The sequence below is a fragment of the Silurus meridionalis genome, chromosome 24 (assembly GCF_014805685.1).
Source record: "Silurus meridionalis isolate SWU-2019-XX chromosome 24, ASM1480568v1, whole genome shotgun sequence".
Classification (NCBI taxonomy): domain Eukaryota; kingdom Metazoa; phylum Chordata; class Actinopteri; order Siluriformes; family Siluridae; genus Silurus; species Silurus meridionalis.
Genome location: NC_060907.1, coordinates 10,468,555 through 10,612,733, shown reverse-complemented (window position 1 = coordinate 10,612,733; position 144,179 = coordinate 10,468,555). Strand labels below are relative to the sequence as shown.

The window sequence follows — 144,179 nt, the reverse complement described above, 5'->3', positions numbered from 1 at the left end:
TATTTTTTACTGTAAATACCTTGTGTTTTAATGATTTTACGGCATTTTTAATAAAAATTTACATTTCAATGAACACACGTACACATTGTTTACATAGATAGGTAGATAAATATCATATTTACATATTTATTTGCAAATATATGTACAACAATATACATTACTGTTCAGTTCTCTAACACACTCTCCATCCCTTTACACTGTTGACCCCAAGCATACGTATATATATATATATATATATATATATATATATTATATAAATTAATATAATTCAAATAATAGTATTATATATCAATTATAATATTTTGTTATTATTATATATTATAATATTTATTTATTAATATATTCATATATATATAATTGTGTGTGTGTGTGTGTGTGTGTATACATTATGAAATATGTACATTCTATATACAACTATACAGATGTTATACTCAGGGTATATACAGTGTCCTATGGAAGAAAGGAAAAAAGTATTTTTGCTAAATAAATCTATAAAAAAATAATGCCATGATTTTAAAAGGTGTGAAGGACAAAAAAAAGTCACTACTTTATTTTTCTTTTAGGAGTGTTTTTATTTTATTTTAAGATTCTAAAAATGGATTTATATGAAAGGGTGTAAAAACTTTCGCGTCCTCCTCAGTGCGCGTTCTCGGGGGGGGGCGAGAACCTTTTACTTCCGCGAGGCGCGCAGTCTCCTCCCACCTCGTGAATATTCATGAGCTGAGCGGCCTGCGTGCCGTGCGTGGTGACGCAACGCAACAACTGCGGGTCCCGATTGCTGCAGCCGCTTGTCATTGTGACGAAGATTGGCACTAAGGTAAGCTGTCACTCAAAATCTTCTTTTTTTACTCCCTATCAATCAGGCAATCTGGGCTTCACGCTGTAAATGCTCCAGGCGTGCGCATAGTAAGGCGGCTCCCCGAGGGGAGAAGGGTGGCCAGGGTCCGCTTTTTTCCCCCCTATTTCGGTGTTAGGGGGAGAAAAAAAATACCATGGCGGTTTTTTCGGCAGCGGATTTCAGTCCTGAAGAAGGACCCGAGCAGATCGAGCGAGGCCCAGCTTTCCTTTTTTTCTACAATGATCTTCACTGGTAGTGCGAATCGCGCGAGCCTGTAGGGAGGGATATACTCCGCAGTCCCTACATTTGATTGATAGGCAATGGGCAGGTTTTTATTTCCGGAAAAAGAAACAGATCCAAACAGCCGGGACTCTTGTTTACATAGTGGGCGAAAACGTTTTAACTCATGCGGATCAAATCACTTTTATTTCGATAAATTTTTTTTATCATCATTATTCATTTTAATCAGCCCGAAATTGTTTAAAGTAGCACCCTAAATAAACCCTAAATGGTTTCATTATTAAACATAATACAAAAGTAAACTATTGGTTAACCGTTTTTTAAAATTATTTATTTATTTATTTTGAAAACGCGAAAGCCGCATACTTGTGTTCTACACAGTGCGCTAGAGTAGTGCGCTCCTGGGGAGGGCAGGTTTTGTCCTGATCCGTACTGTTTAGTACAGAAGTGCGCACTGGACAGGAACATGTTTAGAGGAAAGAAACATGGCGGCTCTGGTGTTAGAGAAGAAAGGGAAATAGGGCTGCATAACGGATGCATAGCGTCGTATCGTTTCGCTTACGATTCAACACGCTGACGAATCGATATTTGATTTATATTGTCAAGTTTTTAGAAGTAATTTTTTATAAATGATCAAGTATTATTTTCTCAATGACTGCGCTACTGCAGTACTGGCACACGAAGGCAGTTTCCTAGTGGAACCAGTCATCTGCTCTAATTGCGCAATTATCAAATAAAACAACACACCAGACCATTATTATATCTTCCACACTTTGCTTTGAGAGTTCAGTGACCCTTCATGAACCCATCTTAGGTTTCCTCCAAGCACGCCGTGTTCTACATTTAGAAACACTTCCAGGGACTCGTGTCACAGGTTTTAGATGTGAACTGGGCTGCCATCAGTGTTTATCATGTAATGCCATGTTCTTATGGTTTTATACTTTGATGTATTTGCTGAAATGAATAAATGAAAGCATAAAAAAAACAATAAAGCATTGTGTGTGTGTGTTAGAATGCTCCTGCCTTGGCAGCAGCAACAGTAACTATGATGACGTCACCATCGTCGGTGTCCATGGAGGAGTTTCAGGAGGCTCAACAGGTGAGGAGCAGCATGACTCCATCAGCTATGCTGCTGATAATCCTCAGTATTATAATAAGAAGGTTGGGCAAAGATACATCAAAATGTATTTCAAAATAAACTACAAAATACTTTCAATAAATCATAGTAAACTACGCCATACAGCAGGCACACCATGTATCAAAATCAACTACTGTATTTTTGTTATTGTAAAAATACTAAAGAATCTTTTACAAATAAACAATGTTTAATAGCGACAGCTTTTCTCTGGATGACTCATGCAATAAACCTGATTTTCACAAATAGTTAACAGATCAATTATTTAGATCGAATTCCCTGTGATCTTCCAGATGAAGGTTAGTTTTAAAGTAACCAACAGTTTAATGTTGAACAGTTTGTGAATGACTCATAATTGTATCCTAATTAATTTACTTGGTGTTTGGTAACGAAGGGCAACTTTACATCAGGAACACTCACTCAATAACAAACAAGTCATACATAAGAAAACGACTGACGCACCTGTATTCATAGCAACTAGTTTCTATCTAATTAATCATTTGATTTTATTTATAAATATAATATATTATGTGTCAGGCAGTCTTTTATACAATGTTATGCAAAATCATGATCCTACTAAACAGCTACTTGATTGGGCAATATTCGGCAATCAAAATATTTATTTATAAATCATTGGACACGTATTTAAAAGCTGGCAGGCTGCACGTTTCTTACCTTCACCACGTTCTTCCATATGGATCAGTTTTCTCTTCTGATCGCAACAAGTCTGGGTAAACTGCTGAGTAGGCAACAATCAGAGGCCATATTTTTATGGCATAATGTCGACTTCTTACTAAGTATTTGACTATTTTAAAACTACAGAAATTCAGAACACTAAAGTATTTTTATACAAAATATGAAGCCATTTTCATCCACTTTATCAAATACAAATGACAAAATCCTATTTTATTTTTGGAGTACGTATTTGAAATACATGTATTATAAATACTGCCCATCCCTGATAATAACCATAATAAGTCCAAAATGCATAAAAATGAACAAAGAACCACAAAGTCAGAGTCCTTCAGGTTTTTTTTTTTTTTTTTTTTTTTGTGGCAAACTCCAAGTAGGCGTTTTGCTCTAAGGAGAGGTTTTCATCTATCCACTCTGCCATAAAGCCCAGATTAGTCAAATTCTGCTCTGAAGGTTTTTTCTTCTGGAACTTTCTCCCATCCCCACACAAGATCTCCAGAGCTCAGTCAGAGTGACCATCGGATTTATTGTCACCTCTCTTACTAAAGCCCTTCTCCACTGGTTGCTCAGTTTGACCAGGCGACCAGCTCTTAAAAGAGTTCTGGTTGTGCCACATTTTATTCATTTAAGAATTATGGAGGCCACTGTGCTCCTGGAACTCTTAAGTGCAGCAGCATTTTTTTTGGAACCTTCTGTAGATCTGTGCCTTGCAACAATCCTGTCTCTGAGCTCTGCAGGCAGTTCCTTTGACCTCATAGCTTGGTTTTTGCTTTGATATGCATCGTCAACTGTGAGGCTTTCTATAGAGAGGAGTGTGCCTTTCCAAATCATGTCCAATTAATTTAATTTACCACAGGTGGATTTCAGTTGTGGTGTAGAAAAATCTCAGGAACGATCAAGAAAATTGGGACGCACCTAAACTAAATTTTAAGTGTTGTCGAAACGGTGTCAATACTTATGCACGTGATATTTAACTTATTACTTTTTAACACATTTACAGACATTTCTGAATAGTAATAAGTCCAACACCTCATTAACGAATGCTTTCAGTACTAAAATAAACTGTACAATAAGCCTAAAGCACAGTTGCACTGTAGTATTCCTGATGCTGTAAATGTAAACATAAAAAAGAGATCACAGTGCAGGAAAAAGCTGTTTGTACATTAATCCATTTCTTTTTAGTAAGCTTTTTTTTTTTATTCTGGTCATGGTTATAATGGAACTGGAGTATGCCCTTAATGAGACACGAGTGCATCTTGCACAGACACATTCAAACTTTTATTAAAATGTAGATGCCAGACCTTTGCCAGTTCAAATGTTGTTTTCGTGAGAACAGGGAGTTACTGCATATAAACTTCACCCAGAGTGTAAACCAAACCCAAGATCAAATCAGGAATTATGGAGCTGTTAGGCAGGAACACCATGCTGCCTGGTGTTAGCACAGCAATTATTAAATAGCATCACAGATTAAACAGCTTACAATGAGTGAGACAAACGAGACTAGTCCAGAGTTTAGGAGTGAGATGAGGAAAGACTTCTATGACCAGATGAGTTGTGATGGAGCTTAGCAATTAATAAATAACCTGCTTTAGCTTAACTGCTTGAGATTGGTTATAGTGTTTCAGAAGATCAGCAATATCAAATATATGATATTAAACTTAATAGGCACCCAACGCCTTTAATAATGTGATGAAACTTTCTGTTTCTTCTGAGAATGCACCAGTGAAGGGTTGTTGGGTTTTTTTTGTAGCATGAAAATCAAAGATCACTATCCCCTCGCATATATGATCTGAGATGAGCTTAATGCTAATGTGTATATGTTAAATTTGAAATAATCGTTCAACCCTGGAGAATGGCCCATGGCTACATGGCTACATGGCATGATATTGCTGCATGGGTATTTTATGAATGCCGTATCAGGGCAATAATTATGATAATAATGGGAATAACTGTGGAACTCCAACCACAGTGGTCAGTGATAAAAAAAAATCAAAGACAACTCTCCATCATATAATTTATAACACTTTTTTTTAATCAGTGCCATTGTTGCTCCCTTTCACATGCTTTTAATCACATGATCCTGGATGAATATGAGAGTTGATCATTTTAAGATGCTTTACTAGAGATCCTGATTAGGCAATCGTGTTTTACTGTCCAGTAACATGAAAGATGTTTCTGAAATAATTTGTTTGGGGGGGCTGCTAAGTTTAACTGAGTTGTTGTATTCATTTGTAATTAGACATGGGAAAAATCAGGAACATCACAGAAACTCATTGTCAATTTTTCAAAGTGTGAAATACAGTTACATTTATAATAAATTCAATATTGTGCCACAAAGTATAGGTATCCTTTCAGTTATTAATAAGCTTATTATTTTATGCTAACTGAGCTTACATTAGTAACAGGGCTAATGCCCATACTGCATGTATTCTAGAGCAGTCATGATGACAGCCGACCTCATTGGAACCATTATCGTAGATATTTGTTACTCGGTTTATGCTGTATGCAGGTATACAGTTTATTCACTTACTAGATATGTTCAGACTTGTGCCAGTAACAGTAGTGTAACACAAATGAGCACTCTTTAGCCATGATAAGCAGAACAGCATCTCTCTAAGAATGCCAAATGTGTCAAACCTTGAGGAGGTGAATAGTTTAAAATAGCTGGGAATGTCAGGTGTCCAAATACTTTTGTTCATGTAATGTAAGTTTCGGTGATTTGACATCAAACAGTGTTTTATGAATCATAAAGTGGAGACCGAATACTAAAACAGTTATTCAGTATTGTTAGGTAATACTTATTTGCTTACAGCCGTGGCCAAAATTGTTGGCACTCCTGAAATTTTTCCAGAAAATCAAGTATTTCTCACAGAAAAGTATTGTATTAACACATATTTTTTCCTTTTGTGTGTATTGGAACAAAACAAAAAAAGGGAGGGTAAAAAAGCTAATTTAACATAATGTCACACAAAACTCCAAAAATGGGCTGGACAAAATTATTGTATGTCAGGTTTCAGATACTATGTGAAACCCACTGTACAATGGGCTTAACAACCATTTGCGAGATTACAATCAAGGTGTTTAAAAAAAGCTTGCTTTGAAAAGCACCATTCTGTGCTCTCGGCCCATGTAACTGTACAACACAAAGCAGCTTTTCATTCCTGACCCTGTGATATAGAGGTTTTAATTATTTATTTATTTCTAAGCTATTTATTTACGATGTTTGTGCTTTAGCATGAAGCATCTCCAGCTTGAAATTTATGCTCCGATTTTAAGTCCTGAAGACATCATGCACGTGCTCTTAACCAAACGAAGTGCTCAAAGCCATGGTGCATTTAAAAATAATTAACACCTTTTTTAAATGAGCCAAAAACTATTTGTATAAAAAAAAAAAAGTTGCATACATTAGTATTGAGGTTTGGAAAAAAATATAGGAATATAGTAAATAAAGGGAAAAATAGAATGATGTAGCATTGTAGCATGTAGAAAAAGATTTGATTCCCTAAGGAATAAATTCAAGGTTACACAAAAGTGATATTTCCTTTGTTAAATCTATTCGTGGGGAATTGGATCCATAAGCACACAAGGTGCAGTGTTTATATTGTATAAGTTCAACCATAAGGTTGTGGGTTTAAATTCCGAAACAAAAAACTATATACATTATTAGTAAATATATCAAGCTGTAACTAACAATCTATATAATAACAAACTATCACTTTAACTTAAGGGGAAAGCATCTATTAAATAATGAAACATAAATTCACAGGGAAAAATAGTGTTCTTGTGTACATGTGTGTGAGTAAAAATCATGTTCCCCCTTAGGCGCTTATCCTTGAACAGAAGCACCCCCTTTTGTCACGCCTATTTTTTTGTACAGTTTTGCCAATGAAAGATGTGCTGTGTTTTCTTTTACAAGGACGGGAAACGTGACGACCTGCTAGCATCATCACACGTCATTCAACACACTACAACATTTGAATTTTTCCCTGTATCTTCTCTCTCTCTCTCTCTCTCTCTCTCTCTCTCTCTCTCTCTCTCTCTCTCTCTCTCTGTATGTCTTCTGCTTAGATGCAGGAGGAGGAGCACTCAGTAGGAGAAACAGATGAAAGGTTGGACGAGCAAGAGGAGAGAGAGGAGGAGGAGGAGGAGGAGGAGGAGGAGGAGGCGGCTTGATGCCAGCTGACCCCCAGACACCCATGGAGGCCCAAAAAGCCGGCATTTACAGGTGAAGCTCTATTATCTCACTTTCTCTTATTCTGTCATTGTGTGTCTTTTCAGTTCACTCTTAGACACAAATGTTTGTGTATGTGTGTGTGTGTGTGTGTGTGTGTGACAGGCATCCCCTGTTCCCCCTGCTGGCACTTTTGTTTGAGAAGTGTGAGCAGTCCACTCAGCGCTCCGAGTGTGTGACGTCGGCCAGCTTCGACATGGACATCCAGAACTTTGTGCGGAGTCAGGATAAAGAGAGCAAGTCTTTCTTCAGTGAGGACCCTGAGCTCGACAGCCTGGTGAGGAATCTTCATTACGCTCCGATCTGCCCCACCATACACAATGTATCATTTGTTAATTATTATCACAAGATTACATTGCGGTTATGATGATCTGGGTTTGGGTTAAATAATACAGATCATTCTTGTATTAACGGTACAACAACATGCTTTTATTTCTCATATGATGCAGCAGTAATGATTTAAAGCAAAAATAAGACAAGACAAGCCTAATTACGCCAGGCCGCTATCCAGTGGACAAATGAATGATGGGACTTTAGGGGCCTGTTAGCTTACACTGCTTGTGTAAGTGCATTTTAATGGTCAGGAGACAGTCAGGTATCTAATATCCTTCTTTATTCTTAAAATGCAATAGCATTTGCTTGTACCTTATACTAGACGGTATTTAGGGCATAAAGGATTATACCATTCTGTTTATTCATTTATTAATATTTTGACTTAGTCAAATGGTTACTATATATATATAAATTAAGTCTCATATAGTAAATTATATTAATACAGATTAATATTCAAATGTAACATATAAAGTTGTATAACATGCCGCTCTTTTTATCAGCTTTGCGTTGATGGTAGTAGGTTGTATTCCCCCCCAAAATAAATTAAGCCTGATGAAAACTGCCCCTTTAAATCCAGACACGTCTTATTGGACACTCAAGAGTTATAAATGCTTTCCTACTAAATGGTGAAAGACCCTCTAAATGATCTCTGTTAAACAAACCTGACCATTAAACATGTATCAGTGGACTGTAATACTCTTAAGACAATAGAAAAAGATTTTACTTAGACAATACATATTTAGGAATCTCTTTCAAATTGTATCTTCAAAGAAAATCCTGGAATTCTTACTGGGTATTAAAATGACAGTTCTCATAGCTGATAATGGCATCAAACAAACACTTTCTTTTGTCATAAAAATGCTTCTAGACCAAACAACAACAACAACAACAACAACAACAAAAAAGACTATGTTATAGTTTTCTTTTGAGTAGGAGATATTTTTTATTGTAAAACACACATACACCTAATTTGTACAATTATTACTTTATTGTTTTGTTTGTTTTTAACTACATTGAATTTACTTTTGCTGTGGCAACTCAATAGGAAAGGGTAAGGGTGCATTAGATAAAACCCCCCAATCATCATTTGCTCTTGTACTTCTGTAAAGATCTTTTCCATTGTACATCCTTATATCTTTTCTCATACAAGACTGAAAGCAGTAAGAGAGTGTAAGCTCAGCCAATTGGGAATTGCAGGCCTTTCTCAGTGGTTGTAAGAGAGGACATTATCATCAAAACAGCTGCCAAAGGCTGAAATAGGAACTCAAGCTGCTACGCCGTGTCACTGTTGAGACTAATGGAGTCTTTGTACTTTACAATGATTTTAAACAGATGGTGAAGGCAATTCAGGTGTTGCGTATCCACCTGCTGGAGCTGGAGAAAGTGAGCGACCTGTGTAAAGACTTCTGCAGTCGCTATATCGCCTGTCTGAAGACTAAAATGAACAGCGAGACTCTACTGAGCAGCACTGATCCGGCTAGTCCATATTCACCTACACAAGCTCAGGTACACACACAGTCTCATAAACCCACACGGCATAACGTACTGTAAACATATGCTACATATACCGAAATTACATATTTGTATTAGTTGAGAATCTAGTTTTAATGAAAAAATAACTGTAACAAATAACAAATAAAGATAATGCGGTTTTCAATAGAAGTGACGAAGATGGACAGGATTAAAATGGTTTATTAGAGGGACTGTGCTGGTAGTACGTTTTAGAGACAAGGTGATAGAGGATCTATTGAGATAGTAAGAATCTAAGTAGAGGAAATGCTGAGAATGGAGCCTGCAGGCAGGAGGAAAACAGGAAGGCCAAGGAGGCTTATGGATGTGGTGAGGGAAGACATGAAGGTGGTTGGTTTGAAGGAGGCAGATGTAGAGGATGGAGAGGTGGATGATGGAGACGGACGATCCACTGTGGCGACCCCTAACGGGAGTAGCTAAAAGAAGAAGAAGTTGATTAGAAATGGGAATTGTAATATTTGGTTTAAATTTTATTTTATTTATTTGGACCATCATTGAACTCCACCCTCTTTTTGTTAGAAAGACAACCCAGTACAAAACTGTTCTTTGCTGCAGATTCGAATTGCAGTTCACCTCACGGCCAGCAGGAGACTCATTAAAAAAAATACAAACCACATCTTTAATGTTTAAAGTACAAAAAGCTCCTTTAACACATAATTATTCACTAAGGTGTTTAAAGGGTTTTCTTTGTGTGTGTATGTGGCATCTTAGACGCCTAGCTCTTTCTCTGGGGCTGTGAGTCCGCAGGGGATCGTAGTACCAACATCTGCTTTACAACAGGGCAGCCTCACTGTGACGGCTGTAAACCCTACACAAGTAATGTCAGGTATGTTTTTAAGCAGACACACTGCTAGTGTTAACATGTCCTTCATACATCACTAAGTTGTAACTATGTACCATATTGTATTGAATTTCTATCAGGTTTGGGTTTAGCATGTATTTCTGTAATCTGTGTGTGTGTGTGTGTGTGTGTGTGTGTGTGTGTGTGTGTACCCAGGTGGCACAGTCTATCAGCCTGTAACTGTTGTGACTCCACAAGGCCAGGTGGTTACCCAGGCCCTCTCACCTGGCACAATACGCATTCAGAACTCACAGGTGACACACACAAACACACACACAAGTTAAAAACGCTTAAACATTAGTGTTGTAGTGCCAGAACTACCCCATTTCTGCTGATTGACAGCTAATTTATTGAAAATGGGACCAGGTTAGATCTTAAACCCTCACTCTTAATGTTGATACGATATGTTGCAAAATTATTGGAACCCCTGACTTTGTGTTTCTTCTCCATACTGTTACCTCAAAGTCAGAGGTCCCTGGATGTGGTATCATTAAACTTTTCCTTCACTTGAACTAGGAGACCCAAACCTGTTCACCATGACAATGCCCTTGTGCACATAGCCAGCTCTATGAAGGTATAACTTATATGGGTTGGAGTGGCCTTTACATGGGATCTTGTGTGGCCTTCTGTAGAGCTCTGACCTCAACCCTATTAAATACCTTTGGGATGAATTGGAACCCTGACTGCCCCCCCAGAACTCCTCACTCTTTATCAGTACCTGACTTTACTAACACCCTTGTGGTTGAATGATCACAAATCTCTACAAGCACACCCCAAAATCTAGTGGAACATCTTCTCAAGAGAGTTGAGGGCAAATGGGGACTACATGTGGAATAGAACGTTCAAAAAGCACACAAATCTTATAGTGAAGTGTCCACAAACATTTGTCCATATAGTTTGTGTATACACTCACGTTCCCTTATACACCCTCTTTCACAGACATAAAAAACACGACTTTTAAGCAATTTCCATATGTTTGTTTTCTCAGCTCCAGCTGCAGCTGAATCAGGATCTCAGCTTCCTGAGTCAAGACGAAAACTCGTCTAAGACCAAGCGGGGCATTCTGCCCAAGCACGCCACCAGCGTCATGCGTTCTTGGCTCTTCCAGCACATCGGGGTGAGGAAATGCATACTCTTATTTATATAGGAATGTGATATTTAGTAGAATAAAAATGTCAATAGAGGAGATGCAAAAATCTGGTTGGTTCCAGTTAACCAGAGGACTCAGGACATCTTTTAATCCTAGTTATTATTATATTAGTTTATTTTTCTTTCAATAGTATTTTAATTTAAATAATCATGTTAATGGTAATTTTCCTTATTTCAAGTGTTTATTGCTAATTGGATCAGACAAATAATAATCTAATATTAATAGTGATCTTGAAAGTACATTGAAAATGTATTAGGCTTATATTAGTTATACAAAAATCTCATAAGAATTATCAGGCGTACCAATATTCAAGATATTTTCGCTTGCAGTAAACGCTTACACTAAAGTGTTTGTTTTTTCCCCTCACACATGACGGTGTAATAAATCAAATGTTTTTGTCACATTCAGACTCATCTGCCAAAAAAAAAGCTCACCAGAGTAGGTCATGACTGGGTGTAAAATGAAAGGAGAGTTAAGAAAGGTTTAAGATGGGGATGACAGACACATGATGGCTGGAAGCAGGCATTCACACATGGCCGTACACCACACACACACACACACACACACACACACACACACACGTCAGCTCCCTCATCTGACTAGCCGGTTGGAGGAGCTAACGAAAGGTCATCAGTGATGAGGAGATCAGGCGTGTGATTGAGTGTCATCTCACAGTAAGACATTGTTCTAATGAGGCTGCGGCTGACACGCACCGCACAGCTCACAGTTAATGAGGCAATGATTGCAGGTACGCGTACGCGTACCGGTTTCAAATTCTTGCAAACGGTCCGATCCGCTGGTGGAATTTCTCTCACTAACTCAATAGATCACTAACTTATAATTCATATTCTGAACATTCATACTGATTTACTGATACAAATTCGAATAATGAGGGAGGGTATAAATTAAGAAATGACGGAACAGAAACAAGGACAGAATGTTTATATTAAGACACATTGAGTGAGGTGGACTTATGGACAAAACGACATTATTCTAAATGCATAAATGTTTGTCTCTCAGCACCCATATCCTACAGAAGAAGAGAAGAAGCAGATTGCGCTCCAAACTAATCTCACCTTGCTACAAGTTAACAACTGGTAAGTTAAAGTCAACCAATACAAAAAGTTTGCATTTTCACTGCAAAAGTTTTGGTTTAGTTTAAAAGAAAAGAAGAAGACTTGTGTAATCTCTGTTTTCTTTTTGTGGCTGTTTCCTTTTTTTCAGTACCACATCTTTTATTATGGTGCATTTAAATAATCTCTTGTTGACACTCTGACAAGAAAGGTTGCATTCGTCATTAGCGATAACACCTTCGTATAACAAATAGAGTTTTGCATAAGACAAGATTGCCCTGTTCTCACCAAATCGTATTTTCTTTGAAAAACAAATTCTCCACACTGGATTTCCAAAACCACTTTAAACTAAAATTTCAGCACAGACACGGGAGCCAAAATGCTGTTTTTTTATAACATCACGATAAAGCGTAAAGGTCCTCTCAATTATTACAAACACAGTTTTTATAAAATTTCTTTACATTTGTACAGACACTATACGAAGGTTTGAGGACACCTAATCCTAAGATTTATTTGTGCTTCTTAAACATCCCATTCCACATTTACTTCCTATTTGCTGTTGTAATAACCTCCACTTTTCAAGAATGATGTTCCACTAGATCAGGGGTGGCCAACCAGTCAGAGACCGAGAGCCACATTTTTGACTGTGTTACCGCAAAGAGCCACATCATACACATGGGCACACATGAACATCACCCATCCCTTCCTCTTACACACACACACACACACACACACACACCTCTGCTCAGATAGATTTATTGTAAATGTCACACACCAACATAATGACAGAAATTGACTCCTACAGTTCTAAGACCACAGGACAGTCATTTTCAACAATGAACACTGCACTGTCTCACACACAAACTCTGTTTAACCAAGTCCACAAACAAAAAAATAATAATTTACAATAGTGTTTTTCTTTTACTATGCATGTTACTTAGTGGGACTTTTGGCATTCCTTGCCTTGAACAATCCCCTTCAAATCTGCCTCGTATTCCGTTGTTGCCACTCAAAGCAATTCTTTTACATGTGTGTCAGTCACAACAGATCGATGCTTTGATTTCAGGTGTTTCAAGGTAGAAAACACAGACTTTGTGGGGTTTTTTATGTGCGTATTCACTTCGCTTGAGTTCAATACGGTATTTTCGTCAAATGCGCATGCGCGTGAGATGAATATACCGCAGGGGTGGGCAATTAATTATTACAAGGGGCCACATGAGAAAGCTGAATTGTGTCAGAGGGCCACACCAACGATAATATTTTAGGGATGCACCGAAATGAAAATTCAATTCAAATGGCAATGAAATATATAATTTTTTGTGTTATGGCTTTTGCCTCGGCAACATCACTGGAAAACTTTCCTGCCTTTTCAAAAACGTCCTCTACAGACGGAGTGCGCATGCTCAGATTGACTTTACTGTTCTGCGCCGCGTTCTTCTCATATTTAGAAGGCAATCGGGATGTTTGGATTTCAGGTGATAAATTAAACCCGACTTGGAGAAACTCTTTGCAGATACACCCCCTCTTGAAATTTCAGCATTGCATGTTTTGCAAATCGCTCTCCGCACACCGCAGACATGTTGCTCTTATCCAGATAACCGTGTGCTGGCTGCGCTTTTTTATTGCGTCATTACAATTGTGTTTCTGCCGTGTTGTTTCGGTGATTTAGGTATTTCCGAAAATTTTCGGTGCATCCCTGTAATTTATGATTGGCCTCATGCCAAGGTCTGATATACCGCAAAGTTTCCTAGTAGGGGCAAGCTCATTTAAGTCTTAAAAATACCGTATTGAACTCAAGCAAAGCGAACACGCACATTAAAACTCAAACACACAAAAATCGATATGAACGTAAGAGCCGCATGAAACCAGCCAAAGAGCCGCATGCGGCTCGCGAGCCGCGGGTTGGTCACCCCTGCACTAGATGTTGTGTTGAGGTCAGATTTTCAATAGCAGGCCACTCAAGATCTTCCACTCCAACCCATGTAAAATATATTTTAATGGAGCTGGTTCTGTGCACATTGACAATGTCATGCTGGAACAGATTTGGATCTGTTCAGGTAAAAGGAATATTTATGCATCCGAATGCACCCAAAGAAATCCTACACAATTGTGTGCTTCCAACTTTGTGGTAAAAGTTTTCAGTTATGGCTGAAAAAGTCAGAAACTTTTGTCTACAGCGTGTATAAATATTTAATATTAAGATACTGAATTTGATCTTTATTACAACAAAACACAAACCTGACACTTATCAAATTATTGTTAATTAATACATTGCGATTATTCCTGTCTCAATGGTCATTCTAATCGGTTAAACCGTCATCCCTAAATTCTCAGGTTTATAAATGCACGAAGGCGGATCCTGCAGCCCATGTTGGACGCCAGTTCCTCAGAGGCTCCTAAGAACAAGAAGAAAACACCACAGACTCGTCCACTTCAGCGTTTCTGGCCAGACTCACTTGCTTCCACGGTCTCCCAGCAACAGGTTACCATGGAAGATGGTATGTTTAAGCTTATAGTTATTAATAAAAAATGTGATATTTACAGCTGAGGATAAGTTATTTGGTCTTTTAAAAAAAATTGAACAATTAAAGCAGTTTGAAAGTGTTTCAAAAATTTTTAAATGTTATAATTAATAATATTGCTATGCAATGAGTCTGTCTAGGTTATTTATTTCAGTCTACAGTTTAGATTTTTCTGACCCTGAAGAAATCCCAGGAGGAATGAGTCGTTTTAAAATAAAAGTTGGAAAGGGAGAATACACAATAGTGTTTTCAGTGAGTTTGCAATTAAAAATGACCCATTTTTATCATTTAAAAACGACATTCGCTTTACAAACCGCTCCTTTAATTTGCTCTATTGATGTACACACATTGTGAATGAATGTTGATTCGAACACTGTTGATGTGCTCAGGTACCATGGTATCAGTCAGCATGGTTACAGGAGAGGACGGGTTGCAGACATTGTCGTCAGACGGAGCGACCCTGGCCATGCAGCAGGTGATGATGGGAGGCCACAGCGAGGATGACGAAGACGACGATGAAGAAGACGAAGAGGACAATCTATCCCACTCTGACATGACCAGGCTAGGTCTGGAAACCAGCGATTCACTGTAGGAATGAGAAATTAGATTCACACACACGCTCGCACGCACGCACTCTGCCAGGGATGCCGAGAGACACATTAAAGGATATTGTTAAAGAGCTAAAAAAAAAAAATGAAGGAAAAAAAACATAAAATAAAAAGGAATGAAAGAAGGAGAGACATTTTCTCACTGTGCAGTCTAATGCATGGTTACGTACTGTATGTCACATATGGACAATCAGGTTGTCAAACATCCTGATGCTTAATCATTTGGAAGGCTCAAAGCCATAAACGCCAAAAAAAAAAGTCATGTACACACACACACACACACTCTCTCACATACAGACACACAAATGATAAGCACAATCATATAACGTCTGGGGTTTCTTGCACAGTGAGAATATGCATCAGTTTCATTTCAAAATCTTTTTTTTTGTTTTGTTTATTTGTTTGTCTGTTCAGCAGCACAAAAGGAAACCTCATGCACTTTTTTTTAGTATGTTACTGTAAACAGCCATGTTGAAAACAGCCAAAAGAAAAGAGAAGAGAAGAAAAGAGAATGCATAGGTCAATGCTGGATGATTTGTCTTTCCTTGTCCTCGTCCCCTTGGATGAGTGTCTCTTGCATGCCTGTGTTTGCATTGTTTTCAGGCACCAGAGAAGTTAAAAACTATTTTTATATTTACACTGCTGATAAATTGGTGCCCCTTTGCTTTGGCTCAGTTTTGCTGTGTTTTTGGTAAAGGACATTTTCTGTTGGCGATGATTTAAAAGTCACTTTTTTTTATATGATGGCCCAGTTTTGGGGGAATTTTGATAAAGCTTAATACCTGACAATACAAAGAAAGAGCTTTTGCTATAGTGACAAGAAAGGGGGGAAAAAATACCGGGCCTCCAATGTTTCTTTTTATGAATTTAAACTGGCCTCATTTTTGTCTAATTAAACTGACCAGCACTTCTGCTACAGCCGTAGTCTCCAGGAAAACCAACACACATTAAATGTGACAGTTAATTAATTACAGTACCTTCCCACTCTGAGTTACAATACTGTTTTCCACACCGTTGTTGAGTTTTTCTTCCAGAACCACATGTGATTAATAAATGTGACCCTTGGCAAGTGGTAGCTCAGTGGTTACGATGTTGGACTTCTGATTGGAAGGTTGTGAGTTCAATTCCAAGCACTACCAAGCTGCAACAGCTGGGCCCTTAAGCAAAGCCTTTAACTGTTTAGTGAATAAATGAGATAAATGTAAGTAATATCTTATGATATGTAATATCAACTATTTCAATGCCTGCCAAAAGTTTGGGAACACCTAGCCTTTTATGGTTTTTTGAGATATATCTACATGGTCCTTACGTCTAGGTAATCAAATGCTATGAACTATTGTGACCAAACAAATATATAAATATACAGATGTAAAAATCTATGTTATTTTTAGCATGAATTATAGCTTTAAACATTTTTGGCATGTGCACAGTTTGTTTCTTCAAACATTCAGCTAAAATATTTTGCCATGCCTCTTGTAAAACCTGCTACATGTGTTCTTCACTAGTGGGAGATTTCTTTCTGGCTTTGTGATCCAGTTCATCCCAGAGCAGCTCAATAGGATTTAGCTGCAGTGACTAGGCAGGTCTTTCTATAATAAATAACACTCCAGCTGACTGTTTGCTTTCTAAATAACATTTACAATATTGGAAATATAAAAAATATGCTTTGGGTCATTGTCTTGTTGTATGGTGAAGTTGGTTCCAATAAAATACAGTCCAGCAGAACTGCATGGTGTTGAAGTATGGAATGGTTGCCATGTTGGTTCAGGATTCCTTTCACCCAGAATAAGTCTCCAAATTTCACTGCTCCAAAACAACCCCAAACCTTTAAGATTTCACCTCTATGTTTGACTGTGGATGTGAGGTAGACTACGAACATCTCTCCTGGTCAACATCTTACAGAAGTTCTACTGTTAGATCCAAAAAATTTTACATCTGTCCACAGAAGTTACTTCTAGTCATTCACTGTCCAGTTCTTGTATGGTGTGGCTTTTTTCCTCGTTGTTATATAAAGTTATATATGAACATTTGCAAAACAACTAGGAGTTTCCAATCTTTTGTTGATAGGCAGTGTACATAATTGATATTCTACTGGGATTTGTCTAATACTCCTTAACATCTACTAATCTGATTTAAAATTTTTATTTCAAATTGTATAAAATTATAATAATTCAAAATGCTTATAGCCTGGCAGCAAATTTCGATAGCTCTCTACATGGATTAATTAGACATAAATTAGACTTAAGTCGTTATCTTTTAGACTTAACTCTGCTCTATGCTTTCTTTTAAAAGTAATTAAATAACTTTCTTTCGGCTTCTCCCGTTAGGGGTCGCCACAGCAGACCATCCGCATGTTTGATTTGGCACATGTTTTTACACTGGATGCCCTTCCTAACGCAAACTCTCCCAATTTATCCGGGCTTGGGACCGGCACTAAGGCTTGTGCAACCCTAATGGCCCAAATGGATCAAACCCGGGCTGCAGCGGTGAGAGCGCCGCATCCTAACCACTAGACCACCAGGGAACCTGCTATCTTTTAAGAAGTAATTTATTTATATAAAATTATAAGATTTGTATGTATTATGTACTATGCACCTACTATGCATTTTTTATTTCCCCTCCACACATATACCATATACAGGAGCTGTTTGTAATTTTAGAGCCCACTGCTGCATGTGAGCTGCATGCAAATTGCAAATGCAGATTTAAACCAGTTGAAAAACTGAGTGATTCTGTTCCAGTGGAGGGGCGGAGCTTATTTCTGGGCCAGAAATGTTTTTTAAACAGAATCATAAAACAAATTAAAGCATATTGGGATCCCTTGCATTTCAAAATTTTTAATTACCTTTTTTTGTAAAGAGGTATTTAAACAAAAATATAACTTAAAAAATTACAAACTTCTCCTTTATGTGTTGAGGAGAAAGAAAAAGTACATTCTAAGTACATAGTACATAATATATTAAATTCTTCTGGTATCATTTTTTACAACAAAATAGAAACGTAACAGCAAATGTATATCCATCACAACTAAATTTTAAAAAATGTAAGCCGTATTTGGCAAATCTTTTCATTTTCTCAATCTTTAATCATTTTTTCTGCATTGCAGTAGAGGAAGTGCTGCAAGAAAAGCAAGCACTCATCAGCTCCAGGTTATACTTTCTTGCTCTTTTACTGCTAAAGGCCATTCATGTGCTGGAGGCAGGGAAAGTCGACAAAGGTGTGGTAAAAACAGAATTAGAACCCATTGTTTTTTTTATTTTATCAAATACGATTTCAAAATGGGAAGCTGGTACATTTTTTAGGATGCATATCATAAACAGTCCATAAGATTCAGATCGAGGTTCTTGATTAAGAACAAAATCACCTTTTCTATATTTATCTCCATTATTGCAATGAAACATTTCGTACCTTTTTTCCACCACACCTGAGCTGAGACAATTAGTGTTTTGAGTATGTAAAGATTTATTGCATGGGTTTGTACTTTATTGCTGTAAAGAAATAAAAAAATACACTATTATTTCCAAGCATTGTTATACTTTACAGTAGAAAACATGTAGGCCTACAGACAATGTGTGAAGTTGCACAATGTACACTAAAAAGAAAAAAATTTACAGTTGGCCAGTTTTGAGTTTCTTAAATCCTTCACTCCTGGTATGCTCCATATCACGTTCAATAAAACTGTAGCCGATATATATATTTTTTCGTTCTTGTTGTTGTTCTAGTTGCCGTTTTTTGACTGCATCTTGTCAAATCTTACCATTTTATTTTCTGAAATTCTTCTGTTTGTATGAGATTTCTTGGATTGAGTTTTTTGTTTTGTTTTTAGATTTTCTCTAAGGCTTTGTAATGACCGTGTGGACTAATTTTTTCAGCCGTTGCTGTGTGTGGTGAAAAGATCAGCACTGATCTGACCTTAGTTTTGCATGGTGGATTTCCACATGCTGCATGTTTCCGTTCTGAGCTTTATAAACCGAACACCTCACCTGAATATGCGATGCTAACAGGACTTGGCTAACAACGAATGAATATGGGCATAATGCTAATGTGCCCCTAATAGCCTTCATTTATTATTAGAAACATTTTTCAGGTGAAATTGAAAATTGAACTCTTTTTAAGCCACTCGAGCTGCTTTTCACACTCGTGCTCATGTTTGCCTTTCTCTGTTTTTTAATAAACTCAATCATTGAGTAAAGAGCCTTTGCTCGTTGTTTATTTTGATGGTTTACAGTTTATAGTTGAAAAGAAAAAGAAAAAAAAGCATGGCTATTCACTTTAAAAAAAAAAAAAGGTCCAAAAATACAAGATTACTTTTCTATGTTTGTAAAAAAAAAAAAGGAAATGTTCGAAATAAAGTTTTGTTTTAGAAAATACTATTAAAAAAAAAATCTGTTTTTCCAGTGTAAATACGCTTCATAACGAGCTATATTCACTCTTACGGGTTGCTGAAATGCCAGTTAACATTAGCATAGAAGTGAGCTAGGGAATTATCTAAGGATTTTGTTTGTTTTTTTTTGTATATATATAATATGATGAGATGTAATATACAGTAATCCCCCGCCTTATCGATAGACCACAAAACTTTAGGGAGTTATTTTAATGAAGTTTTATGTTGAAATTATGACATTTATTAATAAAAATATATTTTATATTTTGGGGGTTGGCGTCCGTTTATCGCGTTTTTTTGTTTATCGCGGGTAGTTTTGGAACGTAACTGGGGGATTACTGTACTTGCCCAGCCTGTGATTTTATTGCCTGGAAAGCTAATGAACTAGGCTATAAAAGAACGACTAGCACAATTCAAAACTAAAGTATGACAAGCTTGTTCGCTCAAAGCAGCACAATGTGACGACTCAATTTATACTCCTTTCTAACATGGCTGGTGTGAAATGAAACATTTTTTGTTATAAAAGCAAAGATGCTGCAAGAGACATCAATATCTGCAAAACACAAAAAAAAAAAAAAAAAACCAGCTTCTGGCATGATTTAGCCAAACTTTGACTTATAATTACTATCTCTTCCATACTGTTAGTTAGCTAGCAGGCTACTACATGGCTAATAATAACATGATTCATGCCAACCTCTGCTGTATGTCTGTACTCTCTCCTGAAAGACATTTTGTTTTTGTCTTTGATTCTACTACAAAAACTGGCAAGTGTTCAAGATCTGACCTTTAGTTATGAAGGAAAAAATAAATAGAAACAAATGTGTGGATGCAATAAATAAATATAGAAGTACAATATATTACTCATACATTTTAGGAACTTAAAACTATGCTAATACTCACATTTGCAGCACACAGCAAAACAGCTTTAGTGCTCATAAAGCATATAAAGTGGGATTGTGCCTCAGTTTAGCTTGTGTAACTGTTCCGTAAAACAGCCCAATCCATGTCAGAGTGCTGGTACACTTCCAACAGATGAAGAGATGAAGAGAATTTAGTGGTCTGTGCAGAAATGCTGCTCATATGATTTGTTCCTCTTCTTTCTAAGGGAAGAAAGAAGTATTTTATTGGCATGGGTCTGAGAGGTATTGTTTTTAAGTTGTTCACTTTTACAGGTCTAATCTAATTATTCAGGGAGTACACCAGTGTTTATCTAAACCCAGTCTTTATCAAGCATGCATTCTAAGGACAGATATTTTGATGGATTAAATTGGTATTTAACTGATGATTTTTTTTCTTTTTCAGAAACTATTGATCTTGAATTATTCACACACAACACTATCTAGAGTTTATACAAAATGATGCAAAAAAATACAGAAAACGTTTTGTAGGTTTGCAGGCAGAAACAAATTTTTGCTGGGAGAGTAAAACAGTCACACTTGTTTCTACGCTGACAGGAATTTTAACTCCGATAACTGTTCTTTACAACCGTGGAAAACAGAACAGCATCCCTGAAAACATGTCACATTGTACCCTTGAGGAAGATGGACCACAAACAGCAGAATACCACATTAGGTTTCACTCCTGACATCCAAGAATAGGAGTGTAAGTTGCACTGAATTTGAGATAACGACCAGATGGTGTTTAAAAAAATCAGCTGCAATCATGCGTAATTTGACTCTGAATATGAGAAATTTTCGATCAACTCTTATTGCAGATATACAGTATATATCCAAATGTGTGTGTGCCATCTGGTCATAAGTATGGAATGTACTTTTTGAACATTGCATTTAACATATAGTTCCTATTTGCTCTTATAATTCCCTCCACTCTTCTGAGAAGATGTTCCACTAGATTTTGAAGTGTGCTTATGGAGGTTTGTGCTCATTCAGATTCACGGGTGTTAGTAAAGTTGATGTTGGTGAGTTAAGGAGGCCTGGGGTGTAGTCAGAGTTTCAATATATCCCAAAGATGTTCAGCAGGTTTAAAGTCAGAGCTCTATAGTCAGGAGATCTTCCACTTCAACACATACAAAGCATGTCTTCATGGAGTTTGCTTTGTGCACAGGGGTATTGTCATGTTTAAACATGTTTCGGTCTTCTAGTTCAAGTAAATGGAAAATGTAATGCTACTACATCCAAAGACATCTGATATAATTGTGTGCCTTTAACTATGTGATAACATTTTCAGAAAGAACCACATGTGACTGGGAAAGTCAGGTGTCCCAGTTCTTCTGTCCATATAGTGTACATCGTCTACAGTCTACAGACATGGCTGCTTTTTTCTTGTACAACTTTGAAATATTTATTAAGAGTTGAGTAACTGCCTTAAGACATTTTGAATTTCTGTAAATTGGTTTTCTACTTTATTCTTAATTCAGGGTCAGAACCCTTGATCCTTGAGAACAGTATTATTGTGAACATTGGTGCAGATCATGAATCAGCACATTAACAACTAAAGTTTTAAACGGCAGACTGAGAAAATGTACATTATTTTTTATTTATTTAATGTTATTCCACATCTATTGCATTTTCTGTATTTACTGAATGTCCACTTTCCTATTTTACATCAAAGCTGTGCAGTTTATTATGTCTATTACTGACCACTACAAACTGAGCATATTAAAAGTCGGTATCAGTGCTTGGAAGAGTTGTGACTAAACTGCAGCTGTCAGCCAGGCCAACTGGGACAGAGAGCGAGTAGCATGATAAATTTGGAAGAGGGGAAGGAGAATCAATTTCAGCTGCCATCATATGAAAGACAGCAATAACTCATGCTGTCCAGGCTAGCTCACTCAAGGCCCCTGAGACACCCACAAACGTGTTTAACTTTCATCTGTCTGCTCAGCCATGTGGCAAACACTTAACTACTGTTCTCATGTTGCTTGTCTACTGAAGAACTCACTTTGCGTTTAGTTTCTTTGTTTTTTTCTTTGTCATTATGGTCTATAGTATTTGTTCACATGGCTTGTATTATGCAGTTTGGACACTTCCAAGTGTAACACTTTAATTTTGGAAACTAAGATGTAAGAGTACACTGTGTTCTAGTTAAAAGATTTGAACAAAAGTTGTGTTTGAAACAAGAACATAAGACCTAAAAAATTAATTATTTTACATTTGTGTAAGAAGTTTCCAGTGTCTTTGAATACTGTTATAATAGTATGTTTATAGTATGAATGTAATTGATAAAGGGTGAACTTGTTTCAATGATTTTTCATGCATTCAATGCAACTATATACTTATTTAAGGTGGTACTGGTTGACAAATAAACAATAGTTTATAGCATAGGCAAATTCTCTAAAATACATATTGGAAATTAAAATGCTTTGGGTCATCCTTGGATACTGTCAGTGTCAGAGGGGAAAATGTAGTGCAAATATATTTTGGGCCATCACACAATAACAAAATTGACATTTTCATTAGTCAGTATAGGAAGTATAAAGCTATAAAGAATATATAAAGCTGTCCTCAGTCTTACCTCCATAGTCTGGTGTATCCATGGAAGAGCGTAGGTTACACTGGTGTAAACTCCTGGGTTGTTCAGTTTTCCACAGCCCTGAGCCCAGCTTGCTGCTCCTGCCAGCTTCCACACAGAGCCTTGACAGGCCAGTGGACCCCCACTGTCCCCCTAACAAACATGTACATCCATATAATTTATTATATAGATATGTTTCAATAAAACAGATCTATTTTAATTGAATATTGTTAGTAGACTTTGAACAGATGCAAATGTTAAATGGAGGGTTAGGGTTAGGGTTAGGGTTTGAAAAGAAATGAAAACAAACAATTGCACATATAAAGTACAGGCTATAACGAGTAACCAGGGACAAAATTGTCAATTTAAAGTAACCACAAATCTGCTTCAGTTCTCTTAGCAATTTCTCTAAGGTAATTTGTATTTTATTATTCTAATGAAACAAATATTTGAACATTACTGTATATGCAATATATTGGCTTTAAGTAACTGTTATATTAGGGGTTTATATGTGAAATATTTATATATGCCTAATGAAACACTATAAATGCTTGCTTGTCTTAGTTATTATCACACCTGTCATGCGGTTATCATACCTGGCATGTTCCTGCTCCACCTGACAGATACCCAGCACATATGTTCCACGCTGAAAGTCCTGGGATTCCACATTCTTCAATAGAGAGGAGAGGAACCAGAGCAGAGTGTAGCGCCACACTTACCTCTCCTATACAAACAGTATTTAAAGATGCTTTAACAGCTAAATTTACCAAAATTATTTTCTTAGACTAGTAAACAACCTATAAATAAGAATTATTTATATATACAGTGGGGAAAATAAGTATTTGAACACCCTGTTTTTTTGCAAGTTCTCCCACTTAGAAATCATGGAGGGGTCTGAAATTGTCATCGTAGGTGCATGTCCACTGTGAGAGACATAATCTACAAGAAAATCCAGGAATCACAATGTATGATTTTTTTAACTATTTATTTGTATAATACAGCTAAAAATAAGTATTTGAACACCTGAGAAAGTCAATGTTAATATTTGGTACAGTAGCCTTTGTTTGCAATTACAGAAGTCAAACGTTTCCTGTAGATTTTCACCAGGTTTGCACACACTGCAGGAGGGAATTTGGCCCACTCCTCCACACAGATCTTCTTTTGATCAGTCAGGTTTCTGGCCTGTCGCTGAGAAACACAGAGTTTGAGCTCCTTTCAAAGATTCTCTATTGTGTTTAGGTCTGGAGACTGGCTAGGCCACGCCAGAACCTTGATATGCTTCTTACAGAGCCACTCCTTGGTTATCCTGGCTGTGTGCTTTGGGTCATTGTCATGTTGGAAGACCCAGCCTCGACCCATCTACAATGCTCTAACTGAGGGAAGGAGGTTGTTCCCCAAAATCTCACAATACATGGCCCCGGTCATCCTCTCCTTAAAACAGTGCAGTCGCCCTGTCCCATGTGCAGAAAAACACCCCCAAAGCATGATGCTACCACCCTCCTGCTCTACAGTAGGGATAGTGTTCTTGGGATGGTACTCATCATTCTTCTTCCTCCAAACACGTTTAGTGGAATTATGACCCAAAAGTTATATTTTGGTCTCATCTGACCACATGACTTTCTCCCAGGACTCCTCTGGATCATCCAAATGGTCATTGGCAAACTTAAGACGTGCCTGGACATGTGCTGGTTTAAGCAGGGGAACCTTCCGTGCCATGCATGATTTCAAACCATGACGTCTTAGTGTATTACCAACAGTAACCTTGGAAACGGTGGTCCCAGCTCTTTTCAGGTCATTGACCAGCTCCTCCCGTGTAGTTCTGGGCTGATTTCTCACCTTCCTTAGGATCATTGAGACCCCACGAGGTGACATCTTGCATGGAGCCCCAGTCCAAGAGAGATTGACAGTCATGTTTAGCTTCTTCCATTTTCTAATGATTGCTCCAACAGTGGACCTTTTTTCACCAAGCTGCTTGGCAATTTCCCCGTAGCCCTTTCCAGCCTTGTGGAGGTGTACAATTTTGTCTCTAGTGTCTTTGGACAGCTCTTTGGTCTTGGCCATGTTAGTAGTTGGATTCTTATTGATTGTATGGGGTGGACAGGTGTCTTTATGCAGCTAACGATCTCAAACAGGTGCATCTAATTTAGGATAATAAATGTAGTGGAGGTGGACATTTTAAAGGCAGACTAACAGGTCTTTGAGGGTCAGAATTCTAACTGATAGACAGGTGTTCAAATACTTATTTGCAGCTGTATCATACAAATAAATAGTTTAAAAAATTATATATTGTGATTTCTGGATTTTTTTTTTAGATTATGTCTCTCACAGTGGACTTGCACCTACGATGACAATTTCAGACCCCTCCATGATTTCTAAGTGAGAGAACTTGCAAAATAGCAGGGTGTTCAAATACTTATTTTCCTCACTTTAATTAAGACTTAGAGAAAAGAAAATCCACTTTACACAAGTTTCCATTTACCCCAAAATTAGTAAAGCAATAAAAAAAGGTTTATGGTCCAACATTTACTTCTACTGTTTCCAGTTTGGTGCTAGACTGTGTTTAAGAAGAGAAATGTCCTGTTTCTACAACATGGCTGCCTTCATGTGAAGGTTTAAGACCACACTAAGTCATACTGTCTAAATCACATCTTCAAGACTGTATGACATTTTTAAAGAACTAAATGCTGATATTTTCCGAAAAGATTGAGGCTGAGATCGATTTGTATTAGTAGCACATGGCTGATTTACTACAATTAGTGTATGTCATATACTGTATATCGAAAAGAATTCTTTCCTGCTCCCTGAAAATCAGAGTCTTTTTAAATGTAAAGTATTAACAAGAACTCACCCCTTACTTTTGTGGCTCCCCATCCTGATATCCAGCACATGGAACTGAATCCTTCATCGTAATTAGGCAGACAGATAGGCTGTATTTGACCTGACAGGCAGAAGTAAACACTTTCTATCAGGTACTGAGTAGGAACGGATCAACTCATTCAGTAAGGTGAAAGATTGTACAGAACATGCTGTTCAATACATTTCATGTTTAGCAATGATCAGTGAAAGCATCCTGACCTGTAACGATATTCAAGAGCAGAGATTTTATTAGGTTCTAAAATAAGAAGCAAGCCCTTACCATTGAATGAGAGTGGCTGCTTTAGTCTAACGAGAGCGATATCATAACTGAGGCTTTCTGGATGATATGCACTATTGAAGAAGATTTTCATCACAGAGAAATCTGCTGCTCCACTCACAGGCTGCTCTGTGATGCCCACCCGAACCGTCCATAAATTTGGATTTGCAAAGCTATAACACAAGAGAAAGGAATTGTTGTTTTCAGAATTTCAAATAATAAGGTGTATTATTCAGTGACTACATGCAAATAAAATCCTGTACATTTGAGCGAACCCCCTTGTTAGAACAAAGGTGCAAAATACTGCTGTGTAAATATATATTACTGTACAGTTGCTGATTTTCTGATTAGAATTAATCTCACACTGGTGATTCATTATCAGCAACTATAAGAGCTTAGATATTTGAGTGAGCAGGTAGACTACATGCATTAAAACCTTTGGAAAACTCTGGACTCATAAACCTTAACTACAGATTTAGCGTAGGTGTTGGTGTGTGTGGTGGTACTTACCCATATACACAGTGTGCTGCAGTAACTATCCACTGGTTGGTTATTAGGGATCCTCCACAGAGAAACAGGTTTTGGTACTGCAAACTGACCTGCCACGGGTACTGCCCAGAGAAAGATAGATTTCCCCCAACAATCCGGGTCCTGAAACCAGGTCTGGTACCACACTCTACACAGATAGGACAATTGTTATACAACTTTTGGTGAAGAGTGTCGCTCATTCAAAATGAACTAATAATATGTACAGTTGTGTTCAAAATTATTCAACCCCCAATGCTGTAAATGGTTTTAGGGAATTTAGTGTACATTTGTAATTGTATTCAGAATGAAATCCTACAAGGACTTCTTAAAGAACCATATGCAACTAAAATGACATCAATTAGTTTTGTAATACAGTAGTAAAGGTTTTTTTTGTGAATTCTTCATTGACATAATTATTCAACCCCTTAAAGACTACCACTCTGAAGAACAGAGGTTCAATGAAGTGTTTTCAATCAGGTATTGAAAACACCTGTGGATATCAGGGAGCAGCAATAAAGCCTAATAAGCACCAATTAGGCAGCTTTAAAATGACTGTGATACTCAGCTCCTTCTAGACATTTACTGGTGTGGTTACAAACATGGTGAGGTCAAGAGAATGGTCCAGGAAGACAAGAGAACAGGTGATTACTCTTCACAGGAAGGGCAATGGCTATAAGAAGATTGCAAAGATGTTAAACATACCAAGAGACACCATAGGAAGCATCATTCGCAAATTCAAGGCAAAGGGCACTGTTGAAACGCTACCTGGTCGTGGCAGAAAGAAGATGCTGACTTCGACTGCTGTGCGCTACCTGAAGCGTAGAGTGGAGAAAAGTCCCCGTGTGACTGCTGAGGAACTGAGAAAAGATTTGTCAGATGTGGGTACTGAAGTTTCTGCTCAGACAATACGGCGCACCCTGCGTAATGAAGGCCTCCATGCCAGAACTCCCAGGCGCACCCCCTTGCTGTCCCCAAAGAATAAGAAGAGTCAACTGCAGTATGCCAAAAGTCATGTGGACAAACCACAGAAGTTTTGGGATAGTGTTCTGTGGACTGATGAAACAAAATTAGAACTGTTTGGGCCCATGGATCAACGCTATGTTTGGAGGAGGAAGAACAAGGCCTATGAAGAAAAGAACACCTTGCCTACTGTGAAGCATGGCGGGGGGTCAATCATGCTTTGGGGCTGTTTTGCTTCTGCAGGTACTGGGAAGCTTCAGCGTGTGCAAGGTACCATGAATTCTCTTCAGTACCAGGAGATATTGGATGACAATGTGATGCAGTCCGTCACAAACCTGAGGCTTGGAAGGCGTTGGACCTTTCAACAGGACAATGATCCCAAGCATACCTCCAAGTCCACTAGAGCATGGTTGCAGATTAAAGGCTGGAACATTTTGAAGTGGCCATCGCAGTCACCAGACTTAAATCCGATTGAGAACCTCTGGTGGGACTTAAAGAAAGCAGTTGCAGTGCAAGCCTAAGAATGTGACTGAACTGGAGGCTTTTGCCCATGATGAATGGCGAAGATACCCGTAGATCGCTGCAAGACACTTGTGTCAAGCTATGCTTCACGTTTAAAAGCTGTTATTACTGTAAAAGGATGTTGTACTAAGTACTAAGATTGAATGTCACTTGGGGGTTGAATAAAACTGATAATGATGTGAGCTCAGAAAAGACATTTGTGGTTATTTCATTATAAATGTTATGTTATATTTGTCTGACCTACACGTGCCTCTTTGATTTAATTGTAAGCAGGATGACTGAATGATCATAATCAATGTCAAACCGACCAAAACAATCAATTTCAGTGGGGGTTGAATAATTTTGAACACAACTGTATGCTACACTGGAAAAAAGTATTGGGACACCTTACATTTCCAGTCATATGTGGTTCTTCCCCAAACTGTTACTACACTGTTGGATGCACACACATGTATAGGATGTCTTTGTATGTGGTAGAAATAAAAATTTCTTTGAACTAGGAGACCCAAACCTGCTCCAGCATGACGATGCCCTGTGCACAAAGCCAGCACTATGAAAATATGATTTACATTGGTTTACATTAGTTTAAGATCTTGAGTGGCCTCCTATAGAGCTCTGACTTCAACCCTGCTGAACATTGCTGACTCCATCCCAGGCCTCCTCAACCCACATCAGCACTTGACGTTACTGAATGAGCACAAATCTCCTCTAACATACTAAAAAAAATATGGTGGATCATCTTCCCAGAGGAGTGGAGGCTGTTATAACAGCAAATACGGATTGTAATGGGACGTTCAAAAAGCACATACAAAGTACAAATGTTTGTCCAACAGTGTAATTAGTATTGTGGTTACTGAATTATTTGGGGTTACTCTATTTAATATGAACCACTATAACTATAACGATATAACTGGAAGCTAGTTATAGAGGCACTCTAGCCCACATAATAAATTAGCCTTAAAGGCGCACATACATAAACACACTGATCTCACCTATACATTTAAGAACCGTGAGCAACCCAGATGTGCATCCAACCGTTCTGGAGAAACAGTAAATTTTTTTTGTGGTAAAATATTTTTGAATACATTTAATCCTTATGACTCGTGTTGTAACGTAGTAAATTAGGATGTACCTGAGAATGGAGCTGTTGTGAATTTTGAAGGTTTGGTGATGTATCGGAAAGCGGGAACTTATCGACACTATGCTTTTCTTGAACGCTGACTCGACAGAAGAGAAAGGAATCGAAGTGGAATTCACATAACTGCAGAAAGACAGGATCATTTGAGAATAAGTACATTGAACATATAACTCTATTTGACAGCATTTTGATTGACACATTTAATATAAAAATGCATAATAATTCAGGAACTCTCATTAGTTGTATGCAGCTGTCTTCAGGCACTGTAAGTAGGAGGTTGAATAGAAGCAAATCAACTTTTGCTTGTGTTTGGTACCGTAATGCTTGCGTGAAAGCAATGAACCACAAATGCATTGTTTAATGGAAAAATTAAAATAAACAATTTTTAATTTTAAATGGAACAGAAGAACAAAAAGCTGTTGATGGATAAAATAAACATCTTGACCTACTTCTGGAGTGAACGTGTTTGCCATGGTTTTCTCCTTCATTTAATGCCAGACTGAGTTTAATAGGATTAATGAACCAGTTAATGGTGGCTTTGGGGATAAAATGACTGTATTATGCCGACACACATACTGTACACACACACAAACTAAGAAATACAGAAGGAAACCTCAGGAAGAGAAAGTGCCATAAAGAGGAATCCCTGTTTGGAGTTAAAATGTTTTAATTAGAAACATTTGGAAAAAGCAAGACTCAGCTGGAGAAACCCAACCTGGGACTGTCATTGTGTTTGGAGGTGTGACTGTTTGGTTTGTCTTCCAAGAAATAGATCCATACATCTAAATAAGAACAATGTCATGGGAACTGCAGAAACACGGCTGCTCAGTGTGTTAAATGCCACCTTATCAGTGCTTGATAACTCCTTATAAGATTGGTTTGTTTCTTTTGTATCAGATTTCCTGATACAAACTGCTAGGACACTAAAATCACTTCATATTACAGAAAGAGGTTTGTTGTATTATTTGGAACAATTATAGGACACTTGTTGTTCAGTGATTAAGAATCTTAGCTAGTATTTAAACTCTTATGGATCCTAAATTATTTCAAAACAGCCACTGGTGGGCTTAGTGATGGATAATGATGGGACTATACTGGCTCCTGGTCACTAGGGGGCCTTTGAAGAGCATAAATATCAAGTGAAAACTTTAACAGAAAAACAAAGAATTGAAAGCAGCTCTGAAATATTATTGGTCTGAATTAGTAACCAATGAGCAGTGAGCTTTTAATTTAAACTAGATAATTGGATAACAGAATGAAAAACATGGATAACAATGTCCCGGGTGAGTGTATTGGTGAAAAGAAAATGTACAAAATATTCTACTTGACTGGGATATAAAAGCTTTAAGCTTAATTGGGCCAAAGAAGAATAAACATGCATGGATCTGAGTTTTTTTGCTGATTAGTTTGTGTGGTAAAAAAAAAAAAAAAAAGAAAGAATAAAGAAGCCAATCTCTCATATTTTAATCAACTGCAGAACAACAAGGCTGCTGAATACTCATATTGGAGGTATAAAGTGTATTACGTGTGTTGGATTGTGGGATGTAGCAGTCAGGAGTCTATTCATTTTTCATGCTTAGCAGTGTGCTAAATGTTATATATCATGGAATAAGGTTGATATATATATAAAAAATGCTTTATCTAAAAAACTCTACACTTAACATTGCATAGTTGAAAGTATAGTTTTCTACACTTGGGACCATTTGCCTTGCTTTGCATTCGCTACTGCACCTGTTGTATCCGAGCTGTTTGCAGGCAGAAAATCCCAGACTGGCACTCCAGTTCTCCCAGCACACCGAGCTCCATATTCCTTTACTGTGAATCTGCAGGATGGAGTGCCTCCCACTCACACGCACTAATGAAAGCAGAGATGAAAAATGGTGGTAGTTAAAAGGACAGCAGGTATGTAAGAGCCTCCTACATGACTCACATATTTCTTATATTATTGTGGTAAAAGATGTGTAAACTATATATATATATATATATATATATATATATATATATATATATATATATATATATATATATAGTTCATCCTTTTAGCATTCCCTTCAAAGCCTCACTTACAAAAAAAACAAGCACTAGATGAAGCTTTCTCATTTCAAACATGGCGATAGATGCGTTTTTATTAGGATTAGTGGTGGTTGACATTTTCTTTAATTTATAAAGCCTGTAGCTCCATTAGATGTTCGTCTCTGAACTCATGTTGCATTCTGCATGCTTTATATTTTTTAATCTTCACTTTGAAAAACATTACAGAAAAACATTAAAGTATTCTAATATAACGTATTCTAACAAGCAAATCCAGACTCATTTCAGTTATCTCATTAACCTTTTTAAACTGAATCCTACCCCCTTTTGTCACTTTTAATATGTTCATCATTTGTGCACTTACTGTGTAGCTGAAGTAGCTCTGACTACAGCAGTGAGGACTGAATTACTAAATTGCACCTACCTAAACAGTTTCGACTAATTGTTTGTGCAAGTTGAAGTCATAAAGATATGTATCTAGGGAGCAAGGTAATACAGAAAATTCATTAAAAAAGCTAATTAAAATAGACTAATAGACTGAGTAAATTCAGTTTACTACTGTATTGTGAGAGCAGTTAGAACATTAAGTCTGAAACAGGCTTTAAATCATTTAACTTTAGTACATTAACGCCTTTATTTACTGTATGTGTTTCTGTGTGTGTGTCTGTGTCTGTGTGTGTCTATGTGTGTGTGTGTGTGTGTGTGTGTGTGTGTGTGTGTGTGTGTGTGTGTGTGTGTGTGTGCTCACCACAGTTGAGTTCATCTTCCCCCTGGCCACAGTCTTTGACTCCATCACAGACAGCAGATCTTCTGATACACTTATTTGAAGACACACAGCGGAATTTTCCAGTGCAACTCAAACCCACTATAAAAAAAAGCACAAATAAATCACTTTTCTTTTCTTTTCTTTTTTCTTTCTTTTCCTTTTTCTTTCTTTTCTTTCTTTCTTTCTTTTTGTTCTTTTCTTTATTTTCTTTTCTTTTCCTTTTCTTTCTTTTCTTTCTTTTCTTTCTTTTCTTTTCTTTTCCTTTCCTTTTTCTTTTCTTTTCCTTTTCTTTCTTTTCTTTCTTTTCTTTCTTTTCTTTCTTTTCTTTTCCTTTCCTTTTCTTTTCTTTCTTTCTTTCTTTCTTTTACTTTTCTTTTCCTATATTTTCATTTATTTTCCTATCTTATCTTCTTTTCGTCCTTTATCTCATACATGCATCTATGTCGCAAAATACAGACATTTTGAATGAATTACCAATTTAAAATAAAAATTAAATTCACTTTGCTCCTTAAATGTCAGACAGTTCTGCTTAATCACAGGGTGTAGATCATTAAATATTCATAGTCCTAAGACACCAAAGAGTGTCTTTCACAGGGAAGTCACACTCACCGCCAAGTCCAATTCCTAGAACCAGAGTCAGTGCGATTAACAAACAAATGATTATCAGTAGTATCAGCAGCTTGCGTGGTATGTCTGACCAGCACATGAACCGAGAGTCTGACAGGTCTTCTCCTTCAGACAGATACAAAAAGAAATTCAAATATGTTTTAAAAGGGTTCAAAACCACTTATGCCTCGTACACTTCTATGTCACAACAAAGGATACTCTTATCCTGGAATAGTACATATTAGTACATACTTCCTAAACTTAATAATACAATAAGCAATATGATTTATTTTTATTTTTCAATATTACTGGCTATTTGTACTACTTTACAATGTGTTTAAAAAGTATTATTAGGGTTTTTTGTTGTTATTTGTATCATTAAATACCGCCTTGTTTAAAATTTGCTTGACATATAAATAATTTGTCTATATATGACAGGAATTTAAAACAAAAACACTTTTAATGAAAAATGTGCCAGCTATCATTCTTTTCATATTCATGAGTTAAAGTTTTATTTCAAACCATTTTATACCATATAAGATAATAATGGCAAAATCGTATTAAGTTATATATACGTAATTGGATAAGTAAATATAAAGCTGCAAAAACAATCATATAAATATAAAGTACAAAGCACACTATAAGTCCCTTTGTTTTACACAGAGTACCAAAAGTCCATTTCACATACCATGAACAAAGGGCCGCACTTTAATGATGGACGTCCGATGTGAAATATAAGAGGTCTTAATGGTGCGTGTATTGTAGATGGGGAGAGGATGCGATGCCTCAGAAGGCAGGCCAACAGGAACATGTGGGTCATGGGTGTTGGGGTCGAAGTTCTGCGAGGGTCTGGAAGTCCGCCAGCCATCTACTGAACTGCTGAAGGGGCTCACGTAGATCACACTGGGGGTCCTGATGTTCGGTAGGTCCTCACTCTCTGTATCTGCCTCAAACTGACCTGACTCTACCACTTCCTTAGCAGAGGTCTGGAATGTGATCAGGTGTGTATATTAGTGGCAAGGAATGTGAGTGTAAACTATTAACACTACTGGGTCTAAATGTCCTCATAATTGTTGTCACCAAACCTAATGTTTTCTTTTATAGATCAATCACCAGGTTTAATGTGAGGCAACATATATTACAGATCTATTTGGTTGAATCCAACTGTATACATGATGCCTAGATGTGGAAAGCAATATAATTATTCACGTTTTTATGTGAAAATATGGCATTTTGACTGAATCATGAATCTACATGAGAACAGCTATTAACATTCATTCCCTTCACTGTCTTACTTTTTCTTTTCTTTAAGTCAATAAGGCAGAAAAAAACAGTCTGAAATGCAGGATATAGCAGTCTCTTTACTTTTTCTTTTTTAAATGCCACACATATGATTGGTACAAAACCCAGACACCGAAGATTCATTTAAAAAATAATAAATAAACATTTCATCACAGATATTTATCAGAGTATAAAGAGTGCATAAATCGCCACTACTGTCAGAACAGCAGTTATGAAAAAAAAGAATCAACACCTGACCAATCAAAATCAACAATTTTATAGTGTTGTGGTAATAAATAAAGGATAATAACCTGGTTTGTGAGTGGAACCTTTTTGTTTTTAATATAAAATTCATGCTGTTTTATATTGTTTGTTGTGGAAAAAACAGTTAATAAGTTTACAAGATTTTTGCAATAATGATTTATACAAGTGATAACCTAAAGAATAGTGTCATTAAATACCCTTGTGCAGGTCAACTTTGCGTAAAATTTTTGTTTTCATAGAAACACGTGTCAATATGCAATTTGGTATGTAATTATAATGGATGGAATTAAAACATACATGTATTTAGAATTATCCATTTAAAGTCACATTTGTTTTAAATTGAGGGACGTATTCTCACTACACTGCATCATCAAATGAATTCCTTTTTATGATTTTTCTTCGATTCTTACACCTATTTTATCTCATTGAGATTTAGTTGATTTACAAACAGAGTATTTTTGTATTTGCTTATTCTATTGTTGAAACACTTTTGCTTAAAAAAATTGTAGAATTTTCTTTTTCTTACCTTGCCCACCGAATTTTCTCTCTTTGTGGCAGTCTCCTGTTGTTCTCCTGTTTCCTTTTCGGTGTAAGCCATCATTTTTATTTCATCCTATCATATCTGAAGAAAGGAGTCGGAATGAAATGAAATGATCGGCTAAGGCTTTTCGATGTAGATTTCAATCTTCACTGTCATTCTGCAAAAAAAACAAAAACAAACAAAAACAAAAACCAGGCCACAGCTTAAGACCAAAAGGTTCCCATAAATGCATCTGATAATAATCTACTCATTATTTTAATCCTATAATACAGTGAATTGAATCTAATGTATTAAGAGTTAAATGATCATCTAACTGACTACTTTTCTGTAAAAAACTCCACTCTCTTCTCTCTCTCTCTCTCTCCCTCTCTCTCTCTCCCACACACACCTTTTCAGTAACTCAATGAGACATATGATCAAGTGAGCAGCAGCCTGTAATACCACTACAGCTGTGGGTCAGATATCCTGGCAATGTGTTGTCTTCATTACTCCGATTACACCAGAGAAGTTACAGGTGGAGCAGAACGCAAGCCTCCTGCCAGCAAAAGAGCCCAAGCATGAAAAGGTCAGCCCATGAGGCGAAAGGTCATCTCTTTAAAAAATTTCATTTATTTCTGTTAGCCATCATGTTGATTTTAGCGATAAATAATTAATCAGGAAGAGGCATGTTAAGATATATATAATGATAAGAATATTAGAAATGGTTGCACAGATAATGCAATGTATAAAAGTGTCTTTTTCTTCTTCTTCTTTCGGCTTCTCCCATTAGGGGTCGCCACAGCGGATCGTCGCAATGTATAAAAGTGTAGTGAGGTTATACAGTATATTGAAAAGTATATGCATTATTTTGTTTCTTCCTTTAGATGTATAAGACATTATACTTTTTTTTATATAAATGGTTTGCCTAAAAAGTAAATCCAGGCAAAAAATGTGAAGAGGAATCAAAAAATATCTGCATTTGTTTTTACTTAATGTTAATCCTAACACATTCATATGCACTGTATATGTGATCACCACTGAAAAAAGAAATATCATTTTTTTGAGAAGAAAGTTTCCTTGCAGACATAAATACTGATAAATTCCATTAACAAATTAGTTATATACATGAACAACAATAAACAACCAATTAATCAAAAAAACCTTTTTTTTGTTTTGTTTTAATGTTAGCAAATTTGGTAAAAACTACTTCACATATTAACTCTAGTAAATAATTTACTCATCCCTACAAGTTCCATTATAAAATCCCTTATTTTATAAAATATAAATATTATTGAAAGTTCAGTACGAATACAGAAAGAGTCAGTACCTAGAACCTTTACTCCATTACAAACATTAGAAATGGAATTCACATAATAACCCAAAATAAGTATGTAGTTATAAAATAAAGATAATGATTAATTATCTGTATACAGATACAGATACATATAGAAGGTTCGGTACTAATATAATATGTAACACATTGAAACAGGTCAATTGTTCTGACCATGAAATTAGCTTTATCCAAAAATGGAAGCAAAACACTCAACTCTGCTACTCCCCTGCAAAGACCACTCACACTGGATACACAGCTTTAATAGAGTAATTGGGATGTGTTGAGAGGAAGAGGATTACCAATTTCATTTTTACTGTAACTGTAATTCACCTCACAGACAGCAGAGGGCATAAAAAATTAACTACTACTTTAAAATGTTATAAATGGTGCAAAATGCATTTAATTTTATAAAGAGTATTAAAATAGTATTAAATATAGTATAAATACACACTAACAGAGCAATTTATTGGGTATTACTACTTTACAAGGTATTAATGAACTAATACTGGATCGTGTCTCTATTACAGTTTTTCTCAAATGCTAAAACACATTTCACAAACGTTTCCTCCATGTTCCCCAATGTCTAAACACAACACCCTTTCCTAAAGCTACATAAACACAACCACACCTTCTTACTTCAAAACTCAAACTTTCACACCAAAAGAGCAGCTCGAAGCTTTCAAAAATGTAAACACTATACACATCATTACACACTACAGAAAAACAATTAAAAACACAATGTTATTTGTTTCATAACTGCCAATGTTATTTGTTTCATAACTGCCAATGCATATTTTTGAAACTTTACAGTAATGGATGTTCTTAGATCTCTGCAGAGGATTAGGCATTTAGATTTGAGAGTTTTATATGAAGAGTATAAATCTAAATTCTGCATGTACACTACTGTAACACAACTCAATGCAAAAAACAGAATCTATTGCACACAACAGTACTCTTGAAAACATGATCAGGGTGTCAAGTTCTTTTATTTACTTTATTCACACCACACACACACACACCACAATCACTGTGCGGCATCATGTCGCTGAGCTGCATCGGGCCACATCACCTCATCCACATCGCAGGCTTTATTGTCTCTTGCCAGGCACCGCGGGATAAACGCCCTGGAATGGCGAATCCATCCTTGGAAGGCCTCCACTGGGATGTCAACACAGGCCAGCTCCATTGCCCTTAGGAGGTCCTCTCTAGTGTATGGTTGTCTGTCATAAACCTTCCATCTCCATGATGAGAAGAACTCCTCTATAGGAATCAGGAAAGGGGAGTAGGGTGGCAGACAGACGTTTAAAAAGTGGTTACTGTTGGTGGTGAACCACTCTCTGATTTGGTTTGTTTTGTGGAAGCGTACATTGTCCCAAATGATCACATACATTTGATGTGCGGGCCCAGGATGGTGTTGTTGGCGGTCCAGGAGGATGTCTTTAAGCTCCTCTAGGAAGTTGAGGAGACGTTGGGTGTTGTAAGACCCAAGGACAGCATGCCGGTGGACAAGCCCTCAAACCCATGGCCGCACAAAGAGTAATATTACCCCCCCGTTGGCCAGGAACCTCAGTGATGGCTCTTTGGCCAATGATGTTACGGCCTCTTTGCCTTTGTTTCTGCAGGTTGAAGCCAGCCTCATCCAGGAAGAGGTACTCATGAGGTCTGGCCATCGTGTCCAACTGTAATATCCTCTGTGAAAATGTGAAAGTGCACAGGTGTTCAGAACAACAGTCAATCAGGTAGCACAGTATTGTCCAAAAGTAATGTAGGCCACTGAGCAACAAAGTATTTCCACTAACTGTACTGTAAACATGGATGTATACTTACTTGCACATACTCGTAACGTAGGTCTTTGTGTCGCGCAGAGTTGCGCTCAAAGGGAACCCTGTAGACCTGTTTCATCCGCATCCTTTGGCGCCGGAGAACTCGGTCTATTGTGGCCAAGCTGACATCATCAATGCTCTCAAAGTTGATATTATCGGCAATTACTTTGTCTCTGATCTCCCGGAGTCTGATGAGGTTGTTCTCACGAACCATATCCACAATGAGGGTTGTAAATATGGCAACCCTCCCACCTCTATGTGGCATTCTTTCAACTCTAAAAAAAGAAACATGTGTTGTCAGTTTTACAATACAGTAACAACTGATTTGAAACCAATAGACTACTTTCACAGGCTTGTAAAATTGTATTGTGACAAAGAAAGCAATAGAGTACAATACCTGTTGTGTTGTCTGAATGCCCTGATAATGGTGGCCACGGTGAACCTACTCAGGTTTGGACGGACTCGTAGTCCTGCTTCAGCTATTGTCATGCAATGGACAATGACATGGTCAATGACTGTTGCTCGCATCTCGTCCGTAATGATGATGCGAGGTTGTCTTGCTCTCTCTCCTGGACCTTCTCCTCTCCCTTGTTGGCCTGCTCCTCTTCCTCCTCTGATTTGAACTCCTCTCCCTCGTTGGCCAGCTCTTCTCCCTCCTCTGACTCGAATTTCTCTTCCCCTGACTCTGCCTTCAACCATTGTGTTTGTTTGGAATCTTCAGCAAACTGTGCACTCTGAACTTGCTTTTGTACATGTGGTCACATCATTAGCAACAAGTGTCTTCAATTTTGAGTCGTTGTGTGTAATAAATGACGCCAGGTGTGTTCATTGTGTTCAAATATTGCTGACTGTGGCAAGCATTTTGCATCACATGAGCTTTCATTTGAGAATATGAGCAGAGTTCTTTTGCAACTTGTGTTTTAGCAAAAAAAAAACGTGTTAAGATTTATGAGAACGGAGGATTGTGTTTTGTGAATTGTGTCTTCATGTGAAATGTGTTTATGATATTGGAAAATGATGGCTAGATTTAGTAAATGTGTTTAGACAACTGGTCATTTGGTTTAGAGGGTTGGCTTTTGTGTTTTAGCATTTGAGAAAAACTGTAATAGATCAATTGGGATGTGTTTTTACTGTAACTGTAATTCACCTCACAGACAGCAGGGGGCATAAAAATTAACTACTACTTTAAAATGTTATAAATGGTGCAAACTGCATTTACTTTTATAAAGAGTACTGTATTAAAATAGTATTAAATATAGTATAAATACACACTAACAGAGCAATTTATTGGGTATTACTACTTTACAAGGTATTAATGAACTAATACTGGATAGTGTCTCTAATGGCTCTACCAAATCCCGTTTCAATAATGGGTAAATTGTGGAGGCTGTGGTATTCAAGCAATGACTTGATGGTATTAATCCCAATGTGTGCCTAAAAAAAATTCCTCACACCACTATACTGCCTCCACCAGCCTCAACACAAAACTGCTGTCACAAAACAGTATGGATTCATGCTGTAGGCACTATATTTTTACCCTATCACCGTCTTGCACCAACAATCACGCCCTATTATGTTGATTAATGTGAACATTAGCTGAAACTAATGGCCCATATCGACATGATATTATACATTTCACTACTGTGACATGGTTGACTGAATAGATAATCAATAGATATGAATAAGTAGGTGTACAGAAATTCATACTTGAAGTGCTCTTCAGTTGTATATTATCTTTATCCTTACTGTACATTCTGCCCAACATTTCACATTCATGTATATATGTGTATATAATCTGTGCATATCTATCTATCTATCTATCTATCTATCTATCTATCTATCTATCTATCTATCTATCTATCTATCTATCTATCTATCTATCTATCTATTTACAGTACATACAGCTAATATGTATGTAATGAGATCATTTGTCCCACAGATGTCACTAAATTGCTGCCACTTTTCTTCATAGTCAGGCATGTTGTCGTGCTGACCTCCTCCATCTCTCAGTGTGACGTTCAAGTGTCTTTTGTGCTCAGTAGCGATGAATCACCAGGCTGTGTGGGCCCGCTAATTTCTGTGAAGCCCTAATCCGCTTCTTCTGCAGTCACGACCAGAGAGAAAGAGGGGAGAGAGAGAGAGAGAGAGAGAGAGAGAGAGAGAGAGAGAGAGAGAGAGAGAAAGCTGTAGTGACTCAGCTGCCAGAAAGAAATGTTTCAAGCATGCAGCTGCGATATATTTTAGAGTTTGCCAATGAGACCATTGCAGTTGTGACCCATCCACCTCAGAGTTCTGTGTATTGTGCATTCTGGGTTGCTTTTCTGCTCACCTCTGTGGTAAAGAGGTATTTTTTAAATTACCATTACCCTCTTCTTATCTTAAATCAGTCTCGCCACTCAGCTTTGACTTCTCTCATCAGCCTCTCACGTTTATGCACAGTTCTGTGTGAACTCTGGGCACTGCAGAGTAAACATTAAACATATCAGAGCTACGGTGCAATAAATATAAGGTGGATGTGATTAAATATGAGGTTGAAATGTAATACATTTCATGTGTCCCCTTTAAGTATTCTTTGCATATCTTTTACATTTCATTCCTGAGTTACAAACAAGGTTTCATTTAATGATTACAACAGAAAACATGAACCTGAAAATTAAGAAATGGAACCTTTTGTGCAATGTTTCTACACAGAACCTCATTCAGAGCATGTTAAAAGCACCCAAAGTACCCTCACTGTAATGTGTTTAAACATGTATTGTGATAGAAAGTATATTATATGAACATCATTTGGTAAACACTACAAAGGTATTTCCACGTTCTAATTTTATTTTATTCATTTATTTATTATTTAATGCCAAAAGAACAAGAGGTATTACATACTCATGTTAAATTTACATTTACTTACAGAAAAAAACAAAACAACAAAAAATACACTGTACATAAATGAAATTAAATAAATACATAAATGTAAAAGTTTTCAGTGCTTTTTTTGTTTCTTGTTTCTTTCAAGAATTTAACATACAATTCAAAGTCATTAATAAAATGGGAAAAGTTTGGGCTACATTGAGCCCACTTTTTCTTATGAATATGGAATTTTCCTAATAAAACTAACAAATGCATAATATACTGTTCAAGTTTTCACATTCTTTATAAAACAGCACATCAAATATACATATTTCTATCCCACTTTCCATTTTTTATTAATATTGAATTGTACATCTTTCCAAAATAACCTTGAGTAAATACAATGAAAAAAAGAAGATGCAAATTGTTTCTTTTTCTTGACCACATAACTCACAGATAAATAAAATATTCAGCTTAAATCTTTCCAAAACATGCTTAGCAGGATACATTCTAAATAGTATTTTGTAAGTTTCCATACTTTAACCCAAGAAATAAAACCAAATAAAGAAGACTAAAAAGACTTTGGTAAAGATACAGAACGGAGACCATTCCTCATTATCTTATTACAACACTGTTGTTTTAAAACATCAACATTTTCAATGAAAATGCTCTTCGATCCCTTCTGAAAATTTCCACGTTCTAATGATAGAAAGCAGAAACGTGTTGCTGATGTGAACTACGTCATCGCCCGTGGCCGCTTTGTGCTTACGACATCGACAACGCTCGATCTGATTGGAGGATTTCAGAACGTGACGTCTTTGACGCAAAAGGACCCAACTTCCGCATTCAGCGGCGCTCTTGGTGTGCGTCCTATTGGGGTTTCCAAAAGCGTTTTTTTTTTTAAATGACATTATTATTATTATTATATAGATACGTTTTGTGCATCCGTGCGGAATGTTCGATTGTGTTATAAATAACTGCTGTTTTTCTTTGCACTAACAGTCCATTTCCACGTAAACAACCTATTATAATGATAATAAAAACACAATAATAAACGGTGTGTTGATGCGTAATCACAAATCACGTGATCATCCCTTATATAAAATCATACCAAAGCTAAAAGCGAATGCACGCTTTTTTTTAATAGCATTAATTATTATTTTATTTATACCCGTCCACGGATTGGAAACGGTCAATTTACTCGTCGTGATGTCAGAAGGTTTTTAGGTGCTCGTCGAGAATGCCTGAGTAGTTGCGGTCTGGCTCTGCCTCACCAATGACGGTCTCTCCATGTTGCATGTCCTTCAGTTCGGCGTGTGGCTCGTCAAACTGCCATCACGGATCCCGATTTGGAAGCAAAGCGAGCCGGTGGGCTGCTCTTCCTGCGGCTCGCAGTCGGCCAAGCCACGGTGCTGCCGCGCCAAGCGCGCCGAGCTCTCCAACAACTTTATACGCGACATGGAGTGTCGAGTCCTGTCCATTCAGAGTCATGTAGTCAGGGGCTACGTGGGGAACAAATCCGCGTCCTTTCCTTTACAGGTAACACTTTTTTCCTTTTCCCCCTAAAATGTTCAATAACCGTTAAATCTACGGCTTTTGCGTAAATGCGCGCGTGCACGGACAGGCGTGAATGTCACTAATCTAAGCCGGCGTGCAAAAGTGAGTAAAGGTCACATGGTGGAAGATCTTCATGCCTTTTTGGAGTCATTGATCATTTTAGCACATGCTTTGCCCTTTTTTAATTGTAGCCTGATTCCCATCGTGTGTTGCATAAAATGTCTTATTCATCTGTGAGTTTATCTTCTGTAAAAATATCCTAATATAAATCTATTCAGATGGTATACAGGTAGATGATGATGGATCTCTATAGGTGATTGAAGGTGTTTGTGTGAAAAACACAGCCTTGCCAGTCACCAACGACAAAACAGTCATTATGGACACCAGCATCATTTATTGATTACCTTTAAGCTGAATACACAAATCTAAGTGTGTGTGTGTGGAAGAGAAGTGATCAGACCATCAGAGCAGATGAACACCTTGCTTTTTTTTGGTTGTCCTTCCAGCAGCAGGTGTATCTTTTCACTGGATTTGGCTCTCAGTTCAGTCAGCTGAAAGAGCAGCAGCCTCTATTGTGTGCTACAAGTGCCAAATGCAATTTATAATGCATACAAATAATATAATTTATAACTCAAACAGAGAGAAGTCTGGCCTGGGTTTCACAAAAGCATTCAAAGTTAAGCTATAGAGAAATAAGGGAGAGTTCATTGTGATTCGTGTTCTACCATTTGTGCTGAGATCGCTTTTGGGAAAACTCAGCGTTTTGTCATGTCCATGTGTTTCACTTTAGACTTTCCAGTCTTGGAAACCCTGAATTTAACCAAAGCGAATCTTATTGCACAAAACCTGAATGATATTGTATTTTTCTGAGCCGTATTGTATCAGATCAGAAGTGAAATGTATATGAAATGTATTGAAACATTGAAGTGTTTTGTTCTTTTATTGCATTATGCATGCATTGAGAGATGAATTGCCTGAAATAGTTTTTTTACAGATCTAGATGAAAGATCTTCTGCGTTTCCCAAAGGATGTCTGGTGACCTGGAAAGTGTATTACTATAGCGCTTTTCACAACATATATTGTTTCAAAGCAGCTTTACAGAATTTAAGAGTTAAGGTGAACGATCTGTATTTATCCCTGATGAGCAGCCATGGTGACTGTGCCAAGGAAAAACTCCCTTAGATGTTATGAGGAAGAAACCTTGAGAGGAACCAGACTCAAAAGGGGAACCCATCCTCATCTGGGTGACATCAAGAGTTTGATTTTTACATTTTTAAACAATACAGAACACTGGAGAGTGAGAACTAACATGAGTACTGGAGTATAAGATTATAAGTAATGTTCTTTCTACAGTCTTATACAGTCATTATGGTTATAAAACTAGGAGCTACTGAGCAACTCATAAAATATCTCAACATTTGCGATCATCACAGATCCAACACCAGCTTCTCCAGAGCCTTTAAACACTCCAGGAGGTCCAATTTCAAAACTCCACACATGAAGTGGAATCCAATTAGATTGGATGTCTGAGCACCTGGCTGGTAAAACAGGGCTAAACTGACTGTGTTCTACAGGTGGAGTGGATAATATCATCTACTGTCAGTCATAGTGCAGCAGATTCTTTTGAGAGCCTGCTAGAGATAATTCTAATGATGACTGTCATCTAGGGTCGAGAGTCCAATACAGTATAATTGGTACAGATCTCCTAGTTGCGAGGATTTTAGTCAGAGCGCTGCTTGACAATCATCAATGTCTGTTAGTCCCTGTATAATGAATTGTACAGATAAAGCTCTACTCTGAGCATGGTTAGCTTTTGTGTTAATTTAGCATAAACAGCAGAAAAACAATTAGTAATAAAACATGCTACAGTGTGGGATTTGGTAATGACTAGTTAGGAAATGTAATATGTGGGTCTTGAATGGGATTTTTTAACTATATAACTATAACTTCAAGTAATTTTTTAATTATACTTTTTTTTTTTTTATTCTCATCTTATTGAATCTTTTTTATCTTACAGGTGATGGGCTTTGAAGTAGACTCCATCAACTCTGTACAGTTCTCCAACCATACAGGTATATTTAGAGCATGCTGTCTCTTAATCTGTCTAGCACTGTCTTAGTAAATGCTGCATCAGAAATCCACATGGTGGTTTACTGTTTGTGCTGAACTCAGCAGTAACAATGAACTCAGTGGACTCTAAGGTTCGCATGGAAATTTGTGTTCATCTCACTCTGTTAAATGTTGACATATTAGATAGGCGGTGTTCATTCACTGAATTCTAAAATCATGCCTTGTGATGACCTTTTTTTTTGACATTTTGTCCTTGATGACCTGCTGAATTAATACAGCGAGCAGAAGCATCCGACATGACCCTAAATCTTTGACTCGTGCCTCTTATTTCTCTCAGCATTTCTCTCGATACATCATTACATCCTTTCTGCATTTAATTTAGTGAAAAATCAATCTTCTTGGGGCCACTGCTCATTACCGGACCTGTCATTCTTCCATCTTCAGGCAGAAACTAGAGCTTATAGGGACATTTTTTAAATATTTGCTTAATAATTATGCATTAATTGTATGCATTTCAACGGTATTGTAATCAAACACTAAATACATTTCGAATGTGTCCGCCTGCTTGTCCGTTCCTGAGTAGCATTTATACTATGGCTAATCAGGTGTATGTGCATGATAAGATCATGGGGTGTGTACTGATCTCTGTGCATGTGCAGGGGTAATTGGTGTGTAGGTGGTAGTTAAAAATGAGATGTTTACTGAATACACATTTGCTCCTACACAAGCAGCTCAGAGTTGGGCTGTGTTTTACTCTGGATTGAGGCTACATTTAGTTTTTTTTGGGATGCCTTCATTAAAAACACTATTATAAAAAATTATTATTGACCATTCCATTTGTCACATTTACTATTTTCAGCATGTCAATAATAAAGAGAGAGAGAGAGGAAGGACATTTTCTGGGCAGAGTGAATGATTGCTTAGCTGCGTGGGGATTGACGATGATGATGTTTTCCCAATGACGGAAATGTGTGGGGTGTGTGTGTGTTGCTCCTAGTTATCCCCTTCCAAACACTAGAAGTATTAACATCTATAATGTATTGGCACATCATATAGCTCTCACCTGAGGAAGTATTTAAGACTCTAGGATAGTCTCTGTTTTTCCCCTTTCTCTCTATTATCAGTGAGAAACACTTTTCTTTTCTTTTTCACCTCACATATTTAGATCTCTGACTTGCTTCCAAGTGAACTGTAACCCTACTGTGTAACCTGAATTTCTCTGTTAAAGCATCTTTGGCTCTCAGGCTTTGTGGGTCTGTCAGACTAAGCTCTTAGTGTGCAGTATCCTTAGTCACATTCTGCCATTGGTTATAAAGACCTTTTCCCCACTCTTGATAGTAATGATGGGATGATGATGATAGAAATATCATACAGACTGCTTGAATTAGTAACCTCCTGTGGTAGTATGTGCTGTTTTTACAGCAGGCTGCTAATGTTGTTCTCACAAAGTGTAGACAAATACATCTGATTGTCTAAAAGTTCAAGTTTGTCAAAAATGTGTGTCGTTTTTGACAGGCCTGCACTTTGCAAATGACACTTTCCAAATGACAGGCATGAAACCTGAACTTGAATACTCCAAATTCATAGATTTCAGTTATAAAAGGAAACCAAATACTGATTTCTTTTGCACTTGGATATTTGACGTTGTATTGTTATACAAATTATGTCCAAATATTTTTTATTTACCTGTCATCACTAATGGGTGTCCAGTTATCCAGATGGAAGCCATATTCTGTGCAAATGAGCTCATAATGCTTGAAGGTGAATGCCCTCTGCTCAGCATTTTTATAGTATTTTTGTTTAAGAAAGATGCTTCCTGCTCTTGATAACTACTGAGAAAAACTGAGAAAAAAATTAGATTTATTCCAATGGTTAATCGTTTCTTCTGTCTGCAGTGTTTACACTGCAGACAGAAGAAACGATTAACCATTGGAATAAATAGAATTTTTTTTCTCACAACATGCGAATCAACCAACTGTATGCTCATCATACAAACCGTCACATTACTCTTGTTGTCTGATGACTGATTTAGGATGGGTAATTTAGACCACCATTGTTCTTCATTCATTTGGCAGAGAAATTTTGGACGAATGCATTTCTCTCCCTTTGGGCCTTGATGTTGTCTTTAGCCACTTGAGCTGCTTTGTGCCTCTAATGGACCTTAAAGTGAAAGAAAAAGAGGAAGGGGGGAGACAAAATGTGTGTATTGCTTGGCTGATTTTGAAGCCTCGGGCAGACTCTGTCTAATAGATGGCGTACCAGTTGTTTGAATTCTTAATCGCGTTGTGTTTGAGCTTATTGCCCGAGCAGGTTCTTAACCTCGACACAACCTGCCATTGGATTAACACTGGTTGTAATGTGTATATGATGTGCAGTAAACAGCATAGTGTGTCAGTTATTGTGGTAATAATAGACTTCATGTAGTATCATAGGGAGCAGGCTGTTCTGTGGAGATGGAGATGGAAAGGGAGAGGATGTGTATGGAATAATTAGGGTCTGTGAGTAGCTGGCAGCGATGGAGGGTTTTCTGAATGGGAGAGTTGCACTGTTTGGCAGAAATCTGAAGGTGAATGATGCAGACGGCTGTGTGCATGTGTGTAAAAAAAAAAATGTGCTTGAGGTTGCCTAGCTGATTGGTGTGTGTGTGCGTGTGTGCTCGTTTGCATGTGCATTGGCTCATTAGGATCCCTCGGCACATGGTGCCTTCTCACATTCCGTTTCACTCATTCTGGTAACAGCGATGGCTTCCTGGGCGAGAGAGAGGGAGGGAAAGAGAGAGAAAAATAAAAAGGCACAGAGACAAAAATAGAGAGAGACTGGGAAATCAGAGGATAGGAGGTGAGGGACCCGGTTATATGTAAACAGAAGGAGAGAGATCATGATTAAGTGTCCTGGAGAAAGAGAGAGAAAATGTAGTTAAACCCAGGGGGTGGGCATTTAGGATGCTGCTACTGAATTGGCATCTCTCTGATAACCAATGCTGGTTTTTGCTATAGCAATAAATAACATCGGTTTTGGGCCAACAAGGATGGTTTTATTTATTGTATGGTTTTATACCACACCAGAAGTTACATTTAGTTAATCTGATGTTGGTTTTAAGAATGAAATGCTTTTTTTAAATTTGTAATTTATTTATTTATTTTTTAGAAGTAATTTTTTTTTTTTTTTTTTTTTTTTTTTTGCTCTGGCATGAAATGCATTATTTTAAAATAAGAAGGGACAGGCTGTCTACTCTCTTTCATATACACAAACGCACAAAAACTCACAGTTGGCTAAGGTCACTGTGACTGATAGGTGGTAGAGAGAATATCGTACTTCATCCAGACAGATTTCAGAATTGTGTCGCTCAGGAGTGAAGTTTTAAGCGAAATCTCTTTTCTTACTTGTTCCCCTCCCTCTTACCACAGCACCATGAGTCAATCTTAGAAACAGATTGACGACTCTATTTCAAAACCATTTTCTTGGGTTGTACTAAGTACTGCCATCTGGCTCCTATTTCTTTTGAATTTGTTGCTTCCTTTTTTCTTTTTACCAAGATATACCAGGTTCTTGGCCTACCGCCAGGTCCTTCATGTCCAAGTTTCACTGTAGCATTTAACCTCCTCCTCTTAAAAACTATGAACTTTATTTCTTGTAAATTTAAAAAGGCTAGAGGATAAAGCTTTTTGCTGAGCCACAGAGTAGACCTTATAAACAATGCTAATGCTTGTGAAGATTCTTTTTATACTGAGACCCTTACACTCATTATAATCACATTTCTTTGTAGGAGGATTAAGAACCTGGGTGTATATGTTATTCTCTACTAAATATCAGGGAACAAAAGGTAGATCAACTGACCTAGCTTTTTTCTGACCTTTAATGACTGTTCTTTATTTTATTTTATTAAAAAAAAGTCCTGTTCAGCTAAATGTAAGGAATATAAGAATAGATTGCAAGGCTTTGGTGGGGGTGTGGGAAATGGCCTGGGGTGGGGTGGGGTGCGGTTGGGGGAAATCAGCGATTAATGCTGAGAGCACAGAGCGTTGTTACTCCTGCCTCGTACACCATAAATCGTCTGTTGGTGTATTTGTGTTTTTCTAAATGTTCCTGATGATGATTTAGTGTTAAATAAATTGTACGTGTCACCGGGATAGGATAAAGTGTGTACGTTTTGCAGGATAAAGACATTGCTGAATTGCAGAAGCAAAAGGAGATGTCTTGTGACAAAGAATCCCCTATGCACAGGCGTGTGCACACACACGAGCACGCATGCATACAGAGATAATGCCTTCCTCGTGCAGCTCCTCAGGCTTTCTTCTGCCCTGTTACTTAGCAACAAGAAGCACTTCATGTGACCAGCTTGGTGATTCACCTGAATTGTGACATCACTGCTTCCCACAGCAACAGTAACAGTCTCTGATGAAGCAGTGAAGCCTCTGTTCACTGCGCCTTTTTATCCGTGTGTGTGTGTGTGTGTGTGGGAGAGAGTCATTCAGTCAGTGTCCTTGTGGCTGTAGACACCTATACATACCTTTTCATTTCTGTTGCTTTCACATCACTGACTCAAAAAACGGATTCTTTCTAAGACTTGGCCGAATATTGTTAAAAGACCCTCTTTAATTTCTATTTTGAGAAATCAATTGCTTCACGCCGCAGCTGCATATAAAAATGGCATTAGACAGCAGAAAAGCGCATTCACGTTTACATCCATCATAAAATCCAATTTCTAGGAATTTGGAAATGTATGAACTACCTTCTGCTTGTAAACTGGTGTTGCAAAATTGGTTCTTATACACTATATAGCCAAAAGTTTGTGGACACCTGACCATCACACCTATATGGGGCCATCCCCAAACTGTTGGCCCAGAGTCAGAAGTGCACAACTTTATAGGATATGGTGCCTTTAGAGATGATGATTTTCTGCTCACCAGGATTGTTGAAAGCAGTTATCTAAGTCACTCGAACTTTCTGAGAGGTCAAACCAGTCTATGACCTGTCTCCTCAAGAATCTGCTCACAGAACTGCTACTTACTGGATGCATTTTGTTGTACCCACAATTCCCGCAATGAAAACTGTAAAGACTGCAGTGTTTGATAATGTAAGTAAACCTGAAGGAATAATTGCTTGAATCAGCAGGTGGTCCTACTTAAGCTGTGAGTGAGTGTATAAGAACCCATTTTATTAGTGCTTATTATTAATTAATTATTTAACATCATTATTGTAGAATGTAGTTTATACAAATTTAAACTATTAGCCTACCATTAGTCTTGCTGAAATGTTTTTGAAAGATGTTCACCATTTTGCTGAAATCAGCTCTTTTACAATATCCAACATTGCACTATTTATATACGTGTGAATTGTTTTCAACATTTAATTATAAGGAAACTGCAGGTTTGATCCACATTGCCTCAAAATTTGACTTCTGACCATTGTGTCGCCCAGGTTACGCACACTGGAAGGGGCAGGTCGTGACTGCAGACGAGCTCCATGTGCTGTTTGAGGGAATCAAGCTCAACAACGTTAACCACTATGACTACGTGCTCACAGGTGAGAGCGGGGGGTGAGATTCGAGTTGTGAGGTACGACGATGCAGATTTCACATAATTTTATGCGATGCTAATCTGCATGCAGAGGATCAGGAATTTTCATTTTAAATAAATAGAAATGGCTAAATAATGACTTTATATTCTTGCAGTGGTTAAAAAGACTATGGTCCCAAAGCGTAAATAAAACAATTGTCTTTAAAAGGGCAAACCATTTTACTAAGCCTAGGTGAAATAATAAGATATAAAAATATCCCTCTCACTACGTTTGCTATACCTTTCTAATTTTATCTCATGGAGCATTGAGGACGTATGGTTATTTAGAAGGTTTTACACACACACAGACGCACAAGTCCAGACGCTATGCCTTATTTCCATTTTTAGTATGCATCTGTGTGTACACTCCAGTGTGTTACATTTTGATGTATATAGTTTTTTGTCTCATCACCTTGAGAAATAGCGAGATGGAGAAATTAAAAATGTGTATAGTACAGTTTTCATTCCTCTCCTATTACAGCTTCATTATTTCAGGGCAATGGTTATGCAAAGTCTTATCTTTCCACTAAGAAGTGTAGTAAAAGCAGCAAAATCTATAAATTATATTTTGCTTGAATAATCTTGCAAAAAGTTGCACTTACACAGGGTAAGTAAGCCTTTTTTTGGCATACATGAGCTCAGAGTCCCATGATTCGCTACCACCATTGAGATTGACAGGGGAAGGAGCTGCTTTTATAGTTTAATAATAAAATGTGATTTTTATTTTTATTTTTTCTGTTGTTGTTGAGGAAACGTTTAAAAAAAAAAAAAAAAAAAAAAGTATATTTCTATGCAAATTTGCCAATTAAAAACTACTTTAACTTTAAGAAGATTTTTGTGAATGAAACGCCCAGCCTTCTACCTTCCATTCAGCTGTTCACCTAAAATCCCACTTTCTTCCTTCAAGCTGTCAGCTAGTGTACAGTATTGCTGCAATGAATGTAGTGTCGACCTCATTTCCTGCAGGACCGTTGTTTTCTGTGGACACTAGATGCTTGATGTGTTGACAGATACATAGCGGACTTGTGAAGAATGTGAGAAACAAGACTTACCCTGTCAAAACAATAACAGTTGCCAAGGTGTGTGTGTAGGCGGTGGTGTTTCTTAAAATGACAAATGGTTTACACTTACAACTGCGTGTGTGATACAGCAGGAATAAACTTGGAAGAAAAGCTATGAAATTATTTCCAAATCATGTCAAACTGAATTTACACAGGTGGACTCCAATCAAGTAAAAAAAGATTTTTGGACATGATTCGGAAAGGCACACACCTGTCTATATGAGGTCGCACTGTTAACAGTGCATGTTAGAGCACAAACCAAGCTATGAAGTGCAAGGAATTGTCTGTAGACCTCTGAGTCAGGATCTGGGGAAGAGTACAGAAAGTTTTCTGCAGCATTGAAGGTCCCAATAAGCACAGTGGCATCTATCATCTGTAAATGGAAGAGGTTTGGAACCACCAGGACTCTTCCTAGAGTAGGCCGTCTGGCCAAACTGAGCAATCTGGGGAGAAGGGCATTAGTCAGTGTGGTGACCAAGTGCCTGATAGTCACTCTGAAAGAGCTCAAGCATTTCTCTGTGGAGAGGGGAGAACCTTCCAAAAGAACAACCATCTCCACCAATCAGGAATTTATGGTAGAGTGGCCAGACGGAAGCCAGTAAAAGGCACATGACAGCCTGTTTGAAGGACTCTCAGACCATGAGAAACAAATATATTGATTTCTTTGGCCTGAATGCCAAATTTCATGTCTGAAGGAAACCACGCACCGCTCATACCATCCCTACAGTGAAGCATGGTGGTGGCAGCATCATGCTGTGGGGATGGTTTTTAGTAGCAGGAACTGGGAGACCAGTTAAGACTAAGGGAAAGATGGATGCAGCAATGTACAGAGAAATCATTGATAAAAACCTTCTCCATAGCGCTCTGGACCTCAGACTGAGGAGACGGTTCATCTTCTAACAGGACAACGACCCTAAACACACAGCCATGATATTAAAGGAGTGGCTAGAGCCCAGACTTGTACCCCATTGATCTCTGGAGAGATCTGAAAATAGCTGGGCACTGACGCTCTCCATCCAACCCGATGGAGCTTAAGAGGTTCTGCAAAGAAGAATGGGAGAAACTGCCTAAAAATATGTTGTTACATTCCCACCTTGGCTAGGCCTAGGGGAGTGTGGGAACAATAACCATTTAGATGTTACGGGTTGTTTGGACAAAGCAGAACCAGAGTTTAGAGTAGTTATTGTTTTAATGGTCAAGTGCAGTAAGGTAAGAAACAATTTCCAAGAGTGTTTCACAAGTCAAGAAGACTAGACTCACACTGGCAAAAGAACATGGACAGTGCCAAAGAAATGAACACAAGAAAAAGGTCTACTCTAGGCTGTATTTTGGAAGCTTAACCTAACTAACAAACAGCAACAGACTAGCTGACTACTCTAGGCTATGCTACCAGAAAATACAGTGGGTGGCACCTGCCCTCTAACTAGGGTGTCTAAACAATTGCAAAACCTTCGTGGTGGAATGTAGGTGCACGTACATTCTTACCTGTTCCTAAACCAGGTGCGCTAGTATAACCAAGACAACTAGCAAACAAGTGCTCTCTCTGCTTTCATTTCCCCTCCTGGGGACTTCAGGAGCTGCTTTTAAATGGAAGGCTCCGCCTCCTCTGGTCAGGCTCTTGCTCATCGTTGGTCCTTTTTTCCAGGCCTCCTTTTCGATTACCAGGTAGCTCCACCTATAGATATTAAAGAGCTGGAGACAGAGCTAACAAAAAGGGGGGAGAGCAGTAGAAAGAAAAAAACAGCAGACACGTAACATAGGTGTACAAAGCTTGTAGCATGTAGGCTGTTATTGGTGCCAAAGGTGCTTTAACAAAGTTTTAAGCAAAGAATGTGAATACTTATGTACATTATTATTTTTTCCGTTTTTTTATTTGTAATAAATTTGCAAAGATTTTGAACAAACTTCTTTTATGTTGTCATTATGGGGTATTGTTTGTAGAATTTTGAGGAAAATAATGAATTTAATCGATTTTGGAATACGGCTGTAACACAACAAAATGTAAAATACTTTCCATATGCACTGTATATTTCACCATGCTGAAATTAATCATCTAATTTAGAACCAAAACGGATGTATTGAATTCTTTCTAATATGAGTCTGTGAATTAGAATGAGACAGCTAAATAGTCAGCTTAATTGAGTGTATCTTTTAAATGGCAAATATAAAAAATTTTATACTAAACTCAATAAAAGGGGCACCACAGCATTCAAACAAAGACAGTTAAAAGTCCATAAAATAGGATATTCCACGTCAGATCTCTGTTGATTCTGCCTAAACTGATTGAGGATGCCAAAAACTATTGTGATTTTGAAGTATAGTATAATTTGTTTTAGGCATCCTTGGGAACATTTATGAAGTGCAGATTCGGGTCTTTAAACAATTTGAGCGGTACTCGAAAATAAATTGGCTCCTTTCAAAGGTTCTTTCACAGATGATTAGTTTTGCTTCTATTTTTAAATTTTGTGTTATTCCAATCTGTTTATGTAATGCGGTTTGCCTCTCGCTTATACTTTCTATTACCCACACATTCACATGCGCACACGTGCATATGTGGGGGGAAGCCTAAAGTCAGCATTACCATAGAAACGTCTTTTTTCTGCCAGAGTCCTTATCTCCCACCTAGACCAGGGCTGCAGCATCAGCAGCACTCAAAGCCAGTACAATGAATATAGTACACCCGAAGCTGGAATTCCAAGCATGTGCGTGTGTGAAAGTGAATGCGCTACACGCTGCTTTGTCAGATTGCCATTTTGAAGGTCGTTAATTCAGTGGTAAATGCAAGCTCATTCCCAGCTTCAGTAACCTCTTAGTGTATTCTGTGTGAGCTGGTCCTTCAAAGTTCAGTACAATTCAGGTGTAACAATACTGGAGATTTCATGGTCCACATTTACATCATTTGGCAGACGCCCTCCTTTAGAGAAACTTACATTTATCTCAGCAATCCAACTAAGCAGTTAAGGGCCTTGCTGAGGAGCCCAGGAGCAGCAGCTTGGTGTGGCTGAGATTTGAACTCATGATCTACAGGTCCAAAATCCAATTCCTTAACCACCTAAGCTGCCACCATATGTTCAACTATGCATGCTAAAAAGAAAATAGTTATATTGGTCAACCCGAAGACCATATTATGGAATTAAAACCTTTCAGCATTTGCAAATGCATTTTAATGCTTGTGAAATGGTGTTCAAGTTTACAGCTTTTTTAGACATTGTATTTCTGAACTTGACACTTTTATGATTTGAGGAACATTAATGCTCCTCAAATGCATCACTGACTACTTTAGGGCTTTTTTTCCATTGACATTTCTGACCCTGCATGGACGACATGTTTGTAGAAACCTTTTAGTAACGTGAGGAGTAATTTTGAATATTCACTAAGGTGTAAGCTGCTAGATGACAATATGCTATAAGCAAAAAGTCCTTAATGTTTGATTTTAAACATGTTCTGTGTAATCATCAGGATTCACATTGCCCTTGTGTTGGTTTGCTAGCGACTAATAAATAAGTGTGGCTTTCGTGGCAAAAAGAATATGTCTGTCTGTCTGTCTGTCTAATCAATCATCTCCCCACACACAAATATAAGCAGGAAAGAATTTTTGTTAAGAATCTTGTTATCGTTCAGGTTTACAGCATGTACAAATGTACTGTGTTTCTGTATGTCTTGCAAAAGAACATAGAAATAACACATGCCCTAACATGGCTGACAGACTGGGCAGCACAGTATCATTACTGTAACCCTAATGCCTGTTAGCTTTCATTCGTAATTAATGACTTTAAACTGTAAGACACAAGAGGCCTTGCTTTTGTTGAATCATGGCAGGATAAGGGAGAGCTGGCAAACCTTTTATTGGCAATTGAGTTTGGGAAGTCTCCAGACTTCAAGTGTCTTGTTTTTTTTTTTTCATTAAAAGATTGAAGTGACTGAAGCTAAAAGTGACCTCATCAGAGAGTTTAATGGGGCTGTGACTGCGTTTTGGTTCATTGGCAGCTACTGGTTTTAAAGAGCAATGAGTTACTGTGTTGTCGTCTCTTCTTTCTTTATTTAAGAAGTGCACATTCTGTATAGTTCTCCTTTAAAGGATATAAAAATGACAAATATAATGTCAGTAACCCAAAAAAAATCTTAGTACTATAAGATCTTTAAGCCCAAACCATTATGTTCATTAAAAGGTGGTATATAAAATGTATATTAAAACATTGTTTTGGAAAATAAGATATGCATTGTTATATATTAATCAATGACATTAAATCAATGACATTGGTTGATTGTGTAGTCCTGGTTTCCTGAATGGGGGGAAAAATATAATGCTGTGTTCTTTATTAAATTCTAACAAAATTGGAAATATTAATGGTATTTTGATGGTATGTTATCTTTAAAAAATGCCTTTTATAAAATTTGATTGGTTAATTTAAAATTGTATTATTAGTCAGTATACAAAATAAATCAAATACACTGTTTTTTCATAAATTAAGAACGACCATTGGAAGCACATTTTGCTCAGATTGCTGTCTTTAGTTAGTAGGTTTACGCTGGACGAGTCTCCTATACAGATAAATGTCTTGTCACATATCATGTGGGGAAAAGTTTGTACTTAAGCATGTAAGCTTCCTTATCCATAAAAAATTATTAATTGGTTATGGTATACATCTTAACAGGTTACACCAGGGACACATCTTTTCTGGAGATGGTGGTGGACATCATACAGGAACTGAAGATGGCTAATCCTAATCTTGTATATGGTCAGTAGTCTGTCTTAACGATATTTTTACTCAATATTGTGTTTATGATTTCTTACTAGTGACCTTAATAATTTATGTTGTAATCTGAAATTCTGTATACTATTTTTATTTTTATTTTTCTTTTATCTAGTATGTGACCCTGTTCTGGGTGATCATGGTTCAATGGTGAGTTTAGAATTTATCTTTGCACATTGGATTGCATGTAAGTGTGTTGGGGTTGTGGGATGGAGAAAAAAGAGATGTAGAGAGGGAAATGCATGACCATTCCAGCAGCATAGAGGACGACCAGGACAAAGCCTCCTGTTGTGTCAGCAAGGAGACCAATTCAGAAGAACTCATGTCTTTATGACTCATGCATAATGCCTGTGTGTGAGAGATATAAGCACCTGAGCTCTCTTTTCTCTCTTATAGTATGTGCCTCAGAATTTGTATCCAGTCTACAAGGAAAAAGTGGTTCCAGTGGCAGATATAATCACTCCAAATCAATTTGAGGCAGAGTAAGTACAACTGCACCATCCTTGTGTGTGTTCAAACATTCCACAGGTAAATATTTATGATACGATCTTTAATTTTAATCAACTTAACCCAAAGATAACAAAAAAGGTCAATGATTTCAAAAAGGGGCTAGGATTGAATAATTTCCCGTTCCCAGCTACCAGCCAGCTTTTATCTATAGCACCTATGATTGGCTTGTGTAGCTTCTGGCACTAAGAAGACACAGGTCTCTTTATTTTTAGATATTTTTAGAATACACATATTTAAGTATGTATAGTGTACTTCCAGCATCATCTATAACTGAACCTCAAACAGTGCAGTACACTAAGAAGGCTCTACTTTGCCAAAATGTTCAACCCTTAAAGCGGAGTGTCTTTATGGCATCATCGTTATACCAGTGATGCTGATTTTGTCACTGGCAGTATATGTTTCTTTTTTGGACCACTTTTGATAGATACTAACCACAGCAGACCAGGAAAACCCCACCAAAGCTGCAGTTTTGGAGATGCTCTCACCCAGTCTTCTAGCCGTCACAATTTAGTCCTTGTGAAACTCAAATCCTTACGCTTGCCCATTTTTACTGCTTCTAACACATTAACTTTGAGGACAAAATGTTCACTTGTTGCCTATTAATTATATCCACCAACTAACAGGTGCCATGATGAAGAAATAATCGGTGTTATTCACATTTACCTGTCATAAAGTTATAATGTCATTAATATTATGCCATGAACGGTGTATATATGTTGCATGATCCCTGGAGTTTTGTAAACCATGAATGCCATTCTACTGTAATTGTCATAGCAGTGTAAATGTTAAACTGCCTTCTTCTGTCTTTGTGCATTGATCTGTGTTTAGACTAATGATATGCTTTCTATAGGTCAGTGAGTTGATATTGATTGTTTATTAATAAAAGTGCATTCTTGGTGTGGTATTTGCATCATATATATGTTTGTGTGCGTGAGTGCGAGATTCTTCTGTATGAAGCTAAATCATGATTTGATGTGAAATAATCACCTTTCAGCTGCAACGCAATGTCAAATTCCTTTATGTATCAGTAGTTATGTGTCGCCCCCTAATGGTCAGGGAAAATAACTGCAATATGATTTTTTTTTTTTTTTTACAATTTAGAAATAAAAATCGTAAAATGATTTGTTCAAAACCACACAATAACCATCAGTTTATTTTCATTTTTATAGGCTTTTGACAGGAAAGAGTATCAGCACAGAGAAAGATGCTGTAGAGGTAAGAGAGCAAATTATACACAATGTTCTTGTTGCAAAATATTTCTCGGGTATTCTTAAAATTTTTCCTCCCCCTCCTTTCATTTAAACTTTTCTGAGGGAAAAAAACATATATAAAAAATATAATTGAATATATCATCATGGCTTTGGACCTTTAATTTAGTTTCTCAAATAATTGTGTAAATAAATCTTTCTGCTAGGTGATGGATCTGCTCCATAATATGGGTCCAGACACAGTGGTCATCACCAGCTCTGATCTGCCACCTCGACGCGGAGACCGCTTCCTGGTTTCACTCGGCAGCCAACGCATTGGTATGTATCTGTGAGTCTTCATTTTGTTTCCCCTGCAATAAAACAATTAGGACCAAATTGCTCCAAAAAAAAAAACTTTTATTCTAATGGCAAATTCATACCAGATAAGCAGCTGAAGTGAACTGAACCATCATTTTAACAATGATGTACAAGTGAGGCATTTTCACTAAGAGATAAAAACAGGATAATGTTGCAGTTTGTGCGTGCGTAATCGCTGTTCAGTTGCTCCCTGCATCCAGTTATAAAAAAAGTTATTGCATCATATTGTATGTGACACTACAATTACAGAGAAGAACTCCACTAAAACCTTCTGTTTTGCAGTAAGCCTGAAAGTTATCACCTCATATTCATAGTAAGGGCTGGATCAGATTACTTTATCTTGTTATAGTGTAACGTCTAGAAAAAGCTACTCAACATGACTTACACGTTTCTAATTAGATGCAGTTATGATCTGAATGTTCTTTCTCTTTGAGCCAATATTAAATTCACCACAGAAGCTATAGCTGTTAGATAGATATGGTCTCTGAAATCTCCAAATAAAATCCTCTACATAGTACTGATAACACATTGAACACCCTTTAGAACTTCCTGTAGATGCTGCTTGAGTACTAAATGGCTCGTCATCCCAAGAGGTTTTTCACTTCATGTCAGTGATGGTCTGAGAAAAAAACAATAATAATTTTTGTCCATTATATTTTTTTCTCCCTTTATCATACTTTTCATTTTAAGAAAAAGTCAGCAATGGGTGTGGAGGCAGTTTAACAATGTTATAATGACTGTAAATTTAGTCAGGCTGCTTATAGATGTTTCAAACAGTGTGATTTCTTACTGCATTAAATGTCACATTCAATCAGGTTAAATGTTCAATCAGTTCAGTTTTTTATCAGTTTAATCCCGGCTTCAAAAGCGGCATCACATTCAGATTGGTAAATGATTTTTCCTCCCTTTTCACCTTTTTGTGGGTCATCAGACAATGTGTTCTCATGCTTTCACTGTTATTTCACATGCTTTTTGAGATCATTACACAGTCAAGTGTGTTCCAACTTACATGAATATCATCATAACTGTGTAGGTTTCTGTTATGTCTGTTCTGTCATATATATATATATATATATATATATATATATATATATATATATATATATATTAGTAGCCAGGCTGACACATTGTTTACATCATCTTACTCAAATGGACAGTGTTTTTTTTTATTTTTTTTAACAGCAAATATGAATTAATGGTGAAGATGTGATTGTAACCTTTGGGTTTATTTGGTTTGAATGCATTACAGTGAAGCCTGACGGCACATACACCACCCAAAGGATTCGGATAGAAGTGTCCAAGGTAGATGCAGTGTTTGTAGGAACGGGTGATCTGTTTGCAGCCATGTTGCTGGCATGGACACACCACTACCCTACAGACCTGAAGGTATATCACCACACACACACACACACACACACCTATGACTCAAATAATAGTTCATCTCAGCTGCTCCCATTCATTTTGTTGTTGTTTCCTTTTTTAGATGGCATGTGAGAAAACGTTCTCCGTCATGCACCATGTTATTCAGAGGACCATTTCTTATGCCTTCGGTAACTACTAGACATCGTGTTTGTCTGATTGGGCGTGTGTGTGTATGTTTCGAGTTGTTCAAGTGACCCCTGCCTGCCCCCTAAATTCTTTTTTTTCCTTTCATCCCCAGAGATGGCAGGTCCTGGCAGGAAACCAAGCCCAGCACAGCTTGAGCTACGAATGATTCAGAGCAAGGCAGACATTGAGGATCCAGCCATCGTACTGGAGGCCACTGTTCTATAGAAACTCCACACACACACACACACACACACACCATTCCCCCTTCCCCAATGCCACAACCGCACAATGTATAGATGTTGTACATTTTTTTTGGATCTGTAACGTGACATTGCCTTAGAAATCTTGAACAGAGCACAACATTTCATTCGGAGGGAGAAATAGCAGGGTACGGCCACATCGACGAGCAGCAAAGAAAGAAAAAGAGAAAGAGAGAAGGACATAATGCTGTGATAAAAGAGAGGAAAGAGCAGAAAAGAAAATCTCTTTCTTAGCTATTTTCCTCTCTAACATTTCCTTCTCTGCGCTCTTCTCAAACCCCCTGTTTGTCCTGCACATTGAAGATGCAGTCGAATGCCTAATATTCATCAAATTTACTTGAGAAACTTTTGAATGAAACAAGCTGAAGTCGTTAATGATCATGTCATTAACCATCATCATTATGGGAGATTCGTTACGTGGAGGTCAGGTTATTCAAATCTTCACAGTGAAAGTTTGTCTATGATAAAAGGCTTTGTATGCCCCTGTTTGCATGTATGTTCAGGGAAAAAAAAAATGCTGTGATTGTATTTAATTGCATGCATACATGCCTTTTAATAATCTGTGATGTCTGGAACCATGTATTTTTCTTTGGTTTGGTTTAATTCTCATTTACATTTGCATGCTGAAATGTGAGACTAGCATTTCAACGTGTAATATTTGAACGGTTTTTAAAAAATGTCAATGCTGCTGCTGTTTCATACCATGTTTTTAATGATAAAAAGAGAATATTTTACAAGAAATTTAGTTCCAGGTAGCTAATCACTGTATTGCGTAAAGCAGTAGTGAGGGTTACTATCAAGCTAGCTAATATTTGGCTTTTATATTGTATGAGCCTGTAGCTAGCAGGATAAGATATTTTATGCACCAAAGCTAGCAAATGTTTTCCTTACTATTATTGTATTATATATATTATATTACCTCAATTTTAATGAATATTGATAGAAAGCTAGCTAGCACATGGGTAACTACTGTGTCACATAAAGCAAGATTGATGTATTAATTGGTAATGAATGAAGCTGGTGCTAGTAGCCTCTATCCACAAAAAAAGCGTTTATCCACACATTTTGTTTACTGGACTTTCATATCATGAAGGAGAAAGATTTAGATTCTTAAAAGTCAAAGTACTTTCAGTGTGTTTTCTTTATTACATTGTCTTTTCCCTATCCATTTTTTTAAGCTCTTTTTCCCCTCAATATTTTAGCTCTATAGTGTAAACAGTAAGAATTAGCAGCACAATGGATCACTCTCTTAATCCATAATTTAAAACTGTTCATTTCTGTTCTTTTTCATTGATCATTCATCCATGCTGGACATGTGACATTTTTTCCTTTTTCCAGAACCTGTGACCGTAAGCTTGTGTTTTAGAAATCATATCCATGTGCAGGACGAGTCATGGGGTCAGCGTTGCTCTCGATGTTGCACTTCCTCCTCACCTTTTCATAAAAGCGATGATGTATTTAAATCTATGGTCTAGCGTGTATCTGTACATGTGAACGTATGAACGTGTTTAACAGGGGTGGAAGAATTGTGCGTGCGTGTGTGTGTGTATCTATATACATATTTGTGTCCTTAGGTAAGATGTAATGGGGGTATTTTGGGGACATGTATGTACAAAAAAAAACAAAAAAAAACAAAAAAAAACTAAACACCTGCTTATTGTATTGATACCTGATACTTTCTGTGTGAGGGCAGCTGAATTCAATGATCCAAGTAGTAGTAACCTTGCGGTTTCTGGCCCTTTGTTTTTCTCTTAGGATATAGGTGGTGGACTTTTGAGTTTTAAAATAGGGGCCTGCTCAGAGATCAGCAGAGGAAGACAACTTCTACCTAAAGCTTGTTAAAATCGACTGTAGGCTAACCGCCTCCACGAGTACCAGGCACTGCCAATGTGTGTTTGTAGACAGTTTCTAGATTGGATTTTGGTGGGAGAGAGGGTATTAGAGGGGAGTGGTGGGGGGTCTGTGTGTCTGTCTTCATGAAAGACTGGTATCCCATCTTGTCATGGCCTATGACATTCCCGATAGAAATCTAACAATAGCAATGCGTCTCACATTCTCAGTGGGCAAGCGAATATTTTTGACTGTTATCACAGTGTTAGCACGTTCCCTGAGGGAAATATAGGGCGGAAGTTTAGCAGTGTACTACAACATTTTTGTTTGTTTCATGTACATAGTGTATGTAATGACGTATATCGGTCTGTGGAGTTTGTGCGGTGTTGATTGTACGACTGTGACTCAAAAGTGACCAAATATTACGTGTCAGTAGGGGTCGACGATGAGCTCCCTCATGCAGAATGGAGCTGAGATTGTCCTAAGTATTTTCTAGAATCTTTGTGATTAATTATGTCCCAAAACAATCTTAGTCCTGTTCCTTTGATACCAATATGTAGTTGGATGTGTTACTGCCATCACATTGCCACCTGTTTGTGCTGTTATAGTCTCAGATAGTAATGTTAACTCTGTATTCTTATAAGCCAAAATATTTTATAGTGATGATCTACATCACTGTTTCCCAATCTGTTTTTTTTTTTTTTTTTTTTGTGTCCTTGTTTTGCTTTATGCAGCTCAAGTGTATTGACTTTATAATAGTCCAACACACTTAAGCTGGCTTCAACCATTTTAAGAGATTTTCGAACACATTAATGTGAAGTAAGATTTGTTGATGTTGAAGTCTTTGTGGTCAAGTCAAAATGACCATAGATTTTACATCCCTAGAAAGTACAAATAAAATTGCAGATAAAAGGGACGATTAATGTTAAGTAATGAATTATACTGATGGGGTGTGCTGTTACTATATTGAAGTTAATTATTTTCATTTTAACCCTGCATCCCAAACCTTGTTATATATCCTCCTGTTCCATGCAATTTGCCAGTGATTAAAATTACTTTGAACTAAAGAACATCATGTTATACTTTTGTCAGTTCAGAGTTACATTTTAATGCTGTGGAACATCTGATATAAATGAATATTTGAAATGCTGTCATCAGACCTTTTACTGTTATAAGAGTGATACACAGACACTCCCTTTCTGGCCTGTTTTCTTTTTTATTCTCTTTAATTTATTGTTATTTATTTTTAATGTTGTGCAAAGTGCAAAATCATCTCTCCTGGGGCTGTTTTAACAGGTCAAACATTATTTACATATTGATAGGCTGAAATTTTATTACCATCTGTCATACAAGTTCCTGCAAAAAAAAAAAAAAAAAAAAAAACTATAAACACTTTAATGTAAAGCTGTGATTGTGTTTAGTGACTGTCAGAGCTGCTGTTTTAGCAAATTAATCAACCCCTTCTGACCAATTGAATTAAAAAAATTAAACCGCACTATAGTATAATGGGTATAAAAGAAGAAATAAAAGCGTGAATGTATATGCATTTTATCTTCCCAAATCGGCAACTTCACCTATTTCTGCCAGCTTGCTAGTTAGCTGATTTTCATTCCAGATAGTTAGCAAGCTGACATAAATGTATATTTTATTGAAAACAGACAAAAGTTTTTTTCAGGATTGGGAAACACTAATCTTTCTAGTAACTTGCTGTCATGCATGTTATTGTATTTATTAAAATATGCCATGCCAAAGCTGATCCTAGACCAGTCCATCATTTAAAGAAATTTGTTCTACAACCTAAAGTTAGTCTAACTAGAATTAAGAATAAATAGATTGTAGAATACTGTTAGACTTTGATTCGTTTAGGAAATGTAGAATATAAGGAAAAATGTTTTAGACAAAGAAGTGATGTGGCTCTGACATGCCCTCTAGTGGACGTTGATGATAAAAGTGAACTGGATACTATTTAAAAAAATATTGCAGCTATTTCTGCTTACCTACTCAAGATCAACTCAGAAGATTGGTGATGCGGATTATGATGATGATGTAATTTCCCTGATGCAACCTCACTCCATCGCTAACACACTGCAAAGAACATCACACACTTCAGTCCAGTTGCTGAGGCTGTGTGTGTGTATATACAATGTATAGTCCATAATGGTGTTAAGAAGGTGTGTATGTATGTATATAGAATAGTATATAGTATGTATATAGTCCTTGAAGTTGTCGAGGCAATGTGTGTGTACCATGTGTAGTCCATAATGGTGCCGAGGCGGTGAGCGATGGTTAGTAGTTGAACTGACTGCAGCTTGTGGTCTGGATGTGTTTGTCCATCTCGCAGACGATGGCTGATGTGGCTTCACCCAGAACCAAAATATCTGTGTTTCTGACAGCTTGAGCAACACAAACTAGTTTCCTCTGACCCAGACTGTTTCTCACACACACACACACACACACACACACACACACACACACACATCCATCAAAGACAGATCCAGAGTCAGATCCAGAAAAGTCATGGTTAAGGTTACAGCTCTGACCTACACATTCTGTGTGGAACAGACTAACACACAGGGATCTGCTCCTCCTCTTTCTCCTCCTTCTCCTTCTCGTCATCACCCGACCCGTTACAAAGCCTTTGAGGTGAACCGGTTTCAAAGCTTTTTAGACCTCCTCTTTAGAGTGACTCTCAAATGGGTCCAGGTTCAATCAGAGAGATCAGAGAACAGAACTGGGTCCTGCTCACAACATACACACACACACACACACACACACACACAAACATGAGCACAAAGTTCTTGGATCCTATATAGAAATAAGAAAATTAAACCTGTGGGATGATGGTGATGCGAGAGCACAGTTTGTGAAGACTGAGCTCTGCGATGTTCACCCCATCAATGCAGATCTTCCCCTGAGCTGCCTTTATGGTCTGGAACAATCTGTGGGTCAGAGACGACTTCCCTGCTCTGTCCACTGAAAGGCTGAGGGACAGTTTACGGATCTGCTTCTGTTTCACGGCTCGCTCCTGCCTCAGATCCACACACACACATGCATAGAGAAAATAAATACAGAGTGACATGACCTGAAAAAAATGTGACTTCCACATCTTGTAACACAATCAGGACTATTTCAACTGCACCGACTCCACCAGGTTCTCCTCCATCTAGCTCTCTGTCTAGGAAAACCTTTTTCTTAATGAAATGGTTTATCCTCTGCTCAAAGTCCTCCAGAGACATGATGGTGAGAGACACAGGAGAAAAGTAGTTGAATTGGTAAATAGATGAAGGGGGAAAAAAAGAAAACCATCCAAACATAGTGGCCAAATAAATCTGCATCTTATATCGGCCATCATCTGCATTGATTTCTAAATATCAACATCGGCCAGAGCAAACGCCATATCTGTCAACCTCTATCTTCACTAACTTCATGGCTACACACCATTTTTCCTTTCCACCACTTCCCGATCTCATATTCTCTGTTTATTGTAAAAGCATTACATTTACTTTATTTCCTTTTAAGAATCTAAAATATATTGGTATATTTGTTCAGTCTCTACCCCATTTATATTAAGAGAACCTATTTTCACGTGTATAGACAAGAAGGAAAAGTACAGTAAGAAGGAAGACACCCAGTGTTTCTCCGTTGACAGCAAGTTAAGTTCTGCAATGCAGAAAAAATATCCTCCTCACAATCACAAATATATTTACAGATATACTGCGATTTTTACTAGCAAGATGACTGTCTCTACCTCGTAGATCTTCAACCAGGGCATCCGGTCTTGTTTTAGTGTACATGTTTTGTTAAGGGGGATTTTGCCTTGGCAAGTTTCAGCACATTTGGCAGAACTCTGGTGAAACTCTTTCTGAAGCAATGACAGAAGCTGCTTGGTGAAGGATGGATTTAGTCAACCTCATAAAAAAACTGAAAAGGAATATTTAATAAAATGCTCTTAGGTTTCTATACTGTAGCATTTACAGATATTTTTTAGTAATGTTTATTTTACTTTGTTTTCAGTGACAGCAATTGACATCAATTTCACAATTTCCAAAATTATAATAGATTACTTCTCTGCAACATTCAGCTTTTATTCAACATACACACTCCAGCAGGTGTTCTTAAGTATGGGTATTTTTTTAGTACATCCTTCACAGACATTCCTTCCATGATTTATCGATGTCTCCAGGACAGTGTTGGTGCCATGCGGTCTTTGACAGTCGATATGTCTGGATTTGTCTTCCAATACTCACTTGGTAGAATGTTCACATGGGCCTCATCAGACTTTATTCCTCCCCAACACAAGTTTCCTCCATGAGAAAAACTGAAACATATAATGCTTATACTGTGACAGATAAGGAGAGAGACAGATATGTGAAATGTCTACACACTTATACAGCAAGTTGATTTAGATTTAAAAAACAAAACAAAAACCCCCCACTGAACTGCATAAACAGAATAGCAAAAAAGATTGAAATGTCTGTAGTATCTTGTAGTATCTGTAGCCTTACATTGTACACCATGTTCTCCCTGATCAACAGTCCAGTGAGTTTTTTTTTAATAGACACAGCAAGGGTTCTATTGCAAATCTGTACAACTAACCAGACATTGGATAGCCCTGTCTGATCCCACTCTTCATCAGAATTGGTGTATTTAGACTTCATCGTACTTTAACCATGCAAGAAGCATCTGTGTACAGGATTTTAATCTATGATAGGTAATATTTGCAGAAACCGTATCTTTTAAGAGCTTTAAATAAATGCCGATGGTCTACACGATCGAAGGATTTCTTCGTTTCTTTTCTGGTCAAGAGAGAGGAGACCCACATAGACTTTGTATGCTTTAGAGTAGTCGAGAATGTCCCGTATTAAAAACAAGTTGTCGGATATAGAGCTCTTGGGTACACAGTATGACTGACTTCTGTGTATACAAGTGTTGTATTAAAGTTCTTAAGTCTATTAGCAAGACATTTAGAGATGATTTTGTAATCACAGCATAAAAGAGAAACTGGTCTCCAGTTCCTGAGTGAACAAAGGTCTCCCTTTTTTTTGGGAGTAAATAGCTGTGCACTGACAACCTTTGAAAAGCTTTTTGACCTTGTGAATTTCTTTAACTATTTCAAGAAAGTCTGTCTAAAAGGTTTTATAGAATTCAATGGGAAGTCCATCTACAATATCCCTGGTGCTTATCCAGGAGAAAGCTGTTGATCTGCTGCTGTCACTTCCTCAGGGGTTAGTTTTAAGTCCAGTTTTATGTTCAGTTCTGTTTTATGTTCATCATTCAGTGATGGCATGTTGTTGAAAATGTCATCTGAGCCTTGTTATCTGTAGTATAAGGTGTATAAGGCTGAGTAGAAGTCCACAGCTAGTCTGCTCATCTCCACTAAGTCTGAGGTGATAGTTCCATCAGGGCTTCTTTAAGCATGAAGAGCAGTGTTTGGTGCATTCTTCCTTTCCGGGTTGAAAAAGTAAGCAATGGGAGCATCCATGTCCAGTACAGAGACAAAGCGAACTCTAACCAAAGCACTTTTAGCTTTTTCCTGCAAGATACTGTTTCTTCTGCACATGGTCTCTCTGTGCATTTTCAGGGTTTTGGTTGATTAAAACGTCTTAAAATTTTAGTTTCAGTGTTATGCATGGCTTGTTATATCTTCATGGAGGTTTGCCATGTGAGCTGACAGAACAGCTTTATCTGAACTTTTTCTCTCTCCCACCACTAGAGTATATTTATTATTCTTTCTTCATTTTTTTCCCTGCATCCCCCAAAAAACTTGAAACACTCATAAAACTGAAAGTCTTGTGTTAGTCTTGTTTGTGACAGAATGATGTTTGATGTGATGAGGTGATGGTCAGATATGTTATATGCACTTATTACATGGTTTCTCATGTTGGTACTCATATAAAAATGGTCTGCAGCACTTACTCTTGATGCTGACACTTTAACCCAACTGTACTGTTTGACTCATTTATTCTTTTCTCGCCAAATATCAACCAGCTTTAACTGAGACATCAGAATGCACATCGAATTCATCAGTGTTAGAATTTCACCAATTATCCTATACAAAGGGGGGATTTGGGATCCCTAAGGGAATCCGAAGAAATGTAATAAATGCCTGGTTCTTAGAGCCCAAAACTCATACCGGTGCCACTGTTCCAACTTAAAGACCACAGACTTTATCTTAATTCCTAGTCTGAAAATGTTTATCTAAACCAGTGTGGTTCAAAATTATACAGGAGCCACATATGACCACATAGAGGGCCCCAGTAAATTCCTTTTTCCCCTTGTGTATCACTAAGTAGTTGTGGCAAGGATCCATAAGTGCTCATGTCACAGTGTACTTGTAAAAAAAGGTGTACATTTCTTTGCAATGTCAGTGTGCACGTGTAAAAACAACAACACACATTCAGCTGCCAAATGTGAATAATATATCAGTACTAAACAGTGCAATGGCCAACATCCCTACCCTTAACTTTGTGTCCTAGAAAATAAAGTGTCATGTCTGTGCTTTGATATTTTAATTCCCTTTTTGTTGTAAATTATTTGTTGTTTTTATTGCTTTCATCTGCTTCGGGTTCTCATTTCTTAATGGTAGCACATAGGTACAAGTTGGTAAAAGAGTATAGTGCTTTGTTTATAGGTAGGCTACCCCCATCGCCAGACAGACAGACAGGCGACAGACAGAGAGCGGGGCCATCTCCAAAGTACGCGGCACCACTATTGGTTTCAGGCTACTTTTTCTTGGCCCACCCTGTACTCTAATCCAGATGTGTCAGAGTGATGCTGAAATTGTACATAGACTATTGTGATCCGGTAAAACATGCAAATGCATTAAGTAAAACACTGAATTAATAAATTAGTCTCATCCCTTACAATTGTAGTCTACATATTGTTCCAAGTCCTATTTTAGTATGAATTCTCACACAAAACAGTTTAGAATAGAGATTAACTTCTGTGGCTCTGACATGCCATCTAGTGGACGTTATTGGAAAACTGAAAATTATACAAGCCACGATTGCACTTGTGTGACTCAAAAGTAACCAAATATTACGATTAGGTCGATGATGAGCGCCCTCATGCGGAATTGAGTTGAGAAGTATTTTTAAGCATGTTTTTGATTAGTTAGGTCCCAAAACAATTTTTAATCTTAATCCTCCGTTACTCTGTTTATCAATATGTAGTTGGATGTGGTTCTGCCATCACACTGCAACCTGTTAGTGCTGTTATAGTTTAAGATAGTAATGTGAACGTCTCTAGGCAGGGGTGTAGATTACACGGGGGACGCGAATGTTGGATCGCGCGCGGGAACGCGGCTGCGACTCGAGCTACAGTACTAGGGCGTGTGACAAGTGAGTGACTGATTGCCATGGATACGTGAACGTCATGTACCCAGTCAGCAAAAAAATTTGGCCCAGATTTGGCATTCATCTGGCACAGCTGGCATTCATCCGGCACTGGCATACAGCATGTGGGCCAAACATGGCCCGGTTTGGCAGAGGTGGTACCGTTTTTAAGGCGGCTCACAAGACATGGGCCAGATGTCATTTAGGACCAGTTATGGGTATTTAACTTGGCTGAGACTTGTCTGGAACAGACCTGGTCCACACTAGGACCGTAATTCATTGCGGTATGTGGGCCAAGCAAAAGCTGGTTGGGTGGGGCGGAGCTGGGCCAGAAAAAAATTGCTATGTGGGTATAGACTATCTTGTCTCTTTGAATTTTAAATCACTCTGCATTTATATACATTGCTCTATTAAAACCTCAACATGTCGTGAACACAACTCTCCAGTAAAAAAGTGAGGGGGACGAATTTACTTTTTATAAAAAGTGCGGGACATGTCCCCCGCATCCCCTGTGTAATCTATGCCCCTGATATAAAGCAAAAAAACATGATTACAAATAAAACCTGTCAATTACACAAGGGTTAACTGAAAAAAAACAAACAGGTAACACTAGACATTTCGTCCCCCCACTTTTGAAATGATGGCTACGCCCCTGTCTCTAGGTTACGAACGTAACCCTAGTTCCCTGAGGGAACGAGACGCTCCCGAAGGGGAACTCTGTATTCTTATGGGCAAAACATTTTATAGTGATGATCTACATCAATGTTTCCCAATCTGTTTTTTAGGTCCACTTTTTGCTTTAAGACACAAAACAATTATTAAAAAAGACACAAACTTCTATAAACTAGCAGATGGGCTTACTTTGCCTACAATTGTATACATGCTGGTTTGTATCTAATTTTAGTATGCAGACTTATTTTGTGCATCATATTTTAAGTATGCAAGCGTTTTGTTTTGTTTTTATGCTTTTTAGCTTTTATTTGCATTATGTTTATTATGTTTTAAATATGCATACTTTAATATGCTTACTTTGTTTGCACCTACTTTAGCATGCAAATGCATTTTATACGGGTGTAATTGTATTAAATAAAAATCTGTTTTGCACACCAGTCTTCTGAATTTTGTGGATTAGCAATACCTTTTGAATGTGAGGTTTTTGATATGACACACAGCTCATGAAAACTTTAGGTTACTTACGTAACCCCGGTTCTCTGATAACATGAGTGAGGTATCTCACTATGGGAATCGCCTCGGGCGTGACCAATCCTGGAAGCATCAATCACACCACGTCTGTCGGCTGACAGACCAATCACAACAGTGATGCGGGAGTCCCGCCTCCCTATATACACCGCTGCTGGTGGTCCCTGCCTCATTCTCACATATCTCTTCTCCGTGCACTGCAAGGAGGGAAGTGTGGTGAGATACCTCACTCATGTTAACAGAGAACCGGGGTTACGTAAGTAACCTAAAGTTCTCTTTCAAACATTCGCTCGGTATCTCACTATGGGATATAGACAACTCCCGTATTGCAGATATGCTGTCCGAAGCAGGTGTCAACCAACCTAGTGATGTGATGAAAAGAGATAATCCCTCTCACTGAAGAGAGTGGAAAAGTGAGAGAAATGACAAACATCCGAACCACAATGTTTCTATCACCCGTTGTCATTCCCTAACGTATACACGTATACATGACCAAACACATAAATATGGACAAATACATGTATATATAATCATACCTTCAATATATACACAATATATATTACACACTCAGGACTGAATGAGCCAGCGAAGGCTCCGTGACATCCAGCCTATAAAAACGGACAAAAGTGTGCGGCGAAGCCCAGCATGCTGCCGCACAGATGTCCTGAATAGAAACACCCTTAAAAAGCGCCCACGAAGTGGCCAAGCCTCGGGTACTATGAGCCCTCAGTCCTTCCGGAGGGTTGAGACCCACGCTATTATAACACATTATAATAGCCTCCACGAGCCAATGGGACAGGCGCTGTCGGAACGGACTGCCCTTACGGAATCGACCCATGAAACAAACAGCTGATTACTCCGTCTCAAACCTTCCGTCCTGTCAACATAGTGACGTAAGGCACGGACAGGACACAGACAGTGAAGTCGCTCCTCCTCCGCTGAGGAAAAAGGAGGCGGATGAAAAGCCACCAAATCCACCTGCCTGCAGGCGAAAGCTGACTCGCACACCTTCGGGATAAAAGCCGGATTAGTCTTGAGAGCCACTCGCGAAATCCAAGCAAACCGCATACAGGAGTTATGAACTGACAAAGCATGAAGTTCACTAACCCGCTTCGCGGTAGAAAGAGCCAATAACAAAGCGACCTTCAGCGACAGGAGCTTTAAATCAATACTCTCTATCGGCTCAAAGGAGACTGAGAGAGCGCTCAGGACCACTGACAGATCCCATGGCGGAACCAGCGGCTTTGAGAACGTGCTCAGACGCCGCGCTCCCTTCATAAACCTGCACACGAGCGGGTGATGACCGATAGTATTACCGTCAATCCCTACGTGGCAAGCAGAAACAGCGGCGAGATAAACCTTAATGGTTGAGAACGCCCTGCCCTTATCCAAAAGTTCTTGCAAAAAGCACAACACATCTGCCACAGAACAGTGAAAAGGGATGATATGTCTCTGAGCACACCATAGTTCAAACACACTTCACTTCCTATCATATGCAGAGCGCGTCGAAGCTGCTCTCGCATTCTGAATCGTCTCAATCACCCTCGGAGGCAAACCAGCGACACTGAGATTCATCCTCTCACGAGCCAGGCCCAGAGAGCTACTCTGTCCAGTGCCGGGTGAAAAATCTCTCCGCGCGCTTGCGAGAGGAGATCCCTGCGCAACGGGAGAGGCCAGGGTCGATCGTGCAGGAGTTGGAAAATCTCCGTCAGCCACACTTTCCCTGGCCAGTTGGGAGCGATTAGTATGACAGAGTGACCGCCTTCTCTTACTCTTTGTAGAGTCGGCACGATCAAACTTAGAGGAGGAAATGCGTAAAGCAGAACGTTTGGCCACGTGTGGGCTAACGCATCCACACCCATAGGTGCACCGTTTCTCGCCAGAGAAAAGAACAGAGGGCAATGAGTGTTTTCGTGCGAGGCGAAGAGATCTACGGCGGCCCGGCCGAATCTCTCCCATAACAGGTTTACCACCTGAGGATGGAGAGACCACTCTCCGTACAGGGGATTTCCCCTGGACAAGAGATCCGCCCGCATTCAACATTCCCGGCACATGAGTCGCCGCAGCGACAGGAAATGCTCCATGCCCCACACCACGAGATCTCGCACTAGACGGTGAAGTCGAGGAGAGCGCGTTCCGCCCTGGCAATTTATGTACGCCACCGCCGTCGTATTGTCTGATCTGACCAATACGTGGTGACTCAAGAAACTGCACGAAATGTTTCAAAGCTAAAACACCGTTAACAGCTCCAGAAAGTTTATGTGCGCGCACCGGCGAAACGGGCCATTTCCTTCGCTATCCTGCCTTCGCACACCGCACCCCAACCTGCGAGTGACGCATCTGTCGTCACTACTTTCCTCAGGGAAACAGCCCCAGCGGGTTCCGACTCGAGAAAACGCGATTTTTCCAGTGATGGAGAGCGTAAGCACAGTGGCGTCACCATCACTTTGCGATTGAGGTGGCGCCGGACATAAGCGCTGTGCCGTAACCCAGCATTGAAACTCTCTCATTCGCAACAGTCCCAACGGTATGACAGACACTGCCGAAGCCATCAGCCCCAGCAGGCGAAACAGAGTCTGAATGGGACTTTCCTTCCTCTGGAAAAGAGAGAGACAACTGCGAATCGACCTGATGCGCTCTTCCGAAAGAAAAGCCTGATAACGGTCTGAGTTCAATCTGAGACCCAGGTATATTATTTCCTGTGTGGGCACCAAGCAGCTCTTTGTCTCGTTTATCCTGAAACCCAAGCCAGTCAGGTGAGACAGAAGCACACTCGTATCCACCTCCGCCGCTGCCGTGACGGAGCGCAGAGGAGGAGATCGTCCAAATACGCTGACACTCTGAGACCTGATGCTCTCAGCGGCGACAGTGCAGCTTCGACACATTTGGTAAAGACCATGGAGCTAGAGCTAGCCCGAACGGAACTGCCAAATATTCGTAGGCTGTGCCCTGATAGGCAAAGCGTAGGAATTTTCTGTGTGCCGGATAAATGCTTATGTGATAATACGCGTCCTTCAGATCCACTGACGTAAACCAGTCTCTGGGACGAATAACACTGTACAAAGCTTTCAAAGTGAGCATCTTGAACTTGTACTTTCTGAGGTGTTTGTTGAGGTTCCAGAATCCAGAATGGGACGGAGACCCCCCCCTTTCTTGGGAACGACAAAGTACCGGGAGTAAAAGCCGAGCTGGCTGTCCTCTCGCGGCACCGATCGAATTACCCCTTTGCTCAGTAAGGAGGTTATTTCGCCCTCCAAAACCTGAGCAGATTCGCCCTCTGCTGTCGACCAAATCACGCCGCTGAAAAGCGGTGGTCTCACGGCAAATTGCAGGCGATATCCCCGCTGTATTGTGGAATACACCCAATGACGAACTGCGCATGCGCGCCAACTGTCCGCGAGCAGCAGCGGGCCTCTGCGCTCGCTGACAGACGGCGCGGTGGCACCATCTGGCGGCGGAGCCGGGGGTTGCAACTCTGGTTCGAGTGTTTTTATTGTGTGTGTGGATTTTTTTACTTTTCTCTTTATCACACACGCCTGTGCCCTCGGCCCACTGCCTGGATGCACAGAACAAATCTTTAATGAATTTGAACGAACATGGAACATTCTGCTCTCTCTCTTGCATAACCCAGCGGAGAGGGAGAATCAACTTTCCGGGCACTGGGGGAACTGGTGCCAACACTCCAACCGGAGAAATTTTGTTCGTCGAACACAGTCTTTGAAACGCTCCCCAACGCCTTTTCGCTGGAGGGGGAGGACAAGACTCCTGATATGAGCCGAGGGGTGCTACAGAAACTCTGAGAGTGCTGCCACCTCTCTTTTGACCCAAAATCAGACCACAGGCTAGGACGCCCGCCTCTTCTTCCCTCCCTGAGGGTCCGCTGGGCGATGTCTAGCAGCTGCCTCTGCAAAAGAGGACTTTTTTCTGGGCTGGGGCTGTTTCTGGCGAGCCTCCCGCATTGACTGCTGGGGTGGGGTTGCCTAGGAGCCCTGAAACCAGGCTGTCTCTCTCTGGATGCAGGGGTGAAGTATGAACGTGCGGGTTGGGAGGCGAGCAGGAGGCTTTCTTGGGAGGCATGCCTCAAACGCTTCACCATCCTTCTTGCGAAGGTCGCATTGCTGGCGCATATTCGCCACCGCAGCCCCGAAAAGGGCTTTTGGCTCTATCGGGGCATCAAGGAACTCCACCTTCTCCCTCTCCGATAAGCCCGTCAAACCCAACCACAGGGCCCTTTCGCCTACCACAGCGAGGCCCATGCTGCGGCCGCAGCTCTGGACCGCTCCCCTAGAGGAACGCAGGTTGAGATCTGCAATGACGCAGATTTCTTCCCACAAGGTAGAATCTGGTGACCCAGCATCAATCTGCCTCCCCATCTCTTCCATGAGCTCTGCCTGGTAAGCCGTGAGCATGGAGGTAGCATTCAGAGCTCTGACTGCCAGGGCCGAGGCGGTAGATCTTCTGAAAGAGGGAGGCGGACAGCCTCTGTACGTCCCGGCAGAGAAGGGGAGGAGGAGGATAGAGCAGCTCGTCGATTTTGGTGGAGGTGGCTAGCCACCGACAGCTCAACGGGGGGGGTTGTACATCCCCAAAGCCTCCATATCGTGCACCTCCAGTCTAGAGAAACCCTTAACGGCACTCTATGTGAGAAAGGTTTATCCCAAAACGACGCATTTCTGTGACACACGCCGGTACAGCAGGAATCAGCTGCTTAACTGGGGAAGTGCGCGATGGAAGCCTCTTCCCGTCATATAAATCCCTCTCAGCATCGGGATGCACCTGCTGAGACGGCCATTCGATGAAAAGTCTTTTGGCCGCTCTCCTACACACCTCCACGAGGTCCAGCTCACCCGGCATGGGGGAAGGGCCCGTAGCACTTCCAGGCCTGGAGAGAAGATCAGGAGGAGGATAGCATCCTCCTCATCGTCGTCAAATCCTCCTCCAAAAATGAGCGACCTCATCATCTTCCTCTTCCACACCCTTGTTATCCAGCAGAGAGTGTGATTCGAAGAGTGAAGGAAGGACAGGAGAAACCTCGTCCATAAACTCTCCCCAGCTGCACTGTGCTTGCGAAGCAGCCTCGTCCCTCTCCGCGGGCAGCGGAGAGAGACACGGTCTCCCTTGTTCGCGTCGCGACCGCAGACGGCGCTCGAACCCTTGACGGAAAAGAGCGCGGTGCGGGCAGCACTCGGGGTTAGCGAGCACGGTCTGAGCGTGCCGAACTCCTAAGCACACGATGCACAGGGGATGAGAGTCTTTTGCCGAGATCGTAGACCTGCATGCACACGGTCGGGATTGGACTTTCCCCGCCGCGCACCCGGATGAACTCGCAGCCGCCATAACGGAGGTGCAATCACCGGAAAAAGGAAAACCACGAGATCACCACGGCGTGCTTCTCGAGAAACGGGTCTTGAACAATGACGTAATACCGCTGACGCGATGTGAAAAGAAAAAATAGCAGAAGGGAATATCCACTTTGACAGTGGATATTCTCCCCAAGAAGCAGCCGCGCTCGGAGACGTACCTTAACGGCCTGTCTGTGAACAGTTAAACGACCGCCCCCAGAGGATCTGCTGAGGATAGCTTCCTAAAAGGATCTTCACGGGGAAGAGAACGAGAATGAGGCAGGGACCTCCAGCAGCGGTGTATATAGGAGGCGGGACTCCGCATCACTGTGTGATTGGTCTGTCAGCCGACAGGCGTGGTGTGATTGATGCTTCCAGGATTGGTCACGCCCGAGGCGATTCCCATAGTGAGATACCGAGCGAATGTTTGAAAGAGAACAGTCACACTGTGGCAATGGACAATGGAACAATGTTTTAGAAGCAGTTTAACTCTGCAGTGTGAGAAATCTATAAATACAGTTCGATTTTACAGATCAATTTACAATAGAGGTAAAGACATCACGTGGCCCTGACATGCCATCTAGTGTACGTTGCTGCTGTAAGGAAAACTGGAAATTATACAAAAAATTGCAGCTATTTCTTCATAGCAGTCTAATAATGTCTACGCCAAGTATAAACCATGCCTTTTTCTGCCAATGGTACACTTATTATCCATAAACATTTCTGATGGTTGATGTGAATATTATTTGAAGCTGATTTCAGTTTCTCCACCATGATTGGCTGAAAAGAAAATTGCATGAATGGTTAGGAGTACAGATGTTCCTAATAAAGTTCTCAGTGAGAGTGTAGATTCGCACACTTTTTACGCATATTCTTTCTGATTGCAACAATCTGAAAACAAATTAAATTGATATTTCGGTTTTCATGATGATGTATCGAGATAGAAAGTTAGTATGCATACTTAAACATCAAGTATGCATACTTAAAAATCAAGTATGCATACTTGATGTTTAAGTATGCATACTAACTTTCTGAGTATGTATACTTGGCATTTATTATTCCAGCATCTAAATTAGTATCTTAGTAACAGTAGAATTTTATTTATGCTGTCATTCAACAACAGCCTCTAAATCTCTGCCCACAGCCCACAACACATCTTACGAAGAACACACCCACCACAGAACCACTGCTCCTTGACACAAAGACTGGAGCAATGGACAGTGTTCTTCCAGTAGATATTTCTTCAGCAGGTGTTGTGATGTATATGGGTGACACATAGGCCTATAGTCAAGAGAGCCACTGGCAGGATCAGCACTATCTGATATAACGTAAACCGGGTTGAGGCCAGCTCACAAAGTATAAGTGAAACTGAATCAAGTACAAGTCCAAATCAAAGCTAGACAGAATCACGTTGGAGTCCAAATAAAAGTGAACCCAACTCAAGATCAATACTGAAATGCGATCAAATCCATTCCAAATTCAAGCTTTTTTAGATTTCTAGAGGAAGAAATTACTTCAGAATTAATATTTTAAAAATCTTGTTAGAGATCAAGAGCATATTTCTAGAGACCAATGTCCTAGACTGAGAGAATTTTGATAACAAATTGAAACCCCTAAATTTTTTCAGCACTTATTTTTAGCATCAAACTATTCAGTGAGCCCTGTGGATGTGGGGCAAAGTTGTCCTGTAATAATCTAGTCAGGTCATTATCGGATGAGCTAGAGGACTTTTATCAGTTTAACAGTCATCGCAACATCTTAACTGTAAGATGGTGGAAAAAATTCTAAGACAGAAGAGCTTCCAGGGTAGACCCTATAAATTTGAGAGTTCAAGACAATGTTAGTTGTTCTAGTTTATGTGTGCAATAAATCTGCTCTTTTTATCACAAGCCCACTCCTGAAAAAGTTGAGACGCTGTGTAAAATGTGAATAAGAACAGAATGCAATGATCTGCATAAACTTATATTTGATTCACAATAGGATATATAAACTGAGGACGGACTGAGGAAATGTACCATTTTACGTGGAAAAAAATAAGGTGATTTTGAATCTTAAAATTTGGGACAGGGGCAACAAAAGTGTAAAAAGTGAGCAGCTAACTTGGTTAATTGGCAAAAAAAATCTCAGAGTGGCAGAGTGCCTTTTAGAGGTAAAGATGAGCAGATATAAATATATATATAAATATTGTGGAGTAAATTTTGAAAAATGTTCCTCAAAATCACATCGCAAAGATTTTAAATACCTCATCATCTAAAGACTGCTGAGCACTTAGAATCCTGTATGAGACAAATGGGACAGTTCTTTTGGAAAAACTGGGACACCATGTCATCTGACGACAAGGATAACCCAAGCTGTTATCAGCGCTCAGTTCAGAAGCCTGCATCTCTGATGGTATGGAGTTGCATGATTGTGTGTGGCATGGGCAGCTTACACATCTGGAAAGACACCATCATTGCTAAAAGGTATATCCAAGTTCTAGAACAACATTGTCCCCTCAGTCCCCAGACGTTTGCAGACTGTTATAAAAAGAAGAGGGGATGCCACACAGTGGTAAACATGGCCTTGTCCCACTTTTTTTAAGATGTGTTGGTGTCATGAAATTTAAAATTAACTTATTTTTCCCTTAAAATGATACATTTTCTCAGTTTAAACATTTGATATGTCATCTATGTTGTATTCTGAATAAAATATTGAAATTTGAAACTTCCACATCATTTGCATTCTGTTTTTATTCACAATTTGTACAGTGTCCCAACTTTTTTGGAATCGGGTTTGTACATTTTAACCAGAGTCCCAATGTTATCTACATGCAAAGACAGTGCATGTTGATTTTTATTGTCCACTCTTAATACATTAGATTTTTATTCTGAGTGTTATAGTGTGTCGCATACTTGTTTGTCAATTATGCATACTTGTTTATGTAGTATGCATACTTCTTTTTTTAAATATATTTTTCTGGTTATTTATAAAAATAAACAAAAGTCTGTTTAAGTAACTTGAGTAACATTAAAATAAATAAGACTGAATGCACAGTCAGCACTTTTGATCTAAAGATAAGCATTTAGATCTCTCATGTCAAAAGCGCTGACTATAAATAAAAGGATTCCCGATCAGAAGTTTAATGTACTGTGTTTAACAGAAACGTATATTAAACTGAATTAATATCTAGCCTTAAAACTCCTGGGTACTGTTATATACACCAGCCCTGTACAGTAAATAAATATAAAGGCTATAGCAGTGCAGAGATGTGTGGACATCATTGAAGAGAAAATGTGCAGAAGTGGAAGGTTATAAGATTGTGGCATTTGAGAAATCTGCAAGCTGAATAAACAAGTCTACTATATACAGTATATATATATATATATATATATATATATATATATATATATATATATATATATATATATATATACACACACATATATTATGTACACATATATACATAAATGTGAAATGTGACACATTCGAAGTTCTTTACACCAACATAAAATATTTAGCATCCAAAAGCAAGCCTAGTCAGTCAATTCCATTAATTATTATTTATATACCTCCAGAGCCCTTTTCTGATTGTCTCATAGAATTTGCAGATTTCATCACAAACCTGGCTCCTTCTTTAGAAAAAGCATTAATTGTTGGTAATTGTTGTTAATATTATTTTTGATAATCAGAAAGACTCCTTAAAAACAGCAGTTGTTGGATTCGATATAAAAAATAGACATAATTCCGTAGTCTGAAGCTATTTCAGATCATTACTTTATCTCTTTTAAAATCTGCCTCAGTCATTGCATAAGTACCTCGCCACGTTACTGTGTTAAGCGTACACTCACGTCAACAACAGCACCGAGTTTTATCAATAATCTTCCGGAGTTATTGAGATTAATTAGATCACCATCTGACCCGCAGAGTTTGACTGGGCCACTGATGCCTAGTATCAACGTTCTATCACGCTCTAAATGATGTAGCTCCCCTTAAAACCAAAATGATAAGGGAGAAATTAGAATGTGAATGGCGTCAAAACTAATTTGACGGTATTTATTTCAAATAGCATGGAATGAGAGCCTCCTGTGTTACAGAAAAGCTCTTAGTGCTGCTAGATCAGCATATTTCTCTACCCTCAAAGAAAATAACAAGCATAATCCTGTATTTTTATTCAATATGTAGTGAAATTAACAGTGAATAAAAGCACCACACTAACATGTACACCATCAATATATAGTGATGATTTCATTAACTTTTTCTAAAATAAAATTGAAAATATCAGGCAAATCCAGACTATTAATATAAATTCAAACTATTTTATAAACAATCCTGTAGACAGCACTATAATTTATACACTATTTTATAATTAAAAAACTTGACCTTGATCCTTGTCAGGTAAGCTGCCTCATCATAGCACAGTATGTTTCAGCAAAGCCAAATGAGAGAGATCGGCTTTACAATGTTGAGTAGTGTGTAAAGGACATTAGACAGTGGATGTTTGATAACTTCGTTCTGCTTAACTCGGATAAGACAGAAGTACTTTTACTGGGACCACGTGCAGTTAGACGTAAACTTTTGAATTACTTTTGGGTTTAATGTATACACCTATGATAAAGATCAACATTTATACCGGTAATACTGTTTCTTTAATGATTATAATAATAGCTGGTAGTGATCTTTACTGCCATTAGGACATTAAATATAAATATATCATTAAAATGAGAACCCATTTTGAGAGCTACAACCATGCACATGCCATTAGAATAGATAAAAGAAACCTGATATGGTCAGGACATACGGATTGACACGAGTAACATCTTGACTGTTGGGAATCAAGTTTATGTGTGTGTGAGTTCCAAGAGACCATATGGCAGACATAGATAGTGCACTATTTATCCTATACAAAAGGGTGGGGGAGAATGTGAGGACCCTAAGGGAAACCAAAGGAATTAAATAAATACAGTACCTGGTTAATGTAGCCCATAACTCATACTGGTGTCACTGTTCCTATACATGCTCTTTGTCTCAATTCCTAATCGGAGAATGTTTCTCTAAAACATTTTTGACAGCAATGTCAAAGATTTTAACTGGGCCACATATGAACACATAAAAATACCAGTGGGCCCCAAAAAATACTTATGGATATTGCAAAATACTAAATATATATAAATGCGTATTTTTGTTTCCAGCTCTTTTGAAATATAGTGGCTATAAAATAGCCCCTTCTTATTGTTAAATATCTGTAGTTTTGGATAAAAAATCTAATTTGCAGGTTTAGACAGACAGGGAAAAAGAACTCTTCCAGTTCATGTTGCTGCCACCATCAGGAGAAAAAAAATGTTGGCCAGCAGGTCTTCTGTATTACATTTCAAATAGAGAAGCCACGAGGCAATTACCATCTGTCCAAGATCTTAATTTGGCCCTGGGGCTGGACTGGGCACCAATCTAACTATATTACTGAGAGCCTTTCAGAGAAGAAATAAAACACATTTACACTCATAGCCTGGATTAAAAGGCTTCCTAACTAAAAGTGAGAACCCCAGAAATTATACTCATCCTTACATTTCTCACTTGTTACTTACATTCATTCATTCTGGTGGACAAAAAGATGATTTTATGTATTGATATTTGGTAGTTAGTAATTTTTAGTTCTCACCCAATTGGCATCTATCTCTCACAGATTTTAAATATGTAACGTTTTTGCAAGAATTAAATTTAATACACGTTTGCTAAGCACAGGTTCAATACTTGTGTTAGGTTTTTTTGTTATTGTTTTTAAGTTTTATATATAGTTCATGTTATATGTAAGTAAAAAATAATAATTATATGTAAGTAAAGAATAATAAAAATCGACTCTTGCACCTGTAACCTATAAAAACTTTTACTAAAATCAGCAGTTAAAACAAACAAATTAAAAAACACAACTGAGTAGAAAGTGAAGAAATTAAGTACGCTTCTAAGTGTACAAGGCGGAACTGTGTATGTAGCGTTAAGATTTCCATTCGAACGATTGCATTGTCGGACAGGAAGTTAAGATTTCCTCTTGTGTTTTATTTCCACCCAAAGTATTACAAACCCCGCCTTCCGCGCGCAGCAATTTCCTATCATTGATTTTACCCCTGATCTGATTGGACAGCTGCAAACAACCATCCAATCAGTTTTAAGAAAGCGGAAATAGGCTAAATACGGGTGTGTAATAAAACATGTTCGAGAAATGCGATGGTGACGAGTGATCTACCGCTAACGGACAAAGAGTGAGCGATCATCCGAGCACCCAGCTGACAGTCCTGCTCGGGTTGGGGGTGTTATTGGGCAGGAATTGGAAGAGAAATCGCGGTTTTTGTCGGCACCTGATATGAGAACGTGTGCGCTTCGGGAGACGGGTAATTAAATTATAATATGCATTATAAATATATTACATGTGCATGGAGGGGTCGAGGCATCTCAGAGAGTGATGGTGAACATCACGGAAACTCGATCATATCATTCTAATTTATTTGAGTTGCCGGGAGCTGAACCACTTGGCCTGATGAGCTCCAGGTAATAATGTTTTTGCTGATGTGTTGCTCTGGAGGCTTTTCCTGCTGCTTCATAGATGCTTAGTAACGCCTGGGCTGAGTGCTCAAGCTCGACTAGCTGCTGCAGTCGCTTAGCCAGCTGACTTACAGCACCTATAGATGAGTTATAATGTTAAATAACGTGTCACTGTCACTATCAGATGCGAGGTGGCACCGTGAAGCACATGTTTACCCCGTTGTTATGGGTGTTTTCGGCGTGTGCACGAGCTCAGCGTGGCTGCTCCATCACGCCGACCTCGCTTACTCAATGTCGCGCGATGGCCAGGTTACTATAGTGCAGAGAGCCGAAGGGCGTGGTTACGCATATAATGGGCGTGGGTAAAACCGACCCCTTGCTTTATGGGTTGACTTCATGGTCTATAGTTTGGTTCATTTTAATAAGCAATCAAAAATCAATACCTCAAAAAATAATGCATGAATAGAAATGGTACAAAATGAGCTCATTTGTAAATAAGTTTTCTTCATATGATATTTATGCCAATTCACAGACATCCTTTTCCAGCGTTACCAATTAAGGGTTAAGGGCCCAGCGGTGGCGACTTGGTGGTGCTGGGATTTGAACCCATAAACTTTTCCGATCACAAGTCTAACATCTTATCCCAGCTACTCACACAATACATGGTAGGTTTGGTTAGCACACTTTTGGAACAGTAGAAAGTTCATAGTAGATGAATTTATTTGTCACATGTACATTACAGCAGAGGCAACTTCTTTCTTCACATATCCAAGTAGTGTTTGGAAACTGGGGTTAGGGCCCCTGGAGCAGAGAGAGAGTTAAGGGCTTTGTTTAAGGACCATGCGGTGGCAGGTTGGTGGTGCTGGGATTTAAATCTCTGACCGTCTAATCAGTTACCCAGAACTTTAAACACTGAACGATCACTTCCCCTTAATTATATTATAGTTAATTAATTGTTTATTCAGTCATTTTTGTGATTTGAATTGTGGTTCCAACTATTTATATTATTTATGTAAGAAGTTAGGAAGTGCGCCTCTGATGACATGGTAGGATGTTAGAGGAACTATATAGAAGGAAATTACTTGGTTTCAGACGTAATGGATAATAGCCTGCTTTCAATAATGGCTTTTTTTAACCCTTGCTTAAAATTTTCCATAGATGTTCAATGTGGTGATCTATGAGTTTTAGGATGAAATTTGAAGGTTTGTGTTTGTGCAGAGGAGGAAAGAGAACAGACTTCTCATTGAATAGACCAATAAACAAAATACTCAGTTTTGATTAATATATTATATAATTATTATTCTATTATTATTATTATTAGAAGCAGTCTTTTGTACCACTGAAGATAATACATTGAAAATTCAGGCTGGATTTTCTGTAGAGGTCTGTATGAAGTAGAAAACTGTGTCATTGTCTGCTATACAGCTTCACATGCTTCACTTAATCCACAGACATCACAATTTTACTGAGCATCCTGACTTTTTTCTCCAATCCCTTCCAGTGTAGCACATGTATGGTTTTCATCCCACTCGGTGGCTTACAGATAAAGGTGCAGATCTCCTGGGGTTTGTGACATTAAACAGTTTTTTATTTTTTACAAAGGTGAAGATCAGGAGATCAACTATCCGCTGTAATTGGTTGTTTTAATTGGGAATCTGCCAATCTGTTACCAAGTACTGGTGTTTGGGAGATTCCAGTCTGTAACACTGGTTCACTGCTCGTCTGAATTATACACATCATCTGATCTGACCCACTGACACATTTTACGAGTCGAACGTGCGCAATGTTGCCTGACACAACACGTTTCACAAAACGCGTCTTAAAGGAAGCCATCATTGTGACTCTTGTGTTTTTCATTATTTTGTGATGGGAGCTTGTAAAGTTTTACTTCAATTAAGAGATCAGAATTATTATAAAATATATATTATAATAAAATAAAAAAATCTCAAATCTAATTTCTAATCAGAACCTTAAAGAAAATAATAATTTGGGTGCTTGTGCAAAAAAGATCTGTTTCTATTAAATGTTTTAAATCTATTGTTTAACAAAAGGGTGTGTATTTGAGGAAAAGATTTTAAGACTAAAACGCTCTAATGGCTCATAAATATTATATTAAGTGTACATTCAATATTGAGTGTAAATGTTCCTTGAATGTACCTAATATTTATTTTATGAGTCAAGTTCATAACATATTAACTGCAGTCTTAAGGTTCCCTGAGTGAGTTTGTCTTTGTTTTTATGGATTTGTTTCCTGAATAATCAGGTGCACAGACCTTTGAACAGCCACATGGTCTCAGAAACATGACCTAAACGTCAGTTATAATCCTTATTAGCTCCTGCGGTAATAAAAGCTAACCCTATTACAGTACACTTATTGTTCAAGAGGCTCTCAGGTCCCGAAAGATTCCCTGGTCGGGTCTGGAATTGTTACATTTTTGAGATTTGATCTTTATATGTTGCTTATAAAACTGGGTTTTTTTTTTTTTTATAAATACTTTCTGGTAACAAGTGGATCAGGTTTTTTCGTACACCCTGGCTGAGAGTCTTGTTTTGTAGTAGATATAAATATTTTTGGATTTTTTTTTATTCATTCTTTAAGCATAATAGGAAAAATGAAGACAGGTACTAATGTGTTTGAAAAAGCCCTTAAGCAACCTGAGTTGTTAGACAGTAATGAAAAGCAATGTCATGAGTCATTTTCACTATGTCCAAAAAGCACCCTAAATAATTTTGCACTTGTCCTCATTTCCAGTGTCATAAACACGCTTGGATTTAGCACTTTGTTCGTAACGAGTCCAGCTGAATGTATGTACTTGCTGTTCCAGGCATTATGATACAAGGTAAACTGGAAACACAAAGCCTTTTGTGTGTCTCAGAGCTGTTTTCTTCTGACAGATCAGGACTACAGGACAAAATACACAATACAATGAAAATTAATTTATCCCATCAAGAGTTTATCAGGTTTCACAGACACTTCATTATCACAAGTCTCTGAATTTCTGTCATGGTTTCTGAATAGCATGGGCCGTCTCTCTGATATCCTCACACACTGCAGTTGTAGACAAAAGAGCATATTTATAGAGAGTCTGTTTATTAGTACGAGGAAATTAAGACCGGGAGTTTAAATTATGTTTAAGGTTTGGTTGCAACTAATGATCTTTTTGATGATCGATTAATTGAACGTTTTCTTTTTTTATTATTATTAATCAGATTTTTTTATATTTTTTTTAATTGGGTGTTTTACTTATTATAACTATATAAAACCTTAATTCAAGGTATTTATGTATAAAAATATACTGGGGGGGGGGCAAAATATTGAGTTTAAATATTTAATTTGGATAATTGTGGCTGCTTTTTTTTATTTTTAATTTTTAAAGCATTTGAGTATGCAAGGTAAAGCAATTTGTGTAAATTAACATTTGTATTCTTTTGTATGATAATTGAAGTTGGCAAGTTGACAACATTGTTTTGACAATTTTTCTTTACATGAATACAGAGACAGTTTGTTCAGTTGTGTAGAATATCTAATGAAATGATATATGCATAAATTAAATATACCAAGATTGAAAACAAGCATTTTAATGTAGTAAAGCTGCAGTAAATCCTGTTTGAAAACAGAAATTTTGACAAATGCTGTAGAAGGAGAATAGACCTGGAAAAACACAGTAAGCTAACCGGCTTAATAGAAAATAGGAAAAAAATATGCATTGGTGTACAAACGCATAAGCATTCGCTGAAACCCACAGGAGTGACTAAAATGCAATAGTTTACTGCTGCTGTTTAGATTTAGTGTTTGTTCAACAGAACAGATCCAGTGTGACTCTCCCGAAGTTAGCAAACTGTTTACACGCTAGCACTTCATTAAACTATACCATTTTCACATAAAGAGGATTATACAGTTTTTCTTACCATGCTGATATTCAGCTCATCTTTGCATTAACTTGTAGGTTACAGTCTTCTTTGTTGCGTTTTTAATAATAAAATGCTCCCATGCCTTGGATGACTTGGGTCGAACATTTTTTTCTAGGTCTGGTTGACCTGCATTTTGCCAGAAGCGGTGTTATGTTAAAGTCATGCTAACCCATAACTTCAGCAGCCCAACTAATCGATAACGGCATTTGTTGACAATGAATTTAATTATCAGGTATTATCAATTTCATAGATTATTTGTAGCAGCCCTTGTTTTACGTTTCACACTAATGAGTTAGTTTCTTCTCCATGCTCTCTAAAATGTAAGAAAAAAGCTAAGAACCTTCACTCTTTTTGAAACCAAGAGGTTGGGTTCTGTCCGTTGAAGATGCTGAATTGAGTGTGTGAAACTTAACTAATCATTTTAAAGCATTGATAGAAGGGTATTAATGACACTGCCTGATTACTGTGCTACTTTTTATTGAACACAAGTGTTTTATTTTACTTTTTATGGTACCTGCTACCTTCTTATTTGACACCATCATCTTTCAGGAAGAGCGCCTATGAAGTTCTAGCCTTGTTTAAGTTTGATGCTAATGAAATGTGATTTATCCGGGGTGCTGCTCTAGAGCACTAATCACCGCTAATCTAATCCAGAGCAGATTAGCAACGTGGAGGCACAGTGTTTCTGTCTTTTTGAAAAAGACATCCCCTTTGTCAAGTCAACTTTAATGAAACAGTTATCTTTGGCTAACAAATTGCTACCTTAGTGTATGTTTGGGTGATAATTAGCATTTGGTGGTGATGGCTCATGGGCATTCTCTATTGACTCGCAGCCCTGTAGATCTCAATCTCCTCGGTTTGTGCTGACGGAGGTTCATGTGGCGCCTCCTTAAGTTTATGGGATCTCAATTTGTTCTTGCTGCCATCATCATAATCTCATACTTTGGGATTAACATTAGCATGGAATGTTAGCCAGGCAGGTAGTGGAGGGCCCTCGTTTTCCTCGGACTTTGTGGACTTTCTCTGGAAAGAAAGTCTGAGCGAAATTTTTTTTGACAGCCAAACGTTTCCCAGTTCTACTATTGTTTTTTTTACACGGAATTGTGGGTACAAACTCAAGGTGAAGATGTTGAACCAGGGGACTGTTATGATCTTTACAGGGATCTGTGGGGCGTTAGTGGTCATGGCAGTGGCCTACTATGCCTACTGGTAAGTGCTGTTTAAATATTTTAGTTTTTGTATGTATGCAAGCTTGCTGTATTAGTCTCTGAAATTGGTTCAGAGTTCAGAGAAAAAAGATTATATATATATATATATATATATATATATACTGTATGTATATTATTTTTTGTTATATTCATATATATTATATGTTTTAAAAAATATAAATAAATAATAATCATTTGTAATCTATATAAGATTACTCTTCAGTTTTCTGGATGGCCTTTGGCCAGTCATATCAGTGTGTGGCTTAAGGTGGGCAGAGTTCCTCGGTTGAAATGTGATATCGTAGTTACAACACACAAGGTGCAAAACCGCATACTAGTTGGTATCTAGTTAAGTACTTGTAATGGTGTTGAAAGAGCTGGTTACCTGGTGTTTGACTACTTGCATTCAAAAGGATTTGTGTAAAAGTCCTTCGTCTGAGGTAGGTGATTCATAATGCTTTGCTCATTATAAGCCTTTAATGGTCAATAGTGATAGTTACACAGCAGTGTTATGAGGAAACTCATGGTCCATTACATTTTAATGAATGCCCTACCTTGTGCAGCATTTCACATTTTATGGCTGGTGATGTTATAAATAGGAAAAATATCATGCATCATTTAACAATATAACAAAGAAGTTATAACAAAGGTTTAAGATTTAATTCCAGCCATTGGTTTTTCTGCCCCATTTATGGTGCATATTCTAAAAGTTAGTTTTGTTAGGTTCTGTGATAGTTTGAAAAACATCTGCATTAGTTTATATGTCAAGAAGTTATAAAGAAATCCGATTGGAGTTATGCTTGTTTAGACACAGAATCTTCTTTTATTTAGATTGTATAGGTGCATATTAATATTTAAATTTGTCTCAAATACTCTGCACTCATTATTTTGTTCTGTGCATATAAACATATTTCTTTCACATAGACCAATTGATTTAACTTTACCTATCGTTTGAGTGAAAAGTGGGTGTGGTTAAGTGTGAACCTGTTCAAGACGACCAATAAGAAAAATTCTTTCATTTTCATTGATCTTAATGTCCAAATAAAACTTTTATCAAAATCTTGAGCGAGTTAGTGTACTGAATATGTTTTCAAGGCAGAAAAATCAATCAATGAAGTGATTGGAATGCAGTGCTCTAATATCCATGCATTTATTTAAGAATAATTTGTATACAATTAATATTTTTCTCTTGTTGGGCCTCAATTTGTCTCTACTTAGGTGTTTTTATATACAGATTTTTAAAATTCTGATTCTCTCCCTTCAACACACACACACACACACACACACACACACACACACACACACACACACGTAGGCAGTTCTTTGGAATTTGCAGACTGTAGCAGTAGCATTCTGGCAATACTAGTGAGTTCAGCGTCCTCTCTCTTTCCCCCCAACCTTCCCTTTCTCCATTTTCTTTGTCTAAGTAATGATTTGTGTTCAGGTTTAAAAACACGTCCTTGCTGGTTTGGTAATTAGTCATTTGTCTGCAAGCTTTATATTACGTATGAAATTTGGAGACCATATTTTTGCTTTTTACAAAATTATACATAATGTTGGTTGGACATCAACACCGCATTGATATTTGGCTTGCAACTCAAAAAAGTAGGGCAATATCCATTTATCAGGCATGACTAGACTGTTGCCATTCTTCGTTTCTTCACACAGTGGAATTTGGTGGTGTAACCATGGCAAAAGAAGGAAATAAGTAGGTAAAGGTTGTTTTTTTTTTTTTTTTTTTTTTGAATCTAAGGCTTTGGGATTACTTGCAGTCAAACCATTTTGGTGTATTGTTCACTTACAAAGACGAGAACGAAACTGTACGTGATGCTATGCATGTAATGTGCTTCGACTGAAAATAACCTAAAGCAAACGATGTAAAATGGAGAGCATGACCTTGAGGATTGTACAATATGCAATATTTGCAAGGGAAAGCAGCATGTCTGAAAGAGCACTGGAAAGAGAGGCACCTGAGAATTTATATGAGCTGCATGAACTTTCACCTAGAGAGAAAGTGTGTGTGGAGAGGGAGAGAGAGAGAGGGAGAGCTATAGCTTGAGTCTCCCCTTTACCAAAGTCCTTGTGGATATTCTAGTTTGATAAGCAAGTTGTACAAGTAATACGGCACTCTAGAATGGTTTTGTCTTTTTGAAGAAGAAAAGTACCGAGTTAAAAGCCAAATTCACTGCCATGTTAATTCAAACCGAAACGTTTTTTTAGATGTGGAGTTGTCGGGGCATGCCGCCACAGCTACAAGGTAAAAATAGACAATGGGCAGGGATCTATCTGGAGCTATACATGTGTTAATCAAGGTTTGTGTCCTTGTGTAAGCATGGGATTGGTGCATACAAAAAGGTGGTGTGGGGTATGTAGGTCACACTGAGATCGCTCGCTTTCTCCTACAGGTCTGTGGTGTTGAGTGACGGGCCGTGTAAAGAGGACTGTAAGGAGGAAGAACCCCTTGTGGTAAGTTTTGTATACGTTTTGTATTTCTCTATACCACAAGTTCCCTGAAGAGAAAATGTTTTACACAACACAAATAACTTGCACTTCCTCATTTTGAACACTGCACAGCTTATACCTAATTATGCATTGACAGCATTGTGCTTCCTTGAATCTATGAACTTTAGCTCATGACCAGGAACTCGATCACAGTTTGCCATTATTAAGGACACAATGCATTGCTTTGCATTTTTGAAATACACTCCCTTGAAATCAACTAGTTCACAATTTGTACACTCGCATATGAAAGCAGACTACCTGCATTTAACCTGTTAGAAGAAGGAGGCATCTATACTTGCTTGTTCATTCAGAAAGCTCCTCCTCTTGCTCAGGTGTTTTCTGTTGTGTCTTTGGAGTGATCCCTAACTAGGGGAAAGGGTACTTATTTAATTTTGTGTAAAAATGTTGCCTACATTTTCAATTAGTTAGCTAGCCTATCATACGTCGATGTTTAGAGGGTAAGGCCGATTTCCGGTTTCCCACTTTAAAGGGAAGAATGTTAAATGACCAGTGTTGCATTATGGGTATGCAACTAGGATCTCATTGCTTCAGACTTTTTGCAGTGCATTGTGTGATTTTGGTGGTTAAATCTCACAATGTATAAAATAACATGGTTATTCAAAGAAGTACCTAAATTGTGCTTAGGCATGGTTCAGAAATACTTGGGTCTTTTTCACAGTGCCATGCAAATTCAATCACATCCACGATATGCAGTGATTCGTCATTTGCTTATCTACATAAAGTTTGCGAGATATGAATGCGTTTTTTTGCATTGCATTTAAATGTCTAGTGTTGGCAGTTGACTCTGCTACAAACACATGCTCTCTGTCTCTCGCCACAGGTGTGCGTGTATGTGTGTGTGAGGCAAAGGCTTGTCCGTCATGGGTGTGTTGGCCTGGCTGAAGAGCCAGTTCATCTTGCAGCTCCTCATCGGCTTCGTATTCGTGGTCAGCGGCCTCATTATTAACTTCATTCAGCTGTGTACCTGCGTGCTTTGGCCAATCAACAAACAGCTCTACCGCAAGATCAACACTCGCATGTCCTATTCGCTATGGAGTCGTAAGTATTGTGTGTGTGTGTGTGTGTGTGTGTGTGTGTGTGTGTGTGTGTGTGTGTGTGTGTGTGTGTGTGTGTGTGTGAGTGTACAACAACAACAAAAAACGCACATGACTTTTATCGTATGTTTTTCGCTGTGATGACATCATTGGATATACATATATTTTCTATAGTTTATACTTTTTATTTGTCTATTTAATTTTTTTATCCTTAAATTCTATTCCTTTTAATGCTTAAATGTTGGACAGTCGTACAAAGCATTTAACTGGATGTCGTACTGTGTGTGTGTGTGTGTGTGTGTGTGTGTGTGTGTGTGTGTGTGTGTGTGTGTGTGTGTGTGTGTGTGTGTGTGTGTGTGTGTGTGTGTGTGTGTGTGTGTGTGTGTGTGTCAAATAAAATTTGATTAGCTTTGATTTAATGAATTACAGCATACACGGCATGCTTTCCCCCCTTAACACTGCAGGCCGTACTTTCCAAAATATATAATGATTAGCTTAATTTAATCCAGTATGAGTCTGGTCATCAGTTGCTACAGATGAATGAATGCTGTTCCTAGAAATAGACAGGGTCTTTGCCAGTTTCATTCCTGCTAAATCTAAATACTTTACATGCTCTTATTAGCAGTATTTCTCTGCACTAATGCATAGGTCATATAGTATATATTATAATACATATAGTCTTATAGTAATACAGAAATATTGTGCATATATATTCTAAACCCACTAACATGGGAAATTATTTATAAATATTAAAACGGTGTGTGAGAATAGTTGAAACATTAAAAAATGATGCATACTTCATCTACAGCACTGAAGACTGTATTTAGGCGTAAACATTAATGGATTTTTCTCTCTCCCTGTCAGAGTTGGTGATGCTTTTGGAGTGGTGGTCAGGAACGGAATGCACACTCTATACTGACCAAGCTACAGTGGATATGTTTGGAAAAGAGCACGTCATCATCATCCTCAACCACAACTACGAAATCGATTTCCTGTGCGGCTGGACCATGTGTGAGAGATACGGTGTGCTAGGGGTGAGTACGCCAAGAACATGCACCACATACACAAAAAAGTTAAACATGATATATGATTCAATGTCTTGGGCCCCAGTTAACCTACAGAAATTAGATAATGGGCCTGATTAGTTGTTATTTGTTGACACCCTGTGTATTTTCTTTAATATAGCTTTTGATATGCATTTGATGAGGGTCAGGAGTTCTTAACTCCACAGTTGTGAAGGAACCCCCTACACTGCACAGTTTGAAGTGATCCCTTACGTCAACACACCTAGTTCATTTCGTTATTACACCTTCTTCAAGGGCCAAGTCATTTACTGATTACTGAGATCACACTATGTAGTAGAGAAAACATTAAGACATGCACTCAGACTATTTCCAGGCCAGGAAAATGATGGACTTTATGGAAATGATTTTGAAAAAGCATTCATTTTTTTTATTTATTTTTATTTATTTTTTGTGTTGAAGCTAGAAATTCTGTAAAGCAAAAAATGTAAAAGCAAAAATACACAATGTTCTTTTCAATTCTCTAAGAGTTCCAAGGTGCTGGCGAAACAGGAGCTGCTGAAAGTTCCCTTGATTGGCTGGACCTGGTACTTCCTGGAGATTGTTTTCTGCAAAAGAAAGTGGGAGGAGGACAAGGAGGCGGTATTTAGGGGCTCAACCAGCTCAAGGATTATCCTGAGTACATGTGGGTGAGTGTGCTCAAGAAATTAGGCTATAATCTCAATTGCCTGAAACCACACCAGGTGGTATTGTTGAGAATTATATTAAAAGAAAAAAACGGTCACTCTTGCCTACTCGTTTAATATCAGAAAGTGCTGCACATTTAGATAGTGACATCAGTACTATCCTAAATGGATACATTTTCCAAACATACAGTATATCTGGTGAGTAATGCAGGAGAACGTGTGTGGAAATTTCCCAAATTGTAAGCGATCAGCATGATGTAAACAATATATACATGTATATATTGTTTACATCATGACGATTGCTTATATATATATATATGTGTGTGTGTGTGTGTATGTATGTATGTGAGTGTGAGTGAGTGAGAAAGTGAAATTAGACAAACCGCATAAAACTTTCATGTATATTACTCACACCACGTATCTTTAGTGCAGACCGTTATTATCGCTGCACGTGGATTGTGGATGCTCAAGTCAGTACTGTACATACGTACAATGCGGTATGAAGTTACTTCCTTAAAGCCTCTGCAGCCTGCTGATGAGTTCTTGTAAATATTTTCTATATTTAATTGTCCTGCTTGTATTCTGCAGAAGATATAAAACTACAATGCATCATTACTGTAGAAAATAGTGATCTCTTTCTCACACTATCACACTATATGAAGTGATAATTGACATGTCATTAAAGCTGGAATATCAGTTTCCTAGAGTTATTTTACAGGTTATTTTATTAGTTCGTTATTTTTACAGGTCTTTTACAGACTTCGCATCGCTCAGTTTATAAAATCACTTGAACTGATTCAATTGAAACCAAAATGTCAGGTGATAATTTCATTACCAAATTTCCCCATGTATAAACAAGTCCTTTTTGAACAGAGTTATACTTTCTATACCACCATGTCATAAGCAGAAGTCTAAAAGTCTTTAACCACATATTTGCTTACTTGTACTGGCTGGCTTAAAGCCACATAACACCCACAAACGCATATCAGTTCATCAATATGCCAGAGATGCACTGACTTCCTGCACATTAATTATCGAACTTCAAAATGTGTTTGCTAACTCCAAATTCCTCCCCCATTCTAATACATAACTAAAGGTAGTCTGATTTACGTTATTTGCACATGGATTATTTTTTGTGACAGAAGATTAATAAATAAATAAATAAAAAGTGGTATTGCACATATAATTTTTATTGCACAATGGGAAAGCATTTAACTGAGGAAGTGAGTGAAATATTGTAGTTTATGAGAGAAAATATTATAAAATATATATATATATATATATATATATATATATATATATATATATATATATATATATATATATATATATATATATATATATATATATATATATATATATATAAAGGAACTTGTATATTCTTGTACAGATTTTCTGCAAACAGGGAAGCAGGAAATGCAAATTGTCGACCAGTGTGCATGTGCCATCGCCCATCAGATAATCGTAATAATGATTGACACACTGTCTCACTAAGTGTTAGCTTGAAAATATCTAGTCTAATGAATATAGGGTTTTTTTTCATCTTTTGATATGTTTACTGGAGTGGATAATTGTTTATTAGTCTGATAAAATATAACTATTTGAAGTGTTTATTTTTAGATTTGACAGCAAGCTTGGTTTGATACGCATAGGCTTGAGGACCCTTTTTATAAACATGATTAGCTGAGAGATATTTTTGGTTTGAGCATTTGGTAGGCAGTGAATCAGATCTTCTGATTAAAACGTTCCATCAAACTAGAGTACAAAATGAAGGCATGGTGGAACTGACAATTTCAGTCTTGTCAAATTGTTGACTTGAAAGAGTGATTATTTTCCCAATTTTAATTGTAGATGTATACATTTAGAAAAATAGTTTTTAGGGTGAAAGATTATCCACCTATCTTACAACATAAGTATATTAGTATAAAATCAAGGGTGTCTGTAAGTGTATTAACTATCCTTACATGTATGGTGTAGATAAAGCATTTCAGATATAATGCAGGTTGTAACCTGTAATGTTTTTTTTATGTAGCATCATTTGCTATATTGTATTTATGTGAGTTAGTTATTTAATTATTTTTTAATTATTTATTTTTAAATTGTGTAACCTGCTGCTGCTGTAACGCAATAATTTCCCTTATGGGATCAATAATAGTTTAGTAGATGTGACTATAGCTATACATTATATCATATCATATTGTGTGTGATGTGCATTTCTACAGTTCCTGCTGTACTGTGAGGGAACACGATTTACAGAGCAAAAACACCAGATCAGCATGCAGGTGGCTGAGAGTAAAGGTCTCCCCAAACTCAAATACCACCTACTACCACGCACCAAAGGCTTCACCACCACACTGCAATGCCTGAAGGGAACAGGTCTGTGACATAGTGCTGTGTCTCTGTATGTATTAGAATTTTAATCCTGTACTGACATTAAGCTGAATATTGTCATGGGCTTCCTTTTTAGTCAAAGCCATATATGACGTCACACTGAATTTCAAAGACAAGGAGAACCCCACGCTGCTGGGCATCATCAACGGCAAAAAATACAGAGCAGACATGAGAATCCGGTGAGTGTGAACTTTAGAAACAATCCCAACAAATGTTACAAACCCTGGCACTGTACAATTAAAAAAAAAAAAAAAAAATTCTGCTGTAATTACTTTTGGACTGGTTATTGTGTGGGGTTTTTTTTTGTTTTTTCTTCTTTTCCACTTTTTTTTTTTTTTTTTTTTTTATACACTTTTGTACAAGTGCTTACTTAAGATAAATTTTTTTATTTAGAAATATTTTAGCAAAAGTTAAACAGTGACACTTGTGCACTAATTACAATTGTGGGGAGATGGCAGCTTAGTGGTTAAGGCATTGGACTTTGAAGCTAGTCATGAATTCAAATCCCAGTCACACCAAGCTGACCCTCATTGGCCACTGAGCGAGACCCTTAACCCCATAGCTGCTCAGTTCTATGATTTGGATAAATGCGAGTCGCTCTGGATAAGTGTGTAATTTTCTTAAATGTGTTTGCATCGTGTTCAAAGTACTTTTACCACTGATCATTTAAATGCTACATCTTTACACAAATACACATAAAAGCCACCAAAAAAGTGCCAGGTGAAGTGTTAATATGCAGCTCTGTAGTTTCAGTGAGTCAGTGCCCAGGATAACTTCAAAAATCTGTTTTGTTTTTTTATATGAGTGGAACCTGATGTGGGTTTTTGTTGTTGTAGCCGTTACATTTTGGCAGGTTTTCTGTTTACCGTGGTTGGAAATAGTGGTTATAGTCTAATCGAACCAGTCTGACCAATTTACTCTGACATTTCTATCAACAAATTGTTTTCACCTGCAGAAGTGCCCAAAACTGGATGTTGTGTTTTTACCACAATTTTCTGTAAAGTCAGTCAAGTGTATTTCTATAGCGCTTTGTCTCAAAGCAACTTGACAGAATTTAAGAGTTAAGGTGAATGATGTGTATTTATCCCTGATGAGCAGCCATGGTGACTGTGGCAAGGAAAAACACCCTAGGTGTTATGAGGAAGGAACCTTGAGAGGAACCAGACTCAAAAGGGAAACCCATCCTCATTTGGGTGATATCAAGAGTGTGATTTTATAAATTTTTAAACAATACAGAACACTGGAGAGTGAGAACTAACATGAGCACTAGAGTATATGATGAGTAATGTTCATTCTACAGTCTTCTACAGTCAATTGTGGCTACTGAGCAACTCATAAAATAGCTCAACAAGTTGATCATGTGCATTTGATCAGATGTACTAGAGCACAAGATTTTAATGTGATGTCAGGAAGACTATTCCAAAGTTTAGGAGCTAATTGTGAGAATGTCAGTAATCATCGAGATCTTCCATTTTTGAAATACTTAAAACCAGCCCTTCCAGCACCAACATTTATACCTGATTCAGGCATATGCATTATCTTACATTATGTATTTCCTCATTCTGATGTTTGATTTGAGTATTTCATAAAGCATTCAACCTGATAATAAAATGGCTAGTAAGTGTGGTTAAGTTAGTTTAAAGAGTAACTGTAGTTAATTACAGCATAAACAGACTATTAGCATCTTGCCCTAACGCATATTATTGACTCATAGCAAACTCTGTGCAGGCAACTAACAGTTTCCATTAAACAACCAAGGGAGCACATTAACCCAGACAAACACTTGCTACCTGAGCACAAAGATAAAAATATCTCCTGACTGTTGCCTCTTTTTTTTTTTTTTTTTTTTTTTTTTTTTTTTGGCATTCATGACTGGAATGTGTGCAAGTAATTTCAAGTGATCATGTTTGTAAATGTCTTTTTTACGAGCATTTATATATAGGGATGTTTGTGCTCTACAAACATGTGTACAGGATCCAGTGTATAATTAACTTAGAAAAATCATTTTAGGCCAAAAACACGTCATTTGAACCCTACAAAAATCGATGCGTTTTTTAGAACAGACATACTTAGCAATTTCCTGGTAACGAAATTTGACCTTCACTGTACTTGAGCTTAATCCTCTTTCCTTTATTAACACTGCCCTCTAGTGGTGTGCTGCTCTGACTGGCGTACTGTGTTTTGCCTAACAGGCGTTTCCCAGTTGAGGAGATCCCTGATGATGAAAAAGAGTGTGCTAACTGGCTTCACAAGCTCTATCAGGAGAAGGTCAGATTCTTTTCAAGTTTCTGCATGTGTTTTCTTGTGTGTTTTAAATCATCATCATGAATTCATTATTCACAGTCTTAAATCCAGCTTTTGTTAATGTACACTTAACTCTTCTTAGACTTGCTACTGAGAAGCATGTAGATACATCTATATAATGATTAAATGTGTAAAATAAACAGGATTACACACTACATGATGCACCATATATCTACATATACAGGTGCCTGCTAAATAAATTTGAATGTCGTGGAAAAGTTCATTTATTTCAGTAATTCAACTCAAATCGTGAAACTCGTGTATTAAATAAATTTAGTGAACACAGACTGAAGAAGTTTGTCTTTGGTTCTTTTAATTCTGGTGATTTTGCCTCACATTTAACAAAACCCCACCATTTCACTATCTCAAAAAATTTGAATACTTAAGACCAATTAAAATTTTTTTTTTTTGTGAATTGTTGCCATTGTGGAAGTATGTTCATTTACTGTATATGTACTCAATACTTGGTAGGGGCTCCTTTTTCTTTAATTACTGCCTCAAGTCGGCATGGCCTGGAGGTGATCAATCTGTGGCAATGCTGAGGTGGTATGGAAGCCCAGGTTTCTTTGACAGTGGCCTTTAGCTCATCTGCATTTTTTGGTCTCTTGTTTCTCATTTTCATCTTGACAATACCACAGAGATTCTCTATGGGGTTCAGGTCTGGTGAGTTTGCAGGCCAGTCATGCACACCAACACAATGGTCATTTAACCAGCTTTGGGTGCTTTTGGCAGTGTGGGCAGGTGCCAAATCCTGCTGGAAAATGAAATCAGTATCTTTGAAAAGCTGGTCAGCAGAACGAAGCATGAAGTGCAATTTCTTGGTAAACGGGTGCAGTGACTTTGCTTTTCAAAAAACACAGTGCATCAACACCAGCATGACACTGCACCCCAAATCATCACAGACTGTGGAAACTTAACACTGGACTTCAAGCAACTTGGGCTATGAGCTTCTCCACCCTTCCTCCAGACTCTAGGACCTTGGTTTCGAATCAAATACAAAACTTGCTCTTATCTAAAAAGAGGACTTTGGACCACTGGGGAACAGTCCAGTTCTTCTTCTCTTCAGCCCAGGTAAGACAAAACTGACATTGTCTGTGGTTCAAATGTGGCTTAACAAGAGGAATAAGACAACTGTAGGCAAATTTCTTGAAACATCTGTGTGTGGTGGCTCTTGATGCCTTGACCCCAGCCTCAGTCCATTCCTTGTGAAGTTGGCTCAAATTCTTGAATCGATTTTGCTTGACAAGGCTGCGGTTCTCTCGGTTGGCTGTGCATCTTTTTCTTTCACACTTTTTCCTCTCACTCAACTTTCTGTTAACATGCTTGGATACAGCACTCTGTGAACAGCAGCTTATTTGGCAATGAATGTGTGTGGCTTTCCCTCCTTGTGAAGGGTGTCAATGATTGTCTTCTGGATAATTGTCAGATCAGCCCCATGATTGAACCAAAATGAGAGACCATTTTGAAGGCTCAGGAAACCTTTGCAGGTGTTTTGAGTTGATTAGCTGATTGGCATGTCATGATATATTTTTTTGAGATTGTAAATTGGTGGGTTTTTGTTAAATGTGAGCCAAAATCATAGCAATTAAAAGAACCAAAGACTCAAAATTCTTCAGTCTGTGTGCATTTGAATTTATTTAATACATGAGTTTCACAATTTGAGTCAAATTACTGAAATAAATTAACATTTCCACAACATTCAAATTTATTGAGATGCACCTATATGCGTACAAAATGATTATTACAATAGTCAGATTAAATTGGAGATTTTATTTGGTTTCATTTAAGCTTTAAAGTGCTTGAGATTGTATTTGAGTTGATATTGCAGTTATTTGATTGATTCAAATATTCAGTAGATAATTTCGATTTGTTTTTGACTGGTTGACACACAACCTTCAACTTCCTTTAACTTGAAGGAAGAGGAAACAAACAATGAAAACAGGAAGCCAAAGATAGACATCTGTTTCAGACAAAACATGTTTTAGAAAGCCAACGGAAGACTCTGTATTAACGTTGCATTTATAGTTAAATAAGATCATTTGGGGGAAAAAATTAAATCAAATCTAAAATTTATTATGAGAGAGATCCAACCCCCCACCCCTTTTATTTATTTTTTTTTAACATGTGCACTCACTTTTAATAAAATGTAAAACTTAAATTTTAAAAAGATATAAACATTATACAATTAACAAATTTTGAATGATAAAATATATCGCTCTCCGTGCACTGAACGCTCTCTGTACAGTGCGCAGTCTCACATTTCAAAACAAACACCAGTGATTCACCTCTGGAGTCCGCTCTCCTAACGACAGCAGATTTTCTTAGCCGATCCAGCAATGGATGTAACCCGGAAAAACTATCAGTGTGGATGTTTGCCGATAGTTCCAGCAATCGAGTATCAGGGCCAAAGAATCGGCAAAACCGATGAATTGGTCGACCTCTAATAATAATAATAATTACTATGGAAATGCATCAATATGATCTGGTTTGTCACTATCAATGAAATATTCCTATTCAGTAAAGCCTTTAAGAGGTTTTCAATAAAGTTACCACCAAAAGGAAGTTTAGAATATTTATCAGCAGCCCCTATTGATACTTGTTCAATATGAAACCTGAAGTCTCTTTCTATTATTTAAAAAGTCTCCTACTTAATTTTGTTAGCTTATGTTGTTATATTTGTATCCACTAATTTAATTATTACCATGTTCCTGCAATAAATGTAGCCCTTGACGATGGTATGGTGTTGAAAAATGTAACAACTACCAAATGATATGACTGACTTTGTTAATGTCTCTCCACATTATGTGTATATCCATATTGCTTAACAGGATGAATTGCAAGAGTACTATTTCAAGGAGGGATGTTTTCCCGGACCAACTATTAAGCCCAAACGGCGGTTATGGACGCTGCTGAACTTTCTTTTCTGGGCGACACTGCTGCTCTCTCCACTCATTAACTTCGCCTGGGACGTCTTTGTCAGTGGCTCACCGCTTCTCATCATCAGCTTCATGATCTTCCTCATTATTGGTCAGTATTCATATATAAAATCATTTAATATTTTTTGTAAAAGTAGTAAGTACTTAAATATTTCGGTCGTCTTGCGATCGTGTACTTAAATATAATCTGGGGGCATTTGTACGTTTGCAAACCCAAAAATGATTCATTGTGTTCTCACAAGTAAACATGCATTTCAGTTTTTTGTATTCAGATTAAGTACAAGTTTGAAGATAGATTTATTTTCCATGGCCTCAAATGAAATCAAATGTTTTTGCAGGGAAAAAAATCCTCATTGAGTATATTCGACAATGTCTGCTATATGCTAAAACCTCTATACATTAGCATAAAAACTTTCTTTCGGCTTCTCCCGTTAGGGGTCGCCACAGCGGATCCTCCGTATTCATGATCCACATGTTCGATTTGACACTTTTTTATGCTGGATGCCCTTCCTAACGCAACCCTCCCTATTTATCCGGGCTTGGGACCGGCACTAAGAGTGCACTGGTTTGTGCCTCCCTAATGGCTAGGGTTGGTTCCCTGACCGCTATATGCTATATTATAAAGACCAGTGTAAATGCTTTATAGTAAATTATCAACAGAAAGTAACCGGGTGTCTTGAAGAAATTTTATGAATTTCAAACAATGAGGTTTTACAGTTTAAATAGTCAGCACTAATCCTTAATTTAGTTCATTTTAAGTATTTATAAGCGTGTGAATAAGTATAGGAACATTTCCTGTTTACATGGACAATTTTCATGTTAACCAAATTAGTTGTTGAATTAAAAGACAATTTAGCTGAACTATAAACATAGAAGAATGCATATTATTCCAAATAGCACATATATTTCATATACACATGTCACACTAAGCATGTATTAAAAAGTTCAGTAATATTGGTTTCTGTGTGTTTTCCAGCCTCTGTAGCTGTGCGGCGTCTCATCGGCGTGACCGAGGTGAAGAAAACCGGCTCCAGCTATGGAAATGTTGAATCCAAGAAAGAAAACTAGAACTTTCAGCTGGTCTGACTGCCCACGGCCACTGTTTCGCTCACTTTCACTGCTAGGGCATGAAATTGCCCGCCTGTGCAGTCGTCCTCCTTTTTAACAAAGAAAAAAAAACCATCCAAGTGGGAGGGGAAAAAAAATAATAAAAATGCCAACATGGCATTAAAGCATGTGAGGGGTGGGTTGGGGAATGTAGATAATTATAAGTTTATAAACTAGAGTAATAATTATTAATTATGATCATTAAAAGAGCAAAGTGTGAAGCATTTGAGATTATCATTTCCCTCGGCAGCCTGGACCGAGGTTGGCTGAGAGGTGGGCGTGGCATCTCTGTCCTCTTCTGCTTACAGTAGCTTATTCTCTCACTAGTTCAGGACCAGTTTCCTTCAAGGTTTCTACAGAGCCATGTAATGTGGAATGTTTCCTTTTCCACCCCATAGCTTGGTACTGCCCACTTCTGATCTGTAACTATTATATTATCCTTGTGCAAGGCTCTGCAGCTCTTACTCTGTCCAGCTTTTATAACTCAAGCTGTGAAATGATATGACATGATCTAGTCTATGTTTTGGGCAAAAGCGTAACTCAAATATTTCTTACTAAAACCTGAAATGATTTTTTTTTTTTTTTTTTAATACTGAGTGTGTTTGTCTGAGGACAGCGAAGCACTGGCGACAAACAAGCCACTGCATCGTAGTCTGAAAACTCTGGGATGAGTCCTTGATTGTGGTTAGAATAACTGCAGGGTTTGAATTTAAAACACAGGGTCCAGAAGATAGCTACAAATGAAAAGTGAATCAGTCTGATGCCTCATGAGTTCTTTTAAATTATCACATTTCAGGTGACTGAGTATTCAGTTTCCATTTCATGTCAAATCCACTTCTGTTAAAACCACTTGATGATTAGGATCGCCTGAGGAAATGTGACTAAACAAATGATTGATTTGAGTGTTAAAATGTTGAAAATGGTTTGGGTGGTTAAAATAGTGATACAGACCATTTTCCTACATTTTAGACTCATTTTCTAGCTTAATTCACAAAATGTGAAGTTGGATAAGGGACATATGAACCAAGGTGTTCAGTTACTGTAGTTTACTCACTGTGACAAATGGCTTTGTACACATGCAATTAAGATTCATCACAGGTTTTTTGGGGGTTATTTTTATTAGTTGTTGTTTTTGGGGGTTTTTTTGTAAATAAACATCCTGGGCGTTCTACAATATATTTCCTAACAGAATTTAGCAATATTAATGAACAATTAATGGTTTGATGGAAGAAAGTAAAAATTTTATTCAATTACCTTCTGTTTTTTCAAAAATTTTCAAAAAACGTTCTTATAGAGTTCAGTAAAAGGTTTATTAGTGTTTGACTAAATATTATATATTCATTGGCAGGCAGGGGCTGTATTATAGGACACATGGCTTCAAAGTTTGGTGAGTTAAATAGTGATCAGATTTGTTAAACAGATTTACACTGGATTTTTCTTTTGTTCTACAATTATCTCACCTGCTCATAGAGATCAACTTTTATTCCACCAAGGTCAATTTGGGCTTTATAAAAGTACAGCTTTTCTTTGGAAAAAAAAAATATATATATATATATATATATATATATATATATATATATATATATATATATATATATATATATATATATATATATATATATATATATATATATTTACCAAAAATTGGTAGATTTTGCTCATGCAGGATTTTTATGTATAATGTGTTGTTTTTATGATTTTTGGCAATGTGTTGCACCAAATTTGTACGATTTTGCTTTCATTATGCAAATTCTGCATGATACAAAAAAAATTAATAATGAGACATACAATTGTACCATTAAGGATTGAAGTTTGTCCTTTTTTTTCCCCCAATCTAAACAGCTGTAACACTTTCTCTTGCGTAATCTAGGATATCCGGCCCCAAAAGACCAGTCATTTGTTTCTATAGTTATGTTCATCACTTGACACATGAGCTAGCATATGGTATATCAAGACTTGGATTATGTATCTCCTAAAGTTTCTTGTTTTTTTTATTTTTTATTTTTAAAGCACTGATGTTTTATTCAGTAGAATTACATAGTGTTCCACATGACATTTTCACCTGAAGGCTGCTGTTTTACCAAAAAAATATGCCCTAAGAACATGGCCTCAGTTTGAGGTTTGTGTGGAGGAGGAAAGCGCAAGGAGTGTTTGAACAGAGATTTCAAATATGTGATTACACCCTTCTTGAGAAGTATGGACGGTTTGCTTTGTGGATGGAGACTGTGTAGAAATAATAAATTAATATGGTAATAAAGAATAACAGCATTTCCCCACTTTTTTGTTATGTACCAAATCAATTAAAGAATTCAGTAATAGTGATGGGAGCTGTGTCATCTCATCTCATTTATTTTTGAATCTGGATGCTATTATATTTGTTTTTTGACTATATGTTCCAAACTGAGTTTAATCCAGCTGTAGCAGGTTTTTTTTTTTTTTTTTTTCTTCATTTTACTGTAAGTGAGCAGCTGGCATTCGATATGGAGCTCAGCTAACATGAATAAAACACTGATTTCTTACAATGAAAATAGCTCATTGGAAATCAGTATCCATTTCCTTCTTTTACATAGATATAAAAAAGCTGAAATTGCAGGATTTCATGGTGCTTATATTATATTTAATATATTATATTATAATATACTCTTTCATAATGAGGCATGTCCCTGCAATCAAACTTGACCCATCACATTCATAAGTGGAAAAAGATCTGGTCTGATTTATTTACAAGGTGTGAGTACAGACTTTATAGCCGCTGTACATGTTCATTTACATTTTGTACGTGTTAAATGACGTCTGTAAGGCTACAGTGGTTCATACATCTGCATTTGCACATCACATCCTCAGGTTCCTGGTTGTAATGTATTGATTGATCTTGTGAAAAGTTGCAAGATACACATTTTTTTTAATTTTATTTACAACAAAGCCATTGCTACAGGAATAAGTCGCATATTAGAAGGTAATAATTCATCCTTTTTGTATATATTTACTGTTGACTCTGTTTTTTTTTTTTTTTTTTGTCTATGAGCAAACGTGTAATGTGAAAGTAAAATGAGGATTGTGATATAAGCTATACATTTTCCCTTAAGTGAGTCTTTATATTCACATTCAATGTTTAGATTAGACGTTTTTTTTCCCCTCAAACACAATTTTTCTTCTAAAGTTGTTTTTGCAACTTTACCCCAGTTTGTTAATGTTTTTTGCTGAATTAGGGCAAATGCAGTTGCAGACTCGCAGACAGTTCCGGTCACGTGACTTTAAAAACGCCGATAGCGCACTAAAACACAGCAGCTACTTGGATCAGTTTCTCCTCCATGAGGCGCGCGCCTTCTTCAATAAAAACACGGGAGGAAGTTAAAGAACACAACGCAGCACTTGGACAAGATCAGCTGACTCCTGCTTTTCAAAAGTCTCGGCTCAAGTCTGGTAAAACTGTAACAAAGAACCAAAAGAACGTTTGGAAGGATTTCACGTTGGACAGGTGTGTGAGATAGACAGAGACAGGTAGGATGAGCTCTCTGGAGTATCAGACTGATGCTCTGAAACTTTTACACGAACTTCATTCAAACAGGAGGATTAGAAACACCGGCAATCACAAAGGGTCCATACCCGTGTCTGAAAGAGCCAGAGAAAGTTTATTAGCCCGTTTTGTAGATATTTTATCTCAGATCATATCCATAGAGCAGGATTTAATAAAAAGTCTCTCTGCAGAAATGAAGTTTTTCCTTCGCCATAAGGTAAGGCCCAAGATTGTTATTATATAATGATATATAATGTTTTATACATGTGTGTGTGTGTGTGTGTGTGTGTGTGTGTGTATCTAATTATATATAGTGTTTTACGTGTGTGTGTGTGTGTGTGTGTGTGTGTGTGTTATCTAATTATATATAATGTTTTACGTTTGTATGTATGTATTTGTGTGTGTGTGTGTGTGTGTGTGTGTGTGTGTGTGTGTGTGTGTGTTATCTAATTAGGTAAGGCCCAAGATTGTTATTATATAATGATATAAAATGTTTTATGTATGTATGTGTGTGTGTGTGTTATCTAATTATATATAATGTTTTACGTTTGTATGTATGTATTTGTGTGTGTGTGTGTGTGTGTGTGTGTGTGTGTGTGTTATCTAATTAGGTAAGGCCCAAGATTGTTATTATATAATATATAATGTTTTGTGTGTGTGTGTGTGTGTGTGTGTGTGTGTGTGTGTGTGTGTGTGTTATCTAATTAGGTAAGGCCCAAGATTGTTATTATATAATATATAATGTTTTGTGTGTGTGTGTGTGTGTGTGTGTGTGTGTGTGTTATCTAATTATATATAATGTTTTACGTTTGTATGTATGTATGTGTGTGTGTGTGTGTGTGTGTGTGTGTGTGTGTGTGTGTTATCTAATTAGGTAAGGCCAAGATTGTTATTATATAATATATAATGTTTTGTGTGTGTGTGTGTGTGTGTGTGTGTTATCTAATTATATATAATGTTTTACATTTGTATGTATGTATTTGTGTGTGTGTGTGTGTGTGTGTGTGTGTGTGTGTGTGTGTGTGTGTTATCTAATTAGGTAAGGCCCAAGATTGTTATTATATAATATATAATGTTTTGTATGTGTGTGTGTGTGTGTGTGTGTGTGTGTGTGTGTGATATAATTATATATAATGTTTTCAACTTTCTATCTTTATATTTGTGTCTCAGGACAGCGTGGATTTGAAGAACATCTGCCTGAGAATGTCTCTGAGCGAAATCGGCCATGAGTCGGACAGAAACCTGAAGGAGCTCCGGATCTGTCTGCAGCTCATAGTGAACAACTTGCTCTCAGCGGTGCGGGGTGAGAATAATTTATCGTCCACAGGAACCACTCTACGGTTAATGAGCATATCTATCACACTACCTGACATCTGAACTGCCGTGTTATTTGGAGAGGTACCTGCTTTTCACACCGAACTGATAGCAGGGATTGTTTGTTTTTTTCTTTGGTGACTCTTTCTGAGTTGAAGTGAACCCGGAGCTCCAGCAGGATCCTATTCTTGGCTGAATAACTGGCACAAGTCCAAACTACCTCATAGAGTTGAGCTCTGAATAAAAATGAACACTTCTTTGCATCTACACCTATTTTAATTATCTCATTTGGCTGATGATTTGTCCATAGATGCAACTGACATCTGAGACAGGAGTAAAACGAAATACTTGAAAGTTAACTACAGCTTGCAGCCATACAGGTTTTGGACTAACAACATTCTCATCTGTATACTCAAAACTTCAACTGACTGCAACTGGTTTCCCAGAAAAAAGCAACAATAATGTAACTTTTTTTTTTATATAATTTAACATCCGGAGTGAAGTTTTAATGGTAGTATTTTTTTTTTGTGCACATCTACTACTTTTTATTTTTGGAAACATGAAGGCTGTATTGTCCGTGTTATTTTTAATTTGTAGGCGTAACCCCATTGCAATTACCTGAATCGTTTTCTCCATCTATGTGTATTCAATAAAATAGACCTTTGTAATTATCTTGCTCATACTTCTGCTGTTGTCTACGTAATGAAAAACAGGACATATCTATAATGCCTTTCCTCTTAGCAGGCAGTTTTACAGGTGTAACGAGTTTAGTGACTGACGAAAGCAAAAAAAGGATCTGACCGAGCAGAATTATCAAATAGGCAACACCTAAACAAATAACAAATTAAGTTTTAGTGTGATGTTGAATATAATAAAGAAAAGTCCTGAACGGTGGGTTCTCAGTAATGTCTAGGGTAAGGTGCCAATTCTTATAGATCATGTGGCACTCGTAAGGGAATGTCTTTTAAACATGCCTTTAGTATGAATGTTGCATGTAGTGTACTTTTACATTTGACACTAACGACTCTACAACAGTCCTTTTGTGCACTTCGTTATTATAAAAAGACAGTCTCTTTTCTGTTTTTGATTAAAGGTTTTCATGCAAATAAAATGTTTAATGACAAAACACAGATTATAATTTTAATGTCACTGAATATGATCACTGAAATCGTTAGGTTAAAGCCATATTCAACTTCAATATTGGTTAAAGTTTAAGTGGAGTATTGCTCAAGCATATTAAACAATCTATATGTGTAAGTGATACATCTTTAGAAATGTAACTGTACTGTAAAGTCTAACGTTATGTAAGTACTGATACAATAAATATCCAAGTAAAATAGATGATTCTACCAATTGTTTTAATCATGAGGTTTAACCATATTCATTTTGACCACTGATGTATTTACTTTGTCTTTTTCTACATTCTTGAGGAGATACAGAATTACTAGTTTATGTAAATTTCAACAAATAATGTCTGGGCCAATTCCCAAGTATTACAAACTGCAATGCAACTATGAAGTATGTTTGTTATAAGGTCTAAAAACCATTGACATCTATAGGGTGACCCAAAAGTGTTTATATACAGGGGAAATAACAATACATGCCTTGTGAAAAGAACACTATAGTGATTCTCATGTCTGAGTCACGAAAATGTCACAAGGTTGTGATGGACATGGAATTACGTGCATGCACATTAACGTGAGTTTATCATAAAATAGAGGATGTATGTGTGTATGTTTATGAAGAAATAAGGGTGTTTTGTAAATAGCTAAATTTTGCTAAGAAACTAAATGTAATTCCTGTGGAGACTTTAACTATTTTAACTTTTTATTTTTTTAAACCATTGCAGTTATTAACAATGGTGAACAATGTGACAAACCAAGAATTTGCTGTTACTTTAATAGAAGTTTGATAAAAAGTGATTCAACCTCTGTGGGATAAATGAATAGTTAATGGCAGTGTCAATCGCCACTGAAACTCCCTTGCTGTATGAGGTTGGAGTAAGCAATAGTAAATGGTTGTATTGTTTTCATGTTCATGTTGTTTTCACGTGCCCATGCTTAGGGAATGTTGTCATCCCTGAAGAGCCCATTCTATCTAGAATTATCTGAATGCAGACTATTTTCCCCACTACTTGATTAAAACGCTTTTAATTAGGTCTTTAAAAAAATAGCATTAAGCATAAAATAATTATAAACTAAGCGATATGGTTTTGTGGAAACAAAAAAAATGTTTTAAAATAATACCAGTCACATACCAAAATACACCTTAAGGCAGGCCTATGTTATGGTATGTGGGAAAATTGAAAGCCTTGAGAAACAGGATTGACTACAATTATTTAAAAGATGTTTTTTAAAGGTTGTTTATGTTTTGTGTTATTCTCCTTCTTAACTACAAGATGGCGCCACATACCAGTTCATATAAAACAAAGTTAAAGCCTTGAAAATAAACACAACACATCAGCACCTAATAAAAGTATAATTTACAGTACAATTTATTTGTAATATTCTGGTATATATAATCAGACTATCTCCGTTAACTGTTTTACTGGCCCTGGGCCTAAATTTAACACTGATTACGAGGTAGAAAGACACTGTGAGAGGATAATTATCAAACTTCTAAAAATTTTACCACCATTTATGACCGGAAATCTGCACGTGGTTTGCTTTATAACATAAAACCCTGTGTGTTCTGACTTAATTCTCCAACCCTGCCTTACAGTAATATTTAAACCCTGGAAATCACAAGAGCGCAGTTTGTAGTATTGTCACTAGAGGTCGCCCCATACACAGATTTTACGCTGTGTAAGACCCAGTTCGGTATTGCATTCAGTCTGGTGATGATGGGTGTTTTCTCGCTTCAAAATCACTTGTTAAAGAAGATAATCGGTCGTCATTGTGCAAGAATTTCAGTTACCCGTGCCGGACGTTTTTGGGTTTCCAGGAATAAAACTAAGTAACCTGTGATTTAGATCTATGAAACTATCCTGAGATGCAAATTACAGAGGTGCAGGTTACAGCATTGTTTCTGGAATGGAGTTGGGGTCAGCCATGATACAGCACCCTGAGTACTGAAGGTTAAGGGCCTTGCTCAGGGGCCCTAAGAGTGGCAGCTTGGTGATACTGGGGGTATGAACCCCCTGACCTTCCAATCAGTAACCCAGAACCTTGACCACTCAGCTACCACATTCAGACTCATGGTATTCGTAGTCTGTGTACTAATGAACCAGCAACATAATGTTTTATTAAAACTTCCCGCTGGATAAGGAATATGCCAAATGCCATAAATGTGAATATACATGCTATTCTAGTATTAATACAAACGTCTGGGTGGTAGATTATATTTTCTGGAAAATGAAATAGTGTAGCAACTAACCGTTATTATATACACAGATGCTTTAAGATGATAATGAGCAGAATAAGTCCATAGTTACACTTCTGTCTCCATCTTAAAATTAAAAATGACGTTTACTAAATTGAACAATAAAAATGAAATGTATCATAAATGCAGCAAATGTCACATTTAGCTACTGAACTATAGACAGCAGTAAAGTTAGTTCAATTGTTTTTATTAGGCTTAATTTACCTTAATTTATATTTAACTTAACATTTAACTGTAAATTAATTCTACAGGATATATTCATTTCGAGAATGGACATAATGCACATATTAGCTTTGTTCTATAAATGTGCATAATAACTAATAACATTTTGTCTATTCATTAGACCAGTGAAGCATTTTATTATTGTCTGTCTACTCACAGGAAACATTATATTGAAACTTAAATTTAATAGGTGGCTTTAAGAGAAATATATTTGTAGATGACATCATGGTAAAAAAAAAAAATCCTCATAATATGAGATTTCAGACTGCTTTAGTGTTGCTCTTGATCTAAATCTTTTGATGGGGGTTTTTAATAAATTGATGTGTATCTAAATAAGAAAAACAAATGTTTTGTGCTCATACTGATGGCCAGCTTATAAAACACTAAATGGGTGCCATTTTAATCCTGCAATAAAATAAATCCACAAATGTTTCTATATATTTTCAACAGTGAAACAGATTTTAAATTTGATCTGAACTGCTTTTAATTATTAATAGTATTATATTACACATAAAAGTTTATTTAAATGTAAATTAAAAAGTACGAGACGTTTTTTTCACAAAGTCTTACAAACTGTGATTCAACGATTTTCTCATTGCCATGGTGACAATGAATTTCCAAAGGACAATATGCTTTGTTCCTTTGATGTAGCGCAAACACACTTTTTCCAGTTTACACTTCATACAAACTAGCTGCTATAAATTGTCTTGTTTAATATGTCATCCTGCTGTGCTGAACTAAAGATGCTGTGCCACCGTCATGAAGACGTTTAGTACAAAATAAAATGCTAATATAAGATAATGCCATACGGCTAGTTATTTTAGTCTTTATTTAAAGAATGAAATTACGGAATAGCACCTTTTGTGAGGGTCACCAAAAGCGCCCAGAGCTTTTCAGTGTACTGTTGCTTATGCAAACTAGAAGGTACATTGTGTATCCAACATGTACATGTATAGCTGTAACCACAGCTTGTTGAGACTACAACACTGATCCAGGAGCAGGCTTTTTATTAGACTCTTCCTCTCCGCTTTTAATTTAGCCGAGGGAGTGTTTTGAGGTTAGCAGCCCATGTGTTTGTCGTATGGGCCATTGTTTAGCCTCCACACATTGTGTTGAACTCAGCGACCCTGGTGCCCTCAATGGCCCGGTGCTGGGTGATGGAGGATCAGCCTGAATCGTGGAGGCTGCAGTGGTTCCTAACGGCGTCTGGCATGGTGGATGGTTGTGTCATTTCCTGTGACCCGATGTAGTCAGATGTAGATGGGTGAGTCAGGGTGTGTAGGAGGGACAGCGGGCATGGGATAGGTGTTGCATGGGGTCTCGTCAACGTATTTTTTTATTATGCCTCCTTTTCTCCCTTTTCTCTCATTTTCACTCCTTCTTGTCATAGCTTTCTGCTTTTTAAAATTGTTACCACAGCATGATTATATCCTTTTGCAATATTGGCAGAATAATTTTAAACTGTTTTTTTCAAATATCACACACTCTTTGTCTCATACGTCCATTGTTTACCTACCCTTTGAATGAAGTGTCAAAAAGTTTGATTAACATTTGTTAAAGAACCTCCTCGCCTTTTCTCCTCGAACATCTCTTTTTGCCATGTTCTCATCCCATCTCAGTCTGTACTAACATCCACAGCAGCCGTTCTGTCCTTTGTGTTGGGCCAAAAGCCTTTAATAGAATCACTTCATATCTACAGTATCTCTTTTGCTCTCCTAAACACTCTGCATCTGTTACATTCCTTTTTTTTCAATTTCCCACACCTCCACCCTCCCGCCATTCTCTCATGTAAAGCCAGACAGGCAGTCATGGTGGACGTTTGTGTGTGTCTATCTGTGTCTGTGTGTGGTATGAGTCGTTCAAAGGCGTCCTTTTCTAACTGGGGGGTCTGAAGATGTTTCTTTCTCTCTGTCTTTTTTTTCCTTTGATCTTTCTTCTCTAATTCAAGGCCAGACAGCGACTTCTATATGATGAGTCACTTGATAGACCCCCACCCGTTTTTTTTACAGAGGGTGAATAGTGGTATCTTTCTTTTCCCACAATTATTTTCCTTCAATCTTCTTCCATCCAAAGGAGCACTGTAGTCATGAAGGAGTTATGGGGCAAGGCCCTGGCCTTGGACGCTTATTCTCTCTCTTTCTCTCTGTCTCTCTCTCTCTCTCTTTCTCTCTCTTTCTCTCTCTCTCTCTCTCTCTCTCTCTCTCTCTGTGGGGTCTGTATTCTTATCTTCTCTTCCTTCATATTCACACTTTATCCATCTATCACTGTCATCTCTTTTTCCACTGCGGGAGTAGGACTTGATAGAGTATCTATACATTGATTTGCCATTGTCTTAATGCCTGTTCTGTTTTGTACTCTACATTGTTTCTTTTCATTACACTGAAGGCCAGAGGTGTGTTGTCGTCAATTTAGACTTATGTCTTTTTTTGCATAAATTCTTTTCATGGATAGCGTACCAGTGTAGATTTATTTATTGCTAGAGACTCAAAGCACTTTCGTACGTCGCTCTGGACCAGGGTGTCTGCTAAATGCTGCAAATGTAAATGTAATGTAAACTCCCACAAGAAGATATTAAACTGTTTAATTAAATATCACTGTAGATTTGGCATGGGGAAATTTATTTGTGCTTTCTAAACATACAACAGACTTCACTAATAATGTGACCACTTACATTACAAGGTGAAATATACTGTACACATTAAACACTCTAAAGATTTACTTTTGAGAGGAGCAGCCCAATGGTAAGCAGTTTAACAGTTTAGAAGAGTTGACTTGAGAGTTTGAATAGGGCAAATACAATGCCTTGTGTACGTTTTCACCAATCTTGAATGTCTCCCAATTTTGTAGTGTAAACCAGGAAATGAAAAAGACTTGCGGGTAAATAGTTTAAAAAAGTATGAACCAGTCATGAAATAAAGTTGTGAATATTCACCCCTTTTGTTATGAAAACCATACATTCTTTCTTCTACTATCAGAAATCACCTGATTTTATAAAATACAATATAACAATGTTCAAAAATATAATTCAATAAATCGAATTATATTTTATAACAGTAAAAAAGTAAAAAAAAAAAAGTCAACTTCTCTTTACTGTTCATTATATAAAAGGGTATTTATTGCACATAGTATTTCCACAGTTTTTAGATGGATACAAAATGATTTAGATTCTTCTATAAGTTAAAAAGAGTCAGTTTTTCTTATTTATCTTGTGTTGAAAGAGTGGCAAATCTTCACCTAGAGTATATTATTAAAGTGTGTGTGTACATATGAATGACCTCATCTACCCCCTGCTATCTCCTGGATTGAATCTCACCCCACCCTCCTGTGTGTGTGTGTGTGTGTGTGTGTGTGTGTGTGTGTGTGTGTGTGTGTGTGTGTGTGTGTGTGAGGTGGAGGGAGGGTGGTGGGGTCAGTCCATCTGCCCCCAGATTGCATGCTACCTCTAGGTCTGATTCTGTAGACCTCCACTGTATTAGCCTGAGGGACTTTCCTACAGGCTTAACTCCTCAGTGTGATTCATCCTTAAATCACAGAAAAGGGTGACGTCCCCCACACAATCTTATCATACCCTAAAGCCTACACTCTGTCCTTCCAGCTGCTCCTCTCACTACAAAAAAGAAAAGGTATTAATACGGTTATTTATAGTATGAGAAAGCTTAAAAATAGACCCTCTTGTGTGTAATACTACCTCCTGAAAGAGCCCTGGTCATGTTTTTTGCCTCTGAAATCAAATAAACTTCAAATTAAGTAATGAGAGACTTATCACTGCCATTGTATTGACCTTTTGGATGCATTCAAAGGTTTTTTTTTTACATGTTAAAGGTTTATCCACTTGGTTTAAATTGATGCTCATAGTTTATGACATGCCATTATTAAAACCATTTCTGACCCATTGTAAATTATTGGTTTGAGCTCTAGACATGACAGTGAGGTGATGGCACATATTAAGACAAACTCACAGACAGCTAATCAGTCATATTTTACTGTTTTCGTCAGCCCCCCAAGCTGTCACACTAACTCGTAAAATCCACAGAGAGGTCATCAAACTTTATCCCTTAAGGCTGAGTGGCCACAAGATCAGGCTTGAAAGGGCCCATTGTTTTTGTCTTTTGCCTGCTATTTGCATTAATAATGTGCCCAAGTCATTCTTTTCCCCCACCAGATGCCTGGCTGACTCCTCTCTGACTAAGTGTCTATATGAGAAAACAGGAAGCGCATGGGCGGCCTTGTGTTTGGAGTCAACAAGCGCTGAAGGTCCACAAAATGGTGGACGTTTTTTATTGGTGGCTTGTGGCCGCACTGTCAAATCAGAAGTCCTGTAAAGATCGTTCTCAAATGATAATAATGAGGATTTCATATTGATGTTATTCACACTGATGGCGTGTTTGATATCTCTTGGAATGATACAGATACGTGATTTGAAGCAGGTATTCAGTGCCAAGGATTGTACTTTTACTGGTGTGTGTGTGTGTAATAGAGAGAGACAGAGAAAGAGAGGAGAGAGATAGATAGAGAGAGAAAGAGAACAAAAGAGAGAACCGTCTTGATTCATGTTTACTTAGTAAAAAAAAAAAACGTCCAGTTTGTCAACTAGTCTAGTTTCTGTGTCAGCTAGTGTTAAAAGTCCACTTTTCATTCTCTATCACTCTTTTTTATGATATAATGCAATGTTGAGGTCACTTTGCGGTTTCTGTGAAGGGGAATAAATGAGTGTGTCAGGGCAACCTGCCTGTCAATCTCTCATCAGTCTATTGATTCCATTTATAATTTCCGCCTTTTTTCATGTGGCTTGTATTAAGTCGAGGCTCCGAAGCTGCACTTTTTGCCTACGTGAAAAAAGCCTACATTTCGGTGTGTTACACATACCCGCTCCTTCGACTAACCTGACCAAGAATGAGCATTTCACATTGGTAAGCCTTTGTTTGGAAAAACACTCCAGATCTGGGGTACTTTTGGCCACCTGAGGGGAATTCACTCAGGGAATTCCAAAGATCTTTTTTGGATGAAGGAACCTTAGTGCGGTTTTTCTGCTTTTTACACTTACATGAATCAGCAAACCTCAAACAAACTCTCTCTCTCGGTCATCTGTGCTGTATAAGTGTGTAGTTTAGTTGAACATGAGGTTTGTTTGAACTCCCGCCCTGAAATGACTCCAACATCACAGCTAAATATTCCTCTTTGCTCTGTTTCCATCTACTTTAACCATTACAATATAAAGAAAGCAGACAAGGACCCAGTCAGGGTTTTTTTCCCTCTCACTCAACAGCAAGGGCAATAAATTTCAATATATGATATGTTTCATACTTAGTCATGGTGAAAAATCTATAAGGTTCTGCTTTTAGATTTTTTTTTATCTTGCTACTAGCAATGGTTGAAAAAGTGCTGAAATATGACCGAATGTAATGATGAGATCATTCTGCATTGTAAGCGTAAGGCTATAGTGTGAAAGCAATATATCAATCTAGCCTGTCAAATCAGTAAAAAATACTACAAATGAAAGCAAGAGACTATATTTGATATGGGATATATTGATATATGAGATATATTTGCAATTTATTTCCCAAACAGCTTAAGAATAAAAAATTGTATGTCTGCAGAAACTGAACACTATTACTGTAACCTATAGTCTTTTTGCATGACGAGCTGGGGAGAAAATTTTTTTTTACTTATGAAGGAACAAATATTTGTAGTTTTTAGCTATAATTTATTTCACTGATATACCACTACATTCAATGCCTTCCTAAAACGATGAAAAAAGGTTGTTGTTTTTTTTTATAACAAAAAATTGCTAGCCTTGTAATAGTTACTATGTATAAAGAGAATCAAACACGAAAAGTATTGTGTTATAGGAAACAAATCAGTGACAAGAAAGTGTGATGTGGCTCAGGCACAAAGCAGATTTGGTATTTTCTAAAAAGGCTCGACTTTAATATTCCAGACCTAACATCTGCTATAATAATAATTTTTGCTTCCTCACAAAGTTATTATACCTTTGGATCCAGATGTTCCTAGAACTGTAACATTTAAAAAATGTTCTGCTAAAAAGATTGTTAACTGAGATGTAACTGATTGAAGAGCAGCACCAAAACTTGAGCTTATAACAGGTCAGGATGTGTTCACTAATACAAACATTAATGCAAAATTTGTATTCTTTCAGTTGACACATTAATCTTTCACTTAAACCTGCTTTTCATTTTGATCCAGGATTAACTTCTATAACTGAAATCCCACATCTTAACCGTTGAAACCGCACTGATTTCAGAGCAGCAGGGTAGGGAATCCTCTGCTGACACCTCTCTGTATATCAGAAGTGCTATGTTCACATACAGCTTGTGAGAATGTCTTTAATTGAAAGGTTACTCATATACACTGGTGCCCCCCTGTCCATCTTTCTGACACAGTCAGACCGCCTGTGAAAGTCTCCTGGGACGCATTAGTCTGTGAAAAAGCAAATACTCTGTTTAAAATCCATGTTTCCAATTTGGCAGCACATGGTTTGAATTAGGACTGTATTTATTGAGACGGGGGAGTGGAGTGGTTGCCCCGAAGGACAGAGGTGAGGGAAAGATTCCCGTATAAGCACTGGAAAACACCCCCAGATTTCTCAGAGTAGCCAAAGACCAAGAAAGACATAAGACACGACAAGAAATAGTGACAGAAAAATCAAGGCTATATAAAATAAAATAAAAAATCAATTGCAAAAAAACTCTGAATGAACACTTTGTTAGTTTAAAGGGAAATTATTATTACATTTTAATGTTTCTGTTTTTTCCATTTGAACGATGTTGTACTAAAATTTTCCTTTATGTCATTACAAAATAAGAAAATCAATGGCTGTAATTTTGGCAAATTTTACTGCACTTTGACTCTGCAAAGGCGTACACTTAAAAGAGAAAAGTTAATCTAATTGCATTTCAGAGTGGTGGCTAAACTTTTGCTGAGTCTGAAAACGGGTTTGAATTCCTGGCATTACATCATCCTTTATGATGATGTCATTGCTACTGGGTGACTTTGGCATGTTGTGACTGATCGGATGAAGTCACACAGATTCTTTTTTTCGCTTGGTGCCCAGCGTAGGTCGTTTATAAAAGAGCGGCAGGTCACGCAGGCAGGCTTCAGGCGTCCGTTACCCTAGCAGGCCTGTGCTCCTATTCCTCCATTACTTTTCTCTTCAGGGGTGTGCAGAAAGAGTGACGTCTTCGTTTTGGGAATCATGAGGGGGAAAAAAGCCTGTTGTGTTGTTTCTCTTGGGAGACATCATAATGATTTGATTTATATCCACCGACGGTCATTTGATCAACCGAACCTCGCTAAGCCTTGGGCTTACCTGTTTCTTCCTCTCTCATTCTCTCTCTCTTTCTCTCTCTCTCTCCCTCTCCCTCTCTCTAGAGGAACTTCAGAGAGCTCAACGTCCCAGCTCTTATGGCCAGAATCACATTTATTTTCATTAGGTTCCGATAATGTCAAATAGAGGCAGGCAGCACACGAGCCAGAGCCATAAAAACTCCCGCCGCCTGCTCCCGCCATTACCTCATACAGATCAGATCGCCCGCGCATCTCACCACCACTCTACAGAAATAAAAATCGGAGGAGATTTTCAATTCTTGGCAATCAGGTTCGGTTATGGGTACAACTGATATCCACAAAATAACAGGCTGTTTAATGTTACACTATTAGTGTAAGGGGAAAAGGCATCGAACTGGCAACTTGTTTGATCGTTGCACTGGGTAAAAATTATAACGTGGGTATATATTTTTTTTGCATACACTTTTATTTTTTATTTTTAGGTTTTAGATAATTATGTCTCAACATTAACTAGCTCATTTTGCTACAAATGTAATAAACGTTTTAATGCATAATACAGAATAACATTACCATGCCTGTTACTGAGAGCTCAGGATTGCACCTCTACATTTATACACTTTTCCTGCCGGTGAGAGAAAAACAATCCTACACATTAAGGTGATCTATTCCAACAAGGGCATGACCTTCATTGTGATTTACCTTTAGAATGTCATAAGGTAGTGGCAGATCCTTAATACATAACTGCAAGGAAAAACAATAGCGATATTAATGCGATGGAGTTTATAATATATCAGGTTTAATATGAAAGTCGAGATAATCACTTAAACACAGAACACAGTGCTCCCATAAATTGCTAGCAAACCTGGCTCCTGGTTTTACTTGCACAATATACTATCCTAATATTTAATAGCTTGGTAGCAACTGTTGCCATCTACTTAATATGAAATAGGTGCTCTCAAATTGAGTTTTGCAAAAGATAATCAATTGTTGATATCATTATTAGCTAAATAGCTAATTTATGCTAATTTAATACATTGTCTAAACCATATACTTTATCATTTTACTCAACTAACCAGTGAACCACAAAGCAAAAAAAAAAAAAAAAAAGCTAGTGGTACGGACACACAATCTATTTTTTTTTTTTGCATTGAATTCCATCTCTCAGGATTCATGAGTATATATTTTTTTTATTCTATTTTGGTATTGTTCTGTACAAGTACAGACAGGGATGAGATTCTAGATTCTAGCACACATTTTGTAAGACCTCATTTGCTAATTGGGCATAATGCCAGTACATAGGTAACTTAATAAAAGTCTGCTACTTCCACTTGCCCTTGAGAATAATGTGTGATTTAAACTGATCAGTGTTGTGAGACAGAGCCAGCAAATGTCGAAGATTTATTCAACCGCCACACTCTCTCGCTCAGTGATAAGCTAATCAGATTTAGCTCAAGTTCCCTTTACACAACTTTTCTCCTGTGATTAGTCAAAATAACCTCCTTTTTTTTTGTTGTTTGTTTTGCCAGTAACACACAACTGACTTTGATCAGCAACACTGTAAACATTTTCCAACTTTCTTAAAAGAGCGGAATATTATGAACATGCTTTCACAGTGATACAAAATGACGTTGTGGCGACACCTTGCCAATTAGCAAGCGAGCTGCATGAGACGTTGTTGAGACCTAATTTACACTGGCTAGATGTGTGTGAGCACAAATGGACACTCCTTACATGTAACATACTGTGCTGTATTCAGGCTTGTTCTGCTGAAAGTGTGTAGGTAGTGCAATATTTTATCCAAAAAGGTTTTGCTAAGATCAGAGGTATGATTTATCATTTACACCTGCCAACAAAGTGCAAAAATCGTGTCCTAAAGAAAACTTTTTTCTTTGTAACAGCACTGAGATGTTGGTGAGCCATTTCATCACTAGCACCCTCTGACATGTTCTACCATTTCAAGCCTGGGCTTGTCTTTAGCAAACAAGATACACCACTTCTATTCACTTAACCTTCATAGAAACTAGATAACCACTCTATTACTCTCTCTCTCTCTTTTTCCTCAAGACTCTCAAAGTCTACCTCATTTTCAGCCTTACCATCAAGGACAGTTAATAGAAGTTAACTTTCTTCATCTCTTTTGGCTGGTGGACAAACACATCCTCCCTCTATCCATTCATCAACTATAGTAAATATTTTGTCAGGATGCTTTTTACAGATCGGTGTATGTTTAAGCCTGACAGAGAAGGTCACTGGAGATGGACCTGCTAGATTAACTATCATGTTCCCCATAGAGAAACATTTCCCAGTGGACTTGACTGATGGATGTGGAGGGCCTGGGATTGATTTGGACTTGTGTTCTTTTGTCAAGCCAGACAGTGGGAGAAGCTCCTCGGCCAGTAAGGAGCGATACACCATCTCACCTTCTCATTGTCCTACTTGATGAAGTGAAAAGTGTCAGCATCAGTTTTTTTTTTCTACTAAATTGTACTCGATTGTGGTCTTGATTTACAGCAGTAATGAGTGTTTTATGGGAACAGAAAGTTATACAGTGTGGTAACTTGCTGAATTGCCCTAAACGCACAGCCTGTATAAATTTTGCTCCGGTCTGACTGCTCAATTTCAGCAACGCCGAGAAAATGAAGCAATTCCATTAACAGCTAAATGAAGTCAAGATCCCGAAGAGTGTGTTTCAAGCAATGCAAGTTTTAGATGTATCCCATTGATGTGATTTATTCGATCTTGTGGAGGCAGACCAAAAAACATCATGCTAGTTATTCATGAAATAGGTCTGAGTGATTCTTGGGCACTGGCCATGTCCAATGATGTCACTATGCTTATGCTGAGACTTTCTGTAATGTATGCTGACTTAAGTAGGCACACACTCTCACTCACATATACTTAACCCTGTTGGTAATACATTTAAAGCACTATTTTTGTGTTGATTTCTTTTGGGGGGATGGCACTGGTGGTGTAATATAAACATATCTGATGTCGCTCCATTAAGGGGAGACTTAATAAAGTTGTTTTATAAGGTGCAAAAGTTAATATTACCTCACTACCTTTTTATCAGGCTCCTTTTCCTGTGCACCAGCCTTGGCTTTAAGAGGGAAACACATTTCTCGGTTTACTTTGAAAACATGAAGTGATTATCAGTATGATCTAAGTCAGTCAGAAGCAGTATAATTGAAATGATGAAGTATGACCTAATAAAATAACATTGAACTCTCTCCATATCTCTCCATATCTCTCTCTCTCTCTCTCTCTCTCTCTCTCTCTCTCTCTCTGTCCATTTTCTGTTTGTGGTTTCCTCTTAGCGTTTTGTTTTCTCAGCAACACATGAAAGATCTCGGCTCTAAACAGTCCCAGAACATGAGTGCTTACTCCTATGGGACAAGGACACACTGTTTGTTTAGTCTACTCCGCATACAAAAAAAAGACAGACAGAAACACACACACACACACACACACACACACACACACACACACACACACACACACACACACACACACAGGGTACATTCAGTCACACCCATAATTTAGAGAGAAATATAGAGCTATTCAGAGTTGTACCAGGAATCAGTTTATAAGATTTATGTTCTAAGTCTCTCAGTTCTGTGCCAAACTTTAATCATTTATAAATACTTAATATACTAATATAAATCCTGTATGTGTGCAGTGTAGCAGTATATTATTACATTACATTATATTGTGTATGTATTATAAATCGTTGATTCAAAATAGTCAGAAGTGTTGATGAATTTGCCATAATAGCAGCTCTTAATAGTCCCAGCTGCAAGGATTATATTTATGATTCAAACTTAAATTTTATATGGTAAAAATTATTAATGTAGAAATGTTTCTTGGCCATTTGGAAAGGAGACTCCAGTGTCAGCACATTGTAACAGGGGTAAAAACATTTTAAGATGTTCTACAACATTATATATAACTATTAAGAAATGTAAATTACAATCTACTGTTTTGTAGTATATTAAATTTCTTTTTAACACATTGATTTTGAATAGAAAGATCAAAATATTTCAGAATGTGTAAATTCTGTTTGGAAAACTATTGTTGATTATTAAGCTGTAATAGAAAACCCTTTAATTTGTTCTTTATTGCATTTATTGGGTGGATGTAATTACAGATGTGGGATAAGAATATTAGTAATTAATTTTTATTTGTTCTGTTTTAAATTCTACTTGTCAAACCTGCACCCTACAATACACTCATATTGAATCAAGACAAAAATATGTTGATACGCTCAGTATGTATAAGAATGGCATTAATGTTTTGTCCAAGTACATGTTTTCTGAGGGGTTTTTTTGTCTGAACAGCTAAAACTTTCTTCCCTGGGGCATTGAACTGTACACAACTGTACTACCTCCAAGTGAAATAAACTTTTGTACCCTACTGAAAATTTAATTCTATATTTTATTTTCAACTTTTTTTTCCTCACTCAGGCCTTCTAGCCATGGTGTATGAATTGAAACTCTTTTTCAGGATTGCTTTGACATTTTCAGTCCAGGAGAGGTTCTCCTAGATCTGCAGCTCTATATGCTTTTTTGTCTGTGCATGCAATCTTGAAAAAAAGTTACATCTCTGAAGGGTTTGATAGCGTTTGTCTGTATGAAAACTCTCTACATAAAACCGGGGAGATTCAGCCAAAGAATATTTAAGGAACTTTTTTTTCCTCAAGGAAAGCATCTGTTCTGACACCAAATACCGATCTGGTACAGAGAACTAGTGGTCATGTGCACCATGTGTGTAGTTTTCTTTTTTTAAGAAAATTGTTTGAAAATGTTTGAATGTATATTATAATACATCTAATATAATACATGTAAATAACATCTGTACATTTATTTACCAACAGTTTTACTTCATATATATTGCATTATTTAACTGTCTGGTTTACTACTCTGTTACATTATGTCTGTTTGTCTGCACTGAAAGCTCCTGACGCCAGGTCAAATTCCTTGTGTGTGTAAGCATACTTGGTAATAAAGCTATTTCTGATTCTGATTCTGATATAATCAACCATACTGTCACAACAGCCTGTGGCCTCCTATCTATGACCAGATTATAACCATGCTGATACAGTGCTTGTGTGATATTGCTTAATTTAATGTATAATATAAATCAGTAGTCACCATATCAATAATTTCACGGTAAACAACAACCAAGCAAACATTGTAGCTACACAATACATATACAAACCAAAGAGTTAAAAGAAATGTTGTATAGCTCTTCTGCATGTCGTTTTATCATGGTCAGAGTCAGGTCTGTATTTGTTTTCTATAACATTATCTTTGTGCAGTGTAGAGACAAAAAAGAATGTGTAGAATATATTTTTCAAGCCATTAATAGCAAAATGTTGTTAAGTCTGTCTCGACCAGTGCTGCTCAATCCATGACAAAACAAGGCCTAATACAAAAGAACATACAATATTTTCTCCTCTGCTTAATCAGATCATCAATGGTTATCTTTTTAAAAAAATGTAAATCTAAAAATGTGATCAACCAAATAAACAAGCAGGTTATTATTTTCAGAAACTGCTGATTAGAAATTTAACCTAAATAGTATATAAAAAAAAAACTGCAGAGTGATGGAGCAGAGATGAATAGACAGACTTTTGAATGCTGTCTATTGTCTATGGTAAGCAGTCTATGGTAATTTAAATATCCTCTATTTACAACCACGTTGAGCAAAAAAATTATCTCTGAATGTACATTTAACCTTGAGGTGGATGGGTTATAATAGCTGAAAACTAGATTGGGTGGAACTGTCTTCTAAAAACAGGAATTTAGGACTATGACGTCACAGGGTCTCAGACACTGTAAGGCTGAAAATGAGAAAAAAACATTGCCTGGTCTGCTGCAATATGGCAGTTTTTTGTTCAAGTCAGAATTTTGGATTAACAGCATAAATCTCTGGAGCTAACCTGCTATGTTTTAACAGGGTAGGCTGGTGGGAATGCAATAATGCTGGGGAATTCGTTTCATGGCACAACCTGTTTGAATGCCACAACCTCTCTGAGTATTGTTCTGATCAGGTCCACCTTTATGGCTACAATTACCTAGTATGAAATCCCTATAAATATCTCTCTCTCTCTCTCTCTCTCTCTCTCTCTCTCTCTCTCTCTCTCTCTCTCTCTCTCTCTCTCTATATATATATATATATATATATATATATATATATATATATATATATGAGTATGAAGCTGACACATCTTAAGTAATTTAGAGAGATATTTCCCAACACTTGCAGTTCATGCTATCAAAAATGAAGTGTGTTCTGAGAGCAGAGGAAGGTCTACCCAGTACTAGTCAAGTATACCTAATAAAATGATTAATGATGTATTCATTGATTTTTCATTGACAAATTAAATCGGTTTTGAATCTGACTAGTAAAGTACTCATCGTGAAGTTTAATTCCACTTTTAGTGGAATTGCAAGAAACTGAAACCAATAAAGTAGTCAACTTTCACAGTTGCTTGTAATGCTTTATTCCCTAATTCTCATCATTGATTTACAGTTGAAACACTTAATAGCCACTCTGGTGATGCTGTGCATTTTGAGGTCATATTTTGGCAGGAGCGCACGAGGTCCACCACATCTACTGTTTAAGCTCTAGGATGGACCATGGTGTCAGACAGGCACATGAATCATGGTGATTTAAACTTGTCTTTTTCAATCCCCCTGAGTAGGTCATTCAGTGGATTAAGCACAAGGCGGCGAAACAATCAATTTTATCACAATAGGGTCCGATCCAGGGGAGGATGTCAGTGCCTGTTCATGTGAGGGAAGGAGGGGAAAGTGTGTGTTCGTGTTTGTCTGGGTGTGTGAGAAGAGCAAGAATAGCTGCTGACAGATAGGACCATCAGATCAGCTCAGCCTGTTCTGATGCATTGTGTAGCTTCTCCAGCAACTTCCTGTTATCACAGACCCACTAAGCGTCACTCCCTCACACCGTCTGGATCAGCAAACAGCCTGAATACCTTAATGTTCATGTAATCTCTAAAACTGTGGTCTGGAAGATGCTTTGACATCCCTCCAAACCTCCCATCTAGAAATTAGATAGGATCCAGTGACCAGCAATAACAGGAAGAATGTCTCCCAGTTTAGAAATACTTTGGATATTTTTGCTGGCAGACTATAGTTGGATTGATGCTGGTGGCCAGTCGCTTGCATTGTTAAGGGTGACCTCACTGGAATGTCAAGGCAATTATTTTTCTCTATGTACGGAAAAGAAAAAGAATGAGGAGAGACAGAGAGAGAGAGAAAGGTACATGTGATTCCTATGTGGAGGAATCAGACAGTTAGTCATGAATTCCACAAGTCGTGGAAAAAGACTCACAAAGAGAGAAAAAGAGAGTGAAGAGGAATGGCAGTGGGACGTATTCATGTCTGAATATTTGTTTGATAAAGTGCTTTTGTTGGGTCTATGTTTTTCCCCAACAGTGAACTAGGTGAGTCAGAGACTGGGATCTACTAGCAAGGTAATGAGACCCTACTAGACATCCAGACTTTCAATCTGACAATCGTTGGAGTCATGATCCATCAGCCCAAAGATGGCTCTGAGTCAGGCATGGGGAGTAGCAGAGACACCCCCACTATGGGAAACTACTGCTACCACTCAGATCCACAGTATTAACTCACACTAATGCAAACCATTACTGAAACTGAGCTGCCAAATAGCACAGGTGTTCAGTCCAGATGGGGATCTTTTGTTTGGTTCATCATGAAAGACACAAGAAATCAAAGGTTAAAGTAATTTAGCTGCCAGTCATGTTTATTGTCATTAATTTGAATCGATGAGAGATCATCAAGGTTCAGTTACAACTGAAGAATGCATTTTTGCATAGATACTTAATTTTTGCCATAAAGTATCAAATACATAGCGCAAGCAAAACCTTATAAGGGCTGCATCATCTAATGACTACCATTGGAGTGGCATGTAAAGATTTAACCCCTATTCACATTTTCATCCATATGATCTTGCTTGAACATACCTAACCCTACACAACTCCTTCTCCTCCTCATCCCTCCTAAATTGCACTCTTAGAAAAAAATTATTAATTGTGAACACTAAAGTATAAAATTCAACTCAAAGTTTAATGCCTAATTTTTTCCTTATAAGTTTATCCCAAATGAGCAAGAAAATTTTCTGTGGCAAGAAAATCTCTGAGATAGTATGAGGAAGAAAATCTCGAGAGGAACCAAAAGGGAACCCATCCTCATCTGGGTGGCATTCATTATAGTTTCATCCTTGTTAAGGTGTGCTGTTTAGTGATGAATGCTTAAATGCATACATTTATTTGATCGGGCTTCTGTTGTATAACTTTAATATTTCATATAGAACCTTATGACAGAGAATTTCAACTAGAACCACTTTAGGAAGCTAAGTGTATTGTCATGTGTATAAAGAGTGCTGATGCTACAGTCAGTAAACTACCATAGTTTAAAGTATTGCAGCAAAACAGTAAAAATTGAGCATAGAGAAAATAAAAAAATTTGATATTTGTGTATATATACTAGACAAGCAAAAATTACTATAGATTAAGCAAAATAAGCTTTGTTTTAGAGGTATACCTAATCATGTCCTACAATATAATCTACAAATCCCCTCAGCCACACTACAAAATGTAGTGAAATATCTTTCCAGTAGAGTGAATGCTGTTATAGCATCGTGTGTCCAAAAACCTTTGGTTATATAGTGTATGCCACTGATTTTGTTTCAAGGGATTCAAGCTGAATCACTTCCAGAAGTTAAGACCCTGTAACTATTCAAGGAACCACTGGAGAAGGACTAAATCTAAACCCCTAACAGGGGTTGTTTCCATTTTTTACATTTCTTTAAACACAAAGCTAGAAGCTTTTTTGTGCCTCTGGGGGTTTCCCATAAAACTTTTGTTAACCCAAATTTAAAAGATTACCAAGTATTAAGTTTCAGGACCTATTTGAGGCATCTGAAAAAAAAGTGTCATTTTAAGGTTCTTGAGCTTTTGAAGGTTCTATGTAGAATCATTAAACAGTGAGGGCCTTAAATAGAGCCAATTTAAAAAGGTAAGAACTCCTTACTATTCAATTAACCCTAGAGGGAATGTTTATTAAATGTTGCAAATGGTAATACTATATGAAGAAGCTCTATATAAAAGTTTGTTAACAATCAAAGTCTCTACACTGAACCTATGTATCAACATTTATAGGAGCATAGTACTAACCCAACTCACCTAGTTTTTCCTTTCTCCTCAGGTTTTTGTTCCTCTGGGTTTTTAATCAATAAGGGGCCAAATCTAGAACCCCTTAAGATCACAAGGAACTCTTCTCCAAAAACCTGCAAAGGTTCGATTAACTGCTTACAGGTTCCTGGTAGCAATCACTTTTTGCGCTAAACATATCATTGTTATTATTAGGATTCTAGATGAAGCTAACTAGTCTAAAGCTTAAAAGTTCAAATGTAAGCTCTGTTTTGCTTAGTATAGCAAGCAACTTTAATGTTCCCAGGATAAATTACAAAGTAATGCACTATTTCACCCTGACTCCAACTAGTGATTCAATAAAGGGTAGTGGCATTTGGAACTGTCGTGCCACCGTGAGGGACTGTTTTTTCTCCTCCAACCTACAGAAAATCTGCAGAGTGATTTGCTGGCATATTGCTCCCTTTAATGATAGTGTTGAGTTCCTTGGGTCTTTAATTTCTCTGTGCCACTATCCTCTTGTTGTCTCTTGTTGGGAACATTTACATCTCTCTGAAATTGCAGCAGTGGCAAAATGAGAAAAAAAGATGGCGAGAGAAAAAAAGGATTGTTGTAACAGTAGACAAGAGATGTAGCAAAACAGTAATTAGCGCTAGCAATAATAAAGTGTAGAGTAGGGTAAGTTATGCTTATAGAATGTCCCTTTATGATCCATCTTCCAAAGCTCAACGATGCAACTTATCCTTAAACATAAACAAACAAACATCTGAGTTGCCGAGTTAAAAACACCAGTGATAAATTTGCTCCCACAGCCTAGAGTTACTCCTACAGAGCTGAATCATATTCAGTTTAACTCCGTAGGAGTCGGTTCAGCACATGTAATTTTAGTGTGAGGCTGCTAGGTTTTAGAAGGCTCCAGAGAAGATTTGTGATGCCAAAGGAAGTGAGGGAAGAACATGCTCACCTTTTCCAGTAATCACGACTAGTCTAAGACAAGCAGCCCAGCAGTGGTGTTTACTCAAGAATGTTTGGTGAGATTTGTGTATGCGATATTTCTGAGAAATATCTGTCATTACATTGTCGATCACTTTATAGAGACACAGATTTCTTTTTACTAATTTCCCGGAATAGTCACATTGAAATCTGCAATTGTGGGTGTACAGGCCTGATCTCAGACTTGCTCACCATCATCCAGCCACCACATTGGGTCTATGAATGATGCCATTATAAATATATAAATACATTTCTTGATTAGATTTGCACTGTGTTTTCCTGCTATTTTAAAGAACATCTGAGTTGATATGTACTCAATGTATAAATCTGGGAAAGCACCAAAACCTTCACATTGAGATGGTGCCATATAATCCAACTGAAGCATTACCCACTCTGTCAAAATCATCCCACTATTCTCTCACACTGCCTTGAGTCATCACCTCCTATACAGTTATAATGGCCACCCTCTGGCTCAGCCTTTTTTTGCAGTAGACCACCTACAGGGGTGTGTTTTCTTAGCCCCCGCTCACTGTAACAGTAGCGATGATATGCAAAGCTCTCTTCTTAAAGGTGACAGATTTGATTAGAGTAACAGCTATTTCATAGGAGTTAAATGTTATGCTATTGCCAGTGTGTTAGGTGAGTGTGTAAGACAGCCGTGATGTTCAGTTTCATATGAAAAGCATTATACACATCTTAGAACAGTATAAAGGATAACTGCCATATAAAGTAGTGGTCTTTGTTTTAGTCTTTAGTAGAGATTAATACTTTAATTAGTTTTTTTAGGTTTGTTTTTATAAAACTTAAGATAGCAATAAAGTCTTCCAAATGGCATTGTTTCAGGATAAAAATGACCTTCATTTATTTAGACTTAAGACATTCCTGTAAGCATAGTTGACATTTTTTCCTCTGGAAGCATAGAGAAGGTTAAGAGTTGACAATAAAAACATCAACTTTAATTGTACTACAGATGTTTGGCTCAACCTTTGGCAAATAACCAGGCCTTCCTGTAAACGTTAGGGAAATTGTAGGGGGTGGAATAATGCTGGAAGTCACACGTGTGGTCCTGATTGGCTAAAATTCCATGATGACTGATCCAAAAAATACCCGACATTCTTGGTTGCATCGTTGTGATATTTTCCTTGCAGGGTGAAAGTGAAGTGTGATAAAAGAAATACATGAGGCTCCCTCGTACTACACTTATATTTACGCACAGCTTCAGAGGGCTCCCTGCATTCCTTTCTGAATGAAGAGTGTTCTTCCTGCCCATATTTGGTAGAGAGGGGAAGGGAATCCCTTATGGTGACTCATCGAGTTTCTCTGGCCAAAGGGGGAGCACGCTGAGTAGAAGCTCGATTTATTCAGAGTTGGATTATAAGGGATTGTACTGGGTAAAGTCCCTGTTTGAGGCAATAAGAGAAAGAATTTGATTCTTCTTCTGTGGGTGTCACATGCCGTAGATGTTCCATGGTTGACACCAGAACAAAATGTCAATGAATATCAATGTATATGATGCTGATTATTTATTGATGTTATGTGTGCTAAAAAAAATTTTTACTTCAATTTATTGCAGAACCCTTGTAGAAAATTATAGCAACAGTGCACAAACAATCACCACTTGACCATGTAAATGACATTTTCTTAAAGACCAATGTTTATTTAATTGTCAGTTAAAACTGATGTATACAGCTGCAATTGATTTAATTACTTTCACTTCACCTTCACCTGACAATCACATGCCTTGTGGAAACAACCCACAGCCCAAAGACTGTGCATTAATGTTGAGTTGGTCCCCTCTTTACCACGTCTACTACTTAGTTAAAGTTTTCCACTACATTGTGGTATTTTTGCTCATTTAGCCATGAGAGCATTAATGAGGGCAGGCACTGATATCAAGCAAGGAGGCTTGGTGTGCAGTTAGTGTTCATTTTAAAGGTTTTTAATCAGCTTGGAGCCGGAGCTTTTTGCAGGCCACTCAGGTTCATCTACACAAAAATCATGTCTTCGTATACCTCATTTTCTGCACTGGGTCCCCTTAATCTTGTGACAATTTTTCAGAGAATAACCGCATACTTTTGCCAAATAGTATATCACACTTACTCATACAGGTTATAATTGTAAGTAAGTAAGCCAGGGAAAGTCATATATAGTGTAAACTGTATATTCATAAGTTTTATTAAGTTTTGGATCACCATGATGCAGTTTCAGTATCTGTTTCTGTTCGTTTTCTTTACTGAATATACAAATATGTATCTCATGCAACTTCACTACAATCTCTCTCTCTCTCTCTCTCTCTCTCTCTCTCTCTCTCTCTCTCTCTCTCGCCCTTCTATCTTTCACAAGTGGCATGCTCTACCATAAACTATGGTTGACTCAAACACAAACAAACAGTAACAATCACAACAATTACTGATAATTAGGAGGCCAGGCTTAGGTAGTCAGGCTTGTTTGCTGTTCCATCACCCTTCTAAGTATTTTAAACATGACTACATCATAAGTGACAATTTCTTATTTATTTTGGAGGGGCAGAGGTACTAGTTTTTTTTATTTAAATACATGCCCTTTTCCCTGAGTGGTGCCTTAGGGAATACAGTTTACAATAGGCATTTAACCTTAAGAAATACTGTTGTACTTCTGATAGTATCTTGAAAATCTCAAGTCATTTGGGTTAGGAAAATCAGATAGACCAACCAAGGACTTTTCCCAGAGGCTATTTGCTCAGTTCAGACTAAATACCGAGTTCAGTACATTTTACGGAAAGAAAAGAAGTCAAAAATGAGATGCAATGATGTTCACAGATCAGCATTGATGATTAGTTGAGATCAACACCATAAGGTGAAGGGAAGGGGGCATAGAGAGCATGTAGTCATGGTAGTTGGTGTGATGGGGTGTGTGTGAGGGGGGTGGTTATCCTTGGCTGCTCTGTTGGGTTTTGGAGCCCGCATATCAACATTGCCCTGTCATTTGCCAGGCGCCCGTTGGGCTGGGCCATGTGAACACCAGTCATGGCTGTTCTTTAATTAACTCCTGCTCCGAGAAAGAGAGCATGAGAGAGTGAGAGAAAGAGAGAGGGAGAAGGGGGATGGGAAAGAGAGATAGAGAGCGACAAAGGAAGAACTGGAGAGACAAACTGCTACAACTAAGAAGGGACTAGAGAAGGAATAGTTTAATGACAGTGGGATGGATCATTTTATTTCTGAATGAGCCTTCAGTAAACTGAACTGAAATTACACAAAACGGACAAAATGTAAAGCAAACACCAGCGTAGGATTTTATATTACGCATAACAAAAAGGAATTTAAAAATCAATTTTTTTTTCCAAAGACAATAGTTTGATAGCATCACAAGAGCTGCAACATGGTTAATAATGAATGAATGATTTCTTTAGAGTAAAGCCTGGTTCAATGAAAACAAAGCAGGTTGAAGGCGTGAAGCCCACACTAAAGATGGAGATGGAGAGAAAGGCTGAATCATATTCAGAGGGTGTGTTTCACAGTCCTGGGGGACCTAATAGGGATCCATTTAAGCCTTTCTACTCTGACACACGCTAACACCACACACACATACTTTGGAGTGAGGTCATCTCTTGCTGCAGGTTTTATTTTTTATTTTTTTTTTTTACCAAAAACCCTTTGGCCTGAATGAGAGGCATAGGGTCTAACTGACCAGTGTACAACACCCCTTTTACATACTAGCCTCACATTAATGACATGGGCAGGGCTGTTAGCAACAGACAAACCAGCCTGTTGAATGGACAACCGATTCAGTTTGGTTCATCGGTCATATGGAGACCTCTGTTTAAAACCTATTGAAAGGATAAGCATTGAAAAAAGGCTGCTGTGCATGACTGATGCAAGGCTAGGCACCCTTGCTGTGAATAGGGAGGTCAAAGGTCGACCTTAGACCTAAATGCAGGGCCCATTTGTGTCACTCAGAATGTTAACAAGTGAGGGTCAGATCAAGAAGTCCATCACTGTGACTTTGAGCAGGCCAGAGAAGAAATATGAGCTTTGTTCAGTAAGGGTATGACCGAAAAAGAGAGAATGAGAGAAAAGTCTGTTTTTAAGAACAATAAAAAAATACATTGGTTATGTCTGGTCGTTGTCTCTGTTTTTCCCTCGCTGCATCTTATCTTTTCACCAATAAACAGATTTACATTTTATGTCACTGTCACTGGAATTCTGCAAGTAACAATAACAGAGGTGCAATTTTTTTTAGACACAGAGAGCACATTCTGCTGCAGAAGAGACTGTCTGCAGTTTATGCTTTTAGCTAGTGATGTCATGCTACTTTGGGCAGACCCTGCATTCTGACAAGGATCTGCATGTTGTTGATTTGTGGTCTGGCCTATATTGTGTGTGCTTGCATATAAACTGAAAGGCTTTAGAATAGAGAGAAGGTACAAAAATGAACTTATTGCCAAGTTTTTGGCCTGGATAAAAATTTAATTAATAACTGTACATGTACTGTGTAATGTCCAGTGCTCTTTGATTAACAGTATGTGTTTATAATAAAGGTTTTAAGCACAAGCTATAATTGCCTGTAAAGAGTATGAATATGTATAATTATGACTTACAGATCTTTTTAGAAAAACCCTTTTAGCTGCTCATATCAGTTACCTGACTAGAATTACTGGTAAAAGTGTTACTCATACATATATATATATATATATATATATATATATATATATATATATATATATATATATATATATATATATATATATATGAGTCCATTTAGGAGTATATATGCTGACCTCATCTCAGTTAACTGTTTGCTGTTGCAAATTAAAAATTACATGAAACCTTACAAAAATTGGAAACTGAGTTTATGCTAGCTGGCTAGTGTTATTAGTAAAGATTTCAAACATTACTAAATATTACTGTAAAAATCTTTTTAGCTTGTGTTGAGAGTTAGTGGTGGAACGTCTAAACAGATAAATATATGGAATACGCAAAAAAAAAGCATATCATTTCAATTTATTTCAGTTTGCTTTAAAATCGGGTTAGGTTAGTTAATGTTAGCTAGTTGACTATAATTTATATAATATTTACAAAATATAACTTAGAAATCCTGTCAAGTTAATAAGCTGTCAAAAGAGAAAAGTCTAGGAAGTGGTAGCAGTAAACATGATGAACATTTAAAGTATGAGTATAAAATTCTGTCAGCTTAACTTATGTTAAATAGATGTCTAGATATTTTGGTGAACATTTTCAATACCTAGAAAAGAATTTTACTCAGTTTAGACTGCTTGCTACATACTGCAGAAGAGGAGTAATATAAATGGCTCCCTTATTGAGACACAGACCAGGCTGAATAATTGTGGACCAAATTGATGCAAATATTAAAATAGTATCAGTTTGAACAAACCCTTAAAAGTCAATACTGAAATCCAACATTATTATTGCGATATGTATTCACTGGTAGTATTGTCTCATTTTATATATATATATATATATATATATATATATATATATATATATATATATATATATATATATATATATATATATATATATATATAAAATATAATTTATTATATATACATATTTTATATTTATATTTATGTAAATTTGTAAATAATTTTACAAATAAATGTTGTATTCTTTTGAAACCTGCTTGCTTGAAAAAAAAATTAACCATTTGAGATCTTCTGACTTGTAAATGTGCTATAAGAATACTTAAGAAATCTCTCACTCATATAATTAGCAGGAGTTTTTTATATGGATTAAATAAAGCTTATTTATATTGATTAAACATGCAACTTTATAGTATATTTTGTGAAACTCAGTTGTGCATAATTTCTTAAAATATTAATTAATTAAGCTCCAGCCATTCAACTAGGACCAGAAATAGTGCTCTATAAATAGAAGTAATTTTTTTGTGTCAGTGGTTTAGCACTTTTTCTACTTTTATGGAGTTTTGTGTCTGTCAGTACTTTAAAATAACATAAGAACGTTTGTGTAAAGAAAATCAGCTGTAATCTTTTATAAATCTGGCAGAAAGTTTTATTAGATTTAGATCTAATTTTATTTGATTTATTATAAAATAGAATTATTTCAATTCTATTTTAACAAAAACAAAATCCGTCTTCAGGCTTTAAATCTTTTCCTACAGGGGTGCAAACTTTTATCTCAGTTCTGAAAGTTCTTTGCAAGTGTCAGAGTTGTCATCCTGATTCAACTTTGGCTTGCTATAACTTTGTTCCTCTGTAGTATTGACATATAAAAGAGACATATGGAAGAAATGAAGAATTAATTAATGAAAAGTAAACTGAGGTAGGGAGAGCTCGAAAGCTAAAGTGAAAGCTATATATATTTATGAGGAATAAGACACATAGAAAGAGAGAGAGAGAGCGAGAGAGAGAGAGAGAGGGAGATACAGAATAACAGATAAACAAAGCTGTCAACACTTTGCTGTTAACTTCTCTTACAGGCCTCAGCCTGTGCCCGCCTCCACCCCTCGCTGAAGTAAGTAGCCTTCTTACAGGCAGACGCTGTGGCACAACTTCAAAGCAGCAGCCCCCCTCCCTCCCCCTGGGCACAAACACAGTGTAATTAGTATGTCGTTAATGGGCCATGCTATTAGTGCCTTTAAGATAGTGAGGTTTTACACATTAGCCCGGTCTAATCACATCCAGACCTGGTGAGGGCCTCATTTAAACCATGTGCTGGTGAAGAGTTGAGCCACGAGAGAGCAAGAAACCGAGAGAGAGAAAGAGACAGAGAGAATCGGTTTACACCATGATTCTCAAAGTGGAGGTCTTTAACACATCACCAGTGTTTTTTATATCATTATTTTATGTCTACTCAACTTGCTACTACATGCATTTTATTTAAGGCCAAATTACTGGAAAATATGGATATTAATGCCAGCTAAACTGCGATTTTAGCAAAACTAGGTAAAGTTAATGTGATGGATAACATTTTAAGACAGTTTGATTTCTTTAGTGCTCTGTAAAATTTTACATCTCGATTAAGATTGCCTCTAATGTAAAGTATAATATGATGGTAAAAAGTTGGCTATGTATTATATTAAAATTAGTGGATTATGTTCAAAGATTTTGGCTGTAAACAGTCTGAGGTGCCTCTGAGTTAAAGTCTAATCTCATTCAAAAACCAACAGACTGTAAAATTCTTTCATGTTTTATTACAATTTATTTAAATTTCTACCAAATGACCAGTGTTGAATTAAAATATCCCTTTAGTTCAATTTTATAAGCTAGTACTTTATCAAAATATTTAATCAAATGGACATTTATGGTCATTTATATAGTCGACAAAGATGGAAACTACAAGCACGAGTAGATACACTTTGGAAGTGCTGTGTCTCTAGTTGTTGACATAAGTGCTCATAAATGTCATGGTTGGATTTATAAACAAGTTATATACATATTATGATTGTACTATAAAGTCTCTATGAGGCAACCTGCAAATAAAAATATATATATTAAATATGTTCCTTTAGTGCTGGTTCTCATATAGACAGTGTGGCTAATTTGTTAATCACATAATTGAAAAATGCAGTAAAGATCAATCGAAAAAATAATTTTATTTAGTTATTGGATTTATAGTCTATAAATCACACATATAAAAGACATAAAGGCACATGATCACAGTTGATACTTGTGACTCAGTGACAGATGCATTAGAGTCAGGAGTCCTGGCAATGCATACATCTCTCTCGCTCTCACTCTCAATCCCTCTTTCTCTCGCTCTCTTTTCATCGGTCCAAAGCCTGTCGCTCCCCTGCCTGGTCCAGGTCTGGCCCAATCTGGATATAGTTACTGCTGCCCAACTGTTTTTTTTTAACATTGATCTAGTATCAGAGCCTTAAATGTAAATGTGAACATGTAAATGATGGGTTAATAATAATATACATTACATACCTTATACACCTCCCTCTTGATTTGGTTGGACTCTTAAAAGAGCACTACAGGATTATAAGGATTATAGTGTAGATCATTTACGGTATTATATTGTAATACTTGTGCAAAAAAGCTTGAACAATAACAATACAGTATATACGAAAATTACCTTTCAAATAACCCATTGTATGCTTTGTTTACTTTATGTGCACTTAATGCCCTTAAATTGGGATTTGAGATGTGTTTGCTCTTTGGTGTGTTTGTCGTCATTTGTTTGTGTGAGTAAGCGGAAGCAGTCTGTAAGGGTGGTAGAACTGCACCTCCCTATGCCCTGCTGTGTGTGTGTGTGTGTGTGTGTGTGTGTGTGTGTGTGTGTGTGTGTGTGTGTTTGTGTGCGTGTTTATTTTCTGTGTGTGTATATTGTGTGTATGTGTGTGCATGCACGTTGCTGTTTACTGTTGGGCCTTATGGCAGCAGAGTGGCACTGAGAAATGTAATTAAACCAGCCCACCCCCTCACAATATCTCTCTCTCCCTTTTTTTTTTTTTTGCTTTCTCTTTCACTGTCCCTAAGCCACTTAATCCCTATTTAGCATCTCCAACACAGATCTCTAATTCTTTTGTCTCACTTTTCTTTGGTTCAGCACCTTACAATATGACAATGTTCGCTTTCTTTTTTCAATTTGCGGACTTTTTTTAATCGTTGTGCTTCTTCACCTCTTTCTCTCGAATCGTGTCTCTTTGTCTTTAAACAGGGCAGTGGCGGTAGCCCAGGCGGGCGGATTGTCAAGGCTTGTGTTTTGGCACGAGTACATGTAGCAGCACCTTCTCAGCGAGGGTGGAGTGAGGAAGAAGGAGAAGGAGAGAGATGAAGGAAGAGGAGGAAGAGGGGGAGGGATGGATGGATGGATGGGGAGCAGGGGAGGAGGCCGTGATGACACTGCATGGTGAAGTCATCCCCATGACATCATCCTCTGGGCCGAAGCCAGGAGAGCCAGCAGTCTTTCAGCCTCTCTCTTATTCGTTCGGTGTGTGTGTGTGTGTGTGTGTGTGTGTGTGTGTGTGTGTGTGTAAGAGTGTGTGGCTGACACACATACACATACCCTCTTTGTCCAAAAGGCTGGAGTAAAAACTGTGGTTGTCTTTTGTTCCCACTATTTTCCCCTCCCTCTCCTACTTCTCTATCTCTCTCTCTCTCTCTCTCTCTCTCTCTCTCTCTCTCTCTCTCTCTCTCTCTCTCTCTCACTCTTTCTCGTAGTGCTCCAGGGCTTGTGCTTCTAGATGAGTTCTGGCTGCAGCACGATCAATACAAACACAGCGAGTGTGTGTCCCTATGTCTCCTGCCCCAGCTGCACACATACACATACACATACACACACACACACAAACACACACACACACACACACACAAACACACACACACACACACTAAGCCAGTTCATTAGGTGCTCCCTTGTAAGCAACACGTGGTTTTGCATTCACAATTCTGAAAAGCTCTGCTCGCTCTCCAGTCCTTTTCTTTGTCATGGTCAAACTTTTTAAAATGAAACTCCTCCTAAGACAAACCCTTAAAAGTCTTTATCTAGTCCTACCATTAAAAGTGGCAAACATTGAGTGGATGTTCTGAGCTAAGTTTAACAAGTCAAAAAAAGACCACACTCTCTCTGTTTATATAAAAAATAATTTCTGTAAAATTAACTGCATGAAGCACAGATGCATATTAACATACAATAAAATAATGCACACCAATAATCAGACTTAAAATACTCCTTGAAGAGCCATTTTACAATAAAAGATGTTTGCAGCTAAAGAAATGCAAAGTCTACACAATTTTCCACTTACCACAAATGTAGTCTTGCAAGATTTGCGTCATTGGTTTGAAGTAACAAGGCTAATATAGCTAACAATGACTTAAAATGTTCCTAGAAATATTTTCTGCAATCTATAAAAAAGAACAAAATCCTACTAACAACTTAGATAATGGAATGTTGTGATAGCATTCATTTTTATATAAAATAAGGTTGTCTTTTAATACTTAGCGTCATAGCGCCGGTTTTGGGTGACTATATCTCTATTAAGTGGGAAGTTTATTTTGTTTAACTGAGAAGATATACAGTATTTTTTTATGACGTGAAGTAAAAAAAATCAAGACATTTACAATTAGGCCATTGTGTTTTAATTAACGATTACAGAAATCGTCTTTTAGGTGATTGACACTGATAAAATATTCATTATTTGAATAGGAACATAAATTAACAAGGTAAATAAAACATCAGTAAATCTATTTTTTTTATTCATAAACTCATAATCTCACAACAAATTCTTCAAAAGTCTTTCAAAGAATTATAATATTGTTGAAATTGTAAGTTGGAATATGTTTAGTGGTCTGGGAAAACCCTTTGGATGTTGCTGTGTCTAAATTCTGCCAAACCAAAAATCTAAAAATGTGAACAACCAAAAATATAGGGTTTTGGCCAAGAAAATGTCTGCCATAGCATACTTTGACAACCTCAATTTGAAAAAATAAAAATGTAATATATTTCTCCAAAATATGTAGAAATGATTTCATTAAGTTTCTAAACTATCAGAGGTTTTAGTAGATGAGAAGATGCAGATACAGAAGCAATACTAGGAAAAATTGCATTTATATGTTCATATTTAATATTTTTGATTATATTTTAATTATTACATGTTAAATTACATCTAGCTGCCAACAATAAAAAGCAGTTCCTTTTAATAATCATTGTGGTGTGAATGGAATAGCATTTTTATGCATTTAACTTAAACATGCTGTAATTTACTGCTGATTAAGATACATGCAAAATAGAAAAAACACATTTAAAAAATCATATAAATATTAGAAAATATTACCATTTCACCATGTGAATGGTTTTCTTGTGCTGCCATACATAGGTGTGTACTGTACTGTATTTCCAACTATAGCCATTTCAATGCACCACACATGGATATGGAACACATGGAACACAAAGACACTACCACAGTGAAGTCTGACCGCCCTGAACTCCTCCACCTCCTCCTTGTTTTTCTCCCTTTGCCCCATAAACCCACTTCTTTTTGGGCGTGAAGAGCAGTTTTGTCTCCCGGCCTTCCAGAGACAGAGCCAGAGTCACGCGACACTGAAGTCTGCTTTCACCACACACTCACTGTTCTTCCTCCCATTTTATTTACCATGTGCTCTTGCCATTATAGTCTGCTCTCGCTCTCCTTCTCTCGCTCTCTCAATGCCTGTTATTCTCTCCATTGCTAAACACGTGGATTAATGGTGACAGAGGATTTTTGTTTTCCAACATAGTGTTGTGTCCATTCATGGCAGCAAAAAAAGTCAAGCAGTTTTATTTCAAAGGAATTATTCCTGTGTGATTTATAATTTACTGTTGTCGCACAAAAGTCTATAGTGTTGTAAGCTTTTGTTAATCCAGTTCCTGGCAACTTCGCCAAACCGGTCTTTTTGGCTTTTAACTTGCAGAACTAGATTGTCAAGAACCACTCCTCTGGAAACCTGCCATGGTGATAGTCTCTTCAGCAATAGCTCCTACCTGCTACTTTTTGATTGGACACAATGATCCAAGTTTGTCTTGATTAACTGAAAACCCTGAAACCCTAAAAAGGCCCAAAACTGCTGCATATGTACAATTTCAAATATACAATGCAACAAAATCTGAGTTATGAAACACAATAGGAGGAGGTGATAAACATAGCAAAATTCTGTGAATGAAGCACATGCATACATACAAACAACACAATAAAGGACATTTTTACACATAACACAATAAAAGAAAAAATGGCGTCGTTTGGTTGAACAAGTCACTGTATGTCAGTACATTATGTAGTGACTGATCATCTTCTGATTTAACATTTTATTCTCATAGATGTGGCTTCTACTAAAATAATTCTGCCCCATCTACAGGGACCACTGACTAGATTAATAAGCATGAAAATAATGGAAATCATTTGCTTTGGCCTACAGACTGACCAGAAGTCAACTCAGTCAAATACATGTAGGAGATATTGGACCAGCGTATTATGACAGATCTCTCTACTACCATCTCTAAAACACCAGTTCAGTGGAATATGCTTGGCATTTATTACTCTTGTGCAATATTTTAACACTTTTAAAAAGAGAGTCAATGCTGAGGTGTCTTGAGGCTAAGTGCTACAGAAGTATTCTTGGGTTATAGAAGTACATGTGCTGACAGCTTGTCAAAGCTATAAATAGTGCAGAATGGTAATGAAATGTTTGACTGAATAATAGTACATAATTTGTTATTTCATACACTTGCATGTTTTTTGAATGTTCACTTTAGGATGTGGTATGTAGGAGGACTGGTTTTAGGAATCACTATCACAATTTTATACATGTATATAAGTAAGTAAGTATTCTCCTCTTATTTCAGCAACCATTTTAGTAAATCTTCTAAAGGGACAATACTATAAAAATGACAATTGAATATATTTTTGTCAATGTGCAGATTGGACAGCAGTATAGATTTACTGTCCTCTTTGAATAACATACAAATATTATTGTCAAAATGAGTACACACCAAGTGTATGTCAAAAACATGTAAAAAAAAAAAAAAAAAAAAAAAAGTGTCCAAAATGTCAATATTTAGTGTGTGCACTATTGTTATTTAGCACTGACTTAATCCTCCTGGGCGTGGATTTCACCAGAGCTGCTCAGGTTCTTGCTGGGATCCTCTTCCACTCCTCCATAATGACATCTCAGAGCTGTTTGTGGTCGTTTTTCCATGTTTCATGTTCATGTTTTTCATGTTTTCATGAACTGCCGTTCGGCCCAGTTTCTAAAGAGAGGGCATCATGTTCTGCTTCATTTGTCATTTGTGTCTGCTTCCTATGTCATTTGTGGAGAGCAACAATACTAATTCTCAAATCCTCAGAGAGTCTTTGCTATGAGGTGCCATGTTGAACATCCAGTCGTCAGTATGAGAGAATTTGTATACAAAGCACCACATTTTAACTGCTCTAATACAAGATACACAAATTTGTATGGTCCTGACCAACAGACAAACATGAACATGATGAATAGGACATGTGGCTTTGCATAGTTACATGACATAGAGCCGTAATCACTTTTGTTGCCAACTATTTTGACAATAATGGCTGAATGTTGAGATATTTTTTTTAAAGAATAGTAAATCTATACTGCTATACAAGCTACACATTGACCAATTTAAAGTAGTAGTATAGTATAGTATAGTATAGTATAGTATAGTAAAAATAAAGTATAGTATAGTAAAAATAAAGTATAGTATAATATAGTATAGTATAGTATAGTATAGTATTGTATAGTGAAAAATAAATCAAAATATAGTATAGTATAGTATAGTATAGTATAGTAAAAATAAAATAAAGTATAGTATAGTATAGTATAGTATAGTAAAAATAAAATATAGTATAGTATAGTATAGTGAAAAATAAAACAAAGTATAGTATAGTATAGTATAGTAAAAAATAAAACAAAGTAAAGTATAGTATAGTAAAAATAAAATAAAGTATAGTATAATATAGTAAAAATAAAACAAAGTATAGTATAGTAAAAAATAAAACAAAGTATAGTATAGTATAGTAAAAAATAAAACAAAGTATAGTATAGTATAGTAAAAATAAAATAAAGTATGATATAGTGAAAAATAAAACATAGTATAGTATAGTAAAAATAAAATAAAGTATAGTATAGTATAGTGTAGTATAGTAAAAAAATAAAACAAAGTATTATATAGTATAGTATAGTATAGTATAGTAAAAAATAAAACAAAGTATAGTATAGTAAAAAAAATAAATCTAACTATAATATAGTATAGTATAGTAAAAAAATAAAACTAAGTATAATATAGTATAGTATAGTATAGTATAATAATAATAAAAAAAGTATAATATAGTATAGTATAGTAAAGTATTGTATAGTATAGTATAGTATAGTATAGTATAGTATAGTATAGTAAAAAAATATAACTAAGTATAGTATAGTACCTGCTGTGCCTTGGTCTCATTAAGAAAAAACTTCCAAAAAATAATTCATGTATTATTTTATTATTATCCAAAGATCTCCACATGTACTTTAATGCTATGGAAAACAAATACATACAAGCCTCTGACTACAGATAGTTTTGGATTAAATTATTATATTAAGAGTGCTGTAGTTACGCTCTAGTAGTGTTACAAGTGTTTGCTTTTTGTTCATCTCAGTGATTTCCTGCATGATTTCTTTCCTGCTATGACTCAGAAAAAAAAACAAATAACAAAAAATAGTAACACACTTAAATCAGTCTTAACACACTGTAATATCTAGTTAAGGAGAAATGTGGAAAAAAAACAATAGTCTGTTTTGATGCTTCTTTGAAAAGAGTGTGTTTCTGGGTGACTCAGTACCAATCGTGACTCGTGGGTGTCATACAATGTAAAAGACAGACTCACGTCACGAGTGTAAATGAAAAAACACCTACATACCCAGAAGTTTTATTTTCACCTGTCCCATTTGCATTATATAGTCATGCTACGGTTCATGCATGCTAATATGCAAATAACACACTGGTGTGGATAGTTGTAGTCTTAGTCAGGCATGCATCAGCATTTCACTTTGACTATACTAGTCCATGTATCATAATGTTGTCATTATTACAGAAGTGAATAACAAGCCAGCAGGTCTAAAGCATTATGAGAAGGTGGACTGGTGTTATGATCAACTCAACACAAAGCAGAGTCAAACACACAGAGCTGGGCATGGTTGACAGGTTTCCACCCCCTCTCAACACTTATACACACACTCACACATTCACTTACCACATGATAACACACGACTCATCCCTTTTTCTCTCTGAGCTTTTCTTTATTTGTCTCTTTGTTTCTGTATTTTTTACTCTTTGATTTAATAATCGTATAATTTCAGTCAGTACTAGGGCTGTTTTAGGAATAAGAATGTTTAAAATATACACATACACCAGTGTTTTTTAGCCTCACTGCTTTTTATAGTATGATCTGAATCTGTGTGAATGTGTACCACATTCAATGTTTTATGTATTCAGAAAAAGAACACAAAGTCTATGTACTCTAACACTCTCACATTCACACTTAATGGAAGTCTAAGGGCAGTTTTTGTATCATTCCCCGATCAAAGGTATTCATAAATGGTGACTACAAATTCTCATGTAACAAATTTTTTTTTTTATTTCTATTTAAAATGTAATGAGATCATCGTTTATAAGGTATTTTATTATGTCTCATGCCTCATTTAATGCTACAGAAAAGTAATCTACTCTTAGAATGCAATGTTTTCAATTGTGTTAATCTTTCTATATTCAGTGTATTCTGAAAGCAAAAAATTAGAAAGTAAACTATAATATTCACTATGAGAAAGTATATTATAATATATGATTTACACCACTTACGTAATTGTGCAAAATTAAACAGGATTGAGAGCGATTAAGAATTTCACTCAATAATTACAGTGCAATAACTACGTTATGACTAGTTAAATTTTTTTTATTGTATTCCTCTCTTTCTCTATTAGAGATCAGGAAAAGATGATGCAGATCTACGTGTGCGTGTGTGCGTGTGTGCGTGTCTGCGTGTGTGTGTGTGTGTGTGTGTGTGTGTGTGTGTGTGTGTGTGTGTGTGAGATTGGGAATAGCTGAGGCTGCACCGAGGTGCCGTGGTGTAGGGTTGCACTGGTGTGTCCTCTCTCCGAGGGGATGACAGAGACGAGCTTTCCCCCCTGCCTCCACACGGCTGTGCTGTGGGCTGCTGTTAGCACAACTCAACTCACCCTTCTGCTGATTCAAGATCAAATACACAAACTTACATATCCTTTCAACAATGTTGCAGGGACTTTGACCATTTACAAGATGCCTTCATCGGTTATCATGCTTTAGACACAAAGGTATGCATTTCATAGTTTAATTCTTAACAAATCTTTATTTTCACATATTTTATTTGTATAAATTTGCTAATGAAATGTGATGCACGGGTATATCATAAAATATTTTAAAAGTGATGTAAGTGGTTACTTTCCAGCTGTTATGTAGGTGAATCTCAAATGGAGGTCTATGGAACATATGCTTCATGCAGTGAGCATTTATCATGAATAAACATTACTAGAGTTCAACATCATATCTAGAGTTGTGGTTAGCCTAAATAAGGGGAAGAAAAAAAAAAAAAAAGTTCATTAGTAAGGTGTTGAGAGATAAACAGGATAGATGAACATCAATCTTCCAAATGACATTTCCTCAATTAGCGCTTTGATAATCATTGTGATTATTGTTCAACCTCTGTCTAACACTTCACCAGGATCTCCCACAGATACTCAATTGGATAAGGATCTGGTTACGGTGAAGGCTATAGTATATGATAGACTTAATTTTCATCCTTATCAATCTAAACAGTAAGAATCATACCCAGTGGATTGGGGAGGAGTCATCCAGGAAGAGACTGCGCTCGTCAGAAATGTTGAATCAAAGGATAAAGGTGATCTGTCAGAGCAACTTTGTATTGATTTGCATTTCCTCTAATGGGAAAAGTGGACACAAACTATGCCAGCAAAATGCCCCCCACAGCATAACCAAGGCTCCGGTTTTAACTTTAATTTGTCACCCATTTCTAGCTAAATATTAGCAATGTCAATAAAACATTGCTGTGGGTAAATAAATAAAAAAGAATCTTACACTTATGGGGAAAAAATTATATTACCTTCTCTTGTTTTTTTGCTTGAGAGATGACACTTTCACTCTTCATAGCTTATGTGATACAAATCTTAAGTACTTCTGTCCTTGGCAGTATAACAGTATACACTAATTAATATTCAAGTGTACTTTTATTGCAGAGAATTAATATTTAATCGCAACATTTACAGAATTAGCATTCCTAATACAGAGAATGATCTATTGTGTTAACTGATATTTTTATACTTGCTATCAAAATATTTTTTTTGTTTGTTTGTTTGTTTCTTTCTTTCTTTTGGTCTGTTTTTTTAAATTCCCACAGGAACGTGTGGACTTCTAAAATTGAACTTTTAAGGACGTATCTCATGGACACATACTCCATTCTCCTCTGCTTTTAGTGCATTGAAGACATGATGAATATTGTACTGAAAAAAAGCAGTTTGATTCATTTAATTTGCAAGGACCCTTATCTGCAAATGCTTTTCATATCCAAATGCACATTATTCATTTTTCAAAGTGACATCAGAGGAGAAGCACAATATTTACATGAGAGGTGTCAAATCTTTTAACCTTTATTCATTAAATATTATCCGATTTTGTTCTTTACTTTTTAAGCATGATCTTTTTTTTTCTTTTTCTTTTCTTTTTTTTTTTTTTTTACATATGTTC

The 144,179-nt window shown here is 37.3% G+C and overlaps 5 protein-coding genes, 2 long non-coding RNA genes and 1 pseudogene across 8 annotated transcripts in view; 5 read left to right on the top strand and 3 right to left on the bottom strand.

The window, feature by feature from the left end:
• Positions 1-582: 582 nt before the first annotated feature.
• On the top strand, positions 583-15,863 carry pknox1.2 (pbx/knotted 1 homeobox 1.2). 2 transcript variants are annotated; one of them, XM_046837871.1, is made up of 11 exons: positions 583-817; positions 2,091-2,177; positions 6,975-7,131; positions 7,243-7,414; positions 8,803-8,976; positions 9,712-9,826; positions 9,998-10,095; positions 10,830-10,958; positions 12,012-12,088; positions 14,399-14,562; positions 14,976-15,863. In XM_046837871.1, exons 3-11 carry the CDS (start codon positions 7,079-7,081, stop codon positions 15,176-15,178), a joined length of 1,185 nt encoding a protein of 394 aa, XP_046693827.1. In that variant the 5' UTR covers positions 583-817; positions 2,091-2,177; positions 6,975-7,078; the 3' UTR covers positions 15,179-15,863. The 2 variants fall into 2 exon arrangements, with proteins under 2 accessions (XP_046693827.1, XP_046693828.1); XM_046837872.1 differs by lacking the exon at positions 583-817 and adding an exon at positions 846-1,991.
• A 4,402-nt stretch (positions 15,864-20,265) lies between these two features.
• Positions 20,266-34,876, bottom strand: LOC124378615 (transmembrane protease serine 3). The gene is made up of 12 exons (XM_046838347.1): positions 34,805-34,876; positions 33,422-33,719; positions 32,737-32,859; positions 31,062-31,185; positions 29,325-29,453; positions 29,185-29,231; positions 26,693-26,858; positions 26,186-26,355; positions 25,898-25,987; positions 23,646-23,773; positions 23,053-23,202; positions 20,266-20,678 (listed from the first exon to the last, which is right to left on the bottom strand). Exons 1-12 carry the CDS (start codon positions 34,874-34,876, stop codon positions 20,655-20,657), a joined length of 1,521 nt encoding a protein of 506 aa, XP_046694303.1. The 3' UTR covers positions 20,266-20,654.
• Positions 34,877-40,947: 6,071 nt separating this feature from the next.
• On the top strand, positions 40,948-61,144 carry pdxkb (pyridoxal (pyridoxine, vitamin B6) kinase b). The gene is made up of 11 exons (XM_046837696.1): positions 40,948-42,337; positions 44,373-44,427; positions 49,847-49,951; positions 55,700-55,783; positions 55,914-55,948; positions 56,195-56,280; positions 57,478-57,523; positions 57,723-57,834; positions 59,123-59,259; positions 59,357-59,423; positions 59,534-61,144. Exons 1-11 carry the CDS (start codon positions 42,089-42,091, stop codon positions 59,644-59,646), a joined length of 1,089 nt encoding a protein of 362 aa, XP_046693652.1. The 5' UTR covers positions 40,948-42,088; the 3' UTR covers positions 59,647-61,144.
• Positions 57,732-64,123, bottom strand: LOC124378163. Its single transcript, XR_006924167.1, has 4 exons — positions 64,056-64,123; positions 63,758-63,939; positions 63,509-63,596; positions 57,732-57,866 (listed from the first exon to the last, which is right to left on the bottom strand). It is a non-coding gene; the product is annotated as an uncharacterized LOC124378163 (long non-coding RNA).
• A 6,477-nt stretch (positions 64,124-70,600) lies between these two features.
• LOC124378614 lies at positions 70,601-72,930 on the bottom strand (annotated as a pseudogene).
• A 13,571-nt stretch (positions 72,931-86,501) lies between these two features.
• On the top strand, positions 86,502-101,590 carry agpat3 (1-acylglycerol-3-phosphate O-acyltransferase 3). The gene is given in 11 exon segments (XM_046837618.1): positions 86,502-87,021; positions 89,426-89,486; positions 90,364-90,581; positions 91,442-91,611; positions 92,128-92,245; positions 92,248-92,288; positions 94,508-94,661; positions 94,753-94,855; positions 96,869-96,944; positions 99,809-100,007; positions 100,893-101,590. Coding segments are annotated over 9 exon segments (1,131 nt in total). The 5' UTR covers positions 86,502-87,021; positions 89,426-89,486; positions 90,364-90,403; the 3' UTR covers positions 100,985-101,590.
• A 2,688-nt stretch (positions 101,591-104,278) lies between these two features.
• Positions 104,279-106,525, top strand: dleu7 (deleted in lymphocytic leukemia 7). Its single transcript, XM_046837619.1, has 2 exons — positions 104,279-104,757; positions 105,711-106,525. The coding sequence occupies exons 1-2, from the start codon at positions 104,530-104,532 to the stop codon at positions 105,915-105,917; spliced, it is 435 nt and encodes a 144-aa protein (XP_046693575.1). The 5' UTR covers positions 104,279-104,529; the 3' UTR covers positions 105,918-106,525.
• Positions 106,526-142,487: 35,962 nt separating this feature from the next.
• Positions 142,488-144,179, top strand: part of LOC124378232 — a 2,075-nt gene continuing 383 nt past the window's right edge. Inside the window, exons 1-2 of the long non-coding RNA XR_006924186.1 lie at positions 142,488-142,732; positions 143,140-144,179. The exon at positions 143,140-144,179 is cut by the window's right edge and continues 383 nt beyond it. This is a non-coding gene — a long non-coding RNA (uncharacterized LOC124378232). The remainder of the gene's footprint in view (positions 142,733-143,139) is intronic.

Coding starts and splice junctions, on each gene's coding strand:
- dleu7 (XM_046837619.1), top strand. CDS start 104,530: ATGAGCTCTCTGGAGTATCAGACTGATGCTCTGAAACTTTTACACGAA. Junction 104,758..105,710: donor AGTTTTTCCTTCGCCATAAG/GTAAGGCCCAAG, acceptor TTTGTGTCTCAG/GACAGCGTGGATTTGAAGAA.
- LOC124378615 (XM_046838347.1), bottom strand. CDS start 34,876: ATGGCTTACACCGAAAAGGAAACAGGAGAACAACAGGAGACTGCCACA. Junction 32,860..33,421: donor AGTGCGGCCCTTTGTTCATG/GTATGTGAAATG, acceptor ATCTGTCTGAAG/GAGAAGACCTGTCAGACTCT. Junction 23,203..23,645: donor GTGGAGCAGGAACATGCCAG/GTATGATAACCG, acceptor CATGTTTGTTAG/GGGGACAGTGGGGGTCCACT.
- pknox1.2 (XM_046837871.1), top strand. CDS start 7,079: ATGCCAGCTGACCCCCAGACACCCATGGAGGCCCAAAAAGCCGGCATT. Junction 7,132..7,242: donor CAAAAAGCCGGCATTTACAG/GTGAAGCTCTAT, acceptor TGTGTGTGACAG/GCATCCCCTGTTCCCCCTGC. Junction 9,827..9,997: donor CCCTACACAAGTAATGTCAG/GTATGTTTTTAA, acceptor GTGTGTACCCAG/GTGGCACAGTCTATCAGCCT.
- pdxkb (XM_046837696.1), top strand. CDS start 42,089: ATGTTGCATGTCCTTCAGTTCGGCGTGTGGCTCGTCAAACTGCCATCA. Junction 57,524..57,722: donor CAGAGAAAGATGCTGTAGAG/GTAAGAGAGCAA, acceptor TCTTTCTGCTAG/GTGATGGATCTGCTCCATAA. Junction 57,835..59,122: donor ACTCGGCAGCCAACGCATTG/GTATGTATCTGT, acceptor AATGCATTACAG/TGAAGCCTGACGGCACATAC.